General features: G+C 51.8%; 3 protein-coding genes across 13 annotated transcripts; 2 read left to right on the top strand and 1 right to left on the bottom strand.

Annotated features, from left to right (window-relative positions):
- The first annotated feature begins 20483 nt into the window (after positions 1-20483).
- Positions 20484-31573, top strand: Cibar2 (CBY1 interacting BAR domain containing 2). 6 transcript variants are annotated; one of them, XM_011248429.1, is made up of 9 exons: positions 20484-20656; positions 23026-23260; positions 25826-25894; positions 25981-26082; positions 26225-26230; positions 28161-28265; positions 29346-29474; positions 30565-30666; positions 31273-31573. In XM_011248429.1, exons 1-9 carry the CDS (start codon positions 20637-20639, stop codon positions 31396-31398), a joined length of 894 nt encoding a protein of 297 aa, XP_011246731.1. In that variant the 5' UTR covers positions 20484-20636; the 3' UTR covers positions 31399-31573. The 6 variants fall into 6 exon arrangements, with proteins under 6 accessions (XP_011246731.1, XP_011246733.1, XP_011246736.1 ...); XM_011248431.1 differs by having other exon boundaries at positions 20484-20730; NM_001033980.2 differs by having other exon boundaries at positions 20501-20656; positions 29346-29459.
- A 1089-nt stretch (positions 31574-32662) lies between these two features.
- Positions 32663-83818, bottom strand: 6430548M08Rik (RIKEN cDNA 6430548M08 gene). 5 transcript variants are annotated; one of them, NM_172286.4, is made up of 13 exons: positions 83653-83818; positions 52307-52767; positions 48579-48678; positions 47813-47886; positions 46589-46659; positions 45336-45531; positions 44499-44539; positions 43970-44048; positions 41596-41673; positions 40473-40502; positions 37931-38011; positions 37558-37652; positions 32663-36755 (listed from the first exon to the last, which is right to left on the bottom strand). In NM_172286.4, the coding sequence occupies exons 2-13, from the start codon at positions 52633-52635 to the stop codon at positions 36706-36708; spliced, it is 1224 nt and encodes a 407-aa protein (NP_758490.3). In that variant the 5' UTR covers positions 52636-52767; positions 83653-83818; the 3' UTR covers positions 32663-36705. The 5 variants fall into 5 exon arrangements, with proteins under 5 accessions (NP_758490.3, NP_001157232.1, NP_001157233.1 ...); NM_001163760.1 differs by lacking the exon at positions 83653-83818 and adding an exon at positions 52897-53041; XM_006530934.3 differs by lacking the exon at positions 83653-83818 and adding an exon at positions 53186-53260 and having other exon boundaries at positions 32664-36755.
- Positions 83819-94069: 10251 nt separating this feature from the next.
- On the top strand, positions 94070-116879 carry Zdhhc7 (zinc finger, DHHC domain containing 7). Of its 2 annotated transcripts, none has more exons than XM_011248257.3 (8): positions 94070-96878; positions 104969-106024; positions 109886-110216; positions 111217-111341; positions 112529-112625; positions 113045-113126; positions 114610-114740; positions 115254-116879. In XM_011248257.3, exons 3-8 carry the CDS (start codon positions 109902-109904, stop codon positions 115428-115430), a joined length of 927 nt encoding a protein of 308 aa, XP_011246559.1. In that variant the 5' UTR covers positions 94070-96878; positions 104969-106024; positions 109886-109901; the 3' UTR covers positions 115431-116879. The 2 variants fall into 2 exon arrangements, with proteins under 2 accessions (XP_011246559.1, NP_598728.1); NM_133967.3 differs by having other exon boundaries at positions 96498-96878; positions 104969-105053; positions 115254-116875.
- The last annotated feature ends 23961 nt before the right edge of the window (positions 116880-140840 follow it).

Below are 140840 nucleotides of genomic sequence, written 5' to 3'. Positions count from 1 at the left end.
GGCCAGAATGACAGAGGCAGCAGAGCGTATTTTTGGAGAGTCAGAGCAAGCTGCGCCTCTGATAGAACAGCTAATCTATGAGCAAGCCACAAAGGAGTGCCGAGCGGCCATAGCCCCAAGAAAGAACAAAGGCTTACAAGACTGGCTCAGGGTCTGTCGAGAGCTTGGGGGACCTCTCACCAATGCAGGCTTAGCGGCCGCCATCCTCCAATCTCAGAACCGCTCCATGGGCAGAAATAATCAGAGGACATGTTTTAACTGCGGAAAGCCTGGGCATTTTAAGAAAGATTGCAGAGCTCCAGATAAACAGGGAGGGACTCTCACTCTTTGCTCTAAGTGTGGCAAGGGTTATCATAGAGCTGACCAGTGTCGCTCTGTGAGGGATATAAAGGGCAGAGTCCTTCCCCCACCTGATAGTCAATCAACTGATGTGCCAAAAAACGGGTCATCGGGCCCTCGGTCCCAGGGCCCTCAAAGATATGGGAACCGGTTTGTCAGGACCCAGGAAGCAGTCAGAGAGGCGACCCAGGAAGACCCACAAGGGTGGACCTGCGTGCCGCCTCCGACTTCCTATTAATGCCTCAAATGAGTATTCAGCCGGTGCCAGTGGAGCCTATACCATCCTTGCCCCCGGGAACCATGGGCCTTATTCTCGGCCGGGGTTCACTCACCTTGCAGGGCTTAGTAGTCCACCCTGGAGTTATGGATTGTCAACATTCCCCTGAAATACAGGTCCTGTGCTCAAGCCCTAAAGGCGTTTTTTCTATTAGTAAAGGAGATAGGATAGCTCAGCTGCTGCTCCTCCCTGATAATACCAGGGAAAAATCTGCAGGACCTGAGATAAAGAAAATGGGCTCCTCAGGAAATGATTCTGCCTATTTGGTTGTATCTTTAAATGATAGACCTAAGCTCCGCCTTAAGATCAACGGAAAAGAGTTTGAAGGCATCCTTGATACCGGAGCAGATAAAAGTATAATTTCTACACATTGGTGGCCCAAAGCATGGCCCACCACAGAGTCATCTCATTCATTACAGGGCCTAGGATATCAATCATGTCCCACTATAAGCTCCGTTGCCTTGACGTGGGAATCCTCTGAAGGACAGCAAGGGAAATTCATACCTTATGTGCTCCCACTCCCGGTTAACCTCTGGGGAAGGGATATTATGCAGCATTTGGGCCTTATTTTGTCCAATGAAAACGCCCCATCGGGAGGGTATTCAGCTAAAGCAAAAAATATCATGGCAAAGATGGGTTATAAAGAAGGAAAAGGGTTAGGACATCAAGAACAGGGAAGGATAGAGCCCATCTCACCTAATGGAAACCAAGACAGACAGGGTCTGGGTTTTCCTTAGCGGCCATTGGGGCAGCACGACCCATACCATGGAAAACAGGGGACCCAGTGTGGGTTCCTCAATGGCACCTATCCTCTGAAAAACTAGAAGCTGTGATTCAACTGGTAGAGGAACAATTAAAACTAGGCCATATTGAGCCATCTACCTCACCTTGGAATACTCCAATTTTTGTAATTAAGAAAAAGTCAGGAAAGTGGAGACTGCTCCATGACCTCAGAGCCATTAATGAGCAAATGAACTTATTTGGCCCAGTACAGAGGGGTCTCCCTGTACTTTCCGCCTTACCACGTGGCTGGAATTTAATTATTATAGATATTAAAGATTGTTTCTTTTCTATACCTTTGTGTCCAAGAGATAGGCCCAGATTTGCCTTTACCATCCCCTCTATTAATCACATGGAACCTGATAAGAGGTATCAATGGAAGGTCTTACCACAGGGAATGTCCAATAGTCCTACTATGTGTCAACTTTATGTGCAAGAAGCTCTTTTGCCAGTGAGGGAACAATTCCCCTCTTTAATTTTGCTCCTTTACATGGATGACATCCTCCTGTGCCATAAAGACCTTACCATGCTACAAAAGGCATATCCTTTTCTACTTAAAACTTTAAGTCAGTGGGGTTTACAGATAGCCACAGAAAAGGTCCAAATTTCTGATACAGGACAATTCTTGGGCTCTGTGGTGTCCCCAGATAAGATTGTGCCCCAAAAGGTAGAGATAAGAAGAGATCACCTCCATACCTTAAATGATTTTCAAAAGCTGTTGGGAGATATTAATTGGCTCAGACCTTTTTTAAAGATTCCTTCCGCTGAGTTAAGGCCTTTGTTTAGTATTTTAGAAGGAGATCCTCATATCTCCTCCCCTAGGACTCTTACTCTAGCTGCTAACCAGGCCTTACAAAAAGTGGAAAAGGCCTTACAGAATGCACAATTACAACGTATTGAGGATTCGCAACCTTTCAGTTTGTGTGTCTTTAAGACAGCACAATTGCCAACTGCAGTTTTGTGGCAGAATGGGCCATTGTTGTGGATCCATCCAAACGTATCCCCAGCTAAAATAATAGATTGGTATCCTGATGCAATTGCACAGCTTGCCCTTAAAGGCCTAAAAGCAGCAATCACCCACTTTGGGCAAAGTCCATATCTTTTAATTGTACCTTATACCGCTGCACAGGTTCAAACCTTGGCAGCCACATCTAATGATTGGGCAGTTTTAGTTACCTCCTTTTCAGGAAAAATAGATAACCATTATCCAAAACATCCAATCTTACAGTTTGCCCAAAATCAATCTGTTGTGTTTCCACAAATAACAGTAAGAAACCCACTTAAAAATGGGATTGTGGTATATACTGATGGATCAAAAACTGGCATAGGTGCCTATGTGGCTAATGGTAAAGTGGTATCCAAACAATATAATGAAAATTCACCTCAAGTGGTAGAATGTTTAGTGGTTTTAGAAGTTTTAAAAACCTTTTTAGAACCCCTTAATATTGTGTCAGATTCCTGTTATGTGGTTAATGCAGTAAATCTTTTAGAAGTGGCTGGAGTGATTAAGCCTTCCAGTAGAGTTGCCAATATTTTTCAGCAGATACAATTAGTTTTGTTATCTAGAAGATTTCCTGTTTATATTACTCATGTTAGAGCCCATTCAGGCCTACCTGGCCCCATGGCTCTGGGAAATGATTTGGCAGATAAGGCCACTAAAGTGGTGGCTGCTGCCCTATCATCCCCGGTAGAGGCTGCAAGAAATTTTCATAACAATTTTCATGTGACGGCTGAAACATTACGCAGTCGTTTCTCCTTGACAAGAAAAGAAGCCCGTGACATTGTTACTCAATGTCAAAGCTGCTGTGAGTTCTTGCCAGTTCCTCATGTGGGAATTAACCCACGCGGTATTCGACCTCTACAGGTCTGGCAAATGGATGTTACACATGTTTCTTCCTTTGGAAAACTTCAATATCTCCATGTGTCCATTGACACATGTTCTGGCATCATGTTTGCTTCTCCGTTAACCGGAGAAAAAGCCTCACATGTGATTCAACATTGTTTTGAGGCATGGAGTGCTTGGGGGAAACCCAGACTCCTTAAGACTGATAATGGACCAGCTTATACGTCTCAAAAATTCCAACAGTTCTGCCGTCAGATGGACGTAACCCACCTGACTGGACTTCCATACAACCCTCAAGGACAGGGTATTGTTGAGCGTGCGCATCGCACCCTCAAAACCTATCTTATAAAACAGAAGAGGGGAACTTTTGAGGAGACTGTACCCCGAGCACCAAGAGTGTCGGTGTCTTTGGCACTCTTTACACTCAATTTTTTAAATATTGATGCTCATGGCCATACTGCGGCTGAACGTCATTGTTCAGAGCCAGATAGGCCCAATGAGATGGTTAAATGGAAAAATGTCCTTGATAATAAATGGTATGGCCCGGATCCTATTTTGATAAGATCCAGGGGAGCTATCTGTGTTTTCCCACAGAATGAAGACAACCCATTTTGGGTACCAGAAAGACTCACCCGAAAAATCCAGACTGACCAAGGGAATACTAATGTCCCTCGTCTTGGTGATGTCCAGGGCGTCAATAATAAAGAGAGAGCAGCGTTGGGGGATAATGTCGACATTTCCACTCCCAATGACGGTGATGTATAATGCTCAAGTATTCTCCTGCTTTTTTACCACTAACTAGGAACTGGGTTTGGCCTTAATTCAGACAGCCTTGGCTCTGTCTGGACAGGTCCAGATGACTGACACCATTAACACTTTGTCAGCCTCAGTGACTACAGTCATAGATGAACAGGCCTCAGCTAATGTCAAGATACAGAGAGGTCTCATGCTGGTTAATCAACTCATAGATCTTGTCCAGATACAACTAGATGTATTATGGCAAATAGCTCAGCTGGGGTGTGAACAAAAGTTTCCGGGATTGTGTGTTATTTCCATTCAGTATGTTAAATTTACTAGGGCAGCTAATTTGTCAAAAAGTCTTTTTCAGTATATGTTACAGAATTGGATGGCTGAATTTGAACAGATCCTTCGGGAATTGAGACTTCAGGTCAACTCCACGCGCTTGGACCTGTCCCTGACCAAAGGATTACCCAATTGGATCTCCTCAGCATTTTCTTTCTTTAAAAAATGGGTGGGATTAATATTATTTGGAGATACACTTTGCTGTGGATTAGTGTTGCTTCTTTGATTGGTCTGTAAGCTTAAGGCCCAAACTAGGAGAGACAAGGTGGTTATTGCCCAGGCGCTTGCAGGACTAGAACATGGAGCTTCCCCTGATATATGGTTATCTATGCTTAGGCAATAGGTCGCTGGCCACTCAGCTCTTATATCTCACGAGGCTAGACTCATTGCACGGGATAGAGTGAGTGTGCTTCAGCAGCCCGAGAGAGTTGCACGGCTAAGCACTGCAATGGAAAGGCTCTGCGGCATATATGAGCCTATTCTAGGGAGACATGTCATCTTTCATGAAGGTTCAGTGTCCTAGTTCCCTTCCCCCAGGCAAAACGACACGGGAGCAGGTCAGGGTTGCTCTGGGTAAAAGCCTGTAAGCCTAAGAGCTAATCCTGTACATGGCTCCTTTACCTACACACTGGGGATTTGACCTCTATCTCCACTCTCATTAATATGGGTGGCCTATTTGCTCTTATTAAAAGGAAAGGGGGAGATGTTGGGAGCCGCCCCCACATTCGCCGTTACAAGATGGCGCCGACAGCTGTGTTCTAAGTGGTAAACAAATAATCTGCGCATGTGCCAAGGGTATCTTATGACTACTTGTGCTCTGCCTTCCCCGTGACGTCAACTCGGCCGATGGGCTGCAGCCAATCAGGGAGTGACACGTCCGAGGCGAAGGAGAATTCTCCTTAAAAAGGGACGGGGTTTCGTTTTCTCTCTCTCTTGCTTCTTGCTCTCTTGCTGCTTGCACTCTGGCTCCTGAAGATGTAAGCAATAAAGCTTTGCCGCAGAAGATTCTGGTTTGTTGCGTCTTTCCTGGCCGGTCGTGAGAACGCGTCTAATAACACAGAGCCTCTTTCCAGACTGTGTCCCCCACTGTTCTTGGTACCAGCAGCCAGAACTCATACCTTCCAGAATTTCAGGGACCCCAAAGTCCTCCACTCCTCAGACTCTAGTCACACCACAGCCCTACCCTGCAACTCCTCACTTGAGCCAAGGGAACCCGGTCTTCGAGGTCCCTGGAGGTGTTACATCGCTGCACACAGCCCTGCTGGGAGCACCCTCTCTCCCCTATTTTTCATCTCTCCTCCCATAAGTCCACCCACAGCACCATCCCCTCCCGCCTCAGCAACCACAGTCCTTCTCTGCGCTCTGCTCTGCCTGTCCCATGTGACCCAGTAGACAATGAGAAAGGCACCTTTGGCATGCTCCTGCTTCAGCCCACAGAGTCCCTTCCCCATCACCATGCCCAGATACCATCCTTCCATGCCCTTTGGGCCTCCTCACTGAGGCCAGAAGGGTTTTTTAGATCCATGAGTCCACCAAGTTGTTCTGTGCCCCAGGGCCTTTGTACATGCCCTTCTTGCTGACTGGAGCACTGATCTGCTCCTTACAGGGCCGAGTGGATGGAGGAGGGAACCATAGGCAGAAGAACCATAGGGTGGACAGAAGTCTCCAGTCCCAGATCCCTATGGTGAATCGCAGGCAGGAGCTGGAGGGAGGGGCTGTTATAGCCCACAGCTTGAGGCCTAGGAAACCCCTTCTATCCCATTTTACCCTGACAGCAAACGCCCATGATCCCTATCCCCAAAGAGGTCTGGGACCAAAGCTGGATGCCTGCCACCGAGCTGGTATTGTCCTTAAAAGGCTCGTGAGAGTGTGTGATGTGGTGTGGAGTTGCTGGGGATGGGGGCTGGGGGTGGGTCACAGCCACTTCCCAGTCCTTGTCCTCCGAAGTAGATATGGGGTCTTTGGAGAGGCCTGTATTGTATTCAGGCCCCTACCTCCATGGGGACCCTGGAATGAGGGCTCCTGGAGTTGGAGAGGGGAAAATTAAGAATGAGGGAGGAAAGGAAGAGGAAGAAGAGGGAAGTGGTGGGAAAGGAGAGAGATGGGTCCAGAGAAGAAACAGTGTGAGAGAAAAGGCAGGAAGACTGGGGGGGGGGGGGCTAAGAAAAGCATAGAAAGGAGGGGGCAGTGCCCTTGCCCCGGGTGTCCCCAGCCACCCCAGGCCTGCTGGGGACCTGGCGGCAGCCCCAGCTGGAGGCATGCCCCGCAGCCTCGCCTCTCTCCTGGACAAGGCTGGTTACACAACGGTGGTGGCCGGCGTCCAGCGGGCTGTCACGTGGGTGCCGGAGTGGGGGCTGCTCCCCGGCGTGGCTGGGACTCGGCTCCAGCCCGGAGGCCAGAGCGTTCCCAGATGCGCTGGCGGCTGTAAAAGGCGCTGGTTCCTGTCAGCAGCAGGGCTCCGGGAGGGGACCCCCAGCAGCAGGCTGGCCAGATGGCTGCAACATGCGCTCTGGTGACAGGGCTGGGGGTACACAAGAGTGTCTACGCCCCCTCCTGGAAGTAGTGCAGGACCCCTTCCCCTGGCCTGGCCTCCCTCCAACTCTGCAAGGCTATGCATTGGACTTGGGGAGTCAGCAGCACCCCAAATCCTGCTCTTTACTTGGAGGTGGCATTCTTGACCAAGTACTGCACCCCAACTGCCCTCAGCTTCTGGGCAGTTGACCAGCTAATATTCTGCCCCTGTGCCCTAGCAACAAGGGAAAACATAAGGCCCATCTCCAGCCAATTGCAGTCCCCATTCTCTAAGCAACTATGATTGGTACAGAGGTGCACATGTGACTCAAACAGAACCAATCAGTGTCCGTCCCTGAGATTTTTTATTTTTATTTTTTTTCTTCTTTCCCTAGGTGAACCCAGGTGGATCAGACCTGGGAAGAGCAATTGGAGACTACTATTCTTCGGGCTCCTCTCTGCCTGTCTGGTGCCCTAGTAATACTAGAGTAATACTAGGGCTAACTGGGTTGATACCGCTGACCAGGACAGGTGGCTCAGATGGCCCAGCCACTGGAATGGAGAGAGCGACTCATAGGGCCACCCAGTGGCTCTGAGCACCAAGAGCCGTGAAATCCTAGCACCTGCGGGAGGCCACAACAGGAGCCCACGAGGGGTCCTTCCCAGCGGGCCCTGCAGCCTGAGGTCTATTCCCTGGGTAGGAGGGTCTGGAAGGGGGATCACAGGAGAGCAGGCCCACTGCAAGTTCAAATAGGAAGCAGGTCCAAGCCAAGGTTGGGCCTTGGAGGAGGTGGAGATGCTGGCCCTCCGCCCTTGGCAGGCCTTTCTGGGTCTTCACCCTCTTTCTCCGCAGCGTGAAGCACTTGGAGTTCTTCCTGATGCCTGCCCCTCATGACAGCCCTGTGGGCCGATGTTAGGTCTCAAAGCCGGGCGAATGGCTAACCGAGGTGTCTATTGAACACATTGGAGCGGACCTGGTGGCTAGGTTCTCCCAGCATCCGTCAGTCCCTATCTGTTACAGGGTATGGCTGTCATATCCTGCCCCCTACCCTGAACTGGGCTGGGCTGCCCTTCCCCCAGTGGCTCTTCCCTATGTCCCCAGCTATTCTGGTCACCAGACCCTTTTACCCCTTTTGTCCATGTGGCCGCTGCACCTGTGTCTCCCCTCAACTCTCCTGCCTCTCCCCACACCGTCTTCTCCTCACAGGGTCATGTCCACTCTGGACTCTCCCAGATGTCCCTGCCTCAGGCCGGGCTCTCTGTTTTATTCACACTAAACCTCCTCCTCCACTGTACCTGGGAACGGTCATGTTCTTTTATTTTGTTCTTCATGTGGCCAGAAGCTGTTTTGTTCACAGAGGAGGAGACCAAGAGTCCTAGTGGCCCCCTCTCCCCTGAGTTGCTCTGAGAGTGACAGAGCAGAGTCTGGGTTCTGGCTGGCCCCCGGCCAGCTCTTTCCTCCTGACCCAGTGACTCCTAGTGACCAGCCCGTCAAGACGCCAGGGCAGCAGCCACAGCCCGGGTGCTGCCCCTCATGCTCCTTGCCCAGCAATGGTCTCCAGCCTCTCCCCACCCTCTCGCCTCTTGAGTTGCACCTTCTCTCTAACTGTGCTAAGTTCACAGACATCTGTCCCAGGGTGTGGGTGGTCAACATGCATGCCTCTTCCCCCAGGGGAGGGCCCCTCAGCTTCTTCCTTCTAAGGACAGTGTTAAGATCTCTGATCCAGCTGTAGCTGGTCACAACCACCCCAAGAGGAACAGAACCATGAGTTAGGAACACCTCAACTGCTCACTCTATGCAGGTTCAAGAGGCTCAGAGGTAGTGGGACCTGCTGGTTGCAGGGTTCTGAACTCCCATATATTCTCCCTCCCCCCTCCCCTCCCCCTCCCCCCTCTCACTCTCCCCCCTCCCTCCTTTCTTCCTTCCCTCCTTTCCTCCCTTCCTCTCCCTTTCTCTCTTTTGATGTTTTCAAAAGGGCTTCTCTCTGCATAGTTTTTTGCTGTCCTGGAACTCATTCTGTAGACCAGGTTGGCCTCGAACTCTCAGAGATCTGCCTGCCTCTGCCTCCCAAGTACTGGGATGAAAGGCATGTGCCACCCCTGCCTGGCACCATTCTCTCTTTACTGTGGACTTAGTGGTGTCAACTAAGCCACTTAACCTCTCAGAGTCTCAGTTACCCCATCCTTAAAATGGCAACAGTAACTCTTGGCATCAGGTTGATGGGTGGAGCCTAGTGGCTGCCAAGGAAAAGATTACCTGCTCTAACAGTGAGTGGCACCCCTGCCCAGCACTGCCTTCTGTTGTACAGGAGCAAGCCTGTGGCAGGGTGGAGGCTCAGGGTGGGGACCCGGCCCTGGAGGGGTGTCAGAGGAAAGGTGTGGCAGGAACCCCTGGAGCCAGGACTACAGCTGGAAGGAAGGAGTCTCCAGGTGGCCGCCCTGGGCAGGCTGCCTGCAGGCACGGGGCCAGGTGGCTGGGCAGGGTCACAGGCCCCCAGAGACCCAGGGGTGTCCTTCGGGACAATGGGCCAAGCATTGTCCCTGATTCCAAGAGGCTGTGTCCAGTGGTGTTCACACAGTCCGCTGTGTGTGGGGCTGTGGGAACCGCTCTTGGGCTTCTCACTCAGTAGCAAGTGGGATTGTGGCCTCCCCGGCGGCCAGCAGTCCTGAGCTGGCACTGTGCGGTGGAGCGGAGGGGTGGGCACACTTCCTCCTCACACCTCCCTCTGCCATTCCTGATGAAGGTTCCATAAGTGCCAAGCCCCAGGCCTGGGGGAGTCAGCAACAGATGAGGTTTGTAGAGGGTCCCTGGTCCCTTGGGGGCTCCCAGGGTGACCACGGGGGTGGGGGATGTTGTAACTTATCTTATGCATCTCAAGAGCTGGCTTCTTGGGAAATCCCTGGACGAGTACAAGTCCAGAGTAGACAGATGGGAGGGGAAACTGAGGCATAACAACCAAGAGCCTGCCAGGCTAGAGTGGCAGGGAGAAAGGTCATTCAGGCCACAGAACAGCACATGCAAGACCATAGGCCTGTGTTCCTGTGAACTGGTCTCAGCCCTGAGAAGGGACTCCAGGAAGGAGGTAAAAGAGGGGCCTGGGCTGTGGAGCGTCTCCCAGCTGTGCTCACAATGCTGCCTATGAACTCATCATACTATCAAACCCAAAATCTACCAAGGTCCCTCAGCCAGCAAGGGAGAGGACAGGGACCCTCCCCTGGCCAGGGGTTGGGGGTCTCTGTCCTTAGGATTAGCAATGTAGCCAAACACCACGCAGAAACCAGAGTGAGGGCTTAGAACACAGATGACAGGGCCCAGGGGGTGCATCTGGGCACCTGTGGACCTCAGTCTGGTGGGATTTAGGATCCAGTGGGGAATGGGCTGTGCATGAAGCTGAGACCTCTGGGAACATTCCCAGGTCTGGCTCTGGAACGAAGTGTCCTTAAAGACGGAGGCCAGGGTTGGCAAGAAGGCTCAATGGGTAAAGAGCTTGCTGTGCAATTCCGGTGACCTGAGTTCAATTCCTGAGACCCACCTGTAGGTAAAGGAGAGCCCCACAAAACTGCCTACTGATCTCCACACTCCCGCTGTGTCGCACACACCCAGTGTGTAAGTGCCCCGTGTGTGCATGCCTATGCACACTCACGCGCAACAACAATAATAATACCAAGAAGGTCTGGCCTGAAGCCTGCTCTTCAGTGCACCCAAGTGTGGTTTCCAGCACCTTTGTTATGCAGCTCACAACTACCTGTAACCGAAGCACCAAGGCTGTGACACCCTCCCCTGGCCTCTGTGTGCACCTGTGTGCGTGCGCGAGCGTGCGCGCGCGCGCGCACACACACACACAAGCACAGCCTGGATTCTTCTCTTAGCTCATGTTCTATTGTACACAGACCTTCAGGCGAGCTGCGCTGTTGTGGATGGCATATGACTAACAGAGTAACTTACAAATGTTGCCTGCCTGAGCCTGTTGTCAGTCTGTCTGTCTGTCTGTCTGTCTGTCTCATGAGCCTTTGGTGTGCTAAGGCTACCGGGTGTTACATCTGAAGTTGTGATGTCCAGATGTGCTGCAAGTTTGCTCTGTAATTCGGGACATAGAGAGGGCATCTTGGTGCCTCAGTTTACCCACTCAAGAAGCAAACTATAGCTGGCTGCAAGATCTCCCACGGGGGAAGACAGTGAACCTGAGACACTTGACCTGAGAATCTCCCCATTTCCTGTCTCTGCACCCCCCAGCCCCCACCCCCATTCTGGCTGCCAGAGGGCCCCCACCCATCAGGCTCTGAGACCTCAGAGGCCACTCAGAGAGGAAGTCCCCTTCCGCCTCTCCCAAGCTGGACACTGCGGTGTTTCTTTTGGAATTTCTTGGCTCGCATGGGGCAGAATGTTCTAGCCGGCAGCCACAGGCCTTCCTTCTTGGCCAGGGGACTTGACCTGCCACCACCCACTGCCACTGCCGCCCATGTCTCTTGTAAAGAAAACACGGGATGCCTGGGAGTTGAGACCTGACCCAAGCTCACCAGCACCCCAAGACATCAGGGTACAGGGCCTGATGGCTCAGGGCCACGCAGTGATGAAAGGCAGGAGGGGAGGAGTTGGCTGTCTGGCACCCCGAGTAGCCTGTCCTGAAGAGAAAGCCAACCATTCACTCACTCAGGGCCTCCACCAGGCCTCTTAGCAGTGGGGTCATTAAATATTCATGCCTCTCTCTCTCTCCCCCCAAGAAAGTGATAAGTCAGATTTCTACACCAGAGAGAGAGAGAGAGAGAGCACGCCCAGGGCAAGGTGTCTGTGCCAAGAGCCATGAAGACAAAGCCTTCACTTCAAGCCATGGGTGCAAACAAGCCTTGCCTCCCACTGCCACCGCGGGCTCGGCACACTGGACTCCCGAGGTTCCAGGACCAATTAGGTTGGGTGCTGACGTCAAGTCTGGGGCAGGGTTCCTCTCTGCCTTGATATTCATGACACTAATAGATGGAGCAGGGAAACATCCCAGAGCAGGACATGGCCCAGGGTCACTGTGGGAGTGGGAAAGGGTCCCTGAGAACTGAGCTCTGGAGTGCCTGTGCCTAATGCCACAGAACGAGAAGACAGGGAAAAGGACATAATTTGTGTGTGGTGTGCCTCCATCTGCCACAGCAGCAAGAAGACAGGGGAACACTTATTGAGTGCCTACTGTTTACCTGCAAATCTTCAGGAAGATGCACATGAATGCCTACTGTGTATCAACATGTCCCCAAGTGACTTGGCAGGATGGTCACCCATTCTTCAGTTGGGCAAACTAAGGCCGTAGCAGCAGGATCCCTGTCTGAATGGGCGAGGTCAGGGTGGGGCCTGGACTGTTCCTCTAGCCCAGAGCATAGCAGCCCTCTGGCGTGTAGCTGTCTCCAGACAATGTAGAGGCTCCACCTGAGGGCTCTGCCTGTGTACGCATCCCTCCTGGACTGGGGCCAAGTCTAGGGGACCCAGAAGGGAAGTGAGGTGACTTAAGGAGAAATACTCCCGTGCTGTGCTTCTGCTGGATAAAACCACCTGGAGAGGGACATTTAGAGTGCATCCGCACATGCGTGCTCCAGCCCCTTCCGTGTGCACTGGGATGCTGAGAGCCGCAGCCACCTCCTCAGCACTGCCCTGGCATCGGAGCCAGCAGGAGGCCCCTGGGGCCCAGTGAGGAGCCAAAGCGCTCACAATTCATTATGTGGTACAGCTGTGTTTCAGGCTTCTCCAGATATAAAGAGTGGGGGAGGGGCGGCGTGTACTCAGGTCTCTGAGCACAGTCCAGCCACCAACTGTGCTCAAGACAGGGCGCCGCTGCTGTTCTTGGAGCCGTTGGAGAGTCTCAGAGTAGCAAAGATACAGGAGCCAGGTCGCTAGCCTGCACAGTGTCTTTGTATGTTTCTTTGGGAAAGATACTCTTGAGGAAAGACAGAAGCCCAGGGGTAGGCTGGATAGCCTGTCCAGTGGATCCAGGTTCCCTTGGGGAGTTTAATCACCTCCCCAGCAGTACCTAGCCTCCCTGAGTGAGGAGAAATGACAAAATACCGAGGGCCTCCACTCCTGTCTTTTGTCTCTGGCTCAGTGTCCTGCCTCTGGCCCCCTGCCTAGAGCAGAGAGCCCAGCCTGGCAGCTGCAGTCTGTGGAAAGAAGGCTCCTCACCTGGCCAGGGGTGAGCCTGTGGGTGGGAAGAGTGGCATTCAACATCCTGAGTCCTGTCCCAGCTAGCCCACCCCACTCCCCGTCCCTGCCATGCCCCAACACACACACACACACTCACACACACACACACACACACACACACACACACATACACACACACACACACACACACACACACACACACACATTTCCCCACCGTCTTTTTCCCTCCTGCAATCCAGATTGTAAGTGGAATGTAACCAGAGGGAGAGGTGGGGAAGGGGTGCGGGGGTGGGGGGGTGAGTGCCAAAAGGCTGCAAAGGAGGGAGTCCCTTGTGTGAAAGGTGAGCCATGCTACTTAGAGCTCTCTGGTGGCTGAGGAGCCTGAGACAGATGGGACCAGCTGGGGAAAGCCTAGGCGCCAAGGCGGCCGAGTGGGAGGGGCCGTCCCCACCCTGAGGCCCCTTCTGGGCTGTTTGCCACCCAACCTCGGGACAGGCCTCCCAAGGAGATGCTGACCCTATATAGCTAATACCGAGCTTCCACCTGTGGGAGGGGCCTTCGGGCTTCCCAAGGGTGCTTCTAAGGTCTGGCACTAAGGCACACTCAACTACTCATTCGTGCATGTCTGCAAAGATACTTCTGTTGTAGCACGCTGGTCACTTCCAGGTCCTGGGGACTGTAGGAATAGGGAGGCAGATCGTGACAGGTCCCTGGTCTCTGGGCAGGTGGAGAAACAACTGTTCTGCACATGGAGCAGCAATAGAACACAGAGCCTTGGCTGTAGCCAGGACCGGGATGCTCAGAGCAACTGACAGGGTGACTCCCCAGCCTGCCTGAGAGACATGTGGAGCGTTCTTGATAAAGGGTGGGAGAGCATTCGTGGCCCATTGTGGGCAAAGTGCTCAGCATGTGTCTTGGCACACAGTAGGTAGTCAGTCACTACCACTTACACAGCAAGCAACCTGCAGGTACTTTCCAGTTTCCTTTTAGTAAAAGCCTTTGTGTTTGCGATGGAGGCCATTAAAAATACAGCCTGGGCTTGGGATGTGGCTCGGTGGGTGGCGTGCTCACCTGGCATGCACAGAGCTCTGGATTGGGCATGGTGGCAAATGCCTATCATCCCAGCACTCAGGTGATGGGAATGGGGGGATCAGAGGTCAAGGTTATCCTTGGCTACACAGAGGGTTTAAGAATAGCCTCAGCACATAAGAACCTGTCTTTATTCAAATTTTCTTTTTAAATTTGTGGCTCGTTGGATCCACAATTGCCAAGTGCAGAAACGTTTAGAAGTTTGGCGTTTCTTCTTCCCAGCCCCATGTTCCCAGAAATAAGACTCAGACTCAAAATATATTTATGAATACTTTGGCCATATAGCTAGGCCCTTCTCTGACTGCATCATAACTTAATCTATTTATTCGAAGCTACAGTCTGCCTGTGGTTGGTTACCTGTGCTCAGGAACCACAAGTCAATCTTGTTGCATTTTCCCAGGGAAATCTCCCACCTGGCACTCTTCCAGAATCCTTTTGGTCTCTTGGATGTCCCACCTTCTATTTCTACCTAAGCCATAGGCCATCAAATTTAATATTGACAGATGTCATATCCATACAGAGACAAGATATAGATAGATAGATAGATAGATAGATAGATAGATAGATGGATAGATACATACATACATACATACATACATACATACATACTTAGATACATAGATAGATACAAAGATAGATAGATAGATAGATAGATACATACATACATACATACATACTTAGATACATAGACACAAAGATAGATAGATAGATACATACATACATACATACATACATACTTAGATACATAGATAGATACAAAGATAGATAGATAGATAGATAGATAGATACATACATACATACATACATACATACATACTTAGATACATAGATAGACACAAAGATAGATATATAGATAGATAGATAGATAGATACATACATACATACATACATACTTAGATACATAGATAGACACAAAGATAGATAGATAGATAGATAGATAGATAGATAGATAGATAGATACATACATACATACATACATACATACATACTTAGATACATAGAGCAGGATACTCAGTGCCTTCCTCTGGCTTCTGTTTGCACATGCACACAGATACACAACACATAAACACACAAACAAACAGAGCATCAGTTGCATCTATAACTGTCATGGGATGGTGAGCACAGAGGTCATTGGAGGCCTGAAGACAGCTGGGCCTGGGGCGCTGGCCTGAGAGCCCAGCACTAGGGAAGCTGAGGCAGGAGGATTTTGAGTTTTAGGCTAGTCTGGGCTATAGAGTATTTGAGACCAGTCCTACACAGTGCCCGGGGAAAGGCAGGCACACAGGTGCCCTGCATGTTGCTGTTCCAGGCTGAGGGCAGGGCTCTGCTCAACAGCAACGCACTGAAAGAAGAAGGGGGAAGCTTCCCAATGCGTCATCGCGTCAGCCACAGCTGCCCCTCACTGCTTGAAGAGCTAAAGACCCTTTGCTATCTGACATTCCAATACCACACCAAGTCCTATAGCCAGGGACATTTCTAAGCTCTGACAATCAGTTATTAGCCTGCTGTCCGGGCTCCATCCTCTGAGATAAAAATTGGCCCTGGGATACACAGAGTAAGGTCAGGACGCTGGTGTGCTGTGGTGGCTGTGGCCCTGGTCCCAGGTCCTAGGTGTCATTGAACCTAGCAGGGTGAATTGCTCCCCTAGTGGACTAGCCAACCCAGCCAGTGAGGAAGAGACCCAGCCACAGGGCATTTGCAGTTCAAAGGATAAACATGTCTAAAGCCACAGGATGGGAGATGTTCCCTGTGTAGCCAGGCCTCAGGGAGGTCACACTTTGTTCCCTCAGAACAGGTGGCTTGGACAGTAGCCTCTGCAGCAGCCACCTGAGTCAGTGGACCTTGTCTTGGGCACTGTCCCACGTTTCCTGCCCAAGCTGGCTACACTCCAGCTCCAGCTTTGGGACACAGGGAGAGGGATCAAAGATGCCACCATGCAGTGTCATGGACAGAGCAGGGGCTGTCCCCAGGCCTATCTGAGTGCCGTGCACTGTCCATTTCTCTGAGGGAAGAGTGGCATCTGATCAGTCCCATTTCACAGATGACAAAACTGAGGCCCATAGACAGTGCTGGCCACAGTCTCCAGTTGTGAGGCAATAGATCTGGAATTTAATTTTTTAAATTACATTTATTCATTGTATGTGTGTTGGGTTGCATACACACCACAGAAGATAACTTGTGGGAGTTGGTTCTCTCCTTCCATATTGGTTAGGGCTACAGATCAGAGCTCAGGTCACTGTGCTTGGCTGCAAGCTCCTCTGTCCACTGAGCCATCTCATTAGCTCCAGAGCTGGGATTAAGACCAAGCAGTTTGGCTGTGAGGTCCTCAAGTGAGCAGGTGGCAACTGAGCTCCAGGATAGACTCGGAGGTTGCCATGTATCCTTGTGAGCTTCAGCCTTGACCTCGTGGATGCTCTGTCATCCCAGAACTATGGTGGCTTGCTTGCCCAATAGTTATGGCCAGCTTTCAGCTACACCCTGGGTAGAGGCTTTCCCCTGCTCAGTTCTGGGACTCACAGAAGGGTGCTGATTTTGTGTGGTACCAAGTGGGGCCCCTGTTTGTTTCGCCACTGGACAATGACAGAACCCCAGGCTTCTGTGTGTCCCATGAGAGCGAGTTCTACTTCTGAGCCACGGGTCATATTTACACATTGCACACAGCCTGTCGTTGTATATTTAAAGGTGAGAAGATCAGAGGTTCCAGGTCATCCTTAGCTACATAGTGAGGTCGAGATCAGCCTGGCAAACCTGAGAAAGCCCCACAGTCACCACCCCCTGCCAGCAGGGGAGAGCCACGGGGCCAACCTGGACCAAGCAAGAGCCTGGCGTGCTTCCATGCAGCACTTGGAAACTGAGGCAAGAGGATCTCAGGCTCCAGGGTCAGCCTGGGCTACAGAGGAAGACCCTGTCTAACACATACCAGCACCAGGGAAGACACTGTGAGCTCACACAGTAGGGCCTCCTGTGTGGGAAGTTCTGTATATCCCACCTCTTTCCTGCCCTGCCCCTGGCTGTGGAGGAATGCCCCGACACTGGGCAGTGTATACAGTCGTGGCTCTGGCCCTCTGACCTCATTCTGAGAAATTGGTCTCAGCATATGATCAGGGAGTTGCCATGGAGACCTTCCCCCTTTATGGCGCCTCTGGAGAAAGATTGAAGCCAGTGTAACTGTTTGGAGCATCTTGCCTGCTGGCCTCTCCTCCTGCTTTCCCAGACAGAATGTTCTCGGAGGGAACACAGTGCCACGTGTCTGTTGTTCTTTCACAGACATGGCCCAAGTGCCTGGTGATTGATGGCTGTGCACACAGTAGGCACTTAGTTTATATTCCTCCAGTGACAGATCACATCCGAGCATATGGTCTGGGATGGACCAGTATTCAGCCGTCATTCACAAGGATCCAGATGGCAAGTGTGTACATCACACAGCCTGGTGTCTCTCTGTCTCTCTGTCTCTCTGCCTCTCTCTCATATATATATATATTTTTTATATATATATAAAAAATGTATACAGCATCCTGCCTGTCTCTATGCCAGAAGAGGGCACCAGATCTCATTACAGATGGTTGTGAGCCACCATGTGGTTGCTGAGAATTGAACTCAGGAACTCTGGAAGAGCAGACAGTGCTCTTAACCACTGAGCCATCTCTCCAGTCCAGCCTGGTTTCTCTTGACCTGTCTATTTAAATCCTTCTTAATAGGAGGTGAGTGTGACAGCAAGATCACCTGACAGAGGGCAAGAGGTCATGTAGCAGGCACAATATGCAGGCTTTAGGAATCTGTGGATCAGTAAAAAGATGGTGGTAGGGGAGGTGACCTCTTATAACCCGTATCTCCAGGGCCAGCTCCCAGACCATTGCTCCTACTCCAGAGCCTCACAGAGCTTCCCAGAGAGGGACAGTGACTGCCCAGGTCACACAGCACACCCAAGGCCAAAGCCTAACTGAGAGGCACTTGAGCCCTCAGGTTCTGCTCAGAGTCGTCCTGGGTTTTCTGCTTGTGGACCACGGCTGGGAGTTGGCATTGGGTTTTCAACTTGAGTTTTCCCCCTCTTTTTTCCTAGTTGTTTAAGAACGTAGCTGCCAGAGACTGCCTCACAGATACCACAGGGACCCAGGAGCAAGAGGGGGACACCTGGACTGCCATGTGACATGCCCCCGGGACTGGAGGGAAAACTTCCTACAGATATGACAGGATCCCATGTAACACACATGACTGTGAGCATGGCGAATGCCAGATGGTAGCTGGGCTCCTTTCTTGGGTGGGGAGTGACCAGGATGTGTGTCCTTGCCTTCCTGAGATATAAGCTGGGCCTCATGCTATGTGTACCTGACCCACATGGCTCAGCAAGATGTGCATCTATTGTGAGAAGGGAGAGAGAGTGACAGACAGACAGACAGACAGACAGACAGACAGACAGACAGTGACAGAGAGAGAGACAGAGGGAGACAGAGAGAGGCAGAGACAGACACAGATAAAGACAGAGAAACAAGGAGAAACACGGAGACACAGAGAAAGACAGGAAAGGGACTACAGAGAACCAGACAAGGACAGAGAATATGCGCCCTCCAGTGGCCACCCTGGACAATGCGGGTTGGTGACTCTCCAGTCGGCCAACCTCCACTCTGACCCCCATGTCTTAGTTCTGCATAGCCCGAGACAGTTTTCATTTTTTCAAATTCATAAGGTTTCCAAGGATTCCAAGAGAGCCAATGACGAGACCTCGCACAGTCTGTCCTCCACACCTATGCCATACCTGTGTCTCCAGTCTCCTGTGTCCCCTCTGCAATCCCGCCACCCTAAGCAGGAGGACTGGAGTGTGGTCTCTGTCGCCCTCTGGTGGTCACAGGCTATAGTACAGGGCAGACAGGGACGAAGCTGATTAACTGGAATAGCTGGGGTCTGGAGGAAACCGATTCCTTAAGATAGAGAAGACCCCAGACAGACTGAGGCAGGGATGTAGTCGTCCACCACTGGCTATCAGAGGTGGGATTCAGTCACCTCTGCATTCCAGAAGCTGGCCATATTCTTGGGGCATTGGCATCCCTCACCCACAGACAGAAAAGCCACAGTCCGTCAATGGGTACAGGAGGCGGATTCTCTGCAGATTGGAACAGCAGCCTCTGAATGAGCCCCATCTCCCATGCCGGAGTGACTCATCTGCTCAGCCTGTCTGCTGAGACCCCGTTTCCAGTAAGGCGATGCTCTGAGACCCAGGGTGGACATGTACTTTGGGGAGACACTTTTCAATTCAGCTAACACCTCAGAAGGGAGGGATTACGGACCAGGAGACACAGAGCATCATTCAGAGAGAAAAATCACAGGACTGGCACAGCCCCGGTAGGAGTTCAGGGCCATGGCTGCCCCTAAACAGAGGGCACAGTACCGTAAAGGACACACAGAGATTTGTGTTGTCTGGGGAAACCTGTCCCTGCCCCCCAAAAGGGGAGCATAACACATGTGCCACAGAGACCCAGCACTCAGGTGTGCTCTGAGGGCTCGCTGGACAGGGGACCCGGCTCCCAGTGCCCAGCCCACCTATCTCCTCATCCCTGCCGCAGGGGCTCCAGTTCCTATTGGGCGATTGTCTAGGAGACTAGAGAGACCAGGGCTTTGCTTTCAGGCCACACAGCAGAGCTGAGGCGTGGGGTTTGAATCTGAAGCAGCTGACCGTAATGTTTCTGCCTTACTAAGTGTTTAAAACAAATCCCAGCATGATGGAGCTGGGACGCACACAAAAAAACGACCCAGTGTGACAGGCGTCCCGTGGAACTATCAATATCTTGCCTTGGGTTCTCTGCCTCCACCACCAGGCCTGCTTTGCACCTTAAGTGAAAAGGGGAGTGGGGCGGGGCGAGTGGGGCGGGGCGGGGCGGGCGGGGCGGGGCGGGGGCTGTGACCCGCAGACCTCTCAACGTGTTAGTGCTCTGACGCTGGAGTCACCTTCCCCAAGTCTAACAGTGGGAGTCGCATACTCTGGGAAGCCCAGGACTGCCTGATTCGCTAGGCACTCCTCTGAGCTGCTGCCTGTCCCCCCGCACCCCCCCCCCCCGCACTCCTTTGGTTCACCTTCTCCGCTTCCCTTTACCGTCTACTCCCCCCACCCTCAGTGACACTGGCTCCCACGCCCCGCCCACCGGGCCTTCTGCCTTGAGGGTGGAGGAGACTCTACACAGCAGGGTCCAGGGTGAAGTCCCAGGCAAGCTCCCTTCGGGGATCTCCCTGTCCGTTCCTGGTGGTTACAAGCACTTTGAACCCCCAAGAACACCATATTCAAAGGCATGTGGAGGTTCTGTGTCCCACTTCCAATTCATTTCAGAGAGTGGTTAAGCCCCAAGGCAAAGCTGGCCCTCCTCACCCCGCAGGGGAGGCCCTGGTTGCCCAGCAACCAGCTGGGCTCCTCCCAGGGCTTGCCTGGGGATGGCCCGTTGCCTGGCAACCAGGCAGCAGAGTCCCTTGAGCTTAGCCAGACCACACAGCTGGGCCCAGTACTAGCTGCCTTCTCTCTGACTAGGGGACCCCTGGGGCCCTGTCCTTATCCTCCCCAAGATCCTGGCAGCAGGTGCCTCTCTCTGTCCACAATGAACGTCGTCCTCTCCAGGTGAGCAGCCTGCGCTGCTGGGAGGGGTATGCAGGTGGGATCCTCACGTTCTGCCACATCGGGGAGGAGGGCAGGTGAGCCCCCTGCCATCCCTTCTCAAAGTGGAGGGAGGGCTTGAAGCATAGAGGTTACCAGAATGCGATCTGTCGGCCTCACCTGTGCTGCGTGAAGAGCAAGTGTAGCCACTCTCTGGTCTGTTCCCTGCTTTTGCTTGCCCCCTAGGAACCCCTCCAAAAACCCAGGCCCCAGACCTTGACACTGCTCCCTCTAATGGCCCCAGACTCCCTGTCACCTGCCCTCCCTGATTGCCTTTGAGTCTCCCTAGGACTCAGACTTCCAGTGTCCTGGATGCACCCAGAATGCTCTTTAAAAGCTGGCTTCCAGCCTTACCCACGGGGCCTGCTTGCCTGTCTAACTGTGTATGAGTGACAGCCATCCTGGAGTCTGGCCTGCTGTATGCCCTTGGGCGGGATGCTTTGCATCTCTGGGCTTTTGTTTACTTGATTAAAAAAAAAATGTCAATAGCAACCTCTTCTAGGGAAGTGTGAGCGGAGCATTTGCAAACTACAAAGTTGAAGCTCATTAGCAGGCGTGAGACAGTGCTCCTTATGGGGTCTGCCAAGTGGCCACCACTAGAGGCCACAAGAGGGGCTTGGGTTCTAGAGAAGGGAGGGCAGCAAGGGACAGGAAAGACCTGGGGCTGAGGGGAGGGGACTGTGACAGGACGCCTCAGGAGCCTCCTGTACCCTTATGAAGACTGAGCACACAGGTTGTCACTAACGCTGGCTGTGGGCAGGATGCGGGGTGTGGGAGGCGGCATGAGCCCTGGAGGTGTGTCAGAGAAGGCAAGCGTGTGGCATGCGGTGGTCAGTGGTCTGCAAAGAGCTCTGTGGAGGAGCCCAGGGCTGGTGGGAGGGAGAAGGGACCAGGCAGAGGAGTAAGGGTGATAGAGAGCCCAAGTACTCCGCAGGGAGCTTGATGGGGTCGGATGGCATCGTGTAGCATCCAGTGACAGCCATCACAGCTGTCCACAACTCCCTATCAGAGCATCCTTGGTACCAAATGGACTGCAAGATGCAAGACACTGGGAAGGGAGTATAAATTAAGTATAAATTTAATTATGAGTATAAATTAATTATGTATGTGTGTGTCTCTAACACTGTGCACACTGTGCAGAGGACAGAGGAAGACACTGGGTGTCCCCTCGATTGCTCTTGCTTATTTATTGAGACAGGATCTCTCACTGAATCAGGAGCTGGGCTGGCAGATAAAAACTCAGGCATCCTTCTGTCTCAGAGCCCCACAATGCTGGAGTTACAGGTGTATGTGGGGGCCACTCCTGACCTTTTGTCTTGTTTAAGATTGTGTGTGTGTGTGTGTGTGTGTGTGTGTGTGTGTGTGTGTGTGTATTTTGCATTGTTTTGTTTTTTGAGGCAGGGTTTCTTTATGTAGTCCTTAGCTGTCCTAGAACTCTCTGTGTAGACCAGGCTGGTCTCAAAATCCCAGAGATCAGCCTGTCTCTGCCTCACCAGTGCTGGGATTCAAGGCATGCCTGACCACACCCAGTTCATGTTTTTAGATTATCAGTAATGCACTTAGGTATATACAGAGGTGGATTTGTGCACAGGAGTACAAGTGTCCGAGGAGGACATATTGCTCTGAGCTGCAGCTACAGGTGGTTGTGAGTCTGAGAACTGAATTTGGGTGTTTCTACAAAAACAATAGACAGGCTTAACCACTGAGTCATCTCTTCAGCTCCTCCCCCCATTTAACACAGGGGCTGGGGATCTGAACTCCGGTCTCCATGCTTGTGTGGTGTCCGTCTCCCCCCTCCCCCCAGCTGTTTCTCCAGACCCTTGAACTATCTGTCAGCCTCAAATAGATTCCCAAAGGGCCATTCATTTAACCCAAAAGCTTCTAAGAAGGGAGAAAGAGGAACTAACAGGAAAAGGCCCATGGGTGTGGAGGGGGCTGGAGGAGAGGCTTCTGTGGCTGGTACAGTGGAGTGCACGAGACTGTGGGGGTGCTGCAGCCCTTCACAGGTCCCAGGGAACAAAGGGCCCACCTGATCTATCAACTCTTGCTCAACCACGGGGCACCGGCAGGTCTTGTCTTCTGCCTCACTGGGCTCACGATATTCCTCAGAACTGCCCAAGGACCAGGTGCTTGGATGGATTCAAGGCATGCCTGACCACACCCAGTTCACGTTTTTAGATTATCAGTAATGCACTTAGGTATATACAGAGGTGGATTTGTGCACAGGAGTACAAGTGTCAAGTGCTTGCCCACTGGAGAGGTGGGTATGGTGGTTCCAGTGAGCGTGGACTTTCTGCACTTAGCGCTATCCCCCCACCCCCACCCCCACCCAGGGACAGCCAGGTGAGGGCCATGGAGAACACGGTGACAAATGCTGAGAGGTATTTCGGTCAGTTCTGCTCACTGCTGGCCTCCTACACACGCAAGACGGCCCGACTTCGTGACAAGGCTGACCAGCTGGTGAAGCAGCTGATAGACTTTGCCAACACGGAGAACCCTGAGCTGCGGGCCACCATTCGAGACTTCGCCGAGGACCTTGCCAAAGTGCAGGATTATCGGCAGGCAGAGGTGATCATAGCTCTGGGCGGGAGGGCGAGCAGGGGACATCCCCTCCCCTCGTGGTCATGCTGGTGACAGGGTAGAGAGCTAGAGGGCTTCGTGGGGTTGAGTGAGGGCTGCTGGAGTCAAGGGGACCTGGAAGCCCCTATTGGGAGTCCCATGAGGGCCATAGATTCCTGTGCAGTCCAGAGGATAAAGGAGATGGCGGTGGAGCGATCAATGTCTTTTTGGAAACACCCTGTATGACTGGCAGAGATGAATGCACAGGTCTCCTATGGCCAAGCACTACAGAGGGATACACATGGCACAGGTTGTGTGACAGACAGATCCTGCTACACCCACACATAGCCAGGATGTGTGAGCTCTTGGGACAGGGTGACTGTCCCTGAAAGAGACAGCTAAGCTTCTCCCACGGTGCATGGTGAATGGAGATGTCACATGATCACCTGGGTGGCTTCCTCTGCTCGCTGTCCTTTTCGTAGGGACAAGATCAGTCTGTAGCACAGTCTGGCCTGGATCTCAAGGCCAGCCCCCTGCCTCAGCCTCCTGGGTGCCAGAATTTCGAGTATGAGGCACCCTTTCTTGGTCTAACCAGTGGAAAAATTGAAGCTTCCAGCTCCGTGTTGGGCAGTTGAGCACCACCCAGCATCTTTACCTAGCATCCTCCCCCTCAGCACCCCCAACTCAGCATCCCCACCCAGCACCTCCACCTCAGCACCCCCACCTCAGCATCCCCACCTCAGCATCCCCACCTCAGCATCCCCACCTCAGCACCCCCACCTCAGCATCCCCACCTCAGCATCCCCACCTCAGCATCCCCACCTCAGCATCCCCACCTCAGCATCTCCACCTCAGCATCCCCACCTCAGCATCCCCACCTCAGCATCTCCACCTCAGCATCCCCACCTCAGCACCCCTACCTCAGCATCCCCACCTCAGCATCCCCACCTCAGCACCTCCACCTCAGCATCCCCACCTCAGCACCCCCACCTCAGCATCCCCACCTCAGCATCCCCACCTCAGCATCCCCACCTCAGCATCCCCCCCAGCATCCCCACCTCAGCATCCCCACCTCAGCATCCCCACCTCAGCATCCCCACCTCAGCATCCCCACCTCAGCATCCCCACCTCAGCACCTCCACCTCAGCATCCCTACCCAGCATCTCCACTCAGCCTCAGGGCCTGACTTCTACCCCGCCTTCCATGCTGAGAACTGGCCCTGAGCCTGAGAAAGAGCTTATGCAGCCACCAAGAAGGACATTCTGTTCTAAAACTTTTAGAACATTAAAGGGACAACAGAAGGAATTGCTACTGAGTTTTCTGAACTCAAGGAAAGGGTGGGGATGCCCCTCCCATGATCCTTTAGCATGACATCATCCCTTTCAAGGGTCAGGGAGCTGGAAACCAGTGGCCTTGTGGTCCTGTCACTCCTGCTTCTTTGGCAAGCCCAACCCCCAAGATGCCAGGAGCCATGACAGGCAGACAGATCTCTCTTGCTGCCATGCCTAGACACTGGCACCCAGGCCTTCTCCATCCAACCCAGAACTCCTTTGCTGCTGGTGCAACCCCAAGACCCAGAACATCGCCTTATGATTCTACAAGGTCCTGGGGGTATGCTAGCTTGTGGCTGCTGAGGTCAGACACCTCACATCTAAGGAAGGAGGGTTTATCAGGCTCACGTGGTAGGAAAGTCAAGTCATAGTGGCTAATGTGACATAGCTGGTCACATAGTCTCTGCAGTTTGGAAGCAGAGTGGCAGGGGCTGTTGCTCATCTCAGTTTCTCCTCTTTCTTCAGTTCCACTCTCCAGCCAGTGAAATGGAGGCACCTACCGTTAGGGTGGGTCTTCCCATCTCAATATAATCCAATCTAGCAACTGCCCCCACAGATGTGGCCAGAGTTTGTCTTCTAGGTAATTCTAGGTAATCGTGTCAAGTTGATAATCGACATAAACCACTGTGGGCTAGAAGGGGACCTTGTCCTTTCTCTCTCCTTCCTGAGCTGTCAGCTGCTAAGGGGACCTGGAATCTGAAGCCTGGGGGTGGGGTGGGGTGGGGTGGGGGTAGTTTGGTGTGCAGGAGGTCTGAGGGTCTTGCATTTCCTCTTGCACCCCCTGGCCCCACCACTAGAGGTCAGGAAGAGTGACCAGCTCCGAGTTCTACTCCAGTCTTTACTTTCTGCAATCTCCAACCATGTTTGCAAGCATGCGTGCACCTTGGGGCAGCCTGGGACCCAGAGCTGCAAAGAGAAGGGTCTGAAGTCATCGTTCTGCCGTTCTGGGATGCTCCATCCAAACAGTTCCCAGAACATGCCACACTCCCCGAAGTTCTGTGCCTGGTGTTGTCCTAGTTTCTGCACATGTCCCACTGACCTGCTGGGACACCCTGGGGCACGGTCACTGTCCCAGCTCACAGATGGGAACTCCAACTGAGAGAGCCTACGCACATGGCCAGAGCCCTTGAGCGGGCAGAGCCAGGCCTGATGCTGGGTGTCCCAGGGCCCTGTGTGTCCCCCAGAGTGCGGGCGCTGCTCATGCCTTCTCTGCTTCTCTCATGCTGCCACCTGTGCCCTGAAGGTTGAGAGGCTGGAGGCCAAGGTCATCAGCCCCCTGAAGCTCTACGGTGCCCAAATAAAGCAGACCCGGGTGAGCTGGGTGCACCTCAAGGTGTGCAGGGGTGGGGCCTGACCCCCTTGGCATCCCCAGGAAATGTCTCTCTTTTTTCTGTGTAGGCAGATATCAAGAAATGTAAACGTGTCCAAAATAACGAGATTAAACAACTGGAAAAGCTGGAGAAACTGAGGCAGAAGTCACCCTCAGATCGACAAATGATCGTATCCTTCCTGCTGGGCAGGGTGGCCGTTCCACGCCTTGCACTGAAGGGTTTGGGGATCCAGACCCATGGGGCTGGGGCTGCTAAGGGGTCCCACCTGCAGGCCACCTGGCTTCACCTGAATCCTTAACAGTCTTCCTCAGTCCCAGGTGAGTGTCAGGTGTCGCACTTCACCTCAGGCAGGCAGCCTTTGGGCGGTTTAGACAGGCAAAAATAACCTCATGGAAGATCAAGCCAGAGTTACCAGGTGAGGCCAGCCGACACATGGGAACAGCACAGCAGGGTGAGTGAGGCAAAGGGAGGGTGGGTGCTGAGGCCAGGGGATTTGGGCTCTGTCCAGCAAGCCTCCCAGTTGTGGGGTCATCTGCATCCTGATGACAGGGTAGCTACTGCCATCCCCAGCCTGTTGGTCAAGCAAGCTCAGAGAGGCTAGGGTATGAGTGCCAGTCCCAGTAAGAAGGTGGTCACTACCATCTCTGCATAGCTCCATCTGTCTAAGAGCTGGGTGCAAGATTGTGAGGGCTTGTCACCTCTGCCCTGCTTGCCACTAGAATAGGCTTCATTCAGAGTGGCCCTTCATGGACCCAAGTCATAGTTTTGCTTTGATCCCTGGGGATATTTTGGATTGTCATGAGGGTGTCGCCGTGATAGTCACAGTCTAGCTGGCTTACACACACACACACACACACACACACACACACACACACACACCCCACACCACCCACCCACACATCACATCACAGACACATCACACACACACAAACACAAACACCACAGAGACACACACACAGAGACACACCACACACACCACAAACGCACACCACACACACACACACACACACACACACACTTCTCACAGATTAGGGTCAGAATCCACTGTGGGGCCCTCTGGTCTCTTCAAGCGTAGGCAGGCTACTCCTCTGGGAATCTAGGGGATTGGCTCCACCCCTCCTAGCATCTAGGCCACACCCCCTCTGGGCTCCTCAGTCCTTGTCCCCACCTGCCACCTTTCCTCTGCTGTCAGCCTTTTTCCAGTTCTCCTCCAGCTCACTCCTGTTGGTTTATCAGAGAATTCAGGATCACAAAGGCTCAGGTCAGGTCAGCAGTGCACGGGATGATGGAGCCTGCAGTATGCCTTACTATGTCTGGTGACCTGTGGACTGGCACAGGGCTTAGGAGGCAGGCATCTTTGGACCCACCATCCTGGTGTCCGTTCTGTAACATGAAGAACATCACATCGGAAGCAAGGGGGTCAGGCATGGCTTTCAGCCTGGAGTGAGCACCTCCAAATTTTATCCTAGGCTCTGCCAGAGCCCTCCCTCCTGGTCACCCATCTGTTTAGAGTCCGGGTCTCCTCCCCTATTGGGAACCTTTTGAATGCTAGCCCCTTGCTCCTTGTCCCACCATTTCACAAGCATTTAGTTAGTGTTAGGGCCATATTCTAAAGAAGAGGAAAGTGAGGGCCATCGAGGTGGCTTCCTCAGTGTCACACGTGGCCTTAAATGCCAAACTCAGTTCCAGTGAACGCGCTCAGGCTTAGCCTAGAGGCAGCTTTACTCTACAAGGAGGGAGCAAGCCATTCACGCACAACTGGCTATGGGTAGAATCAGTTACCAAGAATATGAAGACCCCATGGAATAAAGCCCAGACCCAGAAGTGCCCACCTCGGAATGATAATTGTTAGCGGCGTTGGGGATGGGTATGGGGCCCTCAAGGTTTCTCACAAGCAAAGTGCGGGCTACACTGTGAAGTGGCTCTGCACCTCTTACATCTGATTCTCCCAGGTCTCCTTACCAACACCCAGTTTTAGGCAAGGAAACTGACGTTCAGAGAAGTTAAGTGACGTCTGAGGTCACATAGCTATGAAGCAGGTCTGTCCAACTCGTGACCAACCTTTTACCATGGTCCCGCCTGACCATTTCTTCAGTTTGACCATTTCTTCAGTGACCAAATTCAGAGACCCCACGAGGCAGGAGAAAATTCCCCAAAGAAAAGACAGAGAACAACCCAGAATAGAGAGTATCGAGAGGCCGGGACCACCCTGTTAACACTTTGTACCTATTGTGACCCTGAGGCCAGGCGGAGACCAGTGCACAGAGGGCCTCAGTGGACACCAACCGTTCTACCCTCCACCTAGTGGAGACCGTGGATGCCTTCCAGGAACAGAAACTGAAGGACCTCCGGGTAGGCAGTGGCAGCTTTGGGCGACTGTGTTCACCTGTGTGGGTGCGTGCGCATGCGCATGCCTGTGTTTGATAGTATGTGCGTGTGCAGCGTTGTGACCGCATGGCCTTCTGTGGCCAGGGCTGTGGGGAGAGCTGATTCAGGCGCAGCTGAGAGGCTGTCCACTCAGGGCAGGCCATCCTTCCTCACCCAGCTCTGGACACGGCCCCCAACCAGGAGAGCCTGAGGTAGAGCTATCCCATCATCCTCTCCTGTGCCTGCTCTTCTTTCTCACCTGTGTCCATAAGAGGACCTCGCTGCCCCCTCAGACTCTAAACACTCTTTAGAAAGCAGCCATGCTGACAAGCTGTGAGGCCAACAGAGTCCCCTTTATCTCCACCAGACCGCCCCTCCCCCAACGCCACGGAAGACTAGGTCAAGCCCCAGGTCTTGTAAGAGGTCTCAAGGAATTTGCTCTTGCAGGGCCGACTGACCATGAATATCCTTGCCTACCTCATTCTCCAGTTCACTCTTGTCCACTGTTCGACCTCAGATGGGTCAGTCACTCTTGTGATCCACACCCCTTGGTGGCTTACCTTGTCCTACGAACAAAGAACAATTCCTCCCAAGGGAATTGCCTTTCTGTCTCCTGTGCAGCGATCCCCAGCCCAGCAGGCTGGAGACCCAAGCTCCTGACAGACTCAGAGACTTAGGCTTTGCCCTGGATCAGGCCCCCCTATATTGGGTTTATCCCTCTCATCTCTGCGGTTCAGAAGATCAGCAAGACCCCAGGCCACTTGGCCTCTAGATCCAGGGCTTGGGATATGTGGTGGGTATTGGGGAATTATTGGTGGAATGAATGAATGAATGAATGAATGAGTATATAAATGAATGAAGCTAGGAACTGGTGCAGGCTTAGACGAGAGGTATTTTAAACAGCCACTGTTTTGCAGTGTGAAAGGGTTTTGGCACCTTTGGGGTCTTCTTGCCTCTAGGTACAGGGCTATGCCCCAAAACTTTAAAAGGCTGGGGGAGGGGGCATGGTGTGACCTTGTATGGTGCTGCTACACTGATATGCTGACATGGGCTTCTCTCCCGCAGAGAATCTTCTCTGACTTTGTGACCATCGAGATGGTTTTCCACGCAAAGGCGGTGGAGGTGTATTCCAGCGCTTTCCAGACCTTGGAGAACTATGACCTGGAGAGAGACCTGCAGGTGGGTCTCACCTCGGTGGGTTTCTATCTGGCTTGCTCTGCTGCTGAGCTGTTTCAAACACCTGGTTCGGGTGCCACCCCTGCTGGGGAATCTTTCTCTGGCGACCTGGGATGTCATCTGCTCAGCACCACAGGACTACTTAGAACTGAAGAGGAACAGCGGGGATAAAAGCCACCATGGCTGGCACTCAGCTTTCAGTGCAAAGCACTAACTGTCCCCAGCCGCACACGCGCACGGATTAGATTCACAGCAAGCTTCATTTACAGAGCTCAGGGCCCCAAACCTGCTGCTGTGAGCCAGTCACCTGTGGCTTTGTCTTGTGGCTTCATGTCACAGTCTGGAGCTGGGCTATTTTACAAATGGTGGAGGGCAGGGGCTAGGGGGATGGCGGCAGTAGCTCTGCGCAAGGGGAAAGGAGCCCTGGGAAGCAGTGTGGGGTTTTATGGGTGTCGAGCCTGGTGATTGGAGCCTACACAGCCCACAGCCTGGCACTGCCCCAGATTCCCTGTGGTGCATTGTTCACATCAGCCAGCAGCCTGGGGGGAGTATTAAAGCCTTGGGGGAGGGGAGCGCGAGGAAGTTACTCTGTATGCTTCTGCCAGGATGCTACAGGTCACCCACTAAGTCTGGCACTTGGAAACAGACAGGGAGATGAAAGATCCATCAAAGGCTTTTTACATAAGCTATAAAACCACACAGAAGGCTATAGACAAACCTCATAGTCTCCCAAGGTTCATTCATCTCTAGGGTCCATGATAGCCTTAATCATGATCCCCCTGCCTTAGACTCCTCAGTGCCAGGGTTACAGGCATGTGGCCCAAGTCTCAGCTCTACAATACTCTTTCAGGGGTTGAGAGTGGTTTTGAGCCAGCCATTGTCCTGGGTGACTGTTAGCTAGGTCTTTGGGCCTCAGTTTTCCCAACTCTTTGAAGGGGTTAGAACTAGAACATCCCCTCAGGGGGCCGCTGTGGGGTCCATGAGACAGCAAACAGGAAGTGCCCAGAGATGATGCATAGCCCCTCTCACCTTTGCTTCCTACCCCATTCAAAGCCCATATTCCTGGGCTTTGAAGCTGGATCCAGCCACCCTGATCTTTCCTTGGCAGGACTTCAGAGCCAAGACGCGTGGAATTTACGGGCATGGTGAAGCTCGGCCGCTCACAGACACCAACCCCGCTCCATCTGTCCCCTGGCCTCTGGCCAGCCAGGTGAGCATGGACATATCACTGGAGTTAATCCGGGAACAAAGGGAAGAAGCCAGGGAAGTGGAAGTGAGGGGAGTACACAGGAGTGGGACGTGGAGACAGGATGGAGAGCTCTGGCACCATGGCAGGTCAGACTTTATTTCACCAGGGCCACAGGCAGATTCAGATCTTCTCAGATGTTAGGAATGAATCACACACACCAAATGTCACCTGTTGGCTTGGGAGAGGCTTGCTCTCATCAGCTCTAGGCTAACAATGTCAGGGAAAATGGTGGTGCCTGTAAGTAAGACGTGACCAGGGCAGACATGGCCTCAGAGTCACAGGGAGGGGAAGTAATGACTGTGAAGAGAGGTTGCCCTTGTGAGGGGAGGTGACCAGTGCAAGGGTCTGTCACTGAGTTTCATGAAGGTCCTAAGCCCAGTGAAGGATTTGGACTCTCTCTGCAAACGCCATTTCCCTGCTTGGTAGCACCACTCTCTCTTGGCCTCACCTACCTGGTGGCTCATGACTGAAGTCACTCTTTATAGTGGTATAGGAGAGCCACCTCTCCAACTCGCGGTCACTCCTGGTTTGGATGTTGCGGTTGTGACTTTTCTTTCTGCCATCTAGAGTGCTCAGAGTACCATGGCACGCCAGGGGAAGGAGGCTGGAGGTGAAGAGGACAGTGAGACTGATTCCGTGGAGGAGATCCCCCTGGAGGACCTCAAGGGACAACAGCAAGGACCCCGAGACTAGGAAGAGGATTTCAGTGGCAGGAGGAAGGCATAGGCTGGCCTGGACCTTGGTGCATTCTGCTTGTGTTCTCAGGGTCAGGGATTCCCTGGGGTCTCGCTTTCTTTATTGGCACAGTAGGCCGCTCTACCGGCCTATACTCCCTGTGTCAGTAAAAGATACGTGAATCTCAACTGCATCCATGCTTTGTCTGTTTTCTGATTTCATCTGGCGGCCAGGAGTGGATGCACTTGTGTGAATGCTAAAAGCATGGTGGATGAGTTTCTGAGGTCTTCCCGGTCAAGTACTGCCAACTGGGAAGCTAAGGCTGCAGAAGCCTAGACCTGCCAGCCCGGAAGTCATAAGCCACATCAGGTGGGAGAGGGCAAGGCACAACTGTGTCAGGTGTCGGAGGTCCTAAGGCTGGGAAGGAAGGGCCATGCAGACCTTGCCCAGCCTCTGGCTAGGTGCAGTCACGATCAGCTACTGTTCCGGTGGCCATGATGCCTGGTGTCTGCTTTTGGTTCTATATGATGTTCTCTCCCTGTGCACAAAGGTCTGTGCCCAAATGCCCCCTCTGGAAGATCAGGGTCCTTACGGTGGCTGCCTCCCAAGCCCTCCACAAAGATCGTCTGCAGGCTTTTCACCCCCAGAGCTTAACCCTTTGGTTCATGAAGTTGGCAGACGTGTACTGAACTCAGCCATGACACAGACATGTCATGATGTATATATACATTGGCTATGGAGCCATGGACACACAGAGATCCAACGTGGGGATAAACAAAGGATAGATGGGGGCCATTGGGAGCATATGTGGAATGAGCCCTTGGCTCAATTTTCAGGGTATCTGGGGGGTCTACTCCCTAGGAAGTATGAGGGCTTCGTGAGCATGGCAGGGTCCTAGAACTTTGAAGAGATGCCTCTGTCCTTTGCAACTTTGTTCCACAGACAGCTTGTGTGAGCGATCAGTCTTGGTCAACACCTAGGAATCAAGGCTCCTCCTGACCCTGCCTCCTCTCTGAGCCAGAACACTCCCCTCTCCTATCTGGGAAGTGACAGGTATCAGACACCCATTCTGGCCCCACAGGACAGGCGGTGATCAGGTCCAGGGAGGCTCATATGTCCAAGTAGCAGGCCACATTCTGCCCCAGGCAAACCCTAACCTAGCCTCCAGTCTGTCCAGTCAGGCAAGTCAGAGTTGGGTGGGGGTATCTATTTCTGTAAGGCCAATGACGTGACTATGTATCCCGTGAAGTCCTCACGGATACATGAAAAGAAGTTAATCTGACTTCTTTTTAAAAGATAATTTATTTCGGTTTCCACCTCCTGACAAGACAAAGTACTATATCTATGGATATATACACTTTTTTTTTCTTCACAGGAAACAGCGCTGCCTGAGATCTTCGACCTCACACCTTTCTCAGCCTTAATTTTAGAACATGACCTGGCAGGACACAAAGTTGTGTAACTAACATACAAAACACAGCATCACTGGGAGCTGCTGGCAAGAAATGGGTGTGGAACCCCAAGAGAGAACAGACTGCAGGTAGAATCTCTACAGAAAGCTGCATTTAAAACCAGGTACAGCTGAGGCAGCCAGCGGTCCAGGTCCTCACATATTCCCCATGGGGATACATGCCTGCTGTCTGAGCCTCTAGTATCTCCTAGTAGTCAAACATCCAACTCCCCCCCCCCCAAGGGATCTTTATCCTGAAAGAAGTGACAATCCAAGGCCACTGACCAGGGCTCTTCTCCCCAGCTGACCCTATACCAGCACTTCTTGCAAGGGTGGCTGTAAGCCAACCTTCCCTAGGCAGGGTCTCTTTCCTTCCTCCCATTAACACACCCATCATCTAGGAAGAAGGATGGAATAGGGCCAGCCTTAGCTCAGGGTCAAAGCCAAGGCAATCCATAAGGAGGGGGTCCTTTCTTGATAAAGTGCAGAGTTTCTGGGGTTATAGCTCAGGGGAGCATGGCTTGCAGCTGGGCCCAGGCCACTACCTGTCAGAGCCTGGAGTCTGCAGTGAGGCTGGTCCCCCAAATCACTAACTCCCAGGGGAGGCCCATGAACACAGGCATCCACTTTTGGCTTCCCAAGCTAAACAGACCTGAGGCTGTGGCTGTGCGGCTGGAGCTGAGATGAGTGAGCAGGCTCGGTCCTTAGCAGGGGCTCTGCAACTGGCTTGGAAGGTGGGAGCAGCAAGGGCAGGAGCCTAGAGCTGAGGCATCTCTGTCACTTCCCAGAGGCTGTGGGGCCAGTGCCACCTCCTAGAGTCCCTTCCTACTGCTTTCCTCTAGTGCTCGTCTCCTGGCCGGCTGAATGTGGTATGGGAACCGGAATAAAGCGGTTCTTGCTAAGCAGGCCCAGACCTTCCCTCCCTAATGGAAAAACCAACTGATCATTGTGACCCAGGAAGGTCAAGGTTGGGTATGGCTTGTGGCCTGGGACAGCTAACGTCACCACAATTAGACCTCAGCTTTCCACATTATTCCCCTCACACAAGCCTGGATCCCTCACACTAACTATCTAGAGTGGCAGGTGTTTCTAGAGTAGGGCACTGTCCCTGAAGCCTCCTGTGTCTCTGGGCTGCAGAGTCAGACCACCCACTGCTTCCTCTCAGGTGAGGAGTGACAAGGCAGGCTGGGAACACCATTCCATCTCAAGCAGAGACACTGGCTCTAATCCCACCCTGCATTCTTAGGACCATATTTGATTGGTTTGGTTTTGTTCTCTTGAGACCAGGTTTCATTGGGCCCAGGCTGGCTTTGAACCCCCTATGTAGCCAAGGATGACCTTGAACTCCTGATCCTCCTGCTCCCATCTCCTGAGTGAGGGACTGCAGATGTACAGTCGGCTCAGCTAGGAAGACCTCCTTCCTTTGCAGATGGAGCTTGGAGATTAGCCTCGACCCCAGTCCTCTTGAGACGCTGAGCACCTTAGGCGCTTTGTGTCTTAGATGAGAGGAAAATCCCAGTCTGGCAGGTGAACAATGCAGATCTCTCAGTATATATACCACAATGCAGCTCTGCCTGTGGCTAGTCACTCCGCAGAGGTGCCCTGGAGGTCGCTGTGCTCGGCCTCTAACACCCACAATAACCTAACAGAGCTGATAGCAGCAGAGTGGCGGCCCACCACTGGCCTGTTTTCAGAACAGGGGACTTTTTTTTTTTTCCTGTGAGGGCAAACACTATAATGTGCTTGACACTGATTTACACAGCTTTGAAGGTCACAGCCCCGGAAGGTTTGAATGTGTGCTAATGGGCCTGCATAGATCTGGGCCACTACCAGCCGAGACTGGAGATACTGCTTGGGATTATCCTGGTAATCTGAACTGTCTGTCTGTGGTTCGGCAGGGGAGCCAAGGAGTGCTGGCCAGCAAGCCTGGTTTATGCTTGCTTGTTGGGGCCCTAGAAGAAAGCTACGACAGAAAGAGTGGGTACCTCAGGGGTAGATTAGTGACCTCCCAGAGACACTGGCCAGAGGCTCCCTGACATGAAATGCTCACTAAACCTAACTGTGAACAGAGGAAGGACATCTGCAGGCAATGGTGGGACCACCTCCAGGCACCTGCAAGCTTTGCTCCCATCAATGGCTGCCTGTCCCCAGAGGGTTACCATGGCCTTAGCAGCGCACACGGGTCTAATGTGGGTCAGAACTTTCTGACTCTGTGGAGCTAGCTCTGCAACAATAAGGAACAAGAGACAGATGAGAGAGAGCCATCCTTCCTTAAGTGACTATCTCAAAAGGTCAGCAGGAACAGTCTCAAAGTCACTTCTGAAGTCCACGAAGACCATTGGCACTCTTCCCCTTAAGGCAGCTCATGGCTGCATGAGGGCAAGGCAGAGGCCAGACCACAGGTGCTGCTGCGCAAGACTGGTGCATCTCCCAGCACCTTGGAGTCATGTCCTCCTACACCCGAACTCATGCCAGTGCAGGACTGGGAGGAGCAAGGAGAGGCTCCCATGCTTGCACAGCTCTGAGGAAGGCTCTAGAGAGGACAGCAGGACTTAGCAAGGGCGACCTCACTTTATGTCACTTCCCTAAAACACAGAGCAGGGACAGGCATGGTTATAGGATCCTAATGCTGAGTCAGGTGTACCGGTTGGCACACACTATGCTATCGGGGGCATTTGCTTGAATATCTCAGGAACTGATGTACTGTTTTGGTCACCCCTGACATCCAGGAAATGTACATTCCACAGCTTTGCCTATCCTGCTCTTCTTTGGCCATCCCTTGGGAGGCTCTTCCTGCAGGAAAGGCTCACCCACACCAGCTGAGCTCACAGCTGTCAGGAGAGAACTCACTGCGCTCACAGGCAGACCATGACTAAATGTGACTGAAGGCTGAGGGACAGAGAAGGGTGAGGTGATGCGGGGTGACAGGAGAGCCTGCAGGCCTAGTTCAAGGTCAGTGACCAGAATGCCTGGCACAGAAGGGACCGAGGCCACTGGCGTGGATGGGAACAGCAGCTCTGGAGCCAGCACGCTGGATGCTGAGGAGGCAGATCGCTGTGGGTCTTTCAGAAGGGGAGGACTGTGGGCTGGAGCTACCAGGCAACCTTGCTTTCCCGTGGTCTCCTCCCTCAGTCAGATCCATTCTGTGTGCTCTTAGCTCTGTCCCCCCCAGAGCTGCCGAGGAGAATGCTCGCCCACGCTTCCTGCGTCCCACTGCATGTGTTGCTGCGGCCTGGGAGCTCAAGGACCTTCTGTGCTATTGAGGGAGAGACTGTATTGAGTGGCCAGTTCCGAGGCTCTGTTGACGGAGCTCTTGAGTCTGAGACATGGTTGTGGCTGGCAGAACGCTCACACCCTCTAGGAAAGTGACAACCCTTGAGTTCTCTTTCAGTTCCTATCCCATGAGGAGGTGGAGAAGAACAGATGGCCGAGACCTTTCAGGAAGGCTCCATGGTCCTCTGTACAGCTCACAGGGAGTCCTGTGGCAGGGAGTGGCAGGCTGTCATTCACAGCACTGATTCTGTCCTCACGTTGCAGCTGTGTGGATCCCCTCCTGCGCCTCTGTAACCACATGTCCGTGGCTCTCGGCAGGATCCGTGGGGACCATCCCTCATGGCTTCCTCCACCCTCTGTCTCATCTCACAAGCCTGGTGCTCGAGGATAGGTGGGGGGTAGATGGTCCCTCACGTTTAGCTGTGTAACCCAGGGGACACCATAGACATAGAGGGAGAGCAGACACAGGCAGGGGAGACAGGCTTCTGGAGTCTTTTAACTGCTAGTTCTAGGGCAGCAAGGAGCGGCTCTGGGTGCTGCTGGTGTCATGCAGGGTCATCACTGGGGTGACAGATCCTAGGAGACGAGCACGTGCTGATCTCCTACTCTGTGGCCATTTGCTCGATGTGGTCACTTAGCAGCTTGTATTGCTCTGGAAAAGAGAACAGGATTATTCCAGAGGAGATGGCATTCAGGAATGGCATGGCTCAGTCTGTCAGGGATGAGGCTGCTGGCCGTGTCACCAGTGCACTGCGTGTCTCCAGTTACACACAGGTGGAAGTAGGCATTCATTCTCAGGAACATGGGTGTTACAGGAATGGTGTCATGTGTGGAGTGTGGCCCCGAGCAGCCGACAGAAGGCACGCTGAGCTCTGACGGCCATCTGGAGAGGGATGAGACACTGAGGCTGCTCGATGGCTGCAAATCCTGTCCCTGTGCTCACACAGCCTCTCTGCCTGGCTGGGGATGAGGGCAGGAGCGAGTTACTGGCTCATCAGAGCATAGGTGTGTCAGGCCTCGGCCCAGGGGAAGCAGCAGCGGCAAACCTGGCTGCAGTGCCGGACTGCACTGAGGTCAGAGACTCTCGGGTGAGACAGAGAAGGACTCCGGGAAAGCTCAGAATCCCCCACTGTCCGCCATGCTGCCCTGACAGTGTGGGGCAAAACAAGTGGCGCTCTAGAAGGCACCAACTGTGACCAGGGTTTTGCTCTGCACAAGTAACACAGACTGCCAGACCCATCTCTGACCTGGCTGCGTTACACGCCACCTGCCATCCCTCAGCAGAAACGACTTCCAGTTGTACAGCCAGAGAATATGTTCCATGGATTCGGGAAAGAAGGCAAGCCAAGGAGACAGGTTTCTGTGACAGATGCCCTCCTTCTGACAGGGTGGGAAGCCCCACTATAGAGGGCTTGCTCTGGCTCCCCACCCCCAGTATCTCCAGGCCAGCTTACCTTCATCTAGATTGCCAATCACAGCCTGCTTCTTCAGGAAGTCGCTGCATAGCTTCTTGTTCAAGCCAAAGGCCAGCATGTTGTGGGTGAACGTGCTGGAGGAAAAACACCCATGGCCATTACCCTCCCGACAGCCCAGAAGAGGGAGCCAAGATACTGGGCTCTAACTCAGGGGAGGATGGGGATGGCTGAGACCTGGAGCAGTATCAGGTGAAAATGTCACCCATACTTCTTAACTGGACTTTGCACACCCCTACCCTCCCACCTCCACCCCCAGGATCAAGAGGAGGACCGAGCACCCAGCCCTGTGCTCCTCAGAACTTAGACCCACTACACTGCCCCAGGCAGCCCAGGCTGGCTTCATAGCTCTCACCCCAGCTGCCCGAAGGTGATGTTCTCGTTGAAGCGCAGGCTGTCATCCCGTTCTTCCTGGGTCATGTGGCACCATTTCTCCCTGTGGGCACAGGAGAGACGGGATGGGTTTCAGAATAGCCTGGGACCCTCCCTCCCTGCTCTGCGGAGCTGGTAGTCTGCACTGCCCTTGGATGCATAGGGATCTGCCTTGGCAGGTCATTTCCACCAGAGCCTGCTATTTGCTGGGGGAGCCCCACACACCTTTAGGTGTTTATTCCCTGCCCGAAACAAAGCTAACAACATCCTATTGATCTGGAGACCTGGGAGAGCCTTGGCCACCCACAGCCTTCCCAAGGACTCGGTCTATCCAATGGCCCAGGAAACTTGGGCTAGGACTGGTGTCCTGGGACCAGATGCACAAGGCAACATCTATAGGAGACATAAGAATGGGGAGCCTGAGACTGACAGCCACAGTGTCCCTTCCACACAGACACTGTTCCCTGACCCACACACCACTGAGGAAACACTCCACATTTTTCCTATAGGCCTCCTGGCACTGGCCTGTGACCACGTGGGCATGATGAAGCCGGCCCAAACTCTAGAGCCCAGTCGGGCAGTGGAGTGGTGGACAGTCTCTAAGAACTCTTTAGCATGGGATGGGGACTCGGGTAATGTTGGGGTGTTCTTTTGAGCACCCACCCACCCTGTGTAGAGGGAAGGCCCAGGACAGGAAGGTGTCTATGCTAACACCTCTGCCGCTACCTCAGAAAGACCATCATGTCACACATCACCCTGGCTTTTCCCCTTCCCAGTGAGGCTCCTGGAGCGGCCACCTCCTCAGAGGGCCTAGAAGCCCCCCTGTGTCTGTGTTCGCTGCCCACGTGAAGTCAGACCCTGGTACTCAGAGACAGATACACAGCTTCTGAGAGGAGGGGAAGCTCACTGTGGCCCACTGCCTCCAAAGAAAAGCCTCAGCGTGGATGACCCTAACTAACGTAAGGCTGAGAGAAGATCAGAGCACAGGGAGAGAAGACGGAGCATGGAGGGAGGAGCTGTCAGTCATGGAGAAGCAGAAGGAAGGGAGAGAAAGAACAAAGCAAAGGGACAAAAGCCCAGGCCAGGCTCTCCCTGGCCCAGGCCACTGACTGCCGCAGTTCACCAGGATGGAGCTCACCTGCGGGCTCTACAAGCTCAGGCAGCACCTCTAAGAAGATCCCAGAATGCACTGGAGGGACAGTGCAGCCTTCCATCACTTGCTGTGAGGCTGTTTAAGTACAAACAACTGTGTACCACCCAGCAACCAGCCATGCACACATGTGCACAATACTCTCAGAGTGTGGCATACCGGCCCCGATCCTGCATGCCTGACCCCATGAGGAGGTGACTCTCCTTGCTGTGGAAAGGACTAAAACTAAGGTGTCACCTGACTTCTGATGAAAGGGTGGAAGGTCATGAGAACTTGGCCTGGCTGGTACCTGCTATCTAGTTGCTCGCTGAGAGCTGAGTTAAGGCCCTGTCAATGAATGTCCTATATATGGAACATAGACCACCAATCTAAGCGTGTGTGTGTGTGTGTGTGTGTGTGTGTGTGTGTGTGTGTGTATGTTCACCACGTGATGGAAACCTTTGGGACTGGGTGATGGAAAGGAATCTGCAGTTAGAAGTCATTGAAAAAGATGGCTGCTGGAGCCTGGGGGGCCCGAGCTACTCTCCAGTAGGACTGTCCTGACCAGTTAGCCACTTGAGCTCCAGTGAGGAGGCTGTGAGGCCCAGGCAGCTGGTAGTGTTTTCGACTGGATTCAGAATAGGTAACTGGACCAGTATCATGAGCTTGCTCAGTTGTCTGGGGAGGCTATGATGGGCCTGAGCTGTTCCTAGGAAGATGGTTTGTCTTAGCATTCTCTGAGAGATGGTGGGGGCCTGCTACTGTGAGGAGATGCCAGGCCTGAATGCTCCTCATGGCTACTATAAAGCCATAGCAGCAAGGGTCATCAGAGTAGCACAGCTGTGAACCATGAAACACGACACACACCCAGGCTCCAAGGAAAGCTACCTGGGTTCACAACTCTTAATGTGTGGGTGTGGCTTTTACTCTAAATATGTGTCACAGGGGCTTCTGGGAAACATGAATCAGACCTCATGTAGGCTCAGAGGACCCACCACCCAGCTCTTCTGGTCACCCAGTGGCTGAAAAAGAGGGGGTAGCTGTCCTTCCATGTGACCCTAGATCAGGTGACACTCCCTTCCAGTGAGAGTGGGAGAAACTGCAAACAAGAACCTTCTCCACTCCAACCCTCCACTTCCACACGAGTGGAATCCCTGTGACCGACCCAGGTGGAGAAGGACCCACGGACAGTGCCACGCTGCCTCTTGGAACAGCTCACAGTGTCCTGTTTCCCATCTCAGGGTGCTTTGGTCCTGGCAAGCTCTGTCTTGGGCCATGCCCTGTCACCAGCCTACCTAGCACAGGCCATGCCTCCCCAGAGGTACCCTCCCCTCCTGACAGAGGCCTTGGAAGAAACCCAGAGCTGTAAATGGAGCAAAGTCACGTGGACACACACCTCTTCTCCTCCTGCTCTCCAGCATCCCCTCTGGAGCGGCAGCAGAAACAGGTAAACAAAGGCACATGTCAAAGTCATGCAAGATATGTGGATGGGAGAGAACAAGCAGAGAGCTTTATTCTAGGAGGGAGCAGAGAGGACAGAGAGAGACAGGGAACCCAGAACAGATGGATCCCTAGGAGCTGGACGAGGTCAGCAAGAAGCCAATGGCGTGCCTGGAGGCCGCCCAGCCTCCAGACAGAGTAGAATTCTCCCCAGGGTCTTCTGGAAGTCTAGGGCCTTGCCCACCCCATGCCCCCTCTGCTTCCCCAGGAAATGGTCCCACCAGACAACCACGGGACTTGAGGCAAGCCAACTCACTCCCACTGGCCTCAGCTGCCCCTCTGATGAAGGGTTCTACCTCAAATAATGGCTTGCCAGCAGAGGAGCCTTGGCCAGATGTTGCTGTGCTCATCTGCTCCCTCCCAAACACAGCAAAAGGCCCAGGGCCTCCCTAGTGACAGTCAACCGAAGCTCTGAAATCCTGGCTACAAAGTCCCACACTTGGTGGTCCGGCAGGGCCAGCCTGGCTTCCACAGGGACTGCTCCCTTGTGGCTGACGGAGTGGGTGGCAACCTGTGCCCGGTCCACACAAAAAGGGCCTCTGTGTTCCCGGGGATGCGCCCTTCCTGCTTCCCATGCTTTCTGAACAGGGTCCCACAGGGTGTGAGGTGCAGGACTAGCCTGGGCACAGCTAGGAAGGTCTAGCCTGGGCACAGCTAGGAAGGTCTGCTTAGGTTCAGCAATGGGCCCAGAGGGCAGCTGCACAGCCAGGCCTGCTTCTAACAGTACACAGAGGGGTGGGGTGGAGGCCAGCGGTCTCCCTTGGGCAGAGGTAGCATGTTAAGGAGAATCAGGCCACATCATGCCAGAGCCCCAGAACAGGAAGCACCATGCAAGCTGAGCACCCCTCCCCCAAAGCTGTGAGCGCTGAGCCCTCAGGCAGCTTGCAGGGCTCTGGGACACATGGGTGGAAGAAACCATCAACAGCAGCCATTTTGCTGGCTCCCAAGGACTACTTGGGAGACTGAGCCAAGACTTGGTCCTCTCCCCCAAAGTTGGAGGGGACACTCTTGGCTCCTACCTGGTGGTGGGGGATCGCTTCCGCCTCTCACAATGGACAGCATCAAAAAAGGCAGCATTCCAGAACCTCAGCGTGTGCCTGCAGGGTGAGACACGGTAAAGATCTACCCAGGCCCTCTCTCCCCTCCACACCAAAAGCAACGGCTTCTCATGAGAGTCTGGGAAGCCTGAGACATGAATAAAGTGTTGCCCTGGGGACCTGGCAGGGGATGGAAGAGTTGAAAAGGCCCGTGGGGAGACTGAATAGACCACCCGGCTCAGTTGCTCAGGCAGGTGGACTGAGGGGCAGAGTGGAAGCCAGTGTGGGTTCTGAGAATAGTGGACGACTAGACTCCTGCAGGATCTGCTCAGCAACATAGGAAGCCAGCAGCCACACACCATGGCCGTCATAGGAACACAGCCACAGGAACATGGAGTCAGTAACAGGTCTCCCTGCAGAAGATCAGGGGTCTCCTATGACCTCCTACATCTGACCGTGAAGGTTCCACATGGCAGTTTTGATTCCACTGCATAGCATGTGGGAGAACAGTGGCCACAAGCGTGGTATCTGGCCCTTTATTACACCAACTGAGGTGACACAGACCCCGTGAGCCCCTCCCTTCTCTGCTGCACAGCTTCTCCAGTTGACTCAGGGCCAGCCTCCCTGTGCTGACCTCTGCCAGCCTCCACCTAGCCCTCTGCCCTGAGGGTGCCCATGACATTTCTCAGCCACACATCCCTACTGGACCGTGACCTTTGAAGGAGGGGCTGTGATGATGTTGAGGTAGGGGGTGTTCTGTTCCAAGCTAGAGTTGCTCCTCACTGGTGAGTGAATGTGACATGGGAGGCAGCCAGGGCTCCTAACTGCTGCTGTCTTGGTCTGTTTTGTGCTACTACCTGCTGATGTTAGCACAATAATTTATAAAGATATTTATTTGACTTAAGATTTACGTCGAGGGGCTGGTGAGATGGCTCAGTGGGTAAGAGCACCCGACTGCTCTTCCGAAGGTCCAGAGTTCAAATCCCAGCAACCACATGGTGGCTCACAACCATCCGTAACGAGATCTGACTCCCTCTTCTGGTGTGTCTGAGGACAGTTACAGTGTACTTACATATAATAATAAATAAATCTTTAAAAAAAAAAAAAAAAAAGATTTATGTCGAGAGGGTCTAAACAGACTCGTACTTGTTCTGGAAAAGCTCCCTGGCTGCACCTCAAGATGGCAAAGGAAAAGCCAGGTGCACAGGGCAGCCCTGCTTCACAACCCATTCTGAAGAACTGACTCGAAAGTGTAGTAACAACTTGAATTCTTTCCTGATGGTACCTGGCAGACCCTTGCAGTAGACCTCACTCCTGCAGCTCCCTGCATCTTAAATTCACCATACCAGAGAGCTGGTTCTTACTGTGTGTGTGTGTGTGTGTGTGTGTGTGTGTGTGTGTGTGTGTGTGTTTGTGTGTGTGTGTGTTTGTGTGTGTGTGTTTGTGTGTGTACATGCACAGAAACATTAAGACACAATCTATATATATAAACATGGCACTGCAGACAGCCCTGGCCCAACAGAATTAAATAAGGTGTGTAGGAGTCTAGAGAGACGTCTTAGTAGCTAAGAGCACTTGCTACTCTTTCAGAAGACCTGACTGGTGATTCCCAGTATCCATATGGCAGCCCACAACCATCTGTAACGTAACTCCAGTTCTAGGGGATCCAGTGCTCATGTCTGGCCTCCAAGGGCACCAGGCCCACATATGGTGCTCAGGCAAAACATTCAATGCACTGATAATAATAATTTAGAAAGTTGAATGAAGAAATAACCACGGATTGCGATTCAGTGATTCTTAAGTGCATTCGGTTGTGCAGCTCCCCCCACGGTCAAGCCCAGAGCAGTTCCGCGGCCCCATAAGGAACCAGTGGGTCACCACTGCTGCTTCTCAGCTGCAGCACAAACAGGATCGGATGACTCGGGCTCCTCTGTGGCTGCCTGCTCTTGCCACTGTGCAGTGATCTGTATGCAGGCTTGCTCCACAGTTCACAACATGGACAGACCACATCATGCTTATGCTAGAGCCCACTGGCCTTGTCGGTTTGGGCCTGTTCTGACCAGTGTGTTACGAGCTCCATTCTGACTTCCGTGTGCTACGTGCATGGACCCACAATGGAACGGCTGCTCACACGGCCACTCGGTTAGCCCCTGGGGAGCTGCCAGGCATTTCCACAATGGTCCCCATGGAGAGTCAGATGTCTTCACATCCCTACGAACACTTGCTGGCATCTATCATCTTGCCGTGGCTACCCTGGAGGTGAGGACGGCCACCGTCCTTGCTGGAGACACGGGCAGCTGAGGGACTGGGCAGCCGCTGCGCCGGGTGGGATGGGCAGAGTGTCCATGGGCCTTACCAGATGGGCTGCTGCCTCAGGTGCGTGTACAGGTAAACCTTCTCCCCCTTCTGCTCATCCTCAGGGCTGATCATGGTCACTGCAGGAATAAGGAGATCTGAGGGCGGCCTGGGCTGGGCTCCCCACGGGCAGATCCTACAGACCCTCAGCTCGCTCTGCTTCTCCACAAAGTCATCACGTTACACTGTCCAAACTCCACGAAGCTTTCTGCAGCCTTAGATTAGGGCTTTTTCCCTATGTGAACCCTGAAGTGGCACCCTCCCTCTGGTTGAACTCCCCTGCGGTTAGGGATTTCGTATTTCCTTAGTCTGCTTAGAAAGGCAGCAAAGCCCTTTCTTTTGCTACTTGCTTGCTCTTGTTGCTGGCTAATGGTGAGCCAGTTTGAGGCCTGGATGGTGCGTCTTGGTTAAGAGGCCCGAGAGGTAGACTCTGCCTTCCTTTGGGCACTCCTTAATCCCAGGCATCAGCCCCAGGTTCCCCCTTGCTACAGGCCCCACCCCCTAGGCAGCCCAGAGAGCTGTGTTCTTACCAGTCTTCGTCTGTCTGTCCTTAGGTTTGTTCTCATCTTCCCTGGAGGGAGAGACCACAGCAGTAAGAAGGAGCCCAGGCCCTCACATGCAGATGCTGCCCCATTCTCTGTGCAACTCCTCTGAGGAGAAGCTGGGGGTCAGTGACACAGTGGCAATTGGCAGGCTGGGGACTGAGGCCTGTGGTGCTGAGATTGCCTGGTACCATTTTCTGTGGGCCTACTGTGTGGACATGGAGGGACAGGTGGCATACCCTGGCTATAGCCAAGCCTTAAGCGGTGCAGGTCCCTGGATGGTTGTCCTTGTACTGTTGTGCCCTCTCCTTAAGATGTCTCAGCTTCAGCCCCCCTGTGACCAATGCACCCATCTTAAGAGCTCTCTGGGGCCCGGTCTAGTGGCTCATGACTTTAATCCCAGCACTCGGAGGCTCAAGGCCAGGCTGGTCTACAGAGAAAACTCTAGGACAGCCCGAGCCACATAGAGACCTTGTCTCACACAAAACAACAACCATCATCTGTTGCAAGAGCAGCCTCTCCCGGAGACATTGCGCCCAGGGCTTTCCTGGCTTTGCTCACATTAACTCTCCCGGCAGTGGCAGGAGGAAGGAGGGACAGAGTGTTCAACTTCCTGTTGCCAAACAACAAAGCCACAGGCTCCTGGCAGCCCAGGAAACATGGTTCCTGGACCCCGCCTGTCAATGAGTGGACAGCATGTGGAAGCTCTGGGGTGCAGAGTCGTGCTGGGCTGGCAGCTGTGTGACTCAAGAACAGCTGCAGGGCCAGGACTAGGTAAGCCACACGCTCCTCCCATATAGTAAGCTCAGGCTGGGGCACACTCACTCATTTTTCCTGACCAGCGGTCCTTTCAGCTTGGTCTCCAGCCCCCCGAAAAAGCCTTTCATGTTCTCTGTGTTCTTCAGCAGCCGCTCGGCAATGTCCTTCTTCTCTGCCAGCCAGCTGTTGGCTGACTTCAGGTAGGAGTCAATACTGCCTGCTGGCTTCTCCCTGGGCTCTGTCGGGGGCAGCTGGGGCTTGCCTTGAAAGTGGGGAGAAATGGAGTAAGAAGCAGTCTGCAGCTCAGATGAGAGAGAGAGAGAGAGAGAGAGAGAGAGAGAGAGAGAGAGCGCCTGAAGGTGCTTCCCAGGGACTGCAGGACAGGAGGTGCTGCCCTCAGTCTCCTCAACAGGGTAGGTGGTCAGAAGCAGCTGGCTTAGCAAGCTCCCCCAGAAGGGAAGGCCGGGCCTCTCCGGAGTGTTCAGTAAGCACAGACTACACAGAGAAGTGGGCAAGAGCCAGGTGGGAGGGCAGAGGTAGCCAGAAGGAGCTGGCATCTGGGAAGAAGAGAAATCTACACTGAGAGCCACACAGCAGGTCTGAGAGACCAGAATTCCTTCCTTAGGGCAGTGAGTGGAAGTAACACCACAAAGGAAACGCCGATGGACTCCGACTGGGCGAATAGGATAAAGCTTTCTATTTGATTTGATGGTAGCCAGTCAAGCAAACAGCCTGCCATGATCTATAGCAATTGGGCCATTTGGGGATGCTGGGAGCAGGAGACCTGGAGCACGTGCAGAAGCGGGCTGTTAGGGACTACTCGATTACCCATGCCCAGGCCTCCATAGGGAGGGTCCAGCACCCTCCCTGAAGAGTTGAACTGGTCTCTTTTGGCTGGCTGCAGGGCTCAGCACAAGACACCCTATAACTCCTGCACACTGGTCCTTTCAACACCATGAGCCAAAAGAGACCCCTAGGCTCTGTACCTTTGCTCAGTTATCCCCAGCTACCCCGGACTCTTCCCAGGATAGCCTGCTCTGAATTGTGCTTTGCTGGAGCAGAAAGCTGAGTCCCCACATGTAGCATTCCTGCCTCCTGTCATTTCCTTTGCAGTGTGGACAGCCATGCCCTGACCCCAAGTGCATCCCACATTTCCTCCCACACCGGGAGTCTCATGCCTGCTGTCCTCCTCCCAATATCAGCTCCTTCTCTCTGGAAGCCACACAGCACCTGCTGTTAATAAAGGAAGCTTCCCTCCTGCTGTGTTCCCGGCTCCCAGCTCCTTTCCCAGGGTGGCTGCTCTGGTCAGTCGTACTCACCCAGATGGTAGTAAGTGAAGCACATGGTCATGAGGTTCTTGGCAGGCCCGAAGTCGTCCATCTGGTGGCATCTGGGATGTGAACAAGATTGGCTGGCTAGAGCCCCACTGCCCAACTCCCAGAGATTCACTGCCCCTGCTTCCCATGTGCTGGGATTAAAGGCATGTGGTGCTGATGTGCTGCCACGGGCCCGGCACCCCTGCAGGTTACCGAAGCAGGACCAAACGCTTGGGAAGCCTCAGTACCAAATGCTGCCACACACAGCGATGACCGGAACAGTGGTCAGGAAAGCCACTGCAGGGGCATGGCCTGGTTCTAGGTGTGGGTGGATGTTTGTGGCCCTCAGCCTGCTCGCTTTCACATTAAGATCAAATCAAGGTCCAGGAAGCTCAGCCCATTGTACCCCAGCTGGGGCAGGACTGGAAGTCATCTCAGGCCTTGGTCCCGCACCACTGATGTGGACCATTGGCCATTGCTCCTGTTTCTCAGGGTTCATCAGGATGTTCAGTGCTGTCCCTCACCGGAGCCTCCTGGGGGGCTGTAAGAACATGAACCACAGGGTATCCCCAGGCTCAGACTGGTTGTGTGGGGAAAGAATATGTATGACTCCTAAGACCCCAGGCCACTGCTTTCCCTAGTCACATCGATTATTGAAAATCAAAGCAAACTAGTGCACGCAAGACTGGCATACCGAGCGCCACTCTTACTCTGAAAGGGGCCATTTTACTGTCCTGCAACACACTAAAGATTACAGCCAAATAGTAATGGATATTCACACAGCCATCCAACTCAGCAAACACAAGGAGAGAAGGATGCTTTAAAAAGAGGAAGTTTGAGCCAGGAGTGGTGGCACACATCTTTAATCCAAGCATTTGAGGGGCAGAGGCAGGCGGATTTCTGAGTTTGAGGCCAGCCTGGTCTACAGAATGAGTTCCAGGACAGCCAGGGCTACACAGAGAAACCCTGTCTCGAAAAACCAAAAAAAAAGGAAGTTCTACTAGTCCAGTTACAGATGCTATACTGTGAATGAGAAGGGCAAACAGAATGATGTCATCTCCCATTGAGGCAGGAGGGAGCCGAGTAGTGGGCTCCCGGAAGGTGGTGGTCACGGATTCCAGCCCTGAGTGGATGACAGCTGTGTGGCCATTACTCACAGCTGGCTCGCCAGGGGTGGGAAAGGTGGAAGGGACAGCTGCAAGAGGCTGTGGAGAGGCTATTACTCACTCAAACAGCACTACCGCGAAGGACTGCACCAGGCGGTAGAAGGTTGGCTCCGACACACACTTGGACTTGCAGCGCTGTGCAGAAAGAACCAGGCCGGTCAGTGTCGGTGGGACTTGTCACTCTGCATGTCTCCATGCACTTGGAAGGGCCCCAATGGCCACCTCCCCTTGACCAGCACCCTGGACAGGGCACAGGAGTTCTCCGGGGCCCTCTGCACTGGAGCCCAGAGGTACTCCTCTATGCCATCCTCACAGGATTTCATAAAGAAACTTCACATCCAGCTCCCCCACGGGGAGAAGTATGGAGAGACAGGACCCCAAATGACAACATTGCTATTCCTGAGTTTGTTAATCCCTTTTCCCTGTATTTTCTAATTTCTCTCCGAAGACTACACCCCTACATAGAAACATGCAAGGCATACAAGGCGTGATTCTTTCCCCAGGTCTCTCCATACTTTTGGTTTTGCCTGGCTTTCACAATTCTGACTATATTATCTTTCGCAAAAATTGAATGCTAGAGGTTATTTCATAAAAACATGCGTGGACACAGCCCGCATGCTTGCCTTTGGAAAATAAATTTGTGGGGCGGTCTTGCCACAGTCCCTACTCCTTTCAAAGGAGAGCTTCCAGTCAGGGGAAGGTCTTTATATCCTTCCCCAGCTGTGTTTGACCTCTTTCTGGCTTGCACCCTCCTCTCTCTTCACCACAGTGGTGCTGACCAGGTTGTTGGCCACCATCCACCACCACCACCCCCACCCCCACCTCACCTGTGCGCTCACAAAGCGTGCGAACCATTCCCGGCCTTTCCCGTCTTCTCCGCTGCAGTACTCCCCAAACTTGGCTTTCTCTTCCTGGTCCAAGTCCTCCCTGGAGGAAGGGCAGAACAAAAACATGGACCCAGGTCCTCTAGGAGGGGATGGAGGACAGTGGGGTGTGTCCCCAACTCTCAGCGCCTTCCAGGGAACAGTGTCTTGCATTTATTTCTGAAACCAGGAGCCTGACTTCAAGGTCCAGATATGGCTTGAGCGTCGAATGGGGCCTACCCAGTGGGAATTCCACCCATGGCTCTGCCAGCAGGCCTCCTGCTCAGGTGATCTGCGCCCTGATGAGGGCACAGGCCCTAAGAGCCCTTACTTCTCTGTGGATAGGCAAACATTTCCCTCAAATTTACAGATGACAATGAGGCAGAGAGCTTGAGCTTATATAATTTGTACTTATTGGTTTGTCACTAGACAATAATATTAATTATACATGAAATATTATATATAAACATTAACATATTCTAATTGATACATTATATACGAATATATAGCATATTATATGTATTATAATATAAAACATAATGTCTAAAATATCATAAATATATAAAATATAATAGTAATATATTTACATATATATTTCTTTATCTTAAATTTGCTATGTGGCCAATGGTGACCTTGATCTCTGCAACCTCCTACCTCCACCTCCCAAGTGCTGGGGTTACAATTCTATGCCACCAAGCTTGCTTTCTGCACTGCTCAGGGTTAAATGCACTTTGGGCTCATGCACACAGGGCAAGTAACTTTGCCAGAAGAGCCACAGCCACAGCTACAGGTCAACATTTGTCTTGTTTGAATGAAAGTGGACAATCACACTGTAAACCAGGATCCTCGGGACTATAGCTGTGGGCAGACTGTCCCCATAAGAATGGGCTTGATACCAGGCATGGTGGCACACGCCTTTAATCCCAGCACTCGGGAGGCAGGGGCAGGCAGATTTCTGAGTTCAAGGCCAGCCTGGTCTACAGAGTGAGTTCCAGGACAGTGAGGGCTACACAGAGAAACCCTGTCTTGAAAAACCAAAAAAAAAAAAAAAAAAAAGAACGGGCTTGATAGAATCCAGGAGCACACCCAGAGGAGCTACGGTGCCTCGAGCTCTGCATTTCCACCAGCTCAGGAGATGCTGATGTAGCTGGCCCATAATGAATCTAAGTTCTGGTGAGCTGTGTAGCTGCTAACAGATCAGTGACTAGACCTGGAACCCTTTGAGTCTGGGCTGCCACCTACCTCCCTGTCCCAGCTGAGGTACCACTTAACAGTGCCGAGGACAGGCAGCGCTACAGCAGAGATGCTCTGCTCAGGCTGTAGTCTAACCCCAGGCATCTGCTTTCTGGGCCTTTGCTGTTGGTGCCCCTACTTTAAAGGTTCTACCATGCAAACACGATGACTTGAGCTGATCCCTGGAAGCCATGTAAAAGCTGGCTGTGATGGGCCAGCTAGTCTGTAGTGAGCCACACAGCAGCATAACAAGAGAGCCTGCCTCAACAAGGCAGAAGTGAGAACTGACCCCTGAAAGTCACACACACACACACACACACACACACACACACACACACACACATACACATACACAGAGCAAATGAACCAACCCACGGACTCTTAATTAAAAAAGAACTACAGCCGGGTGTAGTGCCGCATACCTAGCACTCAGGAGGCAGAGGCAGGCGAATTTCTGAGTTCGAGGCCAGCCTGATCTACAGAGTGAGTTCCAGGACAGCCGACATAAAAGCTGGATGTGCAACCATATACCTGTCACTCCAGTGCTGAGGACAGGGACAGGAGCATCTTGAGGGCTCACTGGTCAGCTAGACTTCCTCAGGCTCAGAAGAGACCCTCTCTCAAAGAGGTGCAGAGTGAATAGGAAAGATACTTGACATTAGCTTCTGGCCCGTGAACCATTATAGGCATGTACAGTTGCACACACACACACACACACACACACACACACGAAGGCAGAGGGGCTGTGCGTAGCTCAGCAGTAAGCCATTATAGGCATGTACAGTTGCACACACACACACACACACACACGAAGGCAGAGGGGCTGTGCGTAGCTCAGCAGTAAGGCACTTGCCTAGCACGGATGCCTATGGCCCCCTTAGGCTAAAATATTTAAATGCATAGTGTGTGTTAGAGAAGGTATGTCACTGGGGGGTGGGCTTTGGGTTCAAAAGCCCACACCATTCTCAGGTAGCTCTCTCTGCCTTGTTTATATGTACCAGGATGAAAATGCTCAACTAGTGATCTAGTGCCATGCCTGACTGATCGCTGCCATGCTCCCCGCCATGATGGTCATCCCATGAAACTATATGCCCCAAGTCAATGTTCTGTTTTGTAAGTTGCCTTGACTATGGTGTCTCTTCACAACAACAGAAAAGTAACTGAGACTGTTGCTGGTCTCCACAGTCCTCACTGCCTGCTGAGACACGAACAACATGGATACCAACAGGGCCTGCAGCTGCACCCACTTCCCGCATGAGACAATCCTCAATACTCTCAGGGAAAAAAAAAAAAAGAATGCTCAGAGAAAATTCTGGAATGACTATGTAAGCTCCTTACAGAACGTATCATTTGTTTCTCCACAGCATCTTCTGTCTAAGTAGGAACAGGGGTACAGCCATACCTTATAGGTTACTGAAGACACCATGGAGGACAGTTGCCCATCTGGTTCCTTGGTCCCCATGAGGCCATGAAATGGAGTCAAGCAAGGAGACTAAGAGGATGTGGGTGAACTGGCTACTCTGAGACTGAGTTCCAGGGCTGACTTGGATAATAAGCAGGGAGCATAGGTCTGGCCAGGCTGAGGACCGTGCCCTCTGTGGCCACCCTTGGCGCTGGCATCCCGCCTATGAGCTATCAGTATGCTGCCTTCCGGACAGTCCTGGACAGTAGGGACATGATCTGCTGCTCCAGGTAATGGGCATTAGTTGGTCCAAGGTGGAGTCCAGGACTGGAAACTATCGGTTTTGTTGTTGTTTTCCAGAGCTAAGGACCAAACAATGGGGCCTTGAGCTTGTGAAGGAAGCACTCTACCACTTCAGTAGTTTGAATAAAAATGGCCTCTAGAGTGACTCCCACAGGGAGAGGCAATTACTAAGGGGTGTGGCCTTGTTGGGGTAGGTGTGGCCTTGTTGGGTGGGTGTGGCCTTGGAGTTGAAGTGTGTGACTGTGGGGGTGTCTATGTCCAGTATGTCTCACTATCTTCCTTCTGCTACCTGAAGATTAAGATGTAGAACTCTTAGCTTCTTCTTCAGCACCAAGTCTGCCTGTGTGCCACCATGTTTTCACCATGATGATAATGGACTGAACCTCTGAAACTGCAAGCCAGCCCCAATTACATGTTTTTCATTATAAGAATTGCTGTAGTCATGGTGTCTCTTCACAGCAATACAAGCCCTAACTAAGACAAACCACTGAACTAAAACCCCTACTCTCCAGGAGTGGGAACTCTTTAAAACCTCCCAGTGTGACTTTATAGGCAGTGAAGAGCCACTGTAGTCTATAGTAGGTAGCAGACTAGTGTCCTTAAAAGGCCTACTCTGCACCCCAAAGAAGGCTTAACCCCCATCCCAAAGAGGGTCCACCCTTCTTCTCACAAAGGGTCTACCTTCCATTCACAGAGTCTGTTCATCCCACAGAGGGCCTAGCCTCCACCCCACAGAGTCCCACAGAGGACCTACCCTCCAGAGAAGATCTTCTCTACGTAGCTGCGCATAAACTCTCGAAGTGCCAGGGTCTCCTCATCTGGGGCGGAATCAGCACTCTGATTGGAGGAGAAGGACTCATTGGAGGAAGAGCGTCGGTCCTGGTCCCAGGATGGGTGTGAAGGTGACTCGCCCATGTCGTTCTCACTGTCTGCGGACTCGGTGGTCTCACTCTCAGATGCACCATCACCCAGGGAGCCATCTGGGTCCTGGAGCGTTGACGGTGCTGCTTCCAAAGGAGGGGAGGTAGGTGGTTCAGTCTCAAAGTCAATCAGGGAGCCCACAGGGACTTCTGGGGCCTCCATGGTAGCTGGGCTGCCAAACAGGATGGGCACAGCCTGAGGAGCAGCTTCCTGAAGCTGCAAGCGTATACAATGTGTGGGGAGCGCCTGGCCACCACGGCCGAAGTCTCTTGCAGCTCAGAGGCCCTGTGGCGTCTGCAATGGAAACAGACATAAACACTGTCACTATGAGAAGGACAGTTCCCCGAGGAAAGCCACTGAGCACAAATAGACTTGAGGGAAGCGTGACTCACACTTTTCCTACACAGATGATAATCTCTGTACCTCAGAGTCCGGGATGCCAACAGCCATGTCCCCTTTGCTGCTATGCAGAAGCATGACACGGGCACACTAACTGAAGGAGTCCAGGGACGCCAGCATCAGGATCCCTCCCTGCTAAGCAGCACACCACACCTCTACCTGCTCCAGCCAAGGGAAGCAGAGCTAAGGACCAGCTACAGACTCCTGCTGGCTCGCTGGCCTATGTAGCTGCAGAAGTGGCACCCTGCTGAGCCATCCTCCTCTCCCCCAACCCCCAGCTCCTTGTCAGTCTTCCTCCAGACCTGGAGCCTACCCAAGCTTCTTGCTGCTTCTCAGTCTCTGCGTGGTCCCCTGTGCTGCAGCCACCTGGATATCAATGGCAAGTCACCTCCTGTGCTTTGATCACTGCAGTCCCTCCTCCTCTCCCTCCTCCTTTGTTCCTCTCTTTCTTCCCCCTTTCCCTCCCTCCCTCCCTATCCCCACTGCAGAATCCTGTTCACCCTGAAGGCCAAACTCACTCACGTGTCCACCTCTGGAGAGGCCTCTCTCCATAGCAATTCAAAATTAATTATGGTCCCTGCTGACCCTGCACTAGCCTTTCATCTAGACTCGTGTATGAGCAAGTGCGGACTCTTACTGAGCATCTGGTGTGTGAATGAGCACACTTCAGTGGGAACAAGCTCACGCTGCTGAGAGAGCATGGGATGCAGGGCACACAGACCCGGGCTGTGATGGAGACTTCAGCTTCCAAACTCAGACTCTGGTACCGGTTCAGAACGTATTCGCTATTCTGGAAGCCATGCTTATCAGCACTAAGGAGCAGCAGCCAAATGGCAAAGACCCAGGACAGCCATGCTAGGGGGGTAGAGGGAGCATCTTCATCCTTCCTCGGGCCTATCAGAGAAGATCCCCAGGAGGCGACTGCAGGGGCAGGACCACCATCTGTACCGCTTCTGTTGTTCTACTGGGGGAAGTGCAGTCCAAACCCACACACACTGACTCCTGAGAGCTTAACACTCACAGGTTGATCATAGATTCCCTCCAAACACCCAGCCCAAAATATTTTTAGATTCTCTGAGTCAGAAAGATAGAACAGCTGGCTCTGGCCACCATCCTCGGCGCACATGCACAGGGGCAGCGGTACACGTGCAGGAGAGTCCACAAAGCCTTCCTTGGGGCAGAAGCAGCTCACCAACCTTGGCTCTGACATCTTGTCTAGGCCAGGACAGTAGCAAGGGCCCACAGGTCAGAAGGCAGTGAGTGGACGCTCAGAGAGAATAGGGTAAAGGGGGGCACTAGGATTCCCTCTCCCAGTAACATCTGCTACCTACGTACGGCCTTGCTTTCTGGGAAGGTCTCCCTGCGTGAGACAGTGAGACTGGGTTCAATGTGGAAGGGCCATGTGGCACTGCATTATTACTCTCCAAAGAACAGAAAGCCACACACATGACCACATGCTTGTAGCTACCCATGGAGACCATACAAGGAAACCATCTGCAGTGACTAGGTCAGGGACACTGTTAATCCTACCACATTGTAGATTCATTCCACTCTAAGTAAAAACCCCGATTCTCACAAAACACAAACCACTCAGATGAACACACAAGAAGCCCAGCCACTAAATGCCCAGACAAGTCTCAAGCCATATTAATCACCGCAAAGAAACACGTAAAATTTCCAGGTGTGGTGGCTCATGCCTGTAATTCCAGGTAGAGATGCAAAGATCCAGAGTTCAAGGCCATGCTCAGATAAAAAGTGAGTTTGAGGCCACTACATTTGACCCTGTCTCAAAAAAAAAAAAAATTAAAACACACAAATTAGACCATTTATGCACCAAGGTACATTTAAAAACTGCAATCGAGCATGCCTTTAATCCCAGCACTCAGGAGGCAGAGGCAGGTGGATCTCTGAGTTCTAGGTCAGTCTGGTTTACAGAGTGAGTTCCAGGACAGCCAGGGCTACACAGGAAAACCCTGTCCAAACCAACCAACTAACCAAACAAACAAACAAACAAACAAAAAACTACTACAGTGCAAACCCTACCAAAGGTCTAGTTAAACTGACATTCTCCGGTTCACTGGCAATGAGGGCAGATGCAACTTCAGAAATTCTATGTCTGTCAAGAATTTGAACGCTTGAAATTTATTCTAAGAAAAGGGTTCAGTTACACACTGTACTGGCTGGTTTTGTGTCAACTTGACACAGGCTGGAGTTATCACAGAGAAAGGAGCTTCAGTTGGGGAAGTGCCTCCATGAGATCCAACTGTAAGGCATTTTCTCAATTAGTGATCAAGGGGGAAAGGCCCCTTGTTTGTGGGACCATCTCTGGGCTGGTAGTCTTGGTTCTATAAGAGAGCAAGCTGAGCAAGCCAGGGGAAGCAAGCCAGTAAAGAACATCCCTCCATGGCCTCTGCATCAGCTCCTGCTTCCTGACCTGCTTGAGTTCCAGTCCTGACTTCCTTGGTGATGAACAGCAATGTGGAAGTGTAAGCTGAATAAACCCTTTCCTCCCCAACTTGCTTCTTGGTCATGATGTTTGTGCAGGAATAGAAATCCTGACTAAGACACACAGGAAAAAAAAAATACTGTGACCCTGACAGACAGGCTTCTACACACAGCTAGTAAAATAATTATAACATGGACATCATAGCAGCCAGTGTCTGAGGCAGTGAGGACAGTGTTGATAGTCACAGAAAATATCCTACTGTGTACCATCTCTACTGGGACACTGGGGACTCTGGGATATAACAGTGGACTGGAGACACACTCAGCACTGGTAACAGGATGGCACTAAGTCCAGGTCCCTCCCTCAGCCCACTATCATACCAGTGACTTGTGAGTCAAAGAAGAAGCCAGTTTAAGAGACGAGAAGAGCCGCATGGGCCTGACATCACAGAAGGCAAGACAAGACTGATTTGAGGCTCTTTCTGATCCAGCCCTGGACTCATGGGGCTGGCAAGGTGAATAAGTCACCCTTTCCAAGAAGCCCAGAACTGCCTCTGCCTCTGTGAGTTCAGAATGATGTCTTAGTCATTTTTCTATTGCTGTGAAGATGCACAATGACCACAGCAACTCTTTAAAAAGGAAAGCATTTAATTGGGGCTTGAGGTTTAGCCCATTATCAGCCTGACAGGAAGCATGGCAGCATGCAGGGAGCCACGGTGCTGGAGAGGAGCTGAGAGTCCTACATCTTGATCCACAGGCAGAGAGACACTGAGAGCCTAGCTTGAGCATTTGAAATCTCAAAGCCCACCATCCCCAATGACATACTTCTTCCAACAAGGCCACATGTCCTAATCCTTTCAAATAGCACCACTCCCTATGAGCCTGTGGTGGCCATTTTCATTCAAACTACCACAGATGGTGACAAAAACACAGGCCAGGGACAAAGGGGCCAGATGCTGGTCCTTGGCCTTGAGTGCACAGCTTGTTTAGTGTCCTTTCCCCTGAGGATACTCAGCATCATGGCCTAATCTCTCTCAGAGGAACAGGCCAGCCGGGCAACCTTGCATACAGAGCCAGGATGCCCTGGTGAGGTGACCAACCCTCCTTACAGAATTGAGATGCTGTGGTGAGATGGCAGTTGCCATAGGACCTGGGCATGAGCTCCTAGTCCCCTCCTCAGGAAGGAAACACAGCTATACATTTCCCAGTGAGACAAGGTATTGGTCTCTGTAGCTCTCACAACAACCTCAGAGGAGGATCTCGGATGGCCTGAGGACATAGAACTGACTGTCTCTGCTTTGAGCCAGCCAGGGTCTTCTATTCAGGAGCACAGATCCAGTAATAGCAGAGTTCTTAGAGATTTCAAGGCATGATGAAATCTTCCAGTTTTTCAATGGTGGCAATGAGTTTAAATTCATTTCAAAGCACCTTGTGGGCCCTAAATCTGTGGATCTATAGGAAGAGGCTCCAAGAGGCCCTGGTGGTAGCCAGTCTAAGACCCCAGATTTTTGTTTCAGGACTCTGCTCCACAATGCAGACATCCTCAGGCTTCCAGGAAAGCTACCCGCCTCCCCACACTTTCATGGTTCATGTTCAAGGTGCTGCCAAGTAGCTGTGATTTCCTCATTCAGCTGAGATTCCTTCATGCCACAAACTCCCTGATTGTTCACCGTGAATCAGCCACTGTACAAGGAGCAGGAGGTATAGCCAAGAGCAGGAGCTGGAGTGTCTGCTTCTGTGTGCTCACAAAGTACAAGAGTCAGTAAAGTGCTTGCCACACAAGCACAAGGGCTGTGTCGGATCTCTGACCCTGTGTTAACACAAACAAGCAGCCATGTGCACCAAGGAGCACCTGCAATCTCAACACTAAGGAGGGGAAAATAGGAGGGATCCTGCAGCCCCCCTGGCCAGGCAGCCTACTCAGATCTGCAGGCCCAGGCTCTGTGAGAGATTCTAGTTCAAAAAATCAGGCACAGGCTGTATAAGCTGAGGATGTGACTGCTCCATGCTATAGATAAGAGGAAGGTTTTTATTGTAGATATGACAGAGAGGCCAGCCAGAGAAAGAGTCGAGAACAGAGAGATAAAGCTGTAGCCTGAACAGGGCCAGCAGACTGGACCTGGCTATGAGGGAAGCAGAGTAGAGAGACAGAGAGAGTGAGGGAGGGGTGGGAGGGAACGATGAAGTCAGAGAGAGGGAGGTCCAGCCAAAATAGTAGGGTCATAAGAAGAATGAGTAGCTGGGACATTTAAGGGAGGAGAGGAGGGGAGGCAGGATCTGAAATGTGTAATAGGCACTTTTTAGTGATACTAAGAGATCCTGGAGGCCAGCTGTGGTTTGCTATGCTTAAAAGGCACCACAGATATCCATGTGTCCCTTCTACCAGTGATAAGGGGAATATCTCCTTTTGGTAGAGAGGAACAGGCTTTACGAGTTCCTGAGAAACACTGGCTTTTGTCTAAGGGAAATGGAGCATCCTTTGGACCTAACAATTGAGGAAGACATCTGACATTGACTTCTGACTTCACACACACACACACACACACACACACACACACACAAGAACATGAACAGGTATACACACATATAAGACTACTGAGATTTTCTCTGCTAGGTCTGGTAAGGAGATCTGGCCCCCAGAAGCCAGTACCACACACAAGTGCTAAGGTGACCATGGCCTAGGAGGTCCTTGTAGTCGCTGGGCAGCTGCTCACTGGAAAAGCAGACCAGAGAAGCCTTCCTATCTACTGAAGGCCTGGGTGGGCCATAGGAAGTTTGGGGGAAAGGTAAGTGCAGGCCAGGGTGGCAGAGCCAAACAGGTAGGCCCTGGTAGGCAGCCATGGTATCACCATTTCAAGGGTAGGGAGGGCATGATAACTTCCTCCTTGGGTCCCTCCCAGCCCCACCTGTGCATCAGCCTTCCCAGCTTTAGGAGGAACTATGACAAGATTGCCTGCTATCACATTTGGCCACATCCCCGGAGCCTTGTTCAAACTCTGATTTCTCCAACACCACCATAGTGAGAGCTGGGATTTCCCTAGAAAGCAACTCTGAGCACAAAAGGTATATGTGCATGCAGTGTATGTGTGTGTACATGCATGCTCTAGTTTCCCTGTGGCCCAGCCCTTGCCTGAACAGGACACACAGCACAACAGTTGCTTTGTCTCTTGTCTCAAAACTGCCAAAAGTGGAGGCAGAATGGGGCTGGCAAGGTTGCATCGTGGTCCTGGGATATGAAGATAGCATGATGTCATCACCGGGGGCCTTAGGAATAAGGGTGGTCAGAGTCAGAAAAGGAGATGACACTGGGCTGCTGGGTTGGTGATAAAGAAAAACTGAAAGCCAAGGACTTGGGGAAGCTGGGGAGCAGGGAAGCACATTTTCCCTGCAGCCTTGAGAAGGACTCAGGGAAGCGCATTTTCCCTGCATTTCCCTGTGAGAAGGGCTCTTTCCAGCACCTTGACTATCCCAATAAACCAGCTGAGAACTTCTAACCTTCACAGCAATAAAGCAGTAAATGTGAGCTGTTTTAAAGCCACTAAGTACATAGTCATTTGTTCCGGTAGCAATAAGGAAGGAAGACAAATGTTACTACATAAAATACCTGTCAGGTGTAGATATCTGGGTATTTCTTGTACCCTCAGGGTACCAGAAAAAAGGCTACTGAGACCTGAGGCAGTGTGGAAGTTGGGCCCTGACTGCCCCACATCCAGCAGGGACCATCACAAATCCCTTTCCAACTGGGCTGGGGTCTAACAGGCTTCTATAGTGGCCTGTTAAAGCTGCTTCCTCCTATTGGTCACTCAAGCTCTGGAGACTCTTAAGACTTCCATTGCCTTCCTTAAACACACTACAGAGGGCCGGGAAGCAGGAAGGCCATTTGCCCTCTCCCGCTGCTTGTTCCTTCTGGCCTGTACCCATCATCTGTCCCTTTCAACACTAGAAGACAACTGAATCTTCTGCCTCCAGGTAGTGGCTGTTTCTCTCATAACAGCTGCAAACACACCAGTGGTCCTGTCTGCTCAGTGTGCTCTGGTGCCCTGCATGGTGCCTGGCTGGGAATTGACTATGGTGGTCTGGATACAAATGTAGGAGTTGCCCACGAGAATGCCCACTGAGGTGGGCGGCGCCATTCCCTGGGCTGAGGTGTCAGATGAAATGAAAAGCAGGACGTGAGCTGAGCACCAGCGTTCGCTCATTTCTGTCTCTTAGGTGCCTTAAGTTCCTGTTGCCTCGGTTTCCCCGCTGCGATGGGCTGTAACTGCACTACATTGCTTTTGTCTGCTATTCTATCACAACGTCAGAACGCAGTTGAGATACCCTGCACAGCAGCACACCAGTGCAAGCACAGTGGAGGAAAGTGGAAATTATCACGAGGCTCACAAGACCTCAGCCCACCCATACACACACCCAGTCGGTCTGCTGCAGCACTGCTTCCCGTGACTCCCTCTGGGCTTTCTGGACATATACTCCCACAGCCTCCCCTTACACCCGTCCCAACCTAACAAGAACCTCAGAAGGCTGTGACATGGTGCCCTGACACAGTCCCTGACAAAGCCCTGGAGGCCAGTACCCCAACCAGGTGGCAGCCACTGGAGAAGTTCAGAAACAAGCCACCTACTTTAAGACCAAAAGAAGACCTTCAACTTTGCCAAGCTGATGAGTTCAACTTTAATTTAAAAAAAAAAAAAAAAAAGAAAGAAAGAAAAAGGAAAAAGGAAAGGACATGACTGCTCCTAGGTGTGGTGGAGGAGAAGGTTTACTGCAGATAAAAGGGAGAGCATAGCCAGAAGCAGGGACATCTGGGAGAGTCCAGAGTGGATGTGACCCTGATCCGTGTGAGGAGAGGGGAGGGGAAGGAAGAAGAGAGAGGAAGGAACCAGGAACCAGGTGCAGCTGCCAGGAGACCTAAAGAGAGCAGAGTAACGGAAATGGTTGGCTTATGTAGAGAAGAGCAGATGGGGAAAGGCAGCTCTTCTCAGCCTCTGGGCTGGAGGAGTTTAGGGTAGGAGGCAGGTATGCCAGCCAGGAGGGCCATGTAACAAGTAGGGACTGATGATGCTCAGAGAACCTGGCAGTAGGCATTCATTTGCTTTGCCATGCTAAATAGGCACCTCAGCTGCCTTGGTCCTCCTGGGAGACGTAACAACAGTCCCAAAGATCCTCACCAACCAATCTGCTCCTCACTGAGAATAAGAGACTGTGCAACCAGGCAGGGACCTAGGCCTAGTTGAGGTGGCAAGTGGTAGCTGGCTATGTTAGGAAAGAGAAGTTCTTCCCATGAGTGTAAGTATGTCAAGCCATAGAGAATATTATCAGTGTTCTTTTAGGGGCAGTGGTGCACAGGTAGCTGTTTATAGAGTTAAACCCAGTTAATATGGTTCCAGGGTAATTTACCGACTTGTAGAATCACATAAACCCACTACTGCCCTTAAGTGACAGATGAGTTGAGTTTCTTGGTGGCCAAACCAAAGGTGACACATGGTGTGCTATGAGACTCTTGTCCTGCCAGAGGCACCCACAGTTACTTTCTCCAAGTACCTGCTGAGCCCCCTGCTTCCCTCCCTCCCTCCCTCCCTCCCTCCCTCCCTCCCTCCCTCCCTCCCTCCCTCCCTCCCTCCCTGTGCAGAGACACTGGCTGTCCCAATAACAAAATCTCTAACAAGGCAGAGACAAAAATGTGCCTTTAAATGAGTCTAGAAAGCAGCAGGCACCCAGTCCCGCGCCTTTGGAATGGGAATCTGCCTGGCTGGAGACTGCCGCTAGGCGAAGACATGCACGGCATTTTGTGAGCCTCCCATCAGGTGCCAGATGTCTCATGCTGGCGTTCTCAGAGTGTTTCCAGTGCCAGCTCAGGAAGGTGGTAGCCAAAACAGGAGCGGTGTTGCAGTTGCTAGGGAAGGAGCTGCCACAAGGCTGTGAAAGTAAGTGGAAATTTGGCCATGTCCCCAGACATCAACAGCACCTTACACATCTGTAGGGGACACTCCTATGTGGAGGAGGATAGAGGAAGCAACTCTTAGCATCTCTCCCTCAGTCCCAGCCTCCAAAGGCACACTGCTGGTAATGGGGACAATGCAATGATCTACATAGTGAAGCAAGAAGACAAAGAGGCTGTCGCTGTGAATGGGCTTGGGGAAGGGAGGCTGAGGAGAGGCCAAGAGCACAAGACAAGATCTCCATGAATAGCATCAACAGGCTGGGTCACTTTGTGGTAAGAGAAGACAGAGAGAGAATAACATCTAGGCTGTGACACTACCCACAGGTGGGCCTGAAACAGCGTTACCAAGTGCTGCCACTGCGGAGTGACCTTGTGAGCAACCGTGTCATGGTCTTGGGCTAAACTAGAGACTGACCAGGGGAGTGCTAAGAAGTAGCCTTGTGAGAGAACCACAACATGCCGTGTAAGAAGTTAGCCAGTTCAGGGTCTTCATTTAGGGTCCTGGATCTGAACTGAGGACTGACATGCCACTCGCCACAGCACAGCCATGGTCCCTGAGTACAAGGCTGGAGGTGGAACATGGCTGCAACTCCAGGGAGCATCTAGAAGTGGGTGAGGGTCATGAACCGGAAGCATGTACAGGACCACCTAGGGTGTGGTACCAGCACAAGAGCTGGACACGATGGAGGAGATGGGGGAGCAGGCAGGGCTAGGCTGCAGAGCAGTAGTAGCTGTTCTCAGAGGCCAGTTAAGGTTGGCATGGAACTGTGACCACAGCTAGTCAGGAGGCCAGAGCTGACCACTGGTGGGTCACGTGATGCATCTCTTCCTCTCAGGCAAGGGGTGGAGAAGCATAGAATCTCAGAAGAAGTCACATCAAGGATGGGCGGTGAGTACAAAGGAGGAGGAGTAGCAAGATCTGGGAAAGGTAGCTGACGGTGTGAGTGTGCTGTCTACACATACACCACGGCCCATTACCACAGAAACGCATGTCAGGCTTAGAACATAGCAAACTCATGATAGGACAGCAGCACTAACATTTAATGCTGTGATCAAGGGAGTCACGATACCATATCTCATTCTCATAAAAAGGACCTCTAAAACAGATACATCCTTTACTTTATTTAATGTGCAATTACATCACCACAGACCCATTATGAAGTGGCTGTCACAGTGTGGTGACAAGAATTCGCTTATTTCTTGAGTAGAAATAAATAAAGCATACCAATCCCAGCCACACTGCCGAGAGAGTCCTACAAGGGCAGAACAGCCAAGGCATGCGTCTTCCCATGAAGAAATGCTGTGCTGAAAGGTACTCAGTGTGACGACACAACTACTGTCAACCCATGTGTCGGGGCAACCGCCACACAAGCTAGAGTGGTCCTGAGAGGCGCTGGCAAACCTCTGGTGGAAAGCCAGGTAACAATGCTGCTTGTGCTGAGAATGCTCAGAACACCCTGGAAGGAGCAACTAGCTCTTTCCACAGCGACACTGTGAATAGCCATGGCCCTGGCTATTGGCCCTGCACACATTGTTAACTTCAACCCTGAGGCCAGAGTGACCCTGGAGCCATCTACTTATACAGAACAGTGGATTTTCAAAGGCATCTTAAAAAAAAAAGATTTATTTATTTATTTTATGTATATGAGTACACTGTGGCTGTACAGATAGTTGTGAGCCTTCAGGTAGTTGTTGGGAATTGATTTTTTTTTTAAGGACCCCTGCTCACTCCAGTTGGCCCCACTCACTCAGTCCCTGCTTGCTCTGGCCCAAAGATTTATTTATTATTATACACAAGTACACTGTAGCTGTCTTCGGACGTGCCAGAAGAGGGCATCAGATCCCATTACAGATGGTTGTGAGCCACCATGTGGTTGTGGGATTTGAACTCAGGGCCTTCAGAAGATAAGTCAGTACACTTAATCACTGAGCCATCTCTCCAGGCCTCAAAGGTATCTTAATTTGATACATTTGCAAGACTTTAAAAAAGGATGAAAGAATAAAGTAGAGAGCCACTGGCAACAGAAGGCATTGAAATGACGCCATGCTGAGCTGCCACAGGAACATCAGAGAGGAAGTGGATTTCATGGTTGGGAACAACTATTTGGAGATGGGACCATGGCCTTCCATCTGTGAGGGGCTGGACTGCTCTTCATGGCTTGTAGGGTTCAAACAGGGTAAGGCCCATTGAACAGTATGGCCCTGAACATTGGGTCTTCTTGCCAGGAAAGCCAACAGGAAGGTTTCAACAGGGAGGGGTGCCTGTTGTTTCCCTCTGAGATGTTTCTCTGTGAAACTCCTTTGTAACCCTCATCATGTTACATGCAAAGGGATGCCAAGTTTAACATCTCTGGGAAGAAGAAAATGGGAAAGAAAGGACTGACTGTTGGTCCCTAATTGAGGGGGAGAAAATGAGAGGTGATATTCTCCATGAACAGCAGCTGGTCTATACCTAGATGAACCAGGCTGGGGGCAAGCCATGACTGAGACAGGCTCCTTCCTCCTTCTTCCTTGATTTTGCTACCATGGAAAGTTCTACAATAAACACCACCCTACAGCCAACATCTAGAATGATCTAAAAGGCTAGCAGCCCAAGTGGCCATGAAGTGGGGGATGCGAATCATGATTACAAGCAATAGCTCCTCCAAGTCTGAACTCCGGGGCCCTGTGTGTCACTCAAAACTCACGAGGTGATGGTTCTATTATCTCAGGCAAGTCCACTGGTCTCTGATTGTCATCATTCCTTCACGCCAGTGTTTCCACAGTAACCACATGCTTCAGTTTGATCTCAGTCACTGGTCAGTCCTGCCTCTGCAAGGTCTGTTGGCTTGAGACAGGGTCTTTTGCTGGGTATCTCTAGGTAGCCTGGAGTTTGCTATGTAGACCAGGCTGGCCTTGAACGCAGATCTCCCTGTCTCTCTCTGCCTTCTGAGTGCAGGGATTAAAGGTGTGTGGCACCATGCCTGTCCAGCCAGGGTTTTTTAACAGGACAAACCAACAGCTAGGACAGTTGGATGCAGTCAGGCTGACTGGCTTGACTTTCCTTGCTTTTGGGTTAATTTGGCAAAATATATAAACAGTGTCTGCCTTTTGGTATGGAGAAAAGAGCAGGCCATCACCAGGTGGAGACATGCTTCCTCCCATGGGATATAAAAGTATGCCTTCCCAAAAAGCCCACTGGAGGGCACGATGGGAGCGAGAGATGGTTCCTTCTCTTCAGGTTCAGTGCTGTCTTCTGGCACAGGAGGGCCAAGCATAAAGCTGCGCACATGTAGAGGACATCTGTGTCCCGTGGGAGGAGAGATCAAGCTACTGTCCTAGAGGCAGGAAGCCCTGGCAGACTGCCCCATGTCCTCTGTGGAAAGGCCACTAGTGTCCACCTCCGCCTCCTCAGGACACCTGTCATCTCTGTCAGAGCTGCCCACACAGCTCGCCAGGGACAAAGGCAGAGATGCTGTCATGATTCAGAAGCAACCTCAGGCAGGTACTTGAGCAACTCTGAACCTTCACCACTTCAGTACTGTACACCCTGGCCTTCGAGCCTGTCTCCCTCCCTGACCTTCAAGCCTGTCTCCCTCCCTGATCTTCAAGCCTGTCTCCCTCCCTGACCTTCAAGTCTATCTCCCTCTCCTCATCTTCAAGCCTGTCTCCCTCCCTGATATTCAAGCCTGTCTCCCTCCCTGATCTTCAAGCCTGTCTCCCTCCCTGACCTTCAATTCTATCTCCCTCTCCTCATCTTCAAGCTTGTCTCCCTCTCCTCATCTTCAAGCCTGTCTCCCTCCCTGACCTTCAAGCCTGTCTCCCTCTCCTAGTTTGCCTCTCCCTCTGGCTAAATCCCTAGCTATGTGGAAGCCTGCTCCACCACATGCAGAAATCTCAAGCTGACAGTGTTCTACCTGGGGGCCTTCTGCAGGTCACTGGTATCCTCTGACCCCCTCATGTCATCGCGCCTATCTGCTTGGTCTATTTTAGGGCAATAACCTAAACGTGCAACAAAGATGGGAAAACAACCAAAGGGTGCAATAAAAATGCTGTGTAAATATTCTTACATTAATTCTGTCACTTCACTGAAATCTGAGGGCAACACTGACAGCAGGGCATTGAGGAAAATGTTATGTTCAATGAAAACAAGACCAGAACTCAAAGGGCTCAAAGGGGACTATGGCCCCTGGGAAGCCTGGCTGCCTTTGTAGGTTGCCGTAGGGATCAAATGGGTGATGGAGGCGGCCTGTCCAAGAGCTACTACTCAGCAGCATCTTAATGCTAGGTGTCGTAAGGGACTGAACACAGTCCTTCAGAGCATTTTTTTTTAATCCAGTGAGAATCATTATTGCAATAAAATTCGGGCCCCCATCTTGAGATAGGGTTTTATGTAGCTCAGGCTAGACTTAAGCTCACTATGCAGCCCAGGATGACCTTGAACTTTTGAACTTACTGTCTCCACCTCTGGAATGCTGGGAATATAGATATGTCCCACCACACTCAGTTTATGTGGTGCTGGGAGCTGACCCCAGGGCTTTGAACCTGCTGGGCAAGCATTCTACCCACTGAGCTACATGCCCAGCCCTTGTTTTTGGTCGTTTCTTGGGTGTCTACTATTTTTTGTTTTAAAGTGAGATTTCACTTTGTAATCAAGGTGGGCCTAGCTACTCAGTACATATCTCAGGCCAACCTCAAAGGAACTATCTTTCCTTTTACCTCATAGAGAATATAAATGTGAATCATCACACCCAACTTTAGCTTTGCTTTTTGAAAATTAAAAAGTAAAAAACAAACAAAGGATGAAAGAGCGCAGGCAGGTACAAGCACACTGAGAACTTTCATTATTGCTATTGTTGAGACAGGATCTCACTCTGCAGCTTACGTTGGCCTGGAAACCACCTGCCTCACCTTCTCCAGTGATGGTGAGGTACTGGTTTCTTTATAGAGCTAGATTGGCCTCTGCACAGGAGGCCACATGCACAGTGACCATCTGGATGCAAACACCCACCACCTTGCGTTCAAGCCTCCACTCTCAGAAGCCTTTCCCGACATCTCCTCCTGAAACTGTCTAATGTAGGCTGCCTGTGGCTGACCTGAGATATGTGATGCCTTGGAATATGTACATGTTCCATATGTGCCTTACATGAACTGCCCAAAGGTAACTAACTGTACACAGTATTTCTGTGTGCCCGTGCTTGACTTGGACCCTCACATGAGATCTGCCATCGTATCTCATTGGTGCCACGGGGTTTAGGACTCCTTTGCTGTCACTCACTAGCTTAGCCCAGAAGGCTGCTCACTCACTGAAGACAAAACCAGCTGACTCACAGAGGACTGCAGAGAGCCCCTGAGCAGCAGCACAGCACTTAGCTTTGTCCAACCATCTACCCTGTTCCTCTTTCCCCACATAAGCCACACGGTTCCTGGCCAGACATGCAATGACATCCCTTTTCTTTATTCAGCCCGGGTTCTCTGCTCCACGCCGTGAGGCTGGGGCTTCTAGGATCCCTGTCCATCTGGGCAAGTGCCTGGTCACCTGCCTCACCACAAATGTGGCTCTGATAACCGCAGAGAATGCAGACTGGTACCTCTGAAAATCTAATGCTGGCCGATAGGTGAGAGAAGAGATCAATATGTGACTACCACCAGAGTGGCAGGAGGCTGTCATTTCTGCCCCTGCTGTCCTCATCCTGGACTAAATATAGTGCAATACCTGGAAGAAGCATGAGGGAGAGATGGGTCTAGCCACCCAGTCCTGGCTTGGGGAAGAAGTAAGGTGACTTGCTTTCCAGACCGAGAGCCAGATCCCCAAGGTGTCCCTGCCGCCTTGTCTCTATCTTCTTCTCTCCAGTGGTCCAGTCCCCAGGCCATTCCTCATAGACAGCCTGTGTCCAGGTCCCTCATCCCTGAGGGAGGAAAGCCCCCTTTCAGTTAGAAAAGTCTAAATGGCCTGGGCGTGGTGGCACATGCCTTTAATCCCAGCTCTCAGGAGGTAGAGGCAGGTGGATTTCTGAGTTCGAGGCCAGCCTGATCTACAGAGTGAGGTCCAGGACAGCCAGAGCTATACAGAGAAACCCTGTCTCAAAAAAAAAAAAAAAAAAAAAAAACCAAACAAACAAAAAGAAAAGTCTAACTGGGTGGAAAGCCCACTGTTTCCCCTCTAGGTCTACTGGGACAAGCAAGTAAACGCAAAGACAGGAAAGCACACGGAAGCCTGCTAAGGCCCTGACTGTGGGGCTGAAGGACAGCAGAGGAGAGGACAGCTCAGAGGCCTCCCTTTATCTGTGCTGTCCTTGTTGCCCTCAGTCAACCGCAGTCTGAAAACATGAACCTGAAATGTCAGGAGTAAAATTCCTGTTTGACATACTCTTCCATCTGCTTGAGAGATCCAACATAAACATACTGTCTCTGCTACCCATTCGACGGCACTTGATAGCCATGTTGGTTATCAGATCCACTGTGCCAGGACCCAGTCTTGTGTCTCAATAGCTTTTATTTTATTTAATAATGGCCTCAAAGTGAGAAAGGTGATATGCTGGCCTAATGTCTGCTGAAGCCAAGATACCAACACTCCCTGAGAGTCTTAAACACGACTCACTCAGAGTCTTAGAAATTGACACAGGGAACACCCAGGGTTAATCCAAAATTATCCAGCACACAAAGAACCAGGCAAGTCCTTAGGAGTGAGAGTGCTCAGGCCACCTGAAAGGGCACCACGACTGGAATCAGCTGACAGAGGGTTCTGAATGGCGATTAGTAAAAACTACTCCAGGAAGCAAAGCAGGGTGGTCCAGAAGGAAAAACTTAAAAGTCTCAGGGGGAGAAGAAGATAAAGGGAAATCAAACAGAACTTGTAGAATGGAGAATAAAAAGCTCACTGGAGAGGCTTGGCAGCAGAACAGGGCAACACAGCAGACTCAGTGAACACCAAAAGGTCAGCGAGCACCTGACCCAGCAACAGAGAAGACAAGGAAATGAGCTGAGCCTGCCTGCAGCCAAGGGACAGCATCAAAGGGTCCAATGTGTGTGTGCTGCAAGGGAAGGCAGCATGAAACAGAGAGGGAAAAAACCCTGAAGCTATGGCCGACAAAGAACAAAGCCCACAGAGCCAAAAGCTGACTAATTTGAGAGACTCCATTTCACACCCCCTTACACACACACACACACACACACGCCATACACGCATCACACGCATACAATCCAACAGTCAGGGAGGACATGTCAAGGAGCATGAAAGCACAGGTATCCAGATGGAAGTATCATACAGTGGCGCATGCCTATGGTTAGCACTTGGGAGGTACAGGCAGGGAGATCAGAAGTTCAAGGGCATCCTCAGCCACATGCTGAGTCTAAGGATGTGAGACCCTGTTTCCAAAAATCCAAAGAGGGGAAAAGAAACAGCCCTGGTGTGCAGTGAGCAGACTTTAGAGAAAGTCATTTCCCTCTTACCATCCTTGCCTTGGGCATCAAGTCACTCACCTCTCTGGATGGATGGTGGCCTTGGGCATCAGGTTGCTGTGTCCTGTGCCAGACTTCACCTCTGCAGAATTACATTCATCCATTCTGTCTCTGTCCCTCTCTCTGTGTGGCTCTGTGTCTGTCTGTCTCTCTGTCTCTCTCTCTGTCTCTCTGTGTGGTCTACATGTGTACTATGTGTGTGTGCAGGTGCCTTTGGAGACCAGAAGAGGGCATCAGATTCCTTGGAACTGGAGTGACAGGTGGGTGTGAGCTGCCCCACACGGGTGCTGGGAACTGAACTGCAGTCCTCTGTAAAGCACCAGATGCTCTTAACCACTGAGCTGTTTCTACAGCCACAAGGATTAATGTTTTCTCTCTTCTGTTTTGTTCATGGCCCTATCTGAGAAGCATGATGGATGTGCTTACCCCACAGAACAAATCATCTGTACACATCTCTGGGGATCTCTCTGCATGGGAAGCCTGCTTATTTATCTTGTAGAGCTAAACACAGTGATGGCAGAGCCTGGTAAGCGCACTCCGGTCCGAGGAGTGCACTGCTCTGAGGGGAATATCACATTCACGCATCTGCTCAGAAGTGTGCATGCCAAGAGCTAGAAACTGAAAGGTTCCACTGCCCAGTGGCCAGGCGGACAACTGGGCATGCCCTCACTCTAGACACCGGGCACAAACGCCTCAGTGAGCCTGATTCTATCTGTGAGACATTTCACAAAAGGCAGAGAGAAAAAAAAAAAAAAAAAAAAAAAAAGGGGGCTGGTGAGATGGCTCAGTGGGTAAGAGCACCCGACTGCTCTTCCGAAGGTCTGGAGTTCAAATCCCAGCAACCACATGGTGGCTCACAACCACCCGTAATGAGATCTGATGCCCTCTTCTGGTGCGTCTGAGGACAGCTACAGTGTACTTACATATAATAAATAAATAAATCTTTAAAAAAAAAAAAAAAAAGGCAGAGAGAGGGGTGCCATTACTGGGCAGAGATGGAGAGGGGCATTGCCAATGGGAGTTTAAGATAATAGAAATGGCTTCCTAGTTGAATTTGGTAGTAACTGCATGAGTCTATGTGTTTTAAAATATTACTCTAAAACACGTCTACTTTACTGGATGATAATTATAAGGAAGAGAATCAGCAAAAGCAGCTGAGTGCCTGAGACACAGCCCAGGTTCAACGGTTGCCCTTTCTTAGGAAAATGGCTGGAGTCTGGAGCAGAGGTAGAGCACTTACCTGGCATCACAAAATAAATTTAGAAGAAAAAAATGAGAAAAGAGAAAGAGGGGGCTCTAGAGATTCCAGACACAGCAGCTAGCTGCACCCACCACATGCCCACCCACATGGGCCCTGGATTTGGTACTCAGACCCAACTTTCCCCAGGTTTCCCCTGTCCTGAGCTACCTCAGGTACAGCTCTCCCTGACAGGCAGTCCCGAACCTGGTCCTTTGAGATTCTGTGTCACCTCAGGCTCTGTCATCAGCAGCCCCACAAAGAAGAAAGATGTTGCCGCCTACAGTCTCGCTTTTCCATGCCAGCAGTGAAGCTCAGTGAAGGTCTGGAAGCTGGGGAGGGGCTGGAAACCAGGAAGGTCGGCTATAAGTTCCCTGCCTGCCCGGGGATGCAGGTTGGATTAGGAGGGAGGGAGGAGAGCTGGGGCTTCTCATCCTCTGCCATTGGGGGTGTGGGGGAAGCATCCTTGCTCAAAAGCACACTAGGTTTGAACAGGACAGGGCAGGCAACTTCCGAGAAGGTGGCCGCATGGGAAAGGTAGCACTGCATAGTAAGAAAGACACCGAGTGAGAGGATGAGGGGCAGAACTCACAGGGACACAAGGACGAGTCCCACCAGGCTTCTTCAGGAAGTGCCAACGACCCAGGGCTAACAAGGAATACAGCCCTCTCGCTTGACAGGCTAGATGCATTACTGCCAGGACGATAACTGGATTCTGAGATCCCACACTGCACGCTGCCACTGCGACAATCCTGTTGGACACTCTGCAGGGTACACCCACACTGGCTGTCTTCTCCTTCAACATCAGTGGCACAGCCACGAGTCCAGGGCAGCACAGAAAGTCCTCACCAAGAGTAGGACCCAGGGGCAGTAAGCTGTGCCAGGAGCCCCCAGGACTCCTGTGTCACAGAAAACTAGATGAGTCCCAGCACCACGGACTGTTGACAGGATGTGTGACAGGATGAACTGCCCCAAGGTTGAGTGCTACTCTCTCAGGGTGGGAGAACGGATGCTTCTAGAGCCGCTGGGACAATAGGAGCTTCAGTCTTCACCGGGAGCAACAATGCATGCTGCAGGCTCCCGGGAGGAGCCCCACTCCCAGTCAGCTCCCTGAATATCATGGCCCTTCCTGGTTGACACAGAAGGTCACCGTGATTTCCTGCATTGTGCCAGGCGTCCCCCCATCCCCTTCCTTCCCTGTACCAACACCACTGACCCAGAGCCTTCACCACTGATTGCCCAAGAGTCAGAGCCACAGATAGCGATAAGCAACACAAAACTGGCCTCTGCCTCTCCACGAAGGAGACAGTTAGAGAATGTTTGTGCCTGCCTGCCGCATTCCACTTGATCAAATACCTCCACAGGAGTCGGGCAGAGCAACTCAAAGAAAAGAGCAAGAACGGCCAGGCAAGTAGCCAGAGCCACACCCTAATCTTTTGGGGGAGGCATCTATGTGGCAGAGGAGGAGATGCACTGACACTACCTGCTCCACACTGGGGCTGGGTCCTGAGTAGTGACAGCAGGCAGGGTTCAGCAAGGCCTGAGTCTGACAGACCACGCCTGGCCTTCCTGCCCCAACGGTCTCATTTTCTATAAGCTTTTCCTGGAGTGATTCACCCCAGTTTGATGCCTCTTGCTGGAGTATACTGAATTTAGACAGCTTGCAGGGACTCTAGCAGATCCGAGCATAGAAGACATTATGGACAGGTTTTGCCCTTTCACCCTTGCTAAAAACCGTTACATCCCTAAAGCCAGCCTTCAAGGTCTATTTGATTATTTTGTCACTGAGTCATTCCTGACACCAAGGTCCAACAATCAAAATTCATGATTCGGCAGATATGTCCAAATCAGGATTTACCAACTCACCCCAGCATGGCCTGCCCTTTCCTCTTAAAACCTCCACCCCAGGAGTGGTGTTTGTTTGTTTGTTTTGTTTGTTTGTTTTGCTCTTGCTTTCTTGTTTGCTTGTGTTTGTTGCTTCTGCTGCTGCCTTTGCAGCCCAGCCTCCTGCCCCTCTGGAGTAATAAATCTCCTTGCTAAGAATTTGGTGTCCTGTACCGATTCTGGGGGTGGAGGGCAGACTTTGCTTTTACAGCTTCCTAAAATGCCATACAAGATCCTTCAGACAGCTTGACACAAGAGATTAAATAAACTTTGTGGGTTAGAATCCCTGAAACACGGTGTGGAGGAGAGGAGGCTGCTGATCAGACTAGACTGCTCAGTCATACCAGGAGCTAGAAAAGACACACACACACACACACACACACACACACACACACACGAGAGGTTGGGTTGGGGGGGACGACACCAGAGTCACACGACACAGAGGGAAAGACACAATATAAGACATGAATGGAGATGTTAATTCTGAGACTCAGAAATGACACACACACACACACACACACACACACACACACACACACACACACAGAGAGAGAGAGAGAGAGAGAGAGAGAGAGAGAGAGAGAGTTAGAAACACACACACACAAATGGAGACAGAGAGCACACCAGTACTTGGTATCTGAGATACTATTGAATTATGGATTTTTGGAGGGAGAGGTCTCACTACATGTCTTGAACTCAAGCATTTTAGTGTTCCTGATATCTCAGCCTCTTCAGTTGCTGAAACTACAGCTGTGTACCAGCACTTTAAATTTCCCTTATTAAACATTTCAAAGATTTTATGTCACTCAGTGTAGAAACCCTAAACAGTCATAGTTCTTTACGTTTTTGAATCTGCATTTGAATGGAAGAGTGGGTTGAAGGAAACCCTCATGCATCCTTTCCAGGACTGTGTGATGTGGGCACTCCTCTGCATGCTGCGTAAACCGATCACCAGTTTCCCAAGAGTCAAAGCCAGCTGCAACCAGTGCTGCTTGCAGTCCTGTCAGGGCAGCCCAGCTGGGCTTTTCTAGCAGGGGCAAGGGCTTCTCAGTTATAAAGGGATTCTTGGTTATTAAACGTCATGGCAACTAACACTGTGCTCTCACAATGCTCCAGGCACTAAGCCACACTGGCCAGGTCCACTGCTATGTCAGTCTGTGAGTGTAGAGTCCTTAAGGCTTAGAAAGCTACACAGCTGCCTGGGGCCAAAGAGCTACTGCAGAAGTCCAAATAGAGCCGGCAGCGGCTGCGTCCACAGCCTTGCTATGCTGGATTGTGGATGTCACTACAGCTAGATAGACTTTGTATTCCTCCAAGGCATACATCCATCTTGTTACAAGCTTGGTCCACAGGCTGACAATATGGAAGGGGTTGGGAATGATCCAGAGGCAGACATAACGAGAGGTACTCAGGTCATCAGGACTCTGTTCATCCTATCCTAAAGGCTAAAAATGAGACCGTTCCCTTTTCATAGGCTTTGCCATGGTATGGTCCTCTCACTTAAACCTGTGTCCTCTTTAATCCAGCTACTTTTGGTATTGAGCTTCCTTAGTGAAAGCTGATGAACACAAACAAGGACCCGTCCATCAGCCACAGCACTCGGATGGGCTGGTGGCCACAGTCTGAGAAACACTAACAGGAAAGACAGTTCCTGCTCTGGACTGGCAGTCGACTCTGGTTGATACAGAGCAGGCCTGTTCTACGGCTGCTGCCTTGATGTCACTTCCCTTCCTTTCCATAAGTGGGAGGATCCTGGGTGTTACTCCGAAGAGATCAGGTCATTTGTTTGACAACAATTGATTAGGTCCTTGCTGGCCCCAGGGATGCGAAGGTAAATGGGAAATGGACTCAGAGACATTCCAGAAGTATCTTAGCTCCTGACAAATGCCACAATTCTAGATGCAGATGCTAATGGCAACACAGAAGTGGAGCTTGATTTTGCCTGGGGAATCTTAAGAGCCTTGTTTCCCTAGTGCTGGGGAAGATGGCTTAGTGGCTAAAGCATTTGCCTTACAAGCAGAGAGACTCAGTTCAAAGCAGGAGGACCTCAGAACCTATGAAAAGCCATGAGAAGTGGTATGCAATTAAAATCTCAGTGTTTACACTCAGAAAATCTCAGTGTTTCTACGGCAAGATGGGAGGTGGAGAGGGAAGACTCCCTGGGAGCTCATGGGCCAGCTAACCTGGCATGTACACTGCCTAACAACAAACCATCTCAACAGAGTGGAAGGTGAAGATTGACACCTAAGGCTGTCCTCTGACCTCAGAGAAGAGAGGGAGGGAGGGAGGGAGGGAGGGAGGGAGGGAGAGAGAGAGGGAGAGAGAGAGAGAGAGAGAGAGAGAGTTAGTTAGTTAGTTCAGAGTCAAATCTGGTAGAAGCCCAAGCATGCCAGACACAAGAAGATATTTAAGACAACAAAAGCAGATAGCATAAAGTGGCAAGAAGATCGAGTGGACTGATGTTCCCTATATCGCTAATGCAGACTTACTCAGACTTAGCTGGAAAACTGGGAGGGATAAAGAACACTGGAAGCCTAGCAAAGCTTCAGCTTACATTTGCAAGTATTTCCCCAAACTGTACATGTCAGCGTGTATATAACTGACAACTGTTTTAACCATAATAAAATCAGCTTGGAACTCCCTTACAGGCAGTCACATACAACAGGAGGTAAACCCGCTCGGTCCCCAGCCTTCTCTTACTTTGGAACATAAACACGTTCTTCAGAATCATGGAGGCGAAGAGTCCGCGTGTGACACTGGCTAGTGAATGGGGAAGAAGGCTCCCTCCAACCCAGCACTCAGGACACCTAACCAGTGCGAGGACCACTCTGTGTGCACAGACGCAGCCCCTCTGCTGCCTACAGCAGAGCTCTAGTTCACTGTACAGGTGTCTTCCCTTCTCTCAGATCAACTGCTCTCAGTGGAGACTGCTCCCATTGCTCAGTCCTCTGAGAGGAAGAAACATTAGGTTGGGAGCCTCCAACCTGGGACAAGAGGGAGTGAGAGTGTGGGTCTGTATGGAGTTGCCAAGCTCCTAGATAAGGACTTTCCCAATGTCACCAGAGGTGACAGACCAGGCACCATGGATTACAACAGAGCAGGGCATCTCTCCACTGCACATTGGATCTTTAGGCTGTCTATCACTCTCCTTTGATCACAGCCAGGTTTCTCACTATAGATCTGTAGAGCAAGAGCTTCCCTGTCTAGTGTCGGGTGCTTAGAGCCACTGTGACACTACACATGCCTCATCTACATTAGACCTAAGCAACAGAAACTCCAAAGAACCCCGACCCTTTGAGTTGTTTCACGTTGAATTCTTCCCTTGTTTTGCTGTTCCCCAAAACCCCATCAGTAGAATAATCAGGATGGTCCTTGATACAACTGTTGGGTAAAGTGGGTATTATTTTTTTGGTGGCAAGGAAGCCTGGACATTAAGCAGCCCTGTTAGAAAAGTCACCAATAGGCACTGACTACTGAGCTGCCTCGACATGCTTAGTGGATTCTTTATGTGCTTGGCCACATGCCCACTGGGTTACCGAGCAGAATTCACTCTGCATTACAGTGGGACATGCTTTGTCTGAAAGGGACAAGACAGACAGGGAGCTGCTGCCTCAGTCAGAGGCCCCAAAGAATAAGCAGAAATCATGGCACCATTGTTAGTGCTTCGAATGAGATATGGATGTAAACAGATCAGATCTGAACCTCACAGTGGCAATCCACATGTGGTTGTCCAAGCTGAGATGTCCTGGCCATCAGATTTCTAACTTCATACAAGAAAAAAAAAGAAACCGAGTTTAAAGTCTCTCAGTAATTATTATCATAAGGTGGTTGTGGTGGAGTCACCTGGAATCTCAGTACTCCAGAGGCTGAAGGAAGAGGATAATGAGTTCTAGCCCAACTTGGACTACATAATAAGATCTTAGCTCAAAAGAACAAAAACAAAAAATAAACAACAAACCCCCCAGAAGACTATATTCTAGGACTGGAGAGACGGCTTAGCCATTAAGAGCACTGGCTACACTTCCAGAGGACCAAGGTTTGATTCCTAGCATCTGAATATATGGTGGTTCACATCAGCCTGTAATTCCAGTCTTGAAGGGATCTGATATCCTCTTTTTGGCCTCTGTGGGCACCAGACCAACATGTGGTGCACATACATACATACAGGCAAGCACCCATACACATAAAAATAAATAGCCCTTTAAAAAACTATATCATGTGGAAATGTTGGTTACATAGAATACTGACTACATAGAAATCTTAAATTCATTTCACTATTTCTATTATCTTTGGATGCTTACTGTGGCTTCTAGAACAATTTACCCATGTGGCTTACCTTGAATTTCTGCTGAATTGTACTGAGTGAGAAGGACTGGCTGGGCAGGGAGACCCCAGCATGAGAAGGCAGAGGATTGGCCTGTGTAGCCAACAGTGAGGCAAAAGCCTGGAGCAGGAACTGGGGCTGAGAGGGCTTTAAGCTAGTCCTGGAAGCTAGGCTAATGACCCAGGCTCATGGAGCAGGCTGCATGTTAGCAGAACAAATTTAGGACTACCAGGAAGAGGCACTAGCCCTAGTCCTGCAGCCCTGAGCCCTGGGAGTGCCAGGGTTACAGGCATGCACCACCATGCCTAGCTATAAGCATGCTCTGGACCCCAGAGTAGAAGCAGCACTGAGCTTGATTGGTTATTAGCTGTCTTCCCATCTCCTTTGGATCACCCCAAACTAAAATCCCAGGGGAGGACACCTCAGATTTGGTGCTATTTGGATTACATTTAAGTCTTCATCCTTAATATTTATAGTTAATCAGAACGGGTTCTTGTTCTTTCAGAGCCTTCATCCCTTGCTCAGGAACCCCAGCTTTGCACCCCAGTTTTTGCTCACCCCTCCCAACTCAAGCACGTTGGATCAAATCAGCCACTGTGCTTCACTACTTTGGTATTTTCCATCTGCACTAGATCTGCTCTTTCCTGTGCTCCAGTCCCCCCCGAGCTCAGTGGCCATTTTGCAGCTGTGACTCATCTGCTGTGAATAATGCCTGAAATGCAAAGGCCAGGGAAATATCTCTAGCACACCTGGCTGGGTAGGAGCCCCTGCCTATGTTCGGCACACAGCACAATAGCCTGGACGGGGGCAGTAACTGAGAGCAAAACAACCCCTGCCCTGTAATGGATTTTGCACACCCAACTCTCTCTCTCTCTCTCTCTCTCTCTCTCTCCCTTGTGTGTGTGTGTGTGTGTATGTATGTGTATGTCTGTGTCTCTGTCTCTGTCTCTTTGTCTTTTTGTCTCTGTCTCTCTCTGTCTCTGTGTGTGGGGTGTGTGTGTGTGTGTGTGTGTGTGTGTAAGTCTGTGTCTCTCTGTGTCTCTGTCTCTTTGTCTTTGTCTCTGTCTCTGTCTCTCTCTCTCTCTCTCTCTCTCTCTCTGTGTGTGTGTGTGTGTGTGTGTGTGTGTGTGTGTGTACAGACCAGAGAGGGGCTCCAGCATAGGAGACTATGACAGAAATGCAACAGAAAGCCTAACTAGGACCCTGGGACAGGAAGAAGATTTCATGGGCAAGTTTATGCAATTCAAACAAGGTCTGAGCCAGGCTAGTGCCACCTGCCTGTGATCCCAGCACTGGAGAAGCTGAGGCAGGAGGATCATGGGTTCAAACCAGTCAGAGATCCATAGATGGAATCCCCACCCCCAAATTAAAGTCTACAGCTGAGTCAGTGAGAACATTAAGGGCGCCCTCACTCACCTGCTCTCCCACAGCGGAGGCAGATCTGTAAGACAGCAGATGGTGCTGGAAGACAGAGGGACAGAAGGCACCACACTTTCTCAGGACAAAAGAATGGCTGAATGGGAGGAAAGACTGGTCCATGCTTCACCATGCTCCAAGAGGGTTTAACTAGAAACAACACTTGTCACAAAGGACCACCTTTTGCTCAGTGCCCAGAATAGGCAAAACCATGACGAGGACATAAAACAGTGGCTCCTGGGTGAGGGACAGGACAAAGAGTAACTGCTATCACTAGTGACTTGCTTTTTTGGGGGCGATGGAAATGGTCTAAAATTAGACTATGACGATGGTCTTACCACTCAGTAGCGTTACTAAAAATAACTGAATCGTGAAATGGGTAGATTCTATAATGTGTAAAATGTACTTCGACAAGCTCCTAAAGAAAGGAGGAAACAGAGAAGAAAGAGGGGAGGGAGGAGGCTATTTAAAGCCCATGCTAAAAGGGGGTGAGGGAAGGCAGAAGCCTCTTGAGGAGTGAGTGAACTCTCAGGTCTGAAGCCGAGAGCTAAGCACCTTCACAGAAGGAACTGGGCAGTAAGATGGCAGCCAGGCTCTCAGAGGCCAGGGCTTTCAAGCAGACTTCAGCCTTCTGCCCTCAGTACTTCTGCATCCCCAAAGTGCTAGGAAGTGTTTAGGGTAGGCAAACGAGTGTGAGGGGTGGGTGAAGGCTCACCTGAGCAGGCACACAGCCCCGGAGACAGTGATCTTGATGGGGAGGGGTCTATAAGGCCTAGAGACTAAACCCCAGGGCTGGCAGGGCTCCAGGAAGGCCCAGGCACAGAGAGCAGAGGACCAGTGTAGTCTCCAGCACTGTCAGAAGCACACTAACAGGGGCCTCACTGGTGGCTCAGCCCAGGGCAGCAGCAGATTAGACTAGCCGAAGAGCCAGATTCAGAGCCAGGGAACCTGGATTTGCAAGTTTTTTGGCTCTTCTATACCTAGAGTCTCGACTGTAAATTGGGATATTACCAGAGACTACTCAGACTGCTTTTGTGGGGATTGACATGACAACCCCATAAAGCTGACCACGATGCTTGTCACGGCAGATGTACCCTATAATAATCGCCAGCTAGAATAAGGCTCTGGATAATTTCACACCCTTGGAACATAAAATCAGCTGACCCTGCTCCCTGGGTCCCGTTCCTCACCCCTGTCAGCACTAACCTAGCTAATGAGGTTGAAGAAACAGGACACTGAAAACCCCTCCCAGAGAAGCACTTCCTCACTTTTGTCTCAAATGTGGCACCACCAAATCATCTCTTCTAGCACTTTCCTTCCCAATATAGAACTCCTGGCAGGGATGGTGTCATCATCTCTGAATACATGGGAACAAGCCAGTCCACTGGGCACAGAAGCGGCAGGAGGAAAGAAGGCTGGAAGGAGAGACAACAACAGCCCTGTGGTGACTGGGAACGCAAACCTAAAAAGAGCATCAGGTCTCTGGAAGGAGCCCCAAGATGCTGACAGTAATGGTGCCCGTGGAGGTGGGGAAGGCAGCAGAATGATCGAAGCAGCTTTTCACTGTCATCTTGGTATGCCTTTGAATTTGATACCAGCCACATGGGTTACCTAATCAAAACCAAAAACAACCAACCAACCAACCAACCAGCCAACCAACCAACCAACCAACAAAACTCCAGCAACCTGGACATTGTGATCCCAGCAGTTAGAAGGCTGAGGGGGGATTGTGAGCAATAGGCTAGCCTGGGCTACACAGCAAGATCCCATCTCAAAACAAACTAAGCAAAACAAGATGAGGATTTAGAGAGCCAGTGAGAGAAGGGCAAGGTTCCTTCACCACGAAACCACAACCCATCCTGGCAGGAGCTCCTGAAGAGTTCACACTTAGTCAAGGGTCAAGGTCAGAGACTGCATGTCCCTACAGGCTCAGTGGCTGTCTTTGGGAATGATAGAGGAAGGGCACAGCTTCCCCGGTGTCAGCACCTCCTCCACGCGGAGGTGTGAAGTCCACAGTGAGCGGAATAGGGATGGAATAGCTTTACCTGCTAGACGCTGACAAGCTATTTCTACTCCATTGGACATAATCCAGCAAAAAGCCGAAGCAGGAAACCCTGTCCCAGGACCTTCGGTGTAGCACACAGCGTATCCTTCCCCTGAAGATGGGAGGATCATGGACGCTTTCCAGGAAAACATCTAAATCACTGTCACCAATCCTAAGCACTGCCAAGCACCTTCCACCAATCTGTCCTGTTAAAATGTCACTATATGTTGTTGGCTTTGTTTGTTGGCTTGTTTTGGTTTTTGTTTATTTGCTTGTTAGTGTTTTGAAACAGGGCCTTACTCTATAGCCATGCCTGACTTCCAACTTCTATGAAACTGGCCTCAAACTTGCTGCAATCCTCCTGCCTCAGCCTCCCGAGTGCTAGGTGAGCACCACTGCATCCAACTTAGAGATCACTAGATCTTGTAGCTGGAAGACATTAAGTTGAATCATGCCCACCCTCAAATGTCATTTGAAGTTTATCCCCAGATATGTGAGTGTGAATTTATCTGGAAAAGGACAGTTATAGATGTGACTGATTGAGACCGCGATAGGATAAAATGGACCCCAAATGCAGCCTAACAGGTGCCCTTATAAGAGAAGACCCAGAGACAAGATGAGACCACAGAGGCAGAGGCTAGAGTGAGTCTGCTATAAGGGAAGGATGCCTGGGCTCACCAGCAACCAGCAGCAGCTGAAAGACACATGGAGTCTGAACCAAGGAAAAGGAAACTGCCCTATTCCTGCCTCAACTTTGGGCTTCTGGTATGTGAGCCTCTGAGAGAATACATTTATATTGTATTGAGATACGTGGTTTATTGAGCTTTATTATAGCTAGCTCCTCCAGGAGACTGACACAACCCATCACTTGGCTTCTCTTCCCATCCACCATGCCTGAACTCTTCTGCCCACTGGTCAGCTGCTAAGCTGCTATCTCCCATAAGAGAAGCCGATTCAGTGTCCACCTCAGTAGTGCCTCCTCCCATCCTGCCAGGCTCTGACATAAACGGTCCTACAGTAAGTATGCACTGAGCACTTCTACAAGACAACCACTGTTCCCAACGTGTTGATACAGCAGCGAACAGTGGGCAGATAATAAAAATATTCTCAAAGGAACAAGGTTATTTCTAATACAGATAAAGAATACTGCCATGTGCTGAAGAGAGTGGGCTGGGGACCAGAGGAAACAGGAAGGTTGTTTTGACTCTTAGGGACGGGCTCACTTAACATGTGACATAGGAGTGGTTACCTGAATGACAGGGAGGTGCCTACAAGGAAATCTGGAAGGAGGAACAACCAGTGCACAGGCCCTGTGGCACAGCAAACTAGGCTTGCTTAAGAGACTTCTGGGAGTGACAGGGGTAGCTGCTGACACTGGAGATTCAGGCGAGACCAGTCAGCACCCGTGTCAGCACCTGGCAGCCTAAGAGAAGACGTCTGAACTTCATCATGAGAGACCATGGCATTCTCCAAACAAGCCTTTCTAACCGCACAGTTTGTCCTTTGCTCCTTGGGATCTTACCAGTAACAGCCCTGCATGTTCTGTAATTCTGGCCATCAAGATGTTCCTGGCTTACCTGCACCTCTGTAGCAACTTACAATGAGTTCTCTGGATGGCTTCCTGTGACCTTCATTAAATGTGCTATCCAGAAAAGAACAAAGTCCCTGGAGGCACGGAGTAAAGGAAACCTTTCAGGTCGGACCTTGGCTTTGATACATGTACCCACGACTGTTTTAGCTTTTGGTCTGGCCTGAACCACTGACCTGCAGAGACAGCCATAAAGTAACCCCCTGCAGTTCTGTGGTGCTGCCCAGATTTAGAGAATGGGATAAAAAGCTTGTTCTTCCCTAACAAGAGCAGCTGTGTATGCTAAAAATAGAAAAAAAAATGCCACAAAACCTCAAACAATGCCACATCCCAAATCTAGGTGAACGCAGCAGAGCCAGCAGCAGCTCCATGGATTTCACCGTGCTTCTCTCTGGTCGGGAGATGGAAAAGAAAATCATTGGGGCAGGTCTCCCTGGACCGGCCATGCTGTCTTGCTTCACAGTTGAGGACACCTGACCTGTTTGGAAACTAAGCACTTGAGCAAAGATACTCTGCAATGCACTTCCTACTGGCTTTCTCAAAGCCTAGAAACAAATCTGCGTTGCCACAGAGGGTATAGGGAGAGGTAACAGTATAGTGATGCTGGTTGGCCAGCCCTGCTGACTGTCAGTGAGGCAAGGAGAGCAGAGAAGGAGACTCCACTCAGCCCTCCAGCCCAACAGGAAGCGTAGCTGCTCATGCCCATCTCACGTCCTCTTGGGTGATGAGCTACTATACCCAGCACTTTTAGCAACAAAGGTATTGTGGAGCTTTCTTTGCCTCCAACAGTTAAGTGGCCCTGGACAAGCGAGGCTTGGTTTCTTCATCTGTGTCACAGGAGGAATGATACTTGCCACTCCCAAATTAATGGTGGAGATGAACAAGGAGATCCTGTTGAAAGTACTCTGGAAGCTACCAAAGCAAGAGAACCGAGTGACAGGAGAAGTCATTCTCCTATTGTCATCCTGAAGTGGGGTGTCATTCAGCTTTCCATTCCTCTCTTTAGACGTGGTCTTGTTATACCGCCCAGGGTGACCTTGAACCCATGACACTCTTTTCTCCGCTTCTGGAGTACTAATAGTAAGTACAAGTCTATACCATTGCATCTGGCTTTTGAAATTTCATTTTTTAGTTGTTTTTATTGTTTAACTTTTTTGTATGCGTGTGACTAGGGGCTTGAGGAGGCGAGAAAAGAGCATCAGATTCTGTGAGGCTAGGGTTACAGGTGGCTGGGAGCCCCCTGAGGTGGGTGCTGGGAACTGAACTCTGGAGCTCTCAAAGATCAGAATATGCTCTCAAGGGCTGGCTGAACCGTCTCTTCAGCCCCTTGACGTTTCCTTTTAACTCGATGACTTTCCGCTTGTGAAAGGAAGACGAAGAAGGGAGAAAAGGAAAGAAAGCCGGGGTATTCACATGACTTGCCCACTCAATAGCTCTCTAGGGGCGCAGGGGGTTGGGAGGCTGTCCTCAGAGAAGCTCCCTCAGCGCCATTTGGGGTTATTCTAAAACCACTTACCTTGGAAGAAACAAACATTGCCATGAAGATAGAATGCATTTAGCATCTGCGGAGATAACTCACTTCAATTTCTTTAAGATTTGTGATGCGCGTATACTTGTGACATTCTCAAGAGATAGGAGTCCACTCCACATGAGCTGACACAGACCATCCAAAAGACAACCATCCCAAGAAACTTCTGGATTGCAACAGAGACTGAGCTAGCTCATCATCACCAACCAGAAATCACCAGTGTTTGAGGGGAAAAGAAAATCCCAGGTGTCAACTTTTTCCACGGAGCCCGTCAAAACAGCTTATCTGCCATCTTGGTCCTCAAAGGCCTAAACATCCCTACTTCTGACCACAGTGTGGAAAAGAGGGAAGGGATGCGGCTCACTAATGCCCGAGCCTCTTTGCCCTGTCTTGGGGTTCATGCTGTGTCGCTGTCCTGCTTTCAGGATTTGGGAGGGAGGCAGATCGAAGGGAATGAATCAGAACCTCAGCATCGGGTTACAGGCTGGATCCCAGCTGGGGCGAGGGTAGCCCGGCCTGCCAGCTGCCAGCTCACCTCTACCTCTGACTCACCACCGGGACAGCTCCACGTCGGGGGCCCAGCCCGTGCCAGCGCACCTGCGCCGGCAGAGCCGCGCTCCCGCTCACTCCGTAGGTCGCACCCGTGTGCGGCACTGGACTGGACCGCCGAGCCTGCTTCCTCCTCCCCTTGTCACCTTCCCACGTCTCATCAACCCTGCAACTCCGGGCGAGCGCAGACCCGTGCATGACTGGGTCCGAGTCTTCCCAAATCCTAGAAGCGGCCTCGGGGTCCGAGCCTTCCCAGCCCGCTCCGGCGCGGTCGTGGCCTCTGAGCAGCTCGCGGCCCTCCACTGAGACCAGCAGAATGACAGCCCTGCCCGCCGCACCGGCCGTCCAGCCGACCCGCCCACGCCGCCAGCGACCCCTCCTCACCGGTCCCGGCGCAGCCACGCCGCACAGCCCCTCGCGAGCGCAGCACCGCAGCCCGAGGCCCTCTCGCCGCGGCGGCCCGCGGGACCGGGCAGGGGGGCGGGCAGGACGCCGTCGGGTCTGCAGCTGCCGCGGATGCACCGCGCGACCAGCCGTGCCGGGTCCTTCTGAGGCGCGGCGGAGCGGGCTGTCAGTCAGCGGGAGCGCCCCGCCCCTTTAGGTGCACGTGACGCGCGAGCAGTCGGGCCCTTTGGATGTGTCGCGGAGAGAGTTGTCAGTCAACAGGGGGCGCCACGCCCAGTCCCACCCTCCTCCCCCGCGTGACGTACGAGTTCTCTGGAGCAAGCCGGGAGCCACGCCTCCAGAGCACCACGTGACTCGCGAGCTGTCACTTTTGCTGGGAGCGCCGGGCCTCGCTCAGCTCCTGTACGCAGGCGCGGGAGCGCCCCTTAGTCCCTGCGCCTCCCGACAGCCGCGCGGGTTCGCTCAGGAACAGAGTTCCAGCAGAGGATGACTAGGTCGCGGCGTTTTTGCGCGCAAAAGTGGTTTGGGAGAGGAAGGTGACCCTCGAGGCTGGTCTGGCCTGGGGTAGCAGAGTCCCAGCGTAGGTCCCGTGGACCCACACGCCTTTGAAGGCGCGAGTGGCCAGCTGAGTCCCGTTTGTCTTCCGAAAGGCGTGTCTTTAAGAGGCCAGTAGATTTGGCTCTTTTCATAAATAGGAGTAAGCACAACGTCCAGCCATTCAGCTTCTCCCACATCTCTTCAATAAAGAAATAACAAAGAGGCTGGGGGGTGGAGCTCAGGGGCGGGTCACTGCCTCTGAGTGGTCAAGGTCCTGACTCCCATGCCCAGCACCAGGGAGGAAAAGGAAAACTAAAGAAAACCAAGGCCGAACTTCTGGGATTTTTCTGAAGTCCTGAGGGTTAGGCAGGGGGCTGGAGTTCTGCCAATCAGGAAGATGATATAGATGGTGGTAACCGAGCACCTGCCCTTTGCTGACAACAGATGGGAAGATCTGTCCAACTAAGGCTTCTTGGGAAAGTTTAAGAGAGCCTTAGGAAAGGCTGGGAGCTAAAGTTCTTGGAAAGTTTAGGGACACGTGGCCACCCCAGGAGAAGGTCTCACACCTAGACGTCTGCGTGTGAGAACTTGGTGCCAGCTCTGGAGGGAAAGGGTGGGTGCTAGCCCTCATCCTTGTGTGGACACTAAGGACAGCTGCTCTGAACAGAGTCCAACAGACTATAGATAAGGCTCAGAAAAGTTGTAGAATGTGAGGGGACAGTGCCGGGGCTAAAGGAACCCTCCCCTGTTTCAGAGAAGGAAGATGGCACTAGGTACCAAGTTCTGTAACCCTGACCTCACCTAGACAGCTGTTGGGGAGCACTGAAGACAAATGTAGTCACTAAGGGATCCCATTCCATATTGAGGAACTCTACTTCTCCTCATGAGATTTAGTGGCATTTGCCCTGCCTTCTAATAGGCCTCTGACCTCCTCAGGAAGTTGGACAGAGGCAGATGACATGACATTTAAAAACGAGGAAGAACCTTCTGCAAGCCACAGACAAGTGAACTTGGTGTCAACCTAGGAAGTACTCAGGGTGGATGACTCAGATCATATCGGTGGCCCCTCTGAAAATGAAGCGCTGAGACACGAGACACAAGGAGCTAGATAATGAGGAGGCTGGGCTGTGTCTTGGTAGCTATGTTCTCCGGTGGTCAAGATGTTCCTCTGCAGGTAAACATCCTTGAATGTGCAGATAGGTTGTCCATTTTGTCAGAGACTAAGGTACCATAGGGCTTTCCCAGTTGCCACATGTGGGCATTAACAAAGATCTGCATCTTCAGAAGACCCCCACTTTATCATGCTATCATTTATATTGTGGTGGTGTGCCTCTCTGTGGGCTCTTCAAGAGGATCATGGGTATATCCTAAAAGGGAGATTTGGCCAATCATGATTTGGGAATGGAAAAGAGACATCATACCTTATAATCATAAAATCGGCCCGGCAGAGGTGGTGCACGCCTTTGATCTCTGCTCTTGGGAGGCAGGGGCAGGTGGATCTCTGTGAGTTTGAGTCAAGTTTGAGGACAGCCAATACTAAACAAGGAAACCCTGTCTTGAAAAACCAAAACCAGGGGGCTGGAGAGATGGCTCAGTGGTTAAGAGCACTGACTGCTCTTCCGAAGGTCCTGAGTTCAAATCCCAGCAACCACGTGGTGGCTCACAACCACCTATAACAAGATCCGGCACCCTCTTCTGGAGTGTCTGAAGACAGCTACAGTGTACTTTCATATAATAAATAAATAAATAAATAAATCTTTGAAAAGAAAAGTGTCTGAAGACAGCTACAGTGTACTTTCATATAATAAATAAATAAATAAATCTTTGAAAAGAAAAACCAAAACCAAATAAAAATAAGTAAATACACGGCTACACAGAGAAATCCTGTCTTGTAAAACAAAACAAAACAAAAAAAAAACAAAAAAAGTAAATAATCCTAAGATCTTCCCTTAAAACCACAATGTGGACCCACTTGGACATCCCACTCCAATCTTTCTCTGAAGTATAGCTTTGACTTGCTGAATAGATTTTTACTTAAACTGTCCATGTCTCTTGACTGAATTCTTTCCATTGAGAAGACAAGAGGCTCCCTCTAGAACCTGCAACAATGTCAAAACTTGTTTGCTTTATTTGATGGCTAGTTTACTTTATTTCCTGTTGTGGATATGCAGATAAGGGGCTGTGGTGAGAACGCCATCTCCAAACAAAGGCAGGGTGCCTAACCTTGGCTGCCAGCTCGCTTGGATCGGGGATCAACTAAGAGACCAACTTCTGATCTGGTGTAAGGGTATTATTTCCAGAAAGGATTAACTTAGGAGGAAAGCCCTCCTCCCAGGGTTGGTGGCACCTTCTATGGGGGGGGGGGGGCGGATAAGATGCAGGGGGAGAAGTGGTGTTGGTTTAGCCTCTGCCCCTTGCTGGTGAGCACATCTGTGCTCTTGCTGCCACCAGCCTTTGCTGACATCAGAACCCAGCTTCTCCGTCCTTCAAACATGGACTACAGGCCAGCAGCCTTCAGTGTCACCTCAAGGACTAATCAGCCACCAAGTTCTCTGCCTCTCTAGCATACAGATGGGCACTGTTAGGCTGTCCAGCACCTGTCACGTAAGGCGATCTAATACACCTCCTCTGTAGCCCATATTCTGTTCTGCTCCCCTGGAGAACTCTGACTGACAGGTGGGGTCTGCCAGGATTCTTTCCCTTAAAGGATGGTTATTAGGGTCTTTTGTGCCCTATAAGCGGGGCTTAGGGAGTTATTGCTGGGAAGAGACAGAATGACCAAGGTAACTCTTATAAAGAACAGCATTTTACTGACTTAGTTTCAGAGGTTCAGTCCATCATCGTTGTGGTAGGAAGCAGGGCCGTGTGCAGCAGACTTGGTGCTGGAGTTGCCAAGATGTCTATATCTTGATCTGAAGGCAGCCAGGAGGAGACTGGAATTCCATACTGGGCAGAGCTTAAGCACAGAAACCTCAAATCCACCCCCATAGAGATGCTCTTCCTCCAACAAGGCCACACCTACTCCAACAAGGCCACACCTCCTAATAGTCCCACTCCCTGTGGGCCAAGCATTCAAACACTTGACTCTATGGGGTACCCTTTGAAGAGGCATCTGTGGGGTCCCATAATTTAAAAGCCCAGCAGGCTCTAACTGCACAAAAGATACCACTAAAACCCATCTCTTCCTGCCTTGACTGTGCTGGCTAGTTTTATGGCAACCTGACTCATGCTAGTCATTTGGGAAGTAGGAATCTCCGTTGAAAAAACATCCCCACCAGATTGACCTGTGCGGCAGTTTTGGATTAACTCACAAGGGCCCAGGTTATTGTGGGAGGTGACGCCCCTGGGCGGGTGCTTCTGGGAACTCCAGAACAGTAGGCTGAGTGAGCCAGGAGGAGCAAGCCAGTAACCAGCACTCCAGTAACCAGCACTCCAGTAACCAGCACTCCAGTAACCAGCACTCCACCAGGGTTTCTGTTTCAGTCCCTGTTTCCAGGTTCCTGCTGGCTGGCTTCAGTGATGTGCTGCTAATGCAGTTGCTTTTGGTCATGGTGTTTATCCCAGCAATAGAAACCATTCCTAACTAAGACACTGCCTAGATCAACTTCCCTCCCAGATTAGGTTCTTCTCACACACTGGCCTCAAGCAGCTCCAGGCTTATATTGTCTCACCTTGGCAGCCCAGTGGACCAAAGGGGTTTTCTCTTTTGATTCTTCCAGCAAAATCCCATAATTTGGTGGAAATGAGCCATCCTTAGAGCCTGTCCCTGAAGCCAGCTCACCAGGACAACCAGACTGGATGAGTCTAGAGAGTGGTGTGTGCCAGCCCCATGGTGCTGACTGGTGCCAGAGAAAGGTGATTTCCAGGAAACAGGGGTGCTCTTGCAGAAGAGGGGCAGACAACAGGTATCTAGGACAGTGAGCTGGCTAAGGTTCCAACATACCTCCCTACCCTCTGTGAGGCTAAAAAGTGAAAGAATGGAAGTGACCAGAGATGACGGGCTGAAAGGCAGAGAATTTTGGGATTGGAATGAAATGTTTCGGGGGGAGGCGGGGAGGGATTCTACAGGTGGCTGGGCAGGAGAGCACTGCAGTCCACTCTTAAGGGACATGTCAGTGAGTGGGGCATGACAGAAAGAGTGACAAGAACAGGCTCAGCTTTCAGTAAGCAGCCATTTCTAGCCCCAAGCATGCATGGTCCAACCAAACACCTGCCCTCCTAAGTACCTAACCTTCTAAGCACCCATTCCACCAAGGACCCATCTCACCCAGCACCTAAGCCACCATGCTGGCTGCTCCCAGAAGCCTCTGCCCACGGGTGAGGTGAAGAGCCCAGAACAAAAGATTTGAGGAACACATTGCCCCACTTCGGGTTTTGGCTTCCGGGGCATTGCTCAACACTGTAGGGTGTGGAGTTTCAGTCATCAGGCCTTCCTAATCTGGCTGTTGACAAATTTACCCCCACAACCCAGTGGGAAATGTCAAACAACCCAGGCAGCTTTCCAGAGCACATCTCTGCTTCCCCACAGTGCTGTCTTTAGGGCTGTTTCCCCAGCATTTGTTTACAGGGGCTATAAAATCCAGTGCCTAGATGGGTTCTCATCAAACACTCTGCTCCCAGCACCCAGGCCACAAGGCAGAGTAACTATTTCCTGCACCTTCCCTTTCAATGGAGCTAGAACAGCCTTGGCTTTCCTAAGGCCATTTTTGCACGTTTTCGACAGGAATGCCATGTGCATTCTTGGCACTTTGCTTCTTCTACGTAACATCACATCGGGTGATTCATGCTGTCACCTTCTTGTTACTTTAGAGCATTTCTGCGTTTTCATGACTGCCTACAATGTCTGCTGCCCAACAGACAGAAGTTTATTTATCTGCCCTGCACTTCATGGACTTCAGGTTATGTTAGGTGTGGGGCACTTTGGGGCAGTGTCGTGTCCACACCAGCAGGGAGCAGAAGCTCTGACTGCTGCTGTCCCTGTGGTGTTTTTGTGGGTTATGTTTGTTTGTTTGTTTGTTTTGAGACAGGGTTTCTCTGTATATAGCCCCGGCTGTCCTGGAACTCACTCTGTAGACCAGACTGGCCTTGAGCTCAGAAATCCACCTGCCTTTGCCTCCCAAGTGCTGGGATTAAAGGCATGCGCCACCACTGGCCGGCTAGTCCCTGTGGTTTTTAATCGAGGTCTTTCTGGAACGATGTGATCAAAGCTTCACTGTGGACTCATGAAAGCTAGTACAGGGCAATGTGCTGGGAATGACTCTTCTGAGATGACCTGCTCAAGTGTTTGGCCAGGGCTACACTAAAACCCTGACTTGAAAAAATCAAAACCAAACCAAACCAAACCAAAAAACCAATAAATAAATAAATAAATAAATAAATAAATAAATAAGGGGCTGGTGAGATGGCTCAGCGGTTAAGAGCACCCGACTGCTCTTCTGAAGGTCCTGAGTTCAAGTCCCAGCAACCACATGGTGGCTCACAACCATCCGTAAGGAGATCTGACTGGTGTGTCTGAAGACAGCTTCAGTGTACTTACATATAATAAATGAATATTTAAAAATAAATAAATAAATAAACTCTTAAAAGCAGGCCAATAAGCACATGAAGAAAATGTCCAACCTTGCTATCCATCTGAGGAACTCAGAGAGTGGAAGTTCATCTCATCCCAGCCAGAATGGCAGTCGTTAAGAAAACAAGAAGTGCTGGCGAGGATGTAGACAATAGGAAGTCCTTATGTACTGCTGGCAACGAGGGCTTGTCTGCCTGTGTGGAAGTCCTCACCACTCATTACTCAAATGTCAACCTGTCACAGACACACGTACACAAGTTTACAGCGGCACTGTTAACAACGCTGTCCTGGACCCTCTGGGTGTGCAAGAACCGAGGATGGCTAAGGATGATGTGGGTTCACACTGTGGAATTGCGTTCAGTCATAAAGAACAAAGTCACGCCATTTTCAGAGACATGGATACATACAATGGAGTCACATCAAACGTGAGTCACACCGGTCCCAGGAAGGTAGACATCTCATGTTTTCTCTCATTTGTAGATCCTGGATTTTAAAAAATGCTTAAATAGTTATGTTTATGAGTGTTTGCCTGAATGTATGTATATGTACCACTGTGTTCCTGGAACTCAAGGTCAGGAGAGAGCGATGGATCTTTTGGAGCGGGTATAAGGAGGGTTGTGAACCATCATGTGGGTGGAGGGAATCAAACCCTTGTCCTCTCCAAGAGCAGCAAGTGGTTCTCAACCACTGAGTCATCTCTCCAGCCCCTAGGTTTTATAGAGACATCAAATCATATATACACATATATAGTTGACATTACAGGCCTATTCCCTTTTTAAAAATCTGTGTGTGTTCATGCGTATACCACAGCAAGTATAGAGGTCAGAGGATAACCCAAGGGAATCAGTTCTATTAGCTCATGTGGGTTCTGAGGACCAAAATGCAGGCTGCTGGGCTTGGCATCAAATGCCTTTACCCAATGAGCCATCTCTCCAGCCTCAGGCTTGTTTCTTACATCTTTTCCATAGGCAGTCTACGACTATATAAGCATGTTGCTTACATCTTTCCCATAGGCAGTCTAAGATTATATAAGCATGTGTATCCCTCATCTCTTTTCACACAAACACAGTTTTATATCATAGAATTAATGTATCCTGAGGACCATAAATCCCAACTCATGACAACGGCTGCCTTTAAGACTTGCCTAAACCCCGGAGGGAGCAGAACACGCTAACATGCTGACAGGCACACGGGATGCGGCTGGTGGTACATCAGCACTCCGGTGCACACATTTAAGCAAACAGAAGTCTTTAGACACATCAGTTCCCAGGGGCTGGGCAAAGGGTGTGCACACTCACATTCTGGGGAGTCCTCTTGCTAGCATTCTCTGGAGAGATAACAAACCTTTTTAAGAGTCTGCCTTGTCAGCACAGGGCACTGTGAACCTTTCTGTCTATGCTGGCCAATAGTGCACTCAGTCTTGTCTCCCTCTACAGCTGAATGGAACCTCCATGGGCTGTCTGAGGCGGTGGAGGGCACAGGAGGGCTCTGCTGGGGACTAGTTCTTGTTTGTCTAGTGAATAAACAAGAGTCACCTATGGGAAGAAAACCCTGCTTGTCACTTCTGCCAGCGCCACCATTATGGGGTACTGGGCTGGGGAGCCCTTAAGAGCACTTGTTGCTCTTGCAGAAGACCCAGGTTTGGCTCCTAGCACCCACATCAGGTAAGACACAGCTGCCTGCAACTCCAGCGTTAGGGGCTCCTGGAAGCACTGTACGTGTGTGCATACCAACACAATGACACATACACATTAAAAAGAGGGCCTCAGCCCCAAGGCCCTCAGAGAAATCAATGAGACGGACGGACCACAGTCACAAAACTGGAAGAAACCTTAGAAATCAAGTCTAATTCTTGGTGATGGAGCTTTGTTTGGCCCCTTTACAATGCTCGGCTAGGGGAGGGGACATGCCTGGCAGATCAGACACCGCTGCTAGAGATGGTGAGCGAGGGCTGGGCTCAGGACGGCTTCGCTGGTCAAGTGGTCGCTGTGCAAGTATGAGGATGAGAGCCGCATCCCTGTAAACGGCAGCCTGGTGTGGGCATGTCTGGATCTCCAGGGCTGGGGGAGGGGTTCGGGGACAAAGACAGGAGGAGCCCTGGGTTCCACTAGCCAGCTACTCCAGTCAAGCCATTGAGCTCCAGATCAGGGAGACAGGGAGAGACACTATCTCCAGAAACAAGGGGGATGGCTCCTGAGGAATGACACCCAAGTTTGTCCTTCTGGCCTAAACACATGCACAGACACACACACAGACACACTGAACTGTTTTGTTAACTTAGTCCAATCTGAGAGACAGACAGACAGACAGACAGACAGAGACAGAGAGAGAACACACATTTGGCACGTTTAGTTTTGTTTTGTTTTGCGACGGGGTCTTCTACATAGCTACTCTCACTCTCTCCACCCTCACTCTCTCCATCCTCAACACCCAGCGCTGCTGATTTTTAACCTGTGAGTGTGTGTGTGTACATGCCACAGTGTTCACGCAGTCAGACAACACCCTAGTCCTGGTTTTCTCCTTCCACATGTAGGGCCCAGGATTGGACTCAGGCCATTAGTACATAGCAAGTTCAGTCCAGCCAAGGCTAGCGAGTAAGACCCTGTCTCAGTAACAAAAGATAGCAGGGTGATGGTGGCTGGGATTACGTTAGTGAGCCTTGAACCCCAGCACTCGGGAGTCACAGGCAGGCAGATCTTTGAGTTTGAGGCCAGCCTGGTATACAGAGTGAGTTCCAGGGCAGCCAGGGCTATGCAGACACCTTGTCCCCTCCGGAAAAACAAAATAAATAAATGAAAAATAAATAAGTTTAATTCAGATCCAGGGAACATTTGTTGACTGTTGGGGGGGACCTGCCCCAGAAACTGTCTCTCTCTCCCTACAGTTTTTACTTTAGAGGTTCCTGGCTCCCAGAGTGTGATTCACAAGGCCAAGAGGAGGATCCTTCCGCTCTCCATCTTCTTGTGAAAACGCTGGGATGGGTCCAAAGGGTGGGGACACAGGAGAGGAAGAAAGCCCTTCCCTTCCCCCTCCTCCGGGCTGGGCTGGAGCCCTGAGACAAAGACTGGCAGGAGAAAAACAGGCAGCCATTTATCTTCACGTACCTCCCTTGACTCTGACAGGAAACCTAAGAAGGGCTTCAAATCCGGCTTCTCTACCACCGCCAATGAAGAATACACGCAGAAGGGCAGGGCAAAGGAAAGCTGTTTTGGGGTTCAAGGCAGCAGGTCAGACAGGTCAACTGTGCTCCCAGAAATGCACGGGAGGCTCCTCTGCACTCTCCTGGGTGAAGGAGTCTGAAGTCTCCAGTCCTGACATCACTGTCACTAGGCATGACGTCACTGTCACTAGGCAGGGAGTAGGGAAGGCTGAGAAAGCTTCTTTTCTCAGTGACCTTTGGCTCAAAGTAAACTCAACCTTAGGTGTATTTTGGGGTGACCTGTTCTGATCTCATTGGGGTATCTTGAGAAAGCAACAGGCCTGTCTGCGACACCTTTTTGGTTTGTGGTTCTGTAAAGTTCTCTCTCAGATTGCTAGTGCAAAGATTCTTATCACATTTGTTTCATGTTTTGTGGCTTTTCTTGAGATAAGGTTTCACTCTGTAGCACAGGCTAGACTTAAATTAACAGCGATCTTCCTGCATTAGCCTCCTAAGTGTTGGGATTATGTTAGCCACACCACCAGTTACAAATGATTCTTGTCCACAGACATCAGACACGCAGATGGATCTGTCATATACAAGTTTAGTGGACCTCTCCGTCCCCTGAAAGTCAGATTTGTATTTATTAAAGGCAAATCATCTCAGCATTCCTGACTAAGGATTTCTGTGTCTGTCTTCTGGATTCATCTCTGAGCGCCCTGAATGCTGGCATGCACTCACATCACGTTGTACAGAACCTGACACTGCCTTTGTAGAAAGAGACGCTTCTCGCCTTGCTCTTTGAAAACACACTCTGCTTACAGTGGCTATGCAGCCTTGGTATTAGAGAAACAAAACCTTCCTTCCTGACTACAAACAAAAAAGCCTGGCCACAAGCTAGGGGTCCTGGAGTCAAAGCTACCAGGATGGCAGGCTGCTGGCATGGCTTTTCTTGGAGAGACATGAACAAGTATCTGCCCACTCTAGATAGCACACCAACGAAAGACCAAAGACATCGTTTCGTGTGAGCGGTTGTGGGATACAGCCCAACAGCTGGCAGCAGCCTGAGGAATTCCCTTCCTGCTCCGGGATCTCAACAGAAGGATCGTAGACTTGGCTGTAGGAAGGAATTCAGGATGAACCGAACAGAAGCAAAGCTAGTGACTTTATTAAGTATGGAGACAGTCACAGAGGAGAAGGATAATACAGTCTCATGATGGGTGTGTGGGCTTTTTCCAGGAAGTCGTACTTAGCTGTCTTCACAATGGCCGCACATAGCAACCTACAGCCTGTTAAGTCACATTCTTCAAAAGATGCAGTTTATAAGCTTTCAAGAGTAATCAAAGCTTAACATTTTGTAAAGGAGGATGGCCTTGAACTTCTGATCTTCCCACCTTCACTTTCCAAGCGTTGAAACTACAAGCATGAGTTATCATGACCACTACCAAGGTTATTCAGTACAGGGGATGGAACCCCAGGCTTCATGGTAAGTCTGAGGCTAACCCGGGCTATATGAGATCCTGCCTCAAAATAACTAATTACATAAGTTAATGTTAAGTAAAATACATGAGCTGGTAACTTAAAAAAATTTTTTTAATTTTATGTATATGAGTGTTTTGCACACATGTATGTATGTATGTATGTATGAATGTGCAGCATGCGCCTCCAAGGTCAGAGGAGGGCATCATGTCCCCTGGAACTGTAGCTCAGATAGTTGTGAGCTATTGTGTGAGTATTGGGAACCATACATGGGTCCTCTGCAAAAGCAGCAAGTGCTATTAATTACAGAGCCACCTCTCCAGCCATCTCCAAGTCAAGCTTATATTTTATTCTTGTGTGTGTGTGTATGTGTGTGTGTGTGCATTTGTATGTCTGCCTGGGTACTCCAAGGCCAGAGGTCCTCAAGGGATGGGGGATTTTTCAAGACAGGGTCTCTTGCTGAGTAAGGTGCTTTTATTATTTAGCTAAGCTAGATCCGCACAAACAATCTGACCGTGAGTGTGCACAATTTATTTCCTGTTTTTAACATCCTGTTTGTGTTGTCTTGAGGAAAACACACTGTCTCTGGAGGCAATACTGCCTTTATCAATCTTGCTGGTTTCTTAACTCTCAGCGAGCAAGAAAGGTCAGGGTGAGGGCTTTTTTCTGTTCCCAGGGTCCTTGAAGTCCCTGTCTTTCTATTCTGCCTCAATTCCATTCAGGTCCGCCTCAGTGAACTGCTAAGCTCATCGGGGTTACCTACAAGTGCATGGCTATTTAGAGGTGTATGGGTAACTGAGGCATTGCCAACACTGAGAAGTCCACCCTAGCATGGGAAAACATGCTCATGACACAGCCTGCAAGGCTCCAGAAAGTCTCCTCTAACCAGCAACAGTGTACTCCTTACATGATCCACAAGACCTCCCGGGTCTTATGGGTGTCCTGAGCCCCGCTTTCCATCCTGAGGAAATAGCTACCTAGGGCAGGCCAAACAAGAGGCACCTGAAAGGTTGGTACCATAGTGAGTATATGGATGCACAAGACGTAACCACAAAAGGGGCTACAGAGCCTGCGAGTCTGCTTAGAGGTGGTCCTTCCAGAAAACCTAGGTTTGGTTTCTTAGCACCCATAAGCCAACTCAAAACTGCTTACGCCAGTTCCAGGGTATCTAAATGCCCTCCTCGAGCATGCACGTGGTACACAGATATATATATGCGGGCAGAACACCCACAGACATAAGAATTAAAGAAAGAATTAAATAAGATTAAAAAGATGTAACCATAATTTTTCAAACCCAAAAGATGCTTTTTTTTTTTTCAAGATGGCATTACTATATAGTCTAGAGTGGTCTCGAACTCCGAATCCTCCTGCCTCAGCCTCCTGAGTGCTGGGACTTAGGCGTGCACTTCCATGCCTAAACTTAAAAGCTGTAATTTTGGAGCAGTTAATCTAATGCACCCTTATTTCCAAAAATCTGGCTCGAATAGCAGTTTCTGGGCGCGGGGACAGGAAACCCAGCGAAGATGGCGTGCGTACCCCAATGGGCTAGATCCCGGAGCTGTCATTATAGCCCTTTTTAGTATCACAGCACACCTTGCGTTTGCCAGTTTAACTACCAAACACTTCTCTGCCCTGGACAAATTGTGCTAAGTCTGTCAGGGGACTCAAGAGGCAGGGGACGGGTGAAGGTTATAAAAACACTCGTTTCTACCTCCGCAAAACTCTGGCCGGTCATCAGGAAGGGGTCGCAGCGACGCTCCAGCGACCTGGGCATGGAGGTGTGCAAGCCTGGACCCAGGAGTCCCATCTCCGGTCCAGGGCGCTGCCTCGGGCTCCCAAACGCCCTCTGGCTCAGTTGCTTCCACCCCCGCGCCTCTATCCTTCATCTCCGTAGTTCTCCCTCCTCCACCTGGCACCGACATCCTTAAAAAGAGAATCGGAGTCGCCACAAACTTCATCTATGTATGGTGCGGCGGGAAGCCTTATCGAGTGCTCTCGAACGGCAACGCGGCGTGGCCCTCGCGGCGCCCCGTAGGCACTGATTTCTCTTCCGGGCCACCCTTCCCGGGGGATCTCCGTTTAGTAGTCTTGCCGTAGATGCTGCTGCCTCTCCTCCAAGAACCGCCGAGTTCTTGGAAGCCCGGTCTTGGATGAAATCGCCAGAGCCTCCCCGCGATCCGCCTCCCGGAAGCCCCGGGCGGCGCGACCGGAAGGACGCAGGCGCAGCGTCTTGACCTCGGCCTGGTCCAGTTCCGGGGTCGTTCGGCTCGGCTGTGCCAGTTCGGCGTCGGGCTCCCGCTTCTGCTGGGGCTGCTGCCTCTCGCCCACCGGCCCGGCCGGCCCGAGCAGCGCGGAACCGAGCCGGATCCGGGTCCACCCGGCCCGGCCATGAGCGCTGCCGCATGATGCGTCGCCGCCCGCGCCGTTGCAGCCGCCGGCCACCAGGAGCCTCAGCACTGGGCGACCCCGCCCGGGCCTCGGGTGAGTGCGGGGAGAGCGGCGGCCGCGACCCCGGGCGGCTCCCCGCCGCCTCCGCGCTGCGGTCCCCTCGGGGGCTCTCCAGTCTCCTCTGCGGACCCCGCAGGATCGAGCCCCATTTGCACCTGCAGCCTTTTGCCTGACCTTGGGCGCTCCAGAGCTAACGTCAGGGTGGCTGTCATAAAGTGCTGTCACCGGTCTGCGAGCTGTCAAGTTTTTTTATGGTCATGCTTCGTCGCAGGTCTGTCTTCCCAAGGCCTCTGTTGTCTCTCTTTAGCGGGACTCTTCTGTTCTTTGCCGGTCTCCCTTCTCTTCCCCCCTGCCCCTGGCCATGGTGTTAGGAGGGTAGTTACCCGGAAGGGCATCTGGGATAATCGGGTCAGCTTTCAGGGCAATAAGGTTCAACTCTATTGAGCTGTCATTATTTCTAGAACTAAGTCCCTTCTAGCTATTAAATAGGCACATTTTATTAGCTCGTGAACAGCCAGTTTATTGTGGCAATTAAATTGGAGTAGTCATAGTTGCAGCAGTCTGCACTGTAGCGGCTTTCACTGGTGTGTGTGGCGCTGTCCAAATCCAAGCTACAGTCTGCTTTGCAATCAGTCCCCTTAGTGAGGGAGTACACTTGTGTTTATTTTACTGCCTTGGGAGAGAGGTCATTTATATTTCTTGGTAAATCTGCCCAGCACACCACTCTGATCTTTCCAAAGTTGTTTATAACTTTCACTTAATTCATGCTACATTTAGAAACAACAACAAAAAAAGATACCTTGTGATACTTGCCCCTGCAGAAGTGGTTAAAGAGAAAGGTTCTTGGAGGTATTTTACAAAATGGGCTAATGGGAGTGTTAATTTCATTTTTTGAACGTTGCACAAAATAGACAGGTTGGGGGTGTTGAAACTGTGTTGTGTACTCTGTGGAGTTACTGGTAAGGAGTTACTGGCTTCTGGGCTGAGAGTGGGAAAAAGTGAAGAGATAATTTCACTCAGAATTTGTTCAACAGCACTTGACTCTTGAGTGTCTGGGCGCTTGGTCGGTTGATATACTTAAAAATAAAACTCTAAGCTGGATGTAATGGGTGCACACCTTTAATCCCAGCATTTGGGAGGCAGAGACAGGAGGATTTCTGAGTTCAAGGCCAGCCTGTTCTACAGAGTGAGTTCCAGGACAGTGAGGGCAACACAGAGAAACCATGTCTCAAAACAACAACAACAAACAAACAAATTAGAACTCTGTGGCTTTGCTGCTCATCATGCCTTAAAATCAAGCCCTTTTTAAGAATGGAAGAGAAGGCAGGTATAGCCCCAGCATCCAAGAGGTAGAGGTGAGAGGATTGAAAGTTCGGACCTACCCCAAGCAAAGCAAAACAAGATGGGAAAGGACCCAAGCTAATGGGGTGGTCCTCAGTTCAGAAGTGTATGTGAAGTGAAAGGACAGGCAAGATTGTGTACTCTCATTGAAATTATTACTTTCTCACTTGAGTGTCAGTGATATAAGACAGTATGATTGCTCTTTCTTCACCTGCGGAAAGGAGACGAAGTCAGTCCCTACAAAAGGGACCTCTTGGGTGCATTGGAAGTGGTTTTTCATCACCCCAGAGCTTCCTAGCTTCGGTACCTGCCGAGCAGTGACACGTAATGATTTACTAGAGGCAGCTTTTGAGGAATATTTCTTCAAAGTAATGTTTTGATTATTGAAGTAACATATGTGCTGGGCGGTGGTGGCACATGCCTTTAATTCCAACACCTGGGAGGCCGAGGCAGGCAGATCTCTAAGTTCAAGGCCAGCCTGGTCTACAGAGTGAGTGCCAGGACAGCCAGGGCTACACAGAAGAGAAACCCTGTCTTGGAAAACAAAAAACAAAACAAAACAAAACCCGTAACATGCTTTAAGAATTAATTAATTAATTTATAAATGCGTGTGTGTATGTACCTGCCCCATGTGGGCCAGAAGAGACCATTGGATACCATGGAACTGGAGCTACAGGTGGTTGTGAGCTGAGAAATTCAGGTGCTCTGGAAAAAATGGCACGTGTTTTTAGCCACTGAGCCATCTCTCCAGCTTGTATACACTTTTTACAGAATGCTCAAAGCATAAGAACAGAACAGAATGTGTACAATCAAAACTGTCAGTCAAGTTCATATTCCCTAAACTGAGCTCCAAGGCAGGTGATACCTTGAACACTTCAGTTGGACCAGCTGAGAGTTTAAGTCCTCTGTGAGCATTGCTGAGATGCAAAGTTTAGGAGGAACAACCTCACTGTCCACACTGCAAATTGGGGTGGGGTAAAGCCACCAGCTTGGTCATGGTTCACAGGAAGGATTCAGAGCCCACTGAAAGGGATGGCAGTTAGTTGGTTTATTACAAAAAAAGGCTGCAATTAAATTTGGCCAGGGGAGAACGGAAGTCAGGGACATCTCAAATACCAGCTTCTGCCATCCTAACATTGCTGTGTGACAGTGTGTATGGAGTATTGCCAGCTCAGGCATCCTCTGATGCAGAGGTGTGATTGGTTAGCAGTGCAGTAGGAGGCCTTTCTTCCATGCAGGTGGATTCTGTGATGCAGAGCCTCCCAGCTCATGCACTGTTAGTCTTTTCAACTCTTCCTGCTTGAAGATGGAAGTCTTTGCTTTGCCATTGACTAATCACTGTCCCCTCTAAGTTGTGGAGGACATAAAGATCAGTGAATGTGGTGGTTTGTATATGCTTGGTCCAGGGAGTGGCACTACTAGGAGATGTGGCTTCGTTGAATGAAGGGTGTCACTGTGGGGTAGGTTTTGAGATCTTTCTCCTAGTCATATAGGAGCTAGTCTCCCGTTTGCCTTCTGAACAAGATGAACCCTCAGCTCCTCCCGCACCATGCCTGCCTGGGTGCTGCCATGCTCCCGCCTTGATAATAGACTGACCCTCTGAACCTGTAAGCCAGCCCCAGTTAAATGTTGTCCTTCTAAGAGCTGCCTTGGTCATGGTATCTGTTCACAGCAATGGGAAGCTAACGAAGACAGTGAGAGAGCTGTGTCAGTTCCAGTCCCCTTCAGTCTAAAAGCCTCTGATGCAGGTAGACCGTGGTAGTCTATGTCTGTAGTCCTGACTCCAGAGGATAAAACAGAATCGCTTGGGCCCAGAAGTTTGAGGCTGGCCTGAGCAGCACAGTAGGTCTTCATCTGGCTTCTTCGATCTCCACACTGCAAACCTTTCTTGTCTTGCTGCTCTGAGCCCTGCTTACTGCTGAGTTCCTTTCTTGTACACATTTCGTAGAATTCTGCTACTTCTTGAATGAAATCCAGACTGTGTACTGTGTCTTATTGGCACAGCACCTGATCATTTAAAACATTCTGTATCCAATCAGTCTTGAAGATAGTGGGTGCCTAAAAATTGGTGAATGAATTCTTGTGCGAGGCAGAGAGATTGAAAATGAATTTTGATTGGAAGAAGCAGAAGCCAGGAGGAGCTTACCAAATGAGTACCTTGTGGGGAGAGGTGGAAGGACTGAGCCTGGACCAGAATGGGGGAGAGGAAAACAGCGCTGAGAGATTTGGGGAACTGAGCTGTGGTTTTGAACAATAACTCTAGATACTGGAATCTTGCTCTGGGCTCCTTGTTACCCCTGGGGAAAGAATTCAGATGAAACACAGCATAGTGTGGGACACTCTCGAGGGTGAGAGTGGACAGTGGCCCAGGGGACCATCATGGAGGGAAATGCAGGGTGACAGTGACTGGAGAGCCCGTCTTGCTGGCCCACAGGTTTAGGCAAGCTTCACGCTATGCTGCTGGAGTGTCTGTGGCAGACAGCTTTCCTGAGAGATACCTTCCTGTGCAGGTGATTGACAGGCCCGCAGGATTAATCCCGAAGGATTGTACTGCATGCTAGTGGGGTGGGCTGCTTAGGTAAATAGAGGCACTGAGTCTATAGGAGGCTGGTTGGAGGCAAGCTGAGTGCACAGTCCCAGGATCTGTATGGGCAGGGCAGGGCAGGGCAGGGCAGACAGAGATATGGTCGGATTTAAGATGGTCCTGGAGGTCAAGACTCAGAACTTAATCACAACTTAGATGTGGGGGCTGGAGGAAGAGGCCCGAGAAGCTGACCCTGGTGACGAGGTGGTGGTGTGGTGCTTATTAAAATGGAGAGGGTGAGATTTAACAGTGAGGTTCTGCTCCTACCTTCCAGCCGTGGAGTTTGCTAGTAGCCAGTTAACCAGACAGTGATGTCACCAGTGTGGGTATTTACTAGGTTGAGTTCTCCATCCCAACATCCCCAAGAAGACACTTGAGAGAACACAGAGGGAGAGAAGTCAGGCCCCATCCTGGGTGCTCCTGGACTGGAGCCCTGTGGGCAAGTGTGGCTGTTGAAGGGAAAGCCCAGTGGAATGCTCCACCCCCATGGTGACTCTCCTCCCAGTGATGTGCCCCACCCCTGAGGTGACTCCTCTCCTAGCCTCCTGCTTCTGTGCCTGTGTTCTCCACCTTCGACCTTTGTGGCCTGGTGCTCCAACTGCTGTTCTCTTGTGACTACGTATTTAAAAGACACTTCTAGAAAGGTTAATAGGGCTGCTTACTGCCTGCAGTGTGCAGCCTTGCAGATGTGTTGACACTTGGCTGTAGGTGGCTGTATCTATGTTTTCTTCAAGGTTAATAGTTTTTAGTCTTAGTAATTAGAGGAGGAAATAATAGGTTTGTGTGCAGAGGGGATCAGCACGGTGTGGGAGGCCAGCCCCACACCAGGGGCTGTGGGCACACGAGAGGGAAGCACTTTCCACAAGCACTGTTCTAGGTCACACATTGAGATGTGTCTCCCTTTGAAGTTGTCCCCACCCTGACTCAGGTGCCCTTCTTGCCTGGTTGGTGACCTGCCCAGGAAGCTTGTTAGAGGCATAGGTCTACTTGACCACAGGGAGGAGTCTGCTGCCCTGATGATGCCCCTCTGAATGCCCAGGATCCCCACCTTGTCTTAAGGAGAGGACTCCTTAAGTTGTTCCCTCACTCTGGATCAGCTGCTGGGTCTCCTTGGGACCTGGGCAGTCCAAGTTCTCAGTGACCCGGGTTTTAAGCGTTTGCCTCTCCCACCTGGACTCTGTTTTGCAACTCTAGGCTAAGTCTTTTCTTTAATACCCACTCTTCTGTCACCAGCTCTTTGCTAGCCTGCCACCTCCTTCCTGAGCCCTGGCAGGTCCTTTGGATGGAGAGGCCAGCCCTTTACAGTGAGTGCTTTCTGAGCACGGTAGGTTCTCTACATTCCGCTCTTCCTCGTCCTGGACTCCACAGCTGTCCCTATCCTCCCTGTCCCTGTCTTCCCAGTGCCTCTTCAAGAGTGAGCTGCTTTAGCCCCTCCTCACCCTACATCTCTCAGACCCTTCTTCCAGTACCCAAAGGCTGTTGTATTGGGACTTGCTTATTTGAGAAAGGGTCTCTTTGCAGCCAGTACTATGAGACCTGAAACTTACAATGTAGACTAGATTGGTTTTGAACTTGGAGAGATCCTGTTTCTGTTTCTGGGTTCTGGAATTAAGGCATGCACTGCCACCTCCAACGTACATTTTGGCAAGTTCCCAGCATCCTGTGGCTATATGCCACCATCTGGGTCTGAGGGAGGACTGTGACACTACCCACCCTCCAGGCTGTGCAGCCACTGACCTGTTGAGTTAGCTGGGCTTTCTGCTTGGCTCGGGCTGTGACAGCAGTCCAGTGTGGAGCCTTTTCTCCCTCTCTGCACACTTAGCACTGTTTCTAAGCTGCGGCATGGGGACAGACAGTCTCTCACTCACTTTTTGGAGGATGCGTGGTTACTTCTGCCCCTGAGCATTGAGGACCGCACTGTGCAGGCTCCGTGCAGGGATCTGTGAGGCTGCTGCCTTAGATCACTGGAAGCTGTGAATGTGAGGTTTCCTCAGGGTGAGGCAAGCCTTCCACCCTCCTACAGTTGCCTTTTTCCTTGTCCTCTCTCTCCCTGTGGCTTCATTCCCTGAGCCTGCACACGCGGGCTCCCTTCCTTTAGAAGTAGCACTGTTGTGATCCTGTACTGCTTTGATGGCCAGAAGACGAATCCAAAGCAAGGACAAGAGCAAAGGGCCTCTGGGATAAGCCTTATCTCTTGCTCAATCCAGTGGCTTAGGCGGCTTACTTGGCATCTGGTCTTTTTGGGCGAAATGTGGCATGGTCCTAGCGCCGTGCGGTGGGTGCAGAGAAGCTCTTCTGTAAGGTAGGGAGATCAAGAGTGCCTTCCGTGCTCCCGCTAGTGTGAAAGGAGGGGATCCTGGGGAGATTAAAAATCAAAGCTTCCTCTTTCCCTCTAGCTTCAGCTGCCTCTCTCTTGGCAGCAGTGCAAAGTTTGCTTTTTTCTTGCCTAGCATGTATGAGGCCCTAAAAAAGAGTTGTAACCTTCTTAGCAGTCAGTGGCCCAGGCTCTTAGCAGTTTACTGAAAGTGCCAGGACAAAGTCCCCGGTGCCTGTGAGCTTTGTCTGTGGTGGCCGACTGCTCCAATCCTCCTGGTTCCTTCCCCGCCCTGAAATGCTCACATTCTCAGTCAGTCCTCTGGGGTCTGTGTGCACTTACCTGTCTCTGCTCTCCCCACACTGCTATGCTGTGGCCTCTCACTCTAAGTCAGAGCACTTGCTCTTGGTTGGCTGCTTGGTAGCTTTTTGGGTGTGTCCTGCCGACACCCCATGGTCAGTGAGCCCATGGCATCTCCTCAGCAGCCAGCAGTTCCCATGTCCCAGAGGCCAGCGAGCCCTGCCCATCCTCACTGCCTTGCTACTCTTCCCAAGACTGCACAGTGGTCCCCCGGGCCCCACTCTTCCTGCACTCTGCTCATCTTTGCTTGGGTGACAGTCTTCCCTGCCAACTTCTCCCTGCCTTGATGTCTGTTTGGTACCTCTTGAAAATACCTGTCCCCTATGTGAGTTTTGGTGCCTGAGCAGGGCACTTGAGGACTGAGTAGGACCCAGGCCTGTCCTCCGTCACAGTTCCCTCTCGTGTGTTGTGCCCTTCCCACTTCATGTCTGTCAGGTTACCACATGGCCAGTCATCTTTCCTGACCACACTGGTTCCCAGCCAGAGGCCCTTTGCTCTTGGTTTGGAATCAGTCAATCCACACATTGTTTGGGATCTGTGCAGATGAAGCTCTGGTCTTGAGCCTTCCATCTCTGGGGTTTTTTAAAGAGGCTAGCACTTGGCTGGCCAGCCCCAGGTGGTGAGGTGCGTCTCTGTCTGCTGCAGAGGTCTGCTTTGTTTCTGTATGTAGGGCACTGGTTTTATGTGATTACAGCATCCCTGCGGTCAGCTCAGTGTGAGGCCAGGGGCCCAAGTGGTCAGTCAGGGTACAGGGTTAGATGTCACACCGCTGGTCCTTAGTGGAACCCATCACAAAAGATACTGATCTTGAGTTCCTTCTGCTGTGTGCCCATGACCACAGAGGTGGCAGTCACAGTCAGGTAGATGGAAGGGAGCCTTGGCTCGTGAACGCATGTCTGCTGAAGCTTTTCCCTCCAGCGCTGCCCCAGTCCCTGCAGTCCTCTTCACCTCTAATGGCGCCCCGCAGGGGCCCAGGAAGCACACACTTACTAACACATCCTAATGAGTTTCCTTTTAGGCATAGTCTCACTATGTAGCCCAGGCTGACCTCAAACTTGTCCTCCTGTCTTGGCCTCCTGAGTACTGGGGATACAGCCAGGTGTCACCACAGTGGGCTTCTTAGTGAACTTGGTAAGTTCATGTACGAATGCCACTCAGCCATGGTTGGCTGTAGTAGTGTGTGCCCTGATCCTAGCTGTTATGGCTTAATAGTTTGAGTCCATGAGTTGGAGGCCACCCTGGACAACCTATTGAACCTTATCTCAAAGTCATAAATAATAAAATCAATAATTTTGTTTCCAGGGTTGACAATTTGCTAGTGACGAGAACTCTGAAGCTCAGTGATTTTGTTGTTGTGGACAGTCCCAAGTGCAGAGCCCCAGTGCTGCTGTAGGCCGTGTGTGTGTGTGTGTGTGTGTGTGTGTGTGTGTGTGTGTGCACGTGATCCGGGGTTCATCAGCCTCCACGCCATACGCTGCTCTGTCACACAGCACGTAACCTGTCATCGGGTTTCTTATCTTGCAGGCCACATCACACAGGACAGCATGCGGCTTACAGTCCTGAAAAAAAGGCACAAGTGCTCCCATGATGCTTAAAAGCAACTTGTAAGGTAAGTGTGTATGTAGCTGGCGTGTGTGACAGGGTCGCACTCTAGCTCAGACTGACCATCCTCTGTGTCACAGCCTCCTGAGTGCTGGGCTTGTGGGCACCAGCCACCAGAGCGGCTCATTAGGATGCAGCTGTGGGGTGTGGGACAGGTAAGGTGTGTGTGGTCAAGCCCAGAGGCAGCTGCAGGCCGAGGCCTCCCTTTCTACCTGTCGACTTGGCTTGCCTCTGCCCAGGAAGGAGTCTGCTGATTGACTCCTCAGCCTTTGGCCAGTAGCATAGGCCACACAAGAAGAGAAGAGGAAGGCTGTAGATGTGGCTGTCACCAGGGCAGATGGAGAGCGTGTAATGTCCCGGGGGTCTGTGTTTACTCCCAGTGAGGACAATGGGCTTTACTCTGTGCAGAGTACAGGCTCAGGAGCAGGTAACCTGCACTCACTTGATGGACGTGGAAGATTCTGTCACCTCACAGACACCAGTTGTGATGGCTGTTCCCAGTTGTCAGCTTGACTGTATCTGGAATGAACTACAATCCGGAACTGGAGGGCACACCTGTGATCCTGATCTTGAGGCGGGAAAATAAAGGCTTTTGATCTTGAAACATAGTGGCCATGATAAGCTTAGGCCCAGGCAAGGTGATACACACCTTTAATCCCAGGAGACAGAGGCAAGCAGATCTCTGAGTTCAAGGCCAGCCTGGGACAGAGCAAGTCCCAAGTAAAGAACAGGTTAGGTCCAGGCCTGGTGGTACACACCTTTAATCTGGGCCACACCTTCTGCTGGAGCCCTGCATAAGAACCGTGGAGGAAGCAAGGCTTCTCCTCCGCCTGCTTGCACTTACTTGCCAGCACATCTGTTGGAAGCTACTTCTTCAGGAACCCGGCTCATACAGAAGAGCATTGAGACACCCAGCCTCACGGGACTGAGCTGCTAACCAGATTCTTGGAGTTCCCGTTTGCATCTGCCCGTTGTTAGGTTAGTTGAACTGCAGACTGTAAGTCATTACAATAGCTTCTCTTACTATATAGAGACCTTCCATGTGTTCTGTGACTCTAGAGAACCCTGACTAATACGCCAGTGTTCTCAGGGCTCCTCCAGGTGTGGACCAGCAGACACTAGTGCTTGCTGTGGGACATGCCTTCTGTGGGTCGTGCGGCTCAGCATCACATCCTGGGTGCTGGCATGTGCTCTTTGTGTATGGAGTGGTTTCCGCACTCTCTCCTTTCCTGTTGCACTAATGCAGTGACTCGGGGTGGGGCACACTCCAGACAGCTACGGTCCTCTGTCTTCAGTGACTGCCTTCTTTCAGATTTGGGACAAGCCTGGAAGCACGTGCTTGTCACCCTAGCACTTGGTGGGTAGAGGCTGGAGGGTCAGGAGTTCAAGGACAGCCTGAGCTACATGGGATCTTGTAAAAAGAAGAGGCAGTGATAGCTTTGATACCTGGGTCTTGGGCTGTTTCCCTCCTCTCTGGCCATGGACTTTGCAGATGCACTGCTCCAGGATGTGCGTGTCCAAGAGTACCCGCCATGGCTCTGGTTAGGTATGCCATTCCCATATCAGTACCCCAGTATGGAGGAGCAGGGCATTCCATGCTCTAGCAGCCCTCATGGAACCTGAGCCAGAAAGTGCAGCAGAGCTGGCACCACTCAGTAGTGGCTGTGACCCATCTGACTTGCATGTCCTGTCACCTGGAGAGAGCTCAGACTGTTAAGGTGGAGTTCCAACCCAAAACCTCTCATCCCTCCGTGTCAGCCAGGCTGTTTCTCACAGTGCACATCTTGTAAAGGAAGCCAAGAAACAGAGGGCTCTGGCCTGTAGACCCCCCTGGCTGGGGGCCTTGATGTTCCCTGGGCCCTGTTACAATTTTCCTAAAGAACTGGGAGTTAGCTAAGTGTGGTGGTGCATGCTATTAGTTCTAGTGCTTTGGAGGCAGAAGTAGGCAGATCTTTGTGGGACTGAGGCCAGGATGGTCCACAGAACCAGCTCCAGGTCAGCAAGGGCTACACTGTGCAATTGTGTTTTAGAAAGAAAAAAGGAGGGGAAAGATACTGGGAATCATAGGAGACTGCCTAACCAGGGCGCAGGGGTTCTGTCACGTCCGCCTTTAAGTGGACAGCCCTTGCTGTTTGCAGTTGTCCTGTCTCAGAGGGGACACATCTCCAGCATGTTGATGTCCGGCAGGGAGCAAGTATGATAGGAGGTGGGTGGAGGCTGGCTGGTGGACAGACAGGGCTCAGATGTAGCAGAGCCACCAGCCTCTTGTTGGCCCTTCAGAACCAGGCTCAGCCAATGGTCCCTGAGGCTCTGAGACCCCAGTCACCATGTCCAGGAGGGAGGAGCTATGCACACGGTGTTTGCAGACAAGAGAAGCAAGGGCCTATGTGGCTTACAGGGGCCTGCGTGGGAAAGCTGCACATGGAACGTGAAAGCCGGGTCGAGCAAACGTCCCTCTTCTCCTGTCCTCCATTACACGTTGCACTCAACATCATCACCAAGTTCTTTTGCTCTGCTTCTTCTCTGGCTCTGGAAACAATGACATGCCTGCCTTTCTGTCCTGGTCTGTGCTGTGTCAAAGCTCCTCACCCTCCAAATGGGGACTCCCATGGGCAAGTATGTTCCACTGCAGTTAAGAAGAAATATTGTAGCTGGGCGTGGTGGCGCACGCCTTTAATCCCAGCACTCAGGAGGCAGAGGCAGGCGGATTTCTGAGTTTGAGGCCAGCCTGGTCTACAGAGTGAGTTCCAGAACAGCCAGGGTTACGCAGAGAAACCCTGTCTCGAAAAACCAAAAAGAAGAAGGAGGAGGAGGAGGAGGAGGAGGAAGGAAGAAGGAAGAAGACGAAGACAAGTCTTTGTCGAGGAGGAGGAGAAGAAGAAGAAGGAGAAGAAGAAGAAGAGAAGAGGAGGAGGAAGAGAAGGAGAAGAAGAAGAAGAAGAAGAAGAAAGGAGGAGGAGGAGGAAAGAAAGAAGAAAAGAGGAAAAGAGGAGGAGGAAGAGGAGGAAGAGAAGGAGAAGAAGAAGGAAGGAAGAAGGAAGAAAGAAGAAATGTTGTGTCCAGACTTTAAAAGCCTGTTGCTTCCTGGAGCCTCACCCACACCCCTCCCTCACCTTGCCCACTGCAACGCTGCTCTGGATGGTCAGTTTGCCCTGGTGCCTGTCAGTGTTTCCTCTCCACATAACAAGGCCGAGACACAGCTGGACTCTGCCTCCCTCCCTCCCTCCCTGTGCTTGTCCTGAGAGTTGCCACCCTTAGCAAACACGCTAAGAGAAGGACAAGCCCGGCAGGCCCAGCGCCGCAGGCAGAGCAGCTCCTACTAAGGAGCCTGGCTCTTGAGTTTCTCCGACCTCTGTCTTCTTAGCAGTGAAAGACCACAGGAAGGATGGGAAAAGCCTGGAAATAAAAATGGATTCATAAACAGAGAGACTTTACGAAGGTTAAAAATGCTATGCTGGAACTGCCATATGATCGCAGAGTCTAGAGGCAAAGAGGGTGCTCTCCACAGAAGCAGGCACACACCTGCATTAACCTGGGGACAGGGTGGGGGGAGGTCATCCTGGTGAGCCCCTAAAAGAGGGAAGACAATGTTCTTTGACCATGCTTTCTTCTCTATGCCTTGGTGACAACTGTGTTGAGGGGGTGGAGAGCCCTGTCTAGAGCACAAACGGGTCAGATCACTGGGAACAGCAGTGTGCTAGGATACAGCTCATGCCTTTCATTATCTCTTTGTGGTAGGTGACAGCTTTGCATGCAGAGGCAAACCCCACAGCATGGGGACCCACTGGGTCTCCCACAGCAGGACAGTGGTGTGGTGAGGAGAGCAGAGACAGAGCAAACCCCACAGCATGGGGACCCACTGGGTCTCCTACAGCAGGACAGTGGTGAGGAGAGCAGACAGAGCAAACCCCACAGCATGGGGACCCACTGGGTCTCCTACAGCAGGACAGTGGTGAGGAGAGCAGAGACAGAGCAAACCCCACAGCATGGGGACCCACTGGGTCTCCCACAGCAGGACAGTGGTGTGGTGAGGAGAGCAGAGACAGAGCAAACCCCACAGCATGGGGACCCACTGGGTCTCCTACAGCAGGACAGTGGTGAGGAGAGCAGACAGAGCAAACCCCACAGCATGGGGACCCATTGGGTCTCCCACAGCAGGACAGTGGTGAGGAGAGCAGAGACAGAGCAAACCCCACAGCATGGGGACCCACTGGGTCTCCCACAGCAGGACAGTGGTGTGGTGAGGAGAGCAGAGACAGAGCAAACCCCACAGCATGGGGACCCACTGGGTCTCCCACAGCAGGACAGTGGTGAGGAGAGCAGACAGAGCAAACCCCACAGCATGGGGACCCACTGGGTCTCCTACAGCAGGACAGTGGTGAGGAGAGCAGACAGAGCAAACCCCACAGCATGGGGACCCACTGGGTCTCCCACAGCAGGACAGTGGTGTGGTGAGGAGAGCAGAGACAGAGCAAACCCCACAGCATGGGGACCCACTGGGTCTCCCACAGCAGGACAGTGGTGTGGTGAGGAGAGCAGAGACAGAGCAAACCCCACAGCATGGGGACCCACTGGGTCTCCCACAGCAGGACAGTGGTGAGGAGAGCAGAGACAGAGCAAACCCCACAGCATGGGGACCCACTGGGTCTCCCACAGCAGGACAGTGGTGTGGAGAGCAGAGACAGAGCCCTTGGCTAGTTTGGTGCTTAGGTTCTTTTCTGCTCGGTGTCTTTGACCTGACTTAACACATGCGGCTCCTCATGTTAAATTTTGTGTGTGTGTATGTGTATACATATGTGGTTTTGCCCAGGAACCTCACTGTTCTCACCACCTCTGCAGGGTGTTTCAGGGAATCATGCAGCCGTCGGGACACAGGCTCCGGGACATCGAGCACCATCCTCTCCTGACTGACAATGACAATTACGACTCAGCATCCTCTTCGTCCTCCGAGACTGACATGGCAGACAGGGTGTGGTTCATCCGAGATGGCTGTGGCATGGTCTGTGCTGTCATGACGTGGCTTCTCGTCGTCTATGCAGACTTCGTGGTGACCTTTGTCATGCTGCTGCCTTCCAAAGACTTCTGGTACTCCGTGGTGAACGGAGTCCTCTTCAACTGCTTGGCGGTGCTCGCGCTGTCCTCCCACCTGAGAACCATGCTCACTGACCCGGTGGGTACCCAGTCTCTCCAGCTTAGAGCCTTCGCATGTCCTGATGCTGTGAAGGAGCAGCACACATGAAGAGTGTGCTGGGCTCATCTCTGGAGCAGGTTCCCATTGGGTTGTGAGTAGAGGCAGACCTGTACTTCAGCTCTTCAGTTCCTGAGGTGGTGAAGGCGGATTTAGAGCTTCCAGATCAGGGATAGCTGCTTCTCAGAAATTTGAGACACCCTTTTTGTGGCTACCCCAGATCCAGGGGAGATGGCCAGGGCTTTCTTCTGGCAAGGGCAACCAAGGCCACATGAGAGCAGTCCCTCCAGGCAGCCAGTGCTGGCGTATGAGGCTGTGTGCTGATTCTAAGAAAGTTCTCAGCTTCTTTACAGCACTAACTAGGACCCTGGCATGAGTTCCTGGTCCGTGCATACTGTGCTGTGTCTGCAGGTAAGGGCTGCAGCGCTAGGAAGGTAGAAACTGCTGCTGTAAGCTTATGTTGCCTTCTAAGATGGAGGCAAGGCTGCCCGGCCTCAGGCTGCCTCCCTGCTGTGTTAGACTCCACAGTGTAACCTTTGCTTTCTCTCCTGACTCATGGTAGCCTTGGCTAGCCTAGACAAGGGACCAAAGCTGTGCCCCAGGCAGACCTCATCCAATGTTGCACTGTCTGCCAGTGACCTGGTCGCCTCTGACCATACTAACTCCTTCCTCAGACTCAGGACGCTCAGGCTTCAGGGGCCTTTTGTTTGACTAAAACAGTCTCAGTGTGTAGCCCAGGCTGGCCTCAAACTCAGCCATCCTCCTACATCTGCCTCCCCAGAGCTGGGATTATGGGCATATTTTTTAGATCTTTTGTTGTGGGTGGGAGAGTTGAGACAGGGTAGTCCATTGTAGCCCTAGCTAGCCTGGAACTCACTAGATAAATCAGGCTGGCCTCCTGCCTCTCGAGTGTTAGAATTTGAGCCTTGTTTTGTTTTTCTGCCTCCTTTTCACCCAATCTGAACTCAATCTGTGTGCACAGGGTGCTGTCCCCAAAGGCAACGCCACGAAGGAGTACATGGAGAGCTTGCAGCTGAAGCCAGGCGAGGTGATCTACAAGTGCCCCAAGTGTTGCTGCATCAAGCCGGAACGTGCCCACCACTGCAGGTATGGCCTCTGCCCTCAGCAGAGCCCAGGCAGTTCCTGTAGTCCCATGGGAGTTTTCCGATAGTGCAGGAGACGAGCTGGACAACAGTTAGAGGAAGCGACAGGTGTCTGCTTGGTTTCCTGGCCTGGCACATGCATTTTGTAGCCTGAGAATCAAGCCTCTGTGCTTGCTGCCCCTCGTGTGTGACAGGATCTGCAGACTAAATGCAGGCTCCTGTAGGCACACTTTCTGACTGACACTAGTTAATGAGAAAGAGGAGCAACAGTTTAGCCCACAAACAGGTGCCTTTTGAATGTCAGCCTCTCCTGGCCTTTGCTACCGTCTACCATTGCCCTGCTGAGCCAGGATGGATTTCAGACAGGCTGCTGTTCCTTGAGGTGTGGGTGACCTGGGATCCTTGTCCATTCTGGAAATCTCTTGGGCTGAGTCCTCGTGTGTGCACAAAGATGGAGTGTGACCTCCCCGTGAGGTTATCTTCCTCCTGACGGGTTGGACTTCCGGGAGGAGCAAATGAAGATGTGCAGCCCATTCAAGGCTCCACAGGGAGGAGAAACGACACGGTGGGCCTTGTCACCTGTGGCTGCGGAGAAAGTGTGGGAAGATGCTTTCTTCCCAGCGAGGCCCGAGGTGGCATAGAGTAAAGCAGCGGCCTTGGGCTTGGGGTGGCAGTGGAGAGTGACTGGCTGTCCAGAGTCCTTCTGAGGGGTCGTCTCAGCTCTGCAAGTGCAGGAGTCACTGCAGTGTGCATTTGAAGTGTCTGCTGTGGCAGGGAGCCTACTTCTCAGATCCATTGCACGTGAGCTAGGAATGGCTTGGAAGCTCTCGGGTTGGCAGGTGCACTGGGGGACATGCACAGGTCCACAGTGGTGGAGTTATGGAGTCTGGCCGGGCCAAGTCCTCACTGGATGCAGTCAGTGATGGAAACTGTTTCAGAATGCAGCTGGCAGGAAAGCTAGGCAAGACCAGGGAAGAACAGGTAGGAAAAGATACAGTGCATGCGTGCACTCCTAACACTGAGGAGGCCGAGGCAGGAGAATTGTCATGAGTTTGATGCCAGCCTATGCTGCATAGAGACTTGTCATAGGTGTTGTGCAGAGATGTTCCCAGCCTGTCCCGCCTTGGATGCCATTGGTGTCACTGGTGTCCCCAGAACACAAGGTTCTGAAGAGTGTACTCTCCTTTGCAGTATTTGCAAGAGATGCATTCGAAAGATGGACCATCACTGCCCGTGGGTGAACAACTGCGTCGGGGAGAAGAATCAGAGGTTCTTCGTGCTTTTCACCGTGAGTGCATGCGCTTCTTGGAGACTGCGCTGAACTGGAGGTTCTGAGAATTGAACCTGCTGGAGTTGGGGGACGTATTTAACCACAGCTAATGCCTGTGCTGGCACATGCAGAGCACAGTCCAGGGCGACCATGCCACTTGTATTACATCACCTGTTGGCTGTACGTTTGCCTGTCCCTCTGTCACCATTGTCATACACAGGGCCTCCCTCACACAGAGCTCATTTCCCCTCTACTTATTTGCCAGGTGGCTGTTGGGCTTGCTCCACTGGGGTCTGATCAGCTGCTGCTGCTACCTATAGTTCACTCCTCCAGCCAGCTCTGCCTGTTGGGGGTGGGAGGTGTGTGTGAGCTCCGCCAGCCTCTGCTTCTAGGCTGACAGCTTGTTGGGAACGACTAACCCGTCTCCCTCCTTCTAGATGTACATAGCTCTGTCTTCGGTTCATGCTCTGATTCTCTGTGGGCTTCAGTTCATCTCCTGCGTCCGAGGGCAGTGGACAGGTAACTAGGACTCTATGACAATCCTGAGAGTACTGCAGTGTGGGGAAGCCAACGGAGAGCTGGGTTCCTGGATGGGAGGGAGCCTTACTCCAATAACCTGAGGTTGGCTTGTTTTGTTTTTAGGTTTGTTTGTTTGTTTGTTTTTGTTTTTTTTTAAACAGGGTCTCACTTTGTAGTCTAGGTTGGCTTTGAACTCAGGGATGATTCTTCTCCCTCAGTTTCCCAAGTGTTGGGTTAACACGTATATAAGCCACTGTGCCAGTAAAGAATTAACATTTCTTAAGATCAGAATGTGGCAGCTTCATCCCTGCCAGCCTGCTCATTTGCTGACGCCTCCCTCCCTCAGTCCATGGCTAACTTGTGATAAATCACTTCAGCTACTTGCAGACTTTTGACACAGAGGCAGGCAGGGTTGTCATTGTGGCCACGCGCCTTGCGTTTGCTTTCTGGCTAGCGTGGTTGATCCCCGTTCACAGCTGCCTTGGTGTGGCCTGATGGGGTATCCAGACAGGTGGAGTCTATACAGGCACTAGTTGGCAGCTACAGAGAGGCAAGAGGGGCTGAACTTGTTTTGTTGTTGTTGTTGTTGTTTTTTATTACATATTTTCCTCAATTACATTTTCAATGCTATCCCAAAAGTCCCCCATACCCTCCCCCCCCCACTCCCCTACCCATCCATTCCCACTTTTTGGCCCTGGCGTTCCCCTGTACTGGGGCATATAAAGTTTGCCTGTCCAATGGGCTGCTCTTTCCAGTGATGGCCAACTAGGCCATCTTTTGATACATATGCAGCTAGAGTCAAGAGCTCCGGGGTACTAGTTAGTTCATAATGTTGTTGCACCTACAGGGTTGCAGATCTCTTTAGCTCCTTGGATATTTTCTCTAGCTCCTCCATTGGGGGCCCTATGATCCATCCAATAGCTGACTGTGAGCATCCACTTATGTGTTTGCTAGGTCCCGGCCTAGTCTCACAAGAGACAGCTATATCAGGGTCCTTTCAGCAAATGCTTGCTAGTGTATGCAATGGGGGCTGAACTTGTGTGACAGTGCCTCTAGTGTAGAATGTCCCATGTAGCCACACAGTGTGTAGCCACAGGAGTGCTCTTTCAGGACATTCGCATACATCAGGGGACCCATGCACACAGCTGCTCAGATGGCTGAAGCAGGAGGCTCACAAGTTCAAAGCTAGCCAAACAACTTAGTGAGACCCTATCAAAGCAAAGAGAGGGCTGGGGTATACAGCAGAAGAAGGTAGCTGCTTGCCTGCCATTGTAAAGCTCTGGGTATAGGGGTATAGTCCCCAGTGCGGTAAGGGACTTGAGGGGAGGGGAGATTGCCAGCTGGCAGGGATGGGGAGGCTGTGTGCCAGGCAGGGCTGTGTACCAACTTCTTCAGCAGGAGGAACTCACTCCTAGGAACTGTGTGCGGTCCCTGCAGAGTAGGGCGGTTGCACACTGAGTGCCTCCCTCCCGTCTGTCCGCAGAGTGCAGCGACTTCTCTCCTCCCATAACTGTAATCCTGTTGGTCTTCCTGTGCCTTGAGGGCCTCCTGTTCTTCACCTTCACCGCAGTCATGTTCGGCACCCAGATCCACTCGATATGCAATGATGAAACAGTGAGTTGTCCTGTGTCTTCAGGGGGCGGCAGGGGCACTGTCAGCGGCAGCAGCCCATGTGGACTTGTGGTACCTCAGACCTTGGGCCCACAGGCCTGTGTATGCTGCTCTCTCCATTGGGGCAGCATAGTTCCTGGGCCCAGGATTGGTTTAAGTTGGTAAAGTAGGCAGGCTCCTGGTCAGAACTCAGTGGGTCTCAGAACCGTGAAGGTGTACCCACTCTTGCAGGCCTGGAGTAGGCGTTGCCTAACTGCAGATGAGTAGGGACGCAGCGTCGGTCCCCGTCCCCCCCCCCAAGAGGCCACTGGGCCACAAGAGCCATGCCAGGTTGGCGTGGAGGCTGACCCATGCGGATGGTGGCCCCCCCCTCCCCCTGGGCCACAGGCTGACTGTTTGCAGCACACATGTGTAGCCGTGTGCAGCCACAGTGCAGCACGCCGTGTGTAGCCGAGTGCAGCCACAGGCTGACTGTGGATCTCTTCTCATTGCTGCTCTGGCTTCTTCTGCTCCCAGGAGATCGAGAGGCTGAAGAGCGAGAAGCCCACGTGGGAGCGCAGGCTGCGGTGGGAAGGAATGAAGTCTGTCTTCGGGGGCCCTCCCTCCCTCCTCTGGATGAACCCCTTCGTTGGCTTCCGACTCAGGCGGCTGCAGATGAGGACCAGGAAAGGAGGCCCCGAGTTCTCTGTCTGAGCCTTCAGGGTGGGAATGTCTGCAGACATCCGTGCTCAGTGGCCTGCGTGCACAGCAGCCTTGTGGGCAGATGGAGCGGGCCAGCTGACGGGGCCATGAGCGGCTTCATGGACCACAGGCCACAGGCACTTGTCATTTCTCTTGTGTACTGCCAGGAGAAGCATGCAGTCCCGGGAGGCCATCGTCTCACCATCCTGACCCTTGGGATGTCGCGTGGGCACCCACGGGTGGAGTTGCTTCTCAGTCATGAAGAAAGCCAGCACAGCAGCGCTGGGAGTCCTGCTGGCCCATCCCCAGCGCACCCCCTTACCCGAAAGAAGGGGTTCCACAGAGACTCTGCCTTGGAGGCCTCTGACACCCAGCACTGAACAGTGAAAGCAGCTTCCAGAACACTCCCTGCTGCCCCGGAACGGGCATCCTTTGACCCTTCCAGCAAGTCTGTGTGTGCTCATCCTTGTGTGTCTGTGTGGTGTGTGTGTGTGTGTGTGTGTGAGCATGTGTCAGAGTCAGCAGTGTCGTTGAGGCACGTATGTGGTAGACAAGCTGTCTTTCAGACTCCAGTGTTTCAGGGAAGTGGGACGCACTGCTGGCCCTTGCTGGCCTACTATGAATGTATCCTACAGTGTCCAGATCCAAAGAACAGGCATGCCTGTGCATGGGCCCGGCCTCCTGCTTTTATTTCACTGAAAATTTAGTGTTTGAGGGCGTGGAGCTGAGGTTTTGTTGTTCCAGCCAAACTGCAACTGCAACAGTCTCTCAACAGGGAGAGTGGTAGCCCATGCTGAGGCCCAGCGCTTTGGGGCAGGGGCCATGAGGAGCTCAGCGTGAGAAGCCACCTAGGGCCCCTTGGGGCAGGTGCTGCAGGGTGAGACAGCCTGGTGCCTGAGCTGTCAGAGTGGTGATATGTGACTATTTCTCTACCCATGGCACCGCAGTCAGTGGAGCCTTGGTGCGGGCTTAGAATCCCGTCAGTACACAAACAGCTCCCCTCAGGGGATTTGCCTTAACCGCTGGTTGTTGCTTTGCTGCTGGGTGAGAGCAGTCTGACAGAGTCTGGGGACTTCCTGAGAGTCTTCTCCCATGCAGACACCAGTGTTTCCCTTCTGGGACCAGCTGCCTTTCTGTCCCTGGGACACCATGACTGTTCTTTCGGTGTCAGTTGCTTGTGCCCTGCCCTCATCTGGGCTCCTGTGCTACTGAGGTGACCCCCAGGGACCTGAGCCGAGCCCTCATGCAGCGAGCAATCTCTGGGGCCCAAGTCCCTGCAGAGGGACATCGAGGCCTCAGATTGTCTCTGCGTTCCTTTGCACACGTGTCTGGGCATGTAGGCTCTGGCGGTCTCACCCTCCAGTGTGGAGTCTGTGCGGTGAACCCAAGCTGAGTATACTTGACTTTTCAATTCCTCAGTGTGATTTTATATGAAATAAAGTAACCCGTCCACAGTTCTCACCCTCCTGCAGCCCTCTTCTTCCTGGGTGACCTGCCTTGCTTTTCCAGGAGCTGTTGTGTGCCTGTGAGGGGACCTAGGCATCTGGGTACAACTCCTAGTGTCACCTGGGTAGATGATGCCCTAAGACCCCTTAACTTTCCCTTAATTAACTAGGGAATTTTTAAAATGTGCTTTAAAATAAAACTGGCTCTAAGCACACGAGCTGCTGACCTCCTTCAGCGCAGAGGCTAGAACCCAGGGATGTGTTGTCACACCTTGGCAGCTAGTCTGTCAACTGACGGAGTCTGTCTCAAACACAGGAGCAAATCAGTACTGGGGAGGCAGAGGCAGGTGGATCTCTTAGAGCTTGAAGCTAGACTGGTCTACATAATGAGTCCAAGAACATTAAGAGCTACATAGAGAGATTCTGTCTCTAAAACAAAACAAACCCTGAAGAGCCTCAGGCATCCAGTTTTCTCCCTAAAGTAAACAAATTGACCATGACCTCCCAGCATTCACATAAGGTGGCTTATGGCCATCCTAAATCTGGCCCTAGGAGACTGGACACCCTTCTCTGGCCTCTACAAGTACCTACATACACATTATTTTAAAAAAGAAAAAGCAAAAACAACAACAAAAAAACCCACCTTTGCATGAGAAGGAACCCAAAATGGCCTCTTCATCTGCACAGCCTTGGGTTGGGGCAGGGGAGATGTACCCATACCACCTTGTGTGTGTGTTGGGGGGGGGGTGCCATGGCCCCAGTGCAGCTCTGAGCCTGCCTGAGCCCAGGGACAAAGACTAAAGGTGAGTGGTGAGCCCACAGCCTTGTGGCTGCTTAGATCGGAGGGGCGGGCAGTCTGGGCTGTGGGAAAGGCATCAGGGCCAGTCTCCTAGCTGCTCAGGTGGCTTTCTAGAAAGTCTAGGAGGCTATAGAGGAGGCTGTAGGGATGCACCCACACAGATCACAGGTGGCTGCATTGCTTTACTTCTGGTAGCTTGGGACTGGCTACCTATGTCCCTCTCCTTGGTAGTACACACCTTCATTGTGCAGTTTAGACAGAGTGGATATTTTGTTACTCAAGATGAGAGGTCTATGGCTAAGTGGGACCTAGCTTCCCTTGGTCAGGTCACCTTGTCCTCTGCCCCACCCTTTTTTTACCTCTGGACACCTCTCCTGGTACAGCCAGCTGTCCCCAGACTCCTGGATTCAATCTGCTTGAGAGTCACACCATCCAGATCCCTGTAACTGGTGGTGGTAGTGGTGCACTTGGGAGGCAGAGGCAGGCTGATCTCTGTGAGTTGGAGGCAAGCCTGGTCTACAGAGCAAGTTCCAGGGTATCCAGGGCTACACAGAGGAAACCTATCTTGAAAAAGCAAAAGAGAAAAGATGGCTGTAAAACAGCCATCTTGGGGCTATGTTGTCCCCAAATCCTCAGCCCACTTACCTACCAGCCCCCTCTGCAGCTCTCCAAGGGCTCCACCTACATAGTGACCTTGAACTTTGCTTGCCCTGTCCTGTGCTGGCCCCCTGGGGGTCTTTCTCTACCCGACTTGGTCCTGGGAAATGTCTAAGAGCACACCTGCCTCTGCTTTCTTCCCTCTGGCTTGTGAGTCAAGTTTGGGGCCGCCTATACTCACCATTGCCTGCCCCTCCTCCGCAACCTTATTTTCTTTTGTCATCTTCCAGAACCCCCTCAGCTCTGCCTTCCAGCTCTTCTCATGCGTTTTGTTAATCGTCTTTAGACAGGGTGTTACTTTGTTACCCTGGCTGGCCCGAACTTGTCGATTAGGCTGGGCCCAAACTCACAGACCCACCAACCTCTGCCTCCCAGTGCTGAAATTAAGATGTGCACTACCCCGAGCCCAAGGCAGCTAAGAATTCCAGTGTGGCCCAGGCTCCTGCCTCCATCCTTCAGGTGCTGGGGTTACCATTGTCCGAAACATCTTTTCAGATGTCTTTTTGGGGCTTGTGACAGTTTTCAGACCCCAGAGCTTATAGTGTTCTGTGCCACAGGGCAGGGCATCTGGGGTCCGCTGTCGAGGTAGCACCAGCACAGGCCTTGGCTTCGTCCTTGTCCTCTGTTTCCTTCTTCAGTCCTACACTTTCTGGCTGCCGCTGCTGGTCTTCCTCAAGTCCTGGAGTAGGACGCCGAGGGGCCAGTGGGCAATGAAGACCCTCAATTTCCAGAGTAAACCGCCTCCCCCCTCTATGTCAAGGAGCAGAGCCCTGGTGCCTGACATCTTTTAACCAAGTCCTCCCAAGCCACTTCATTCAGAAACTACAGGAGGGAGGGTTCCCTACTCCATGAGAGGTAGCATAGCCAAGACCGCAGGCTCAATGTCTTCCCAGCATGCCCTGTCGGGTTGAAGGCATCATTCTAGACACTGCTCAGGACACAAGTAGGACCGTGGCGCTCACTGAAAACATGGCTCAGTTGGTAAAAAAACAAGAACCCGTGTTAAAACAAAAAAGCCCCGCTGGCCGTAATGGTACCCAGAGGAAGTCTCAGCAATGGGGAGGTGGATCCCCGAGGCCTGCTGGCCCCCCAGCCTCATCTACTCAGGTAAGCCTCAGGACAATGAGGGACCCTGCTTCAAAAGCAAGATGAAGCCGTGAGAGGTGGGTCTGTAGATAAAAGCACCTGCCCCCAGGTCTGATGACGTGAGTTTGATCCCTCGGAACTACCTGATAGAACCGACAGTAATTGTCCTCTGACCTCTACACACGTGCTGTGACGTGTGTACGTGCCTCCCTCCCACATAAGTAAATGTACAATCATTTAAAGGAAGGGTGGGTCCATCCCAGCCTCTGCAGAACAAGCAGGAAGCAAAGAAAGTGGGTTCTACAGAGCTAGGTGGTGGCCACCAGGGGGCGCCGGGAGACAGCGAGTACTTGCATTCTGCGCAGGGGCCCCTCAAAGCTTTCTTTTTTCTTTCTTTCTTTCTTTCTTTCTTTCTTTCTTTCTTTCTTTCTTTCTTTCTTTCTTTCTTTCTTTCTTTCTTTCTTCCTTCCTTCCTTCCTTCCTTCCTCCCTCCCTCCCTCCCTCCCTCCCTCCCTCCCTCCCTCCCTCTCTTTCTTTCTTTCTTTCTTTCTTTCTTGATTTTTTCGAGACAGGGTTTCTCTATAGCCCTGGCTGTCCTGGAACTCACTTTGTAGACCAAGCTGGCCTCGAACTCAGAAATCCACCTGCCTCTGCCTCCCGAGTGCTGGGATTAAAGGCGTGCACCACCACGCCTGGCTCTCTTTCTTTCTTTTTCTTTTTCTTTTTCTTTTTCTTTTTTTTTTTTCTTTTTTCTTTTTCTTTTTCTTCCGAGACAGGATTTCTCTGTATAGCCCTGGCTGTCCTGGAACTCACTTTGTAGACCAGGCTGGCCTCATAAATCCGCCTCCTCTCTCCCGAGTGCTGGGACTAAAGGTGTGCGCCCCACATCCGGCTAAAGCTTTCTCTTTTTAAAAAATGTGTTCATGCCGGGCATGGTGGCGCACGCCTTTAATCCCAGCACTCGGGAGGCAGAGGCAGGCGGATTTCTGAGTTCGAGGCCAGCCTGGTCTACAGAGTGAGTTCCAGGACAGCCAGAGCTATACAGAGAAACCCTGTCTCGAAAAAAAAAAAAACCAAAAAACAAAAATGTGTTTATGTAGGTGTCTGTGTGGATGAGTGTCGTGTGTGGGGGTGCCTGCAGAGACCAGAGTATGTGTGGGATCCTTAGAGATGAACTTACCGGGCTGACATGGAGGCTGAGATTCCCCTGGGGTCCTCTAGAGAGTCGCAAGTCCTCTTAACTAAAGCAGGCCTGCAGAGAGGCCACTTGGCTTAGCAGTTTAAGAGCACTGGCTGCACTTTCAGAGGACCTGGGTTCAAGTCCCAACACCCATGTGTGCTTCACCACTATCTGTAACTACAGTTCCAGGGAATCTAATGGCCTCTTCTGGCTTCCTCGGACACCGAGCACGCACATGGTGCATACACATACAAGCAGGCTAAGCATTCATACACAGGAAGTAAAAATAAAGAAAGCTTTAGAACAGTGGGGGAGGGGCCAGAAAGATGGCTCAGTAGTTAAGAATATTTGTGCTCTTGTGGAGGGAGGGCCTGGGCTTGGTTCCCAGACCCCCACATGATAGCTCACGACCATGCATAACTCCAGGTCCAGGGGACACAATGCCCACTGCTAGCTTCCACAGAAGTCAGGTTCTCACACATGTATGCATCCATGTAAAATGAAATAAATCTTAAGATCTTTTTTAAGGGGGAGGGGGTGCTGGAGAGATGGCTCAGGGGCTAAGAACACTGACTGCTCTCCAGAGGACCTGGGTTCAGTTCCCAGCATCCACGTGGGTCTGCCGCCTTCACACAGACACACATGCAGGCAAACCCACGAACGGACACGAAATAAAGAATACAGGCTTGTCGAGACACTAAAAGAAGAGGTTACATGGAGAAGTGAGACGGGTGGTGGGAGTGGGTACCTCAGCGGGGTCCTCAGTGTGAGGCAGGAAGAGCTTTGAGGGCCAAAGGCAGAGCCCTTAGGCTGTGGCTGCAGTGTGTGTTAGGGTCCTGAAGCAGAGGCAAGCGAGTGGCAGTCCACCCATCAGTGTGGGATCTGGGCTAGTTGGGACCTCAGAACACTGGTAAAGTCATGCCGGGCAGTGGTGGCGCACGCCTTTAATCCCAGCACTTGGGAAGCAGAGGCAGGTGGATATCTGAGTTCGAGGCCAGCCTGGTGTACAGAGTGAGTTCCAGGACAGCCAGAACTATGCAGAGAAACCCTGTCTTGAACCCCCCTTCCCCCCAAAAAAGAAAGAGCTGGGAAAGTCTCCCAAGACAGAAGTGCTGAGACATTCGTTTTATTGGTACCGAGCCCATGGTGGTGGGGTAGGGAATGGAGGGAGTGCCTGTAGGAATAAGTGGCTATCCCCAGGGCTCTACCTGTGGGAGACCCTGAGGCTCACTGGGTGACCTTGGAGGCTGGCCCCAGCCAGGCTTCCTGAGCTGAAGAGTTCCTGGTGGGACCTTGGCCCCCTACCCCAGGGACAAAACATCTCCAGTCAGCTGTGTCACCCCACTAGGATGCATGAGTAGTGCAAACAGGAGCCCTTGGGGCTTTCCTCCCTCCCTCTTCCCCTTCCCTCCTCCCTTGCAGGCAGGCAGGTTCCTACTGAGAGCTGTAGGGGTTTCCCTGTCTCCTCTCCCTCCGCACTGCACTGCACCTACCTGGAGAGTCTCCTGTACCAAGCTATCAGCCACCCACCTCTTAACGTGAACAAGCTCACTGTTTCTCCCTTCTAGGATGCATTTCTCCATTTTTCTCCCCCTGGGACCCCTAGGTTGGCAGCACAGGCTCTGCCAGGCGTGAAAGGCCACCCTGACCTCCTGGGCTGGGATCTGTGTTTCAGGAGCCGCGTTTGGTCAGAAACAATGGCTCCAGCAGTTCCTGGGTGCAAGGCAGCAGATCTCTGCAGCCTGAAATGAACAAACCTGCTTGCCTATCTGCCACTCCCTGGCCGTGTGATTCAGAGTAAGCGCCTCTGCTTCTCTGTGCCAAAAATGCCTTCCTTTGTAAAATGACACAAGGGAGCTCCTGTCCTGGCAGGGCTTGGAGGTCAGAAACAAGAAGGCACACACAATTAAGGGGATCCCCTCCTGCCCCCGGCACACAGCCGACTCTCAAGAAACCAGAACCAGTGATGGCTGAGGGGTTTTCTACAGCCCATACCTGAGGTCCAGCTCAGCCTTTGTGAACTCAGCTTTCCTGGGTAGCCTGGTGTCCTCATTTAAGATGGATCTGTCAAGGGGTTTTGTGGGTTTTTAAAAAGTAAATCAGAATTTCACCAACTAAACAAAACCGAATCCCCTTACAACACATGCCAGCAGAGCTGATGTTTATGGTCTCCCAGAGAGCATCTCACTCTGGCAAAGGCCCTGTAGATCTCAAACCACAGCCCTGCCCGGTTCCTCCTCGGGAGCAGAGGTACTTTTCCATTTCTACCTTCCTCCCCATCCTCACACAGCCGAGGAACGAGGCGTGGCAGTCCCCATGTGACCCCAGTCACCTCTGGCTCAGGCTGGACAATGGTGATCGAGACCCTGATCTGCCCCCAAAGTGTTAGTACCTCCCCTTGGTCACTAAGATCTGCAATTGAGGGATCTAGATCATAGCTTCCCTGTCCTGTTGTCCCTAGACAGAATCTCCCAGGACAGGAGGTCTCAGCATGTTTGTTTTTTTAAATAACTGGAGTGAAGTTCACATGGTATAAGAGCAGCCATTTTAAAGTGATAACCTAGGGAGCAGGGGCTAGAGAGATGGCTCATCAGCTAAGAGCCATCTCTCTTAGATGCTTTTCTCGAAGGCCAAAGTTCAATTTCCAGCACCCACGTGGAGGCTCACTTCAGTTCCAGGGAATCCAGCACCCTCTTCTGGTCTCTGCAGGCACCAGGCACGTGTGCCAAGAAAACTCTCATGCACATAAAAATAAGTTTTAAGGGAAAAAAAAAATGACCACCATCGGTGGTGGCATACACCTTCAATCCCAGCACTCGGGAGACAGAGGTAGATGGATCTCTGAGTTCTCGTCCAGCCTGGTCTACAGAGTGAGTTTCAGGACAGCCAGGGCTGCGCAGAGAAACCCTGCCTTGAAAATCCAAACATAAGATAAAGATGAAATGACAGCACAAAACATTGTCATCCCCTGGAGAAGACACTCAGTTCCACCGTCAGTGCCCGAGGAATGCCTGCCGTAGGCTGCTACGCTTCAGGCTTGGTCTTCACTGCAGCCTTCAGACTGGGGCTCCAGGGAAGTGCCTATAATCTGATCCCATGACCTTTAAGTGGGTCTTAGTTGGAAGGGGTGCCGTTGTGTCCAGCCTTTCCACGTGTGTCCTGAGCTGCCACGAGGCCTGGTGCTCAACTCTCTCACACTCTGCCCAAGCTGCTGCTGGGCCAACCCTCTGAAGCAGGAGCCCAAATCAGTTGTACTTATGTATTTTCAGACAGGGTCTCGTCAGGTATCCCTCCATGGTCTGGAACTCACTGTGTAGACCAAACTGACCTCATACTCAGAGAGCCACCAAATACTCCCCAAGCCCTAGAATTAAAGGCACCCTGACCCTCATTCCTGGCCAAATAAGCCTTTTTTCCTGTGGACTGTTTTCCTTGGGCATTTTGTCACAGTGACAGAAAGCTGCCATTAACCCACAGCCCTCCTCATTCCAAGGCTCAGGTGAGGCTTGGGACGGACAAGAGGACAGGACAGAGGCGCCTTGACCGAATGCTCCAGGTCAGCACTTACCCACTTCTGTCCTAGCAGGGCAGTGAACCCCCTTTTTCTCAGAGCAGTGGGGTTCAGTGGCTCAGGGTTCCCACCTCCTCAAGCTTGCTAGATGGATCAGCCCATCTCCCAGAGACTTGGTGTTCTCAAGGGTGAGGCCGGCATCGCAGGACCGGCACCAGGGAGCTGTGGTTGAGTTTGCTGTCATCAATGTAGGGAAAGCCCATGACCATGTAACCACCAGTGCTCAGACTCAGGGTCCAGCACATCACCCCAGGGCTGACTTCCTGGGTATGGGTAGGGCCCATTTCTGCTGGAAGCCCTGTGCTTCCCTGCCCCAGCGTACACACTACCTATATTCCTGGGCCCTTGAGTCTTGCCTGCCTCCACCATCGAGCAAGCTACCTCCTTCCTCTCTGCCGTTCTTCGTCCCATACCCTCTGACCACGGCTGGTGAAGAGGCTCTCCCACAGGAAGGCCTTGGGCGTTTTATGAAACCCACCTGGCAGCCTGGGCTGCTCCCCCCTCCCACCCCCTCATCACATGTGTGAAGGTCCCTTGGCTAGTTGGTTCTGAGAGCCCAGGTTTGAGGAGTTAGGGTCAGAACTTCTGGGGTCTGCCGTTCTCTGCCAACCGCAGGTAAACAGAATGGAAGCCTGCTGGCCTTTGGCATTTCTTCTAGAAGCAGAGGCTCTCACCAAAGCCAGTGTTCCCAGCCATTTCCACCTTCCTGCTGTTTCTGATTCTATCCAGTGAAACCTTGTGCGGCCGAGGAAACAGGCAGGCCTGCCAAACCCCTACTTCCCAGTGCACAGTCCAGGGAAATTTCCACAGGCCCCGCCCTCTCCCTCTCCTCAACTCCAGGCAGCCCTAGGCCTTCCGCTGCCCACCAGCATGGCTCTTATAGGTTCCTTTTTCTGGGTTGTTTTCTTCTGTCAAACCCAGAGGCCCTTGGGTATCCTGCTGGCTGGGTGGGGTGACTTGACCCTGGTTTAGGACCGTCGGGGTCAGCTTGGGAAAGAGCCTAGCCTGTCACCCTGTCCTGGCTACAGCCCCCAGCACATCTGTTCTTGAGAGTGCAGTGTGGTAGCAACCCATTTGTCCCCCTATCCAGTACCAGCATGTCTGTCTGACTCCCTTGTGCACGAGGACGGATGTGTATCCCTTTGGTACTCCTAGGAGGGATGCAGGGGAAGTCGTGGAGTCTCTTAAACCTTCACCACAGAGGACACTGAGGGTAGGAGGGGAAGTAGACCAGGTCCTGGCATCAAAGGAACTAGGTCTTGGATCTATATCCAAGCCCGCCTGCCTAGCTTTACAGAAGGTCGGACTGGTTCCAGTTCCAGGTCTCTGGGGCAGCAGAGCGGCAGATAGAGATCTTTTGCTTGAAGCCGGGCTTTGAGGACATGCCAAAGCGTGACTAATGCCTCCCTCTCTCAAGCAGCGATAAGCATTTGCGACTTCAGACAGAGCCAGGCCTGCCTATAAGAGGGAGGGTCAGCAGGGCCTGGGGTGGCTAAGAGGCAGGTTGCCCTCCTGTTAGGTGGAGAGCTCAACCGCTTCTTCATTTGTCTGTCTGGACATAAACCATACACATGTGTCTAAAGTCCGAGGCTCATAACCTCTCCAGAACGGCTTGGGAAGGTAATTACATTCCACTCATCCCTTGCTCAACTTCAGAGGGCAGAGCAGCCAGGCCTTCTGTCTGTCTGGGAATGCTCAGGGCAGCTGAGGAGTACAGGCTGCCCGGAGAGTAGATTGGCGCAGTTCTCTCAGTTCTCTCTGCAGGTAAGGTGCAGGTGTTGCCTTTGTGCAGAGGCTGCCTCTGTGAGCCTTGCTCACCTGCCATCCCTGTGACAGCATCTCTGTGACAGTATCATAGTGGTGAAGGCCAGTCAGTCCCCATGCAGGCAGCCTTCCTATGGCCCAATACAGCCAGCGTTGAGGGTGCACTACCACATACAGCCACCAGAGGGCGGGGTTCAAAACTACATTGTCCCAGCCCTTGGAGAAGCCTTCCCTAGCTTGGGGTTGGGAAGTTGGGGGGAAGGAGTAGAAATTTAGAAATGCTAACCTAGAGTCTTTTCTCCTCAGCTACCTCCGTGTTCTGTGTGGTAGCAACACTGGCTTTCAGCAGGCATGGGGCTCTTATGTACAGTGTCTGCTTGCCCACGGGGCACCAGGTTTCCTTTAGGTTTTACTTTGAAGATCAGCCCAGATGGAGTCTCTCAAAACACCCCCAGTGAAGTCACATGGGTGGGTGTCATGTCCTCTCCTGGCCTGTCCTCAACCTGGAGAAGAACACAGGACCTACAGATACTTACTGTCTCAGCCACAGAGAGTGGGCAAGTTTGGGGGTGTTTCCAGGTGACACCCCACTTTCTGCCTGAGGCAGGAATAGTGAGGTATGGGGCCCAGGATCCTGGGCTGAGGAAGGCTGCTTGGTATCATGGTCTAAGGACAGCTGGAGCTGCTATAACACCAAGCTCATGTTGGGCCCACAGAGGTCAAGGGGACAGAGCCTGCCAGTCACTGTACAGGTTTGTGTTCCTACCATGCTTGACACAGTGTCTGGGAAGCCACTATTAGATACTCATTAAGAAGATAATTTTGATCTATTGGTTTTTTTTCTGTTTTGTTATTTTGAGACAGTCTCTTGTAGCCCTCATGTAGCTGAGGCTGGCCTTGAAGTCCTGTTCCTCCTGCCTCTACCTCCCAAGTGCCAGACTGCCAGTGTGTGTTTCCATCTGTGCAAGATGATACTGACTTATAGAAAACATTTTTATTCATCTAAGAACTAATAACTTTATTACATCAATTGATCATTTAATATAAAAAATGTAATAAATTAACAAATACAAATGGGTGATTGAAGGGTTTGGAGATGACCTCTCATGCACACTATTTTCCTGGAGACACAAGAAGCAGGGGCTTAACTGAGGCAATGGAGGAAGGGCAATGGGTATGTACCTCCTCTGTTAGGGGCCTCGGTGGCATTTGAAGATGGCCAGGGAAGTCAGGAGATGGACAGTGAGGTGAGAGGCTGGGGAACGCTGTGCTGGATGTACAGGACAGAGGGAAAGCTGTGCTGGGTATGCGGGACAGAGGGAAAGTTGTGCTGGGTATACAGGACAGAGGGAAATCTGTGCTGGGTATGCGGGACAGAGGGAAAGTTGTGCTGGGTATACAGGACAGAGGGAAAGCTGTGCTGGGTGTACAGGACAGCATGCACCAAACTTAAGAACCTTTTCTTTTCTTTTTTAAAACTGAGGCTAAGAAGCTTGCCGTACTTGCATGCCTCCCAGTGAGCGGGCAGATCTAGTTTTACAAGGTAGCCATTGTTGCCTTCCACCAGCCTTTTTCTCTTCTTTTCTTTTCTTTTCTTTTCTTTTTTCTTTTCTTTTGTGTGTGTGTGTTTCTGGAGGGGTTGGTTTTGTTTGTTGTCCTATGGACCTTGGATGTTGCACCTGCCCAAGATACAGCACTTGTAAGCAAGGCAGCCAGGAACCGCTCTTAGCTAGCATCCCACTGAGAGTTCACATGGTTTTTGTCTTAGTCAGGGTTTCTATTCCTGCACAAACATCATGACCAAGAAGCAAGTTGGGGAGGAAAGGGTTTATTCGGCTTACACTTCCATACTGCTGTTCATCACCAAAGGAAGTCAAGACTGGAACTCAAGCAGGTCAGGAAGCAGGAGCTGATGCAGAGGCCATGGAGGGATGTTCTTTACTGGCTTGCCTCACCTGGCTTGCTCAGCCTGCTCTCTTATAGAACCAAGACTACCAGCCCAGAGATGGTCCCACCCACAAGGGGCCTTTCCCCCTTGATCACTAGTTGAGAAAATGCCTTACAGCTGGATCTCATGGAGGCATCTCCTCAACTGAAGCTCCTTTCTCTGTGATAACTCCAGCTGTGCCAAGTTGACACAAAACTAGCCAGTACAGTTTTATTTAAATTCAAAATGGCCAGTCTGGTTGAACTGACAATCAAAGTGCTTGCCATTTGTACCCTTCACTGTCTGCTCTTCCTTTATGGAGGATGATGGGATAAGAATCCGGTTGAAGACCGAACTTGGTCTGCACTGACTTCAGTAGCACTGAGTCACTCAGATTTCTCTATCCAACAATCTCCATCTCAGCATCTACACATCAACACCCCAGCCTCAGTATCCCCACCTCAGCATCCCTACCCCAGAACCCCCACCTCAGCACCCCACCTCAGCATCCCCATCTTAGCACCCCACCTCAGCATCCCCACCCCAGAAACCCCACCTCAGCATCCCGCCTCAGCATCTCGCCTCAGCACCCCCCCTCAGTACCCCGCCTCAGCACCCCAGCCTCAGCATCGCCACCCCAGGAACCCCACCTCAGCATCTCGCCTCAGCACCCCCCTCAATACCCCACCTCAGCACCCCCACCTCAGCATCCCCACCCCAGAAACCCCACCTCAGCACCCCACCTCAGCACCCCACCTCAGCATCCCCATCTTAGCACCCCCACCTCAGCATTTCCACCCCAGAAACCCCACCTCAGCACCCCCCTCAGTACCCCACCTCAGCACCCAACCTCAGCATCCCCACCTCAGCACCCCCACCTCAGCATCCCCACCCCAGAAACCCCACCTCAGCACCCAACCTCAGCATCCCCACCCCAGAACCCCCACCTCAGCATCCTCACCCCAGGACCCCCACCTCAGCATCCCCACCCCAGAAACCCCACCTCAGCACCCCGCCTCAGCATCTCGCCTCAGCACCCCCCTCAGTACCCCACCTCAGCACCCTGCCTCAGCATCCCCACCCCAGAACCCCCACCTCAGCACCCTGCCTCAGTACCCCGCCTCAGCATTCCCACCCCAGAACCCCCACCTCAGCATCCCCACCCCAGGACCCCCACCTCAGCACCCTGCCTCAGTACCCCGCCTCAGCATCCCCACCCCAGAACCCCCACCTCAGCACCCCACCTCAGTATCCCCCTCAGTATCCCCCAGCACCCCTACTTCAGCACCCCCACTTCAGCATCCCCACCTCAGCACTCCCCTCTCATCATGACTGGCTTCAAGCTGTCTCAGTTTGGTCTCTGAAACCAAGGCATTCACTGGGACTTTGCCCTGATCCCCCCATAGCTGACAACAGTGTCTAGCAGTTGCATCACAGGTGCTGGGCACCTGTGGATATCTCTGTGGCTTTTGACTTCCACCGTGAGTGTGCTACTCACTCCGGATGCTTTAGAGGAAAGCAATTACACCAAGGGTGGGCTCCCTGGTGTGTGGCACGTGTGAGCTCTGCAGTCCCAGTATGAGGCCTGAGAAAGAAGAAAAAGAAAGACAAGCACCTTCGTAAGTTCACCCTGACAAGGGAGAGGAAAACACCCGGCTGCCTCTGTCAGCACCGCACAGGATGACTCTGTGGCATCAGCTTCCCCTTGGTAAATGTCACGGGAGCATAAGTCTGGCCTGCGAGATGTGCTACAGATGAAGGAGATGGCACAGTTCCACACCCCCGCCTGGCACAGAGGCCCTGGGGTGCACAGGTGGGCTCGGGGCCATCGCAGCATCGCATTAGCCTCATGCCTTTCTGGTCAGGTGGGTGAGGAGGAATTGGAGACAGAGAAGCCTGTGCCCAAGCTCAACAGTGCCGGAAGGTCCCTCCCAGCCTCTGGACTGCAGCCTGGCCTCCTGCTTGCCTCTTGTTAACGAGCAGAGTGGCAGGTGGTGGATTGCTTACAGATCACAAGGGGCCAAAGGCAGCTAAAATGAGCCAGTGGGGCCAGGACCTCATTTAGACAGATGTGTGGGATGACGTTGGATCCAGGCCACAGCTGAGTGAGCAGCAGGCAGGAAGTTGATCGGGGTTGTTCCAGGCTGGACAATGTCTTCCCGAGTGGAACTTAAATCCGCTCGGTGAAGAAGACACAGTACTTGGAGAGAGGCCCAGGTCTCCAGCCAGTGACCCTGGGCTACACATAGCCTGACCCAAATAGAACCACAGGAGAACAGGGCTGCAGCAAGGCTCGGCCACAGAAACTTCCAGACCTTGTCCAGACCAGGAGGCAGAAGGACCCTGCTTCCTTTCTCTTCTTTCCTTTCTTTCTTCCTTTTTTGATAATTTTTGCATTAGTTGATTTTTTTAATCTCTGTGCCCCCAGTGCCTGACCGAATCAAGGGAGAAACAGTTGGTTAGACTCATGGAGGCTTCCAAGGGCTTCCATCCATCACATGAGAAGTCATACTTGGATCATGGCTGTGGGAGGCCACGGGGAGGCTCTTCACATCACACTGACCAGGAAGAAAAGAGGACAGGAGGCCAATAGGGTGGTGTGCTTTTAAGGCCATCCTCCTACTTTCTCCAGGTCAGCTTGCCCCTAAAAGCTCTACCACCTCTTCATATTAGTGTCACTAGCTGGGAACCCAGCACTCAGAATGAGGTAGCATTTTAGGTTCAAACCAAACAGTCGCTTTATATTTTGATATTGTATGACTTCCTGAGGCAATGTGAACAAATATCCATTCACCCTAGATATGGCACTGTCAACAGATTCACCAAAGTCTAGCACGGTGAACCAGTGAGATTTCCAGGGTCACAGGAGTATGGGTGACTCAGGTAGCTGCTACACTGAACAGCTCAGCATGGGTGATGCCTCCAAACTGAATTCTGGGTTGGGGTTGGGGCCCTGAGCAACTTGCAGGCAGCTCTGCGGAAGAGTGTCCTCCAGCAACTGTGTGTTGCTCATATAAGCATGGGGTGGAGCCTTGGGCATCTTGGAACTTTCTAAGCTTCTGCCATTGAGTCTTAGGAGCCTCCATCTTCTGTGGCAGAAAGACTGTTTCCCTTCTGAGGAAAAGGCTATGCAGCAGATAAATTTCAAACCCACAGAAAATGAGTTGAACCGGCTAGTCAGCCTCGCTCAGACTCACTGGAGGTTTAGATGGTGACCCTCTCTGCATCACTCACAGCCCTTCGGCCACAAGTATACATGTGCACATACATGGATTTTTCTCAAGCCACTGGATGGCAGGTCGTAGCCACACACGCTCTTGCACACAGGCACTTCTGTGGACAACTCCAAGATGCGAGGCGCTCTCAGAACCAACTTAAGATCTAACTGGGGGTCAGCACTGCAGCAGTTAGTTCCAGTATCAAAGGCTTGTCACTCTGCTTCACACTCAAGTGTGGACAACTGTCTCAAATGGCCCTGAAAGCTGTTTCCTTTTCTAACACATGGCACTTAGTGATAACATGGCCCTTGCCTTCTCTCTCTTCTGAAATGATTTTAAGTTTTTACATTCATTTATGTGCATGTGTGTGTGTCCTGGGCATGCTTCTAGAGGTCTGGGGACAAAGTTTGGAAATCGTTCAATTCTTCCATTCCACTACACATATCTTAGAAATTGAACTCACGTCATCAGACGAGGTCATCAGGCTTGGCAACAAACAACTTGCCCTTGGCTTTGGGATACGGATCTCTGGGTGTTTGGACAAGGCAGTCTGTCCTCAGAATAAGATGTCTAGAGCTTTTTTTTTTTTTTTTTTTTTTTTTGACAGGGTTTCTCTGTGTAGCCCTGGCTGTCCTGGAACTTACTATGTAGACCAGGCTGCCCTCAAATTCAGAGATCCTCCTGCCTCTGCCTCCCAAGTGCTGGTATTAAAGGCACGCACCACCACGTCTAGCTTTCAGGATGAGCTTTGAGTTAAGTATTCAGACAAGGCCAGCACAGAGAGTCATGGGGTCCTCCTAGGTGTCTTGTGAGAGGGGGTTTGCCCTAATACCTGGGATCAGTGTGGTTACCAATGGAGCCTGGATCAGCCATGTCCATCTGTTGATTGGTGGTGAGACGCTTTGAGTCTGTAAATATCCTATAGCTGTGCTTATTGATCTGCAGTTCGAGCCCACTCCGATGAGCTCACCCCTCCATCCCTGATGTGTTTGTTAGTCATGCTCGTCCCAGAAGCTTCTGCAAGGAGAAATGAGCTGTTGTGTGTCAGGCCGGGGAGTTGGTGTCTCCTCAGCCCAGGGGGTAGTGGGGGGCATTACTCATGTGCGCTCTTTCCCCATATGAGTCATGAGGGGGGATATGACATTTCCCAGCCTCGCCACCTCCTTCCCAGAGCTGAGCCAGCATGGCTGTAAGTAGCATTTTAGCACAGCCTGTGGGTGGTAGGGCTGCCTGTTGGGACCCATGCATTTGGGGTACAGGGAGCTGTGTTCTGGACGCACCAGGGTGGGCCACAATGCTGAGCCTCTTTGAGTCTCTAGGATCCACAGGTGGTCCCTCTGGGGCAGGAGTCTGACCATTTTTTAAGTCAGGTAGGGCAGATTCCTCACATTGGCCATGTGGAAGGAGAGTGGGGATCTCCCAGAGTCAATGAAGCCATGAGGGGGTCCATAGAGAGCCCTTGAATGCTACCAACAGAGAGACGTTCACCCCATGGATTCTCAGTCTTCAGGGAAAGGTTGACTACCTTTAATGGATGGGTTATTCTGGAAGCTTCTGTGGCTGGCCTTTCCAGATCTGGGCTTGCCCTAGGCTGTTGCTGTTGTCTGCAACCCCACCATAGCTTTCTGGGATTTGAGCAAAAGTCCACGGCCCCAGCTTAATGGGCTCCCCACCAATCTGACCGCCGTGACCCCCACTTCACATGCATACTGTTCTATCTGACCAGGTCCTCATGTCCAAATGAGATCTGAGCACCCAGGTCTCCTTCCCAGGAAGCCCCACCTAGGGCTGCCCAGTTTCTGGCTCCTCTGATGTTCTAGAACCCTCTAAGGTCTGCAGCGGACTTGGCAGGGCCATCCGATGGGCTGATCTGGTGATGGGGATGTTGTTGGAGCCACACACTACTGGAGGAACAGTGTGCAGTGAAATCACATGAGGTCCACTAGAATGGGAACCTAGGGACCCACCACCCGTCCAGGATTTCCTCAAGAGAGCCGAGGTGGGGAATAGAGACCCCTGACCCTGCAAGGCTGGGTTAGCAACTCTGACAGGGAGGGTTGTGGGGCCGAGGATGATAGAATGACTGTGGACACACGTGGGGCCCTAAGATCTGTGTGACATTCAGATGCTGCTCCCTGTCCCCTACAGGATGCTGATTGTGAGCCAGTGGCCCTTGTGAGCCCAGAGTAGGTTCACGCACCACAGTCAACAGCCTCTAAATCCAGGTCTGAAAATTCTGCACAAGAGGGGAAAAAATGTTGAGATAAACAAACATGAGGAAGAAATGTTTTCCGAAGGGCTGGAAGCAATTTGGGGGTTAAGCCCATCCAGCCTCTCTAACGTTATTCTATATGATTTATTTTCTTCGAGCCCAGTTGAGAGACATAGGATCAACATTTCCACGTACTCTGGAAAGGCCCCAGCTTCCCATTTCAAGGTCACCAGCACCCAGCCCAGCCCCAAACAACAACAACTGGTTCTCATTTGGAAAAACAAAACCAACAAGAAGACAGACATTCCTGAGTGAGTCACCAGGACACCTCTCTCCTCCATGAGAGAGCTAGTGTGGGCCCTGCTGTGAGTTCCTGGCCATCCTCTATATGTGGGGACGGTAAACTGCTCTCTTCACAGGGATGAGGTGCCAGCCGAGGTTGGGCTCCACACATTATGAGCACTTTATATATAACACCAGTGATCCTTCAATCAAACTGGAAACTGCAGGGCAGGAGATCCACACACAAGAGTGGGGTCAAGGGATGGAGAGTAGAAATTACAGATGACCCTTGGGCAGAGAAGGAGCCAGACCAGGTAGGACACGCCATCCCTACACTAGGGGTAAAGGTAAGAGGCTCGGGAGTTGAAGGTCATCTCCAGCTACGTAGTGGCTTCAAGGCTAGCCTGAGCTACGAGACTATCTGGAAATGAGGGGGTGCTTCATATAATCAAGGGTTCTGTCAGCTCTGAACGAGGCTGCTGTCTAATTCAGAAGCATACTGAAGCTCTTCCTCAGGAAAAACAGCTTTGAGGCTGGAGATGAAGGTCAGACCAGCCCATAAGGTGTTCACCACGCAAGCATTAGGATCGGAACTGGATCCCCAAGGCTCAAACAGGCATGGTGGCCCACACCTGTAATCCCCGTAGTGGGGACCCAGAGGCAGGAGGGTCCCTAGGGCTGAAAGCAAGTTCCAGGGTAGTGAGAGAATGTCTCTCAAAAATGGGGGGCAGGGGAGGGTGACAGTGTCTGTGGAACAATACCTACGGTTGATCTCTGGCTCATACACACACACACACACACACACACACACACACATACACACACACACAGGGGGAGGGGTGTTTTGTTCTCACAGACCATTATGTATTTCCGCATGCCCCAGATGTCTTCTGTTAGTTCTAAGAAGTTATAGACCAAAGAGCCTTCTATGAGTCAGGACTGCAGCAGGGTGAAATTCAGGCACAGGAAGTGGGGGTTTCTGGAAGGCAGGCCCACTGGAGCCAATGCCAAGAGAGCAGGTTAGCCCGAGGCAGCCAGACAGCCACACTTCTCCCAATGGCCAGGGTGGTCTGTGGGTCTCACATGTGGCAGTAAGATGGGGTCATCTGCCTTCTGCCTTGTACCCTTCAATGGCCCTGGGACTCAAATGTCAGTGGTACCCTGGGCTTGGCATGGAGCAGTCAAGGGACAGGCCAGCTGGCCAGGGAAGTCCACACTGACCTGAGCCTGGATGACTGAGCTCTGGTCTCTGCCATATCCGAACTCAGGGCCGGGTGCTGGGCTGTCCTGGTAAGTCCATTACGTTGTCAGGGCACTGTGGCAAGAAGAGAAAGAGATCGGAGCCGGAGGCCAAGAGAGTGATTTGAGGTCGGTGTTCACCGAGCCAAGCAAAGCCATGGGGCAAGTGCAGGCGAGGATCAGCGTCCAGGATCGGTGCGTGGGTTCCAAACCAAGCAACGCCAGACCACGCCAGGCTAGCCAGGCAGGCAGAGCCAGCACCAAGATGCTGACCAGGCTTTGGAAGGGCCTGGCATTGGGCAGGGGATGGGCACAGGCCAGGGCTTCCCAGCAGGACACCTGAGGACACAGCTGCTCACCCTGGCTGTGACCTCGGCTGGAGGGGGCCAGGGCCAGGGCAGAAGAGCAGGCTGAGCTAAGCGTTGGGGAGGTGCCTGGATTGCTCTATCTCAAGGTTGGGGTTGGACACAGGCTTGTGTAGACCTCAGGACAGGGACCCTCCAGCATCCCAGACACTTCCCTCGGGAGCCAAGCAGCTCAAGGTGACAATCTGGGCTCCCAGAAGCCCAGGATGGAGCAAGGATCCTGGTGCATACAGTTCAGGGGACGGACAAGTTTTCCCTGGGGGTGTGGGACAACCAGGGCAGAAGCCTGAGTATGAGGTGGTCCAGTGGCAGGGGTTTTGCTAGAGCACAGAGTCTGGCACAGAAGGTTTGGGCTGGCATGAAGCTTTCCTGTTGTCTATAAGCTCCCAGGGGACTGACGAGCACACAGCCTGGGCAATGGCTCCAGCAGTTTCCACAAGACCCAGGCAGGAATCAAGGCAGAGAGCCCTGGAGCCATGTGTCTGAGTTATGGTACAATATTGGTTCAGGTGTCAAAGAGACACTCTAACAAACTGTTTTGAGCAAGATAGGTGCCAGGCAGGGCTGTTTGTCTGGCTTCCATTTATAACTTTCATCTTTGGACCCAAAGTAGTTGCTGTAGCCCCTGCCATCACATGTACATCCCAGACAGCAAGAGGGAAGAAAAGGACTTCTGCTCACAGGCAACCAGTACTCACCATCAATCATACGCTTAAGTCGAGTTGCAAAGGATGTTGAGAAGTGTACTCCGTAACTGAGGTATTCTGCCATGACAGAGGGAATAGGCGCTGGTGATGGCTGCAGGAAGAGATGTTGTAGATTCACACCTCAAAGCCAAGATTGTGTGAATCCTGATCTAACCTGCCCAGACTCCCATGTGACCACAGAAACATGGTGTACAGAGCAGTGGTCCAAGAAAGGATGTTGAGATAGGGGAGGAGCCTGGACTGTGGGTGGGTGGGAGGAGCTTGGCTGTGGGTAGGTGGGGAGGGGGAGGGACCTTGGCTGTGGGCAGTCAGGGAAGGGGAGGAGCCTGGGCTGTGGGTGGGTGGGGAGGGGAGGAGCTTGTGTTGTAAGTGGGTGGGGAGGGGAGGAGCTTGAGCTGTGGGTGGGTGGGAAAGGGTAGGAGCTTGGGTTGTGGTGGGAGGAGAGGGAAGGAGCTTGGGCTGTGTAGGGGTGGGGAAGGGGAGGGGCTTAGGTTGTGGTGGGCGGGGAAGGGGAGGAGCCTGGGCTGTGGGTGGGTGGGGAGGGGAGGAGCTTGTGTTGTAAGTGGGTGAGGAGGGGAGGAACTTGGCTGTGGGTGGGCAGGGAAAGGGTCTTCAAAAGGATCTTTATGTGCCATTGCAGAAGATCAGAGTGGAAGAGACGACCATAGTGACAGATGGTGCGGGGGGTGGGGGTTGGGGGGTAAAGATGGTGGAATGGCTGTATCTGTCAGTTCCTTGCCACTGTCCATCATGTCCAGTGGAAAAGGCCTGATGTCGCTTCTGTCTCTGACCAGCAGAAAAGAGCGATGACAGCATTCTTCTCAAAGCAGTTTATTCAGGAACCTTTCAACATGCAAGCAGGAATCTCTCCTAGCCCCCAATCGCAATCCCTTATATAACCCCCTCAACCACGACCCATCAGCCCAGTCCGCATAATCTCAGTTCATTGGCCTTCGTCATATGGCCTGATCTTGCGTCATGGTGCGCCTGCACAGCTCTCAAAGATGGACGTGGCTTATTTTCAGGTGTATGAGGAAGTCAGGTGCAAGACTTGGCTGCAGTCCGGGGCACCATCTTGTGACTCCATCTTGGGACTACCGCCACACCTGCTCCCCACAGCCTGATGTCTGGAGCAGGAGGCAGCTGGTCGTGTGGCTCCTACAGGCAGGAAGCAGAGAGTGGCAGACGCTGGTGCTCAGCTCGCCTTCTTCTGATGCTGTTGAGGACCCTAGTTGATGGGGGTGGTGCCACCCACATTCGGGGTGGCTCTTCCCACCTCAGTTAACCAGGTCTAGAAACAGAAGTGCCCAGGGGCTCCTCTCCGAGGTGATAGTCTATAGTCATCATCAAAGGTGCCGTGCTCAGGGGGTGTCAGCAGCCCTGGGGAGCTCAGGGGGTGTCAGCAGCCCTGGGGAGCTCAGGGGGTGTCAGCAGCCCCAGGGAGCTGGGGAAAGCACCCACTGAGGGACTGCGCTCTAAAGCTGGGCCAGCCCTGAGCTCTTCTTTAGCCAGGGAGACCTTGGGGCCTCGACCTCCGGCCCTGTAGAGAACACAGGCCGGCTCCTGTAAGAACCAGATCTAGGAATGAATGGGGAAACAGAGGCCTAAGCTGGGGCTGTTGAGTTCTCCTGGGGGGAAGCACAGACAGCCAGGGTCCTCCCTCCCACTGCCCACCGGTCAGGAGTGGAGAAAGCTAAGAGCCCTTAACTTGGGTCACTGTTGCTGTGATGAAACACCATGACCAAAAGCTACTTGGGGAGGAAAGGGTTTATTCAGCTCACACTGCCACATCACTGTTCATCACTGGAGGAAGTCAGGACAGGAACTCAAACAGGGCAGGAACCTGGAGGCAGGAGCTGATGCAGAGGCTGTGGAGGGCTGCTGCTTGCTGGCTTGCTCCACGTGGTTTGCTCAGCCTGCTTTCTTATAGAGCCCAGGACCCCCAGCCCAGGGATGCCCCACCTGTAATGGCCTAGGCCCCTTCCTCAATCCCTAATTAAGAAAATATTCTCCAGCCTTGGCTACAGCCCCATCTTACGGAGACATTTTCTCAGTTAGGATTCCCTCCTATCAGCTTGGGTAAAATTAGCACAGTTGATACCTCATCAGCTTGGCATATGACACTTTTTAAGTCATACCCCCCCTTTTGGGTTCATCCTCAAGGTCTCAGATTAATAAATATCAGAAATTTAAAACCTATTACAAACTTAAAAGTCCCACGGTCGTTACCAGTTTGAACACTTCAAAAATTCAGTCTCTGTAAAAATCCAAAGTGTCGGCCGGGCAGTGGTGGCGCGCGCCTTCAATCCCAGCACGTGGCAGGCAGAGGCAGGCGGATTTCTGTGTTTGAGACCATCCTAGTCTACAGAGTGAATTCCAGGACAGCCAGGGCTATACAGAGAAACCCTGTCTCGAAAAACAAAACAAACAAAAAAATCCAAAGTGTCTTTTAAAAATGTAAAGTTTCTCAACTGAGGGCTCTTGTAAAATCCAAAATAAATCAATGCTTTCTTATTTCAAGAAGGAAGAACTAGACACAGTCACAAGCAGAAGACAGCAAAAGCAAACTTTCAACAATGTAAATAACTCAATATCCGGTATCTGGGATTCACTGCGGATCCTCTGGGCTCCTCCAAAGAGCTTGGGTCATTTCTCCAGCTCTGTCCTCTGCAGCACACACAGCTTGTCTTCTAGGCTCTGGCAGCCTCCACTCCACTGCTGCTGCTGCTGTTGCTCTTGGTGGTCATCCCATGGTATTAACATCTCCAAACGACTGGGGTCTTCTGCTGCAAGGGCCCTGCACTTCCTCTAATAGCCTCTCATAGATTCTCTTCATAGTGCAACACCTCAGCTTTTCTCCATGACCACTTCAGTCCCCGGGCTCCGGCCGCACCTTCACCGAGTGGCCTCTCACAGTGCCAAACCTCAGCAGCTCTTCATGACCTCTTGATGGCTTCAAACCAGTACCACCTGGGTGACTCTTACGCATTCTCTGGTCCAGCTGCCAACACGAACAACTTTGGCTACCTCTGGACCACACATCTTCTGTGTTCTGATCCTGAGGAAACACTTCCCAGAAGATTTCACCCCAGCGATGCTGGTCTCTTGTTAATCACAGCCAATTCTTCAGCCCCAGCTGACCGGAAACGCAGATTCTTCACACAAATGGCCCCGGCAGAGTCTTTGCTTCCCTCTGCAACCTCACAAGCCAGGATCTGCCGTCTGTACTGTGCTCAGCACTCTTGTCTCCCGAGCTCCTCTCAACACCCAATGGCTTTTCTAGCCCAAACATTCAAACGCCACTCACAATCCTCACAAAAACATGACTGGTGCGATCAAAGCAATACCCCACTCTCCTGCTACTTTAGTTTGGGTCACCATTGCTGTGATGAAACACCGTGACCCAAAGCCAGTCAGGGAGAAAGGTTTATTTGGCTTGCACATCCACATCCATAGTTATTTCCTAAAGGAATCAGGGCAGGAGCCTGGAGGCAGGAGCTGATGCAGAGGCCATGGAGGGGTGCTGCTTACTGGAATGCTCCTCGTGGGTTGCTCTTTCTTATACACCTGCCCAGGGGTGACCCCACTCACAGTGGGCTGGGCCCTCCCCCACCCACCATCAGTAACTCATTAAGAAAATGAGGCCCCACAGGTGTGTCTACAACCCAGCATTTTCTCTCTGACGATGTTACCTTGTATCAAGTTAGCATGAAATTAGCCGGTGCACCCTATCTTCCAGAACTGAGGGCGCTGCTTCCTAGGAGTCGCTTGAGCTCTCACCTGGTGTTCTATCCTAACACCTGGATGGAACTTGCCATGCCTTGCAAGGAGGGAGAGGGAGCTGGCCCGGGAAAGAGATCTCTTCTGCCCTCTCTGTCAGTCCTTATGCACTCTCCTGGGTGCTCTGTGCCTCCTAGCCATGGGCACCTAGACACAGGCTCTGTTTCGAAGGTGTGAGGCTCTCAAAGCTGAGGGGCCCTGGGTTCTGCATCTCACAGCCCCGGTGTTCATATTTGTTTTCTTCTGGGAACTGGTGTGCTGTCAGCCCTTCACACTTTATTAAAAACGAGCTCAAAATCTTTGCTTCTCCTCTTCTGGGAGAGACTGCCATTTTAATCCCAAATTCCTAAGAGGACGGGGAAAGCTCCGTTCTCACCTTTAATCTTCACCTACCTTGTAGAGAAGGGGAGGGTCTTCCCAAAAGCCGTGAAGAGCAACAGTCAAATTGTCTGGACCCTTGTCAAGACTTTAGGTTCTTGGTCTACCTTTAGGTATTTCTGGATGGAGCGCTCCCCCCTGATTTGTTTTTGTCTTGTTTTTGAGGCTAGGGATCATCCAAGGCCTTGTACATGCTCGGCAAGTATTCCTACCCCTGTCCAGCCACATCTTCAGTGTAAACGATGTCCCTAGATAGGAACTTCCACTAGTTTTCCAAGTGACCGCCTCACTAGGACCCGGGAGCCCTGTGGCTCATGGTCACAGTGGTGATGGTGGCTTTCCCCAGAACTTGTACTCAAGCAGAGGAAGGGACAAGAGACCCATTGTTGGGGCTGGACAGGGGTCACCCACGCACCTTCCCCTGAGGCTGAGGGGCAGCCGGTGGAGGCTGTGGCCCAGATGTTGGGGTCATCCTGGCTCTGTCCTCGGACTCTGTGGCTTCCACAGGGGCCACAAAGATACAAAGACTGTTGCAGGGTTGGGCTAGGCCCACCTTCAGCATGCTTGATCATCTTTGACAGCTGGTCCATGTCCTCAGGAAGTAGCCAACACTCACATCCCCAGAGCAGCTGGTGGGGTGGATCTCAAAGCCATCTGGAAGTTTCCAGGCCTCAAGGAACACTTATATAACTGTTTGAAGGGGGGAAGTTTAGAGTTTGGACGATGGTCAGTTTGGGGGCCAAAGGCAGACAGGGAACTCTGCTTCCTGGTCAGGGTAGGGCTGGTTTGGCCTCACCAGTCTTTGCTGAATC

Source organism: Mus musculus, chromosome 8 (assembly GCF_000001635.26).
Source record: "Mus musculus strain C57BL/6J chromosome 8, GRCm38.p6 C57BL/6J".
Lineage (NCBI taxonomy): Eukaryota > Metazoa > Chordata > Mammalia > Rodentia > Muridae > Mus > Mus musculus.
Note: the sequence above shows the minus strand (reverse complement) of the source record. Positions and strands in the feature narration are given on the sequence as shown.

What these genes read in the sequence shown, in the direction of transcription:
- Cibar2 (XM_011248429.1), top strand. Translation starts at nt 20,637, where the DNA reads ATGAACGTCGTCCTCTCCAG. An exon ending in AGGATTATCGGCAGGCAGAG is followed by an intron (nt 23,261 to 25,825) that starts GTGATCATAGCT and finishes TGTGCCCTGAAG; the next exon opens with GTTGAGAGGCTGGAGGCCAA. An exon ending in CCTGGCCTCTGGCCAGCCAG is followed by an intron (nt 30,667 to 31,272) that starts GTGAGCATGGAC and finishes TCTGCCATCTAG; the next exon opens with AGTGCTCAGAGTACCATGGC.
- 6430548M08Rik (NM_172286.4), bottom strand. Translation starts at nt 52,635, where the DNA reads ATGGAGGCCCCAGAAGTCCCTGTGGGCTCCCTGATTGACTTTGAGACT. An exon ending in GAGAAGATCTTCTCTGGAGG is followed by an intron (nt 48,679 to 52,306) that starts GTAGGTCCTCTG and finishes CCCTTCCTCCAG; the next exon opens with GGAGGACTTGGACCAGGAAG. An exon ending in CCGCTGGTCAGGAAAAATGA is followed by an intron (nt 44,540 to 45,335) that starts GTGAGTGTGCCC and finishes CTCTCCCTCCAG; the next exon opens with GGAAGATGAGAACAAACCTA.
- Zdhhc7 (XM_011248257.3), top strand. Translation starts at nt 109,902, where the DNA reads ATGCAGCCGTCGGGACACAGGCTCCGGGACATCGAGCACCATCCTCTC. An exon ending in GAACGTGCCCACCACTGCAG is followed by an intron (nt 111,342 to 112,528) that starts GTATGGCCTCTG and finishes TCTCCTTTGCAG; the next exon opens with TATTTGCAAGAGATGCATTC. An exon ending in CGTCCGAGGGCAGTGGACAG is followed by an intron (nt 113,127 to 114,609) that starts GTAACTAGGACT and finishes GTCTGTCCGCAG; the next exon opens with AGTGCAGCGACTTCTCTCCT.